The sequence below is a fragment of the Dermacentor albipictus genome, chromosome 3 (genome assembly GCF_038994185.2).
Source record: "Dermacentor albipictus isolate Rhodes 1998 colony chromosome 3, USDA_Dalb.pri_finalv2, whole genome shotgun sequence".
Classification (NCBI taxonomy): Eukaryota; Metazoa; Arthropoda; class Arachnida; order Ixodida; family Ixodidae; genus Dermacentor; species Dermacentor albipictus.
In genome coordinates this window covers 84948209-85092387 of record NC_091823.1, presented here as the reverse complement: position 1 = coordinate 85092387, position 144179 = coordinate 84948209, and the positions used below count along the sequence as shown (strand labels likewise).

The following is a 144179-nucleotide window of genomic DNA, read 5'->3' as shown; positions in this document are numbered from 1 at the left end:
ATTGCTGTTCATCACAAGGGTCACAACATGTAGGATGGGCAGGGCAAATGGTGACAATGGTACAATTTTTACTGCTCTAATTTTGCCACATCTGCCAACAGCACTGTCATATATACGTCACGCATCGTTGCCAGCGCTCAACATTAGGGCAGTGAGAATATCGAATATCACAGAATTGAATCGAATAGTGGACGTTTGAATAATTCGATTCGCAAATCGAATACCTAGTGTAGAGACTTGCGCAATACCACACATTGTGTGCATCGTTGAGCCCCTCATGCTCGATGCCGCCTAAGTGAATGTTTTACTTCATTCTTGGCACAAAAGGAGTGCCGAGGGTGCCACGGACTGGCCACCCCGGCTGATGTGGCTGCAGACTCTCACTGTTATGGCTCTTTGACGTCGGCCTAATGTGGGGATGGCATTGACGATGCAGGGGAGCATGCATGTACTGCTAAGGTGGCTGTTGTAGCAACGATAAATGGCAACTTTGTGCTTACAGAGAGTTACCTCAATCAAATGTGAAGTAAAAGTGCTAAATGAACATGAACACCTCCTGACCGGAGCCATGGGTCGCACAATCATGCTCCTTGGATACGCACGAGCAATAGTGGTAATGGCTGTTGGAAGAGTTTCGAACAAACTGATTGCAGTTTTAAAGTACTTTTTTAACTTCTCTCTTTTTTACCACAGCAGTGAATTGTCTATTCACATTATTGCGGTGTGAGTGGAAGCCACATGACCATGACCCATGGTGGTCCTGTAGCAGAGAACTACCTAAAAATTTAAAGAATAAATAAAGTGCAAGCCTGGGTCGCGAGTTTGTGATGCTAGAAATAGGTTTAGTGCATTCCGCATTTGATGGCTTACTCAAGTAAATGCCATAACTGGTCATGCTATATCGAGCTTGTTTTATGCAGAGGCGTTTATACATGTGACCTTGATTCTCGGGCAGGAGGTGGGGATCCCTCAAAAAGGGTGTTGAAATGTTTTTGCGCGTGGAACCGTATGCAAAGGAATGGCTTGGCTTGGTTGTATTCTCATTCTAACAAGGAAAGTGCCTACAAAAGGTCCCTGTTTGGCTCGGCTTCCAATTTTAATGTAAGCCTTGATGTAGTCATCTTCCCATAGTGGGCCGTCTGACTGCACTACTTGAATTCACACAGTTCTAGAGCAAGATGTTGATGACGTTTTCTACTTCTAAATAAAAAGAAAATGTATGTTGCAACACATAATTTTATTAAATAGATTTTACATTAAGCAGATAATCTTGTTCTTACAGGTACAAAAAAAAAGTTAGACTAAGCTTTGTTAGCACAATAATTATGCATCATGAATGGCAAAAAATCCTTTTTTTACCAGGAGGAGGAGACTTCGAAGGAACAAAAGGCTCAATCTAACAGCAAGTTCTGACAACTTATATAAAGCCAAAATGGATCAAACCTGAGCTTAAAAATTTTTTAGTTGTGAGGTGACATGCACAGAAACTGAGGTTTCGACGAGGAATTAAGTAGAGAAAGTTTGGTATTTATTTTTTGAATTATTTACAAGAACTTTTGTCACATAATGAATAAAAACAGTGAAAGAAGACTTTACCCTTGTAAATTGTTTCACGCAGGTCACTAAAATACTAAATGCACAGCCGTTGTCAAAAGAAGCAGAGTTGCTATGTTATTGACGGCAAGTGAATAAAAAATGTCTTGTTTGTCCCCTGCCGCACTGGCGTCACTCAAAGCATCAGAGAGGTACATGAACCCCAGTACTGACTCTTCAGAGCTTCACGGCTTTCCAGCATAGAGAGCTCTTCAATGACAAAGCATCATTTGTGCTCCTATTAGCTTCACTTCTTTCACCAAAGGTTGTACATAAGGTACCTTACGAAACTTTGCACAGCATGACTCAATAAAGGTCCACATGATACCACAATGTCTTTCTATATTCCACAGCAAGAATTGCTGGCTCTCCCATAATCAAGAGTAAATGTAAGCATGAAATGGCTACCGGCAAAGCAGATTGGTTGGAGATGATACTAGCCACAATCTTAAAAAATAGGTGTAGTACATGTTCGCAACGGCACACCCCACCACACCACGCCACTCCACACCACACTTTGCACTGGTCCATATGGATGAAAATGTTTACTGTCACTCGGTTCATATGGATGCAATTATTTCCTGTCATGTGGTCCATAAGGATACAACTGTTTCCCGTCACAGCAAGTGACAGCAAACAGCCTCGTTCCAATTGTTTTTATGCGAAGCATATTACTAGAGCTCAACCCAGCTCCTCAGGCGCGGCGGTGTCGCCTTCAATGACCTTTGACCCCATGCCATACCACGTGACACTGTGACGTCACGACAGAGGAGAAACGGGGCTCCAACTCGCGCTGTCGCTCGCGGCGTCGCAGCGGTATATAAGCAGCTGCGCTTGTTTCTAGGTGGCTTTGGCTCAACTCTTGCAAGATGGGCTGGGTGGGAATCGAACCAGGGTCTCCGGAGTGTGAGACGGAGACGCTACCACTGAGCCACGAGTAGGATGCTTCAAAGTGGTACAAAAGCGCCTCTAGTGAATGCGGTGTTGCCTTATAAACGAGCTGTTTCTAAGGCTCAGGCAGGCGTCGCTTGCTCAGGCGCACATTTCGTTGCCACTCCGAACACTGCGTTGCTCGACGCTCACCGCGTCCAATGCGGGGCGCATAGCCGCTGCGCCGTAGCCCATTGTCTTACACCCCTTGGCGGGTCGACGGGAACGCTTTTGCGTTCCACTCTTGAAGGCGAAGCAGAGTAACGCATGAGTTGTTTCTTCGTCTAGCCGAACCAAATATAGCCAAGCAACAGCAGTTCACCAGGCTAAACAGTGGTTTAACAACTAAAATAAAGGCTAGTATGCTTCGCAACCTGGGCTTAACCTTAGCTAAGCCACAGCCATTTTTTTTCTTCTTCCAACAGTGCAACGCACTCAACGCTTGTCGCTACTTTTTCTTCTTGTCACGTCGAAGTAGTCGGCTGAAAATGTGCAGCCTTAGGTAGGTGGCCGCGGTGCGTGATGATGAACGGCTGCATAATCCTGGCATTGTCGGCACAGTCGAGCAGTCTTCTGCTATGGTGTATAACTCGCTAAGCGATTGGTTTCCAAAAAACGCTTACTAACTTTTCTTGGATTGTGCTGCATTGCTGCAAGCATTTGTGACAGCAACCTCATTGATATGAAGAATGACGGAGAAGCAAATGCAGCCAAGCCATGATGCGACGCAGGCCTGAGAGCTTACTGAGCCAAAATGAACCTGTTTTGAACTGAACCTCATTGCAAGTCACGCCTCGGCCAAACAACTATCCATGACGCGCCGAACGCTGCTGGCTTGGTCACACAGCATGGCGCCATCTTTCAAGACAGCACCAAACCAGCGCTGCAAAACTCACGGACCACTGATGCTGAAAAGAGCACAGGCAACTTTGTCTCAGCACCAAAAGATCACAATCAAGAGTATGGTGCCACGTATCTGCCTTTTTAACGTCGCTATTAGAAATGACAAATTAAACTTCAGCGTAATAGAAGTTACAGCTTGAGTGATATTGTGAACAAAGATTAGGAAGAAATTGGAAGCAATATTTTTTTTTGTAACTTGTTTGTGCAGTAACTAGCGTATACAATGTGGTCCTGCACAAGACTGCATTTTCTTAAGTTTTGACTGGTTACCCGGATGATCATGTTTTGTTCTTGCAGCGATGCCCGGATGTTCTCGTTTCATTCTTGCTACGTCCTCATCTTGAGTGCCTGGATAACAGCTCTGGATTTTGGCTCAAGGTCTCTTGAAGGTCGCCAACAATGGGAGCTAAAAGCATTTCATGCTTAATAAAACAAAATCACAAGATAGCATGACAGTATATCTAAATGGGTTAATGTACCCTCAAGCTGAAGAACAGTGTATTTTAAAGAAGCACCTGCAGTAAAGCCATAGAGTTTATTACAGTAATTACTAGAGGAAATGCTGACGTTAGTGTTTATGGGAGCTGCAATAGCGGTGGTTCAGCCAGCATGGGAATTATGGGAAGTACATGGATTTGCCTAAACTTCGTCTTTCTGGCTTCAAACCACTTTGTAACTTTGTAAATTTGTCATTTTCAACAAGGTACTCCGTAATGAATAATTAAACAAACATTATTAAAATTGTCAGATGGCAGGATTTGAGCACAGAGCCTCTAGCACACAAGCCCGATATTGAAACCATTACACCACGAACCCATGAATTGACAAGCGACATATAATGCCCTTATGGATTTATCGTGGGCAAGCCAGTGGCTTGAGACGCTTGGCGCGTTTTGATTTGGCCACCTCGACAAGCTGGACCATTGCAATTAGTAGCGCTTGTGCACGTTTGCAGAGTCTTCTAAACTTTGAAAATTATAGATCACTTTGAAATTTAGGACAAGGAAGAAATAAATAAAGCCACAAATACGTCTGAATCTGCAAGTACGAAGATTAGACAAATCCATGCACTTCCCATCATTTCCATGATGGCTGAACGACCGTGCACAAGAGTTTCCTATAGTAATTACTGTATGAAACTTTATGGTGAAGGTGATACAGTAAAGAAGTTCACCTTAGCCCAAAAGCAGGGCGGCAAATAGGTGCCTACCAAAAGCCTTTCGAGTTTCAAGAAATTACAATAGTATCGATAAATATTGGATGGAAGCAATTCTATGGGTGATATTCGAAACAGAAGTGTGCAATAAGCATTGCAATAAACAAAGTGCCACATGGTACATATGCAGAGAACCACAATTTCAGTCGATGTTTTCATATCAGTTCATCTTCACTAGGTTAAATCCTATGGCATGGTGAAACAGACAAATAAAAAACACAAATATAGCCAAGCTGAAGCGACGAACGAGCGCTTTTACTGAGAAGTTTCATAAATCATGAACTGATGTAAACATGAGACAGGATTAGTGGTTTCCTTCTCACTTTCAAATTATTGTGTGCAGCATAGAAAGAGTGAATGCAGAATAAAGTGCTGCGACAAGACGATTAAACAGGTTCTTCTACTTGCCGCTATACTTCTCAAGTTCTTGACAACATGGAAACACTGGTTGGCTCCAGAACAAGGCACACACATAGTACTAGTTGAACCTGAGTCCACAGGCCTTTCCTATAACTAAGGGCATTAACACTTCAGAAAAGCAGTATGCATTTAGCTTTTCTGGTGCGTGTGTAAACATCTTGAAGGACCGCTCATGAGGCCTCATCAGAAATTTTGGCTATACACTGGAACTTGTAAAGTGCCACCTAGGGAGCATCTTACTGCAAAAGTTTTTCATATTGGTTCATTATTATTTAAAGCAGATAGGAAGAATTGAATTGTCGTGTTACCATGCTGCCAGGAGGAGAGCGTCACTGCCAACATAAACATCCCCTTTACCTCGACTAGCACCCTGAAGTGATGTTCCTTCCCTGGTTTCTTTGATACCCAAGCAGAGAAACTGTGTCATATATACATCAGAAACCCCGCCTTCCTTTCTTCCCCTCCTTCTTATTCTTCTTCATTTTTCACACATTGACACACTTCCAGTGGTGGTGCAGTGGATTCTGCATTAAATGCTTTACTGAAGTCATATGTCATAATTGGGGATGCTGCGGAGGGTGTGTTTTACATAGAGGCATGTGATCTTCATTCTCTGGCAAGAAGCAGGGCTCCCTCGAGAGGAAAGGTGCATAGGTTTTCATATAAAACTTCAGCTGTTTTCACACTGTGGAATGATTCCATATTTTGTTGACATAATTTTCAACGCATTACCTATGCACCTTGCTTTGTCTGTTGGTGATGCCCAAACCTGTTGAGGGGCAGTTTAACTCACAAGAATGTTCATTTAGGCAGCAGTATATTTGGAGAGCACCAACAAGTCCCAATGAGTAGGCTAACATTCAGAATTTATTATGACTATTTTATACTGTACACACATGTTTTGAAGGCATTGATGTTGGCTGCTCAATTCAAGCTTTCTTGTGCCTTCACATGAAGGAATACCACATGAACGTGGTTAGTGCGATGTATAGCAATGTTGCTACAACAAATGTCTTTGTAATTTGTTAGGTTATGCTGAAACATCCTGCGTACTAACTTGGCAGTTCAACATATAAGACAACATATAAGAATTTATAGCAACACATGAGAAATACGGCACCAGAATACCATAATGCGCTGATATATAGTTTCATAATTCAGGCTCTACACTCTAAAGACAGTTGCACTCTTTGGGGTGTATATTTGCCACACAACAACAATCATCATCTGTCTTGCTTGCGTTTCCTTTCTTGAAAACACTGCGCTTGCTACTTTCCTGTTAAGAATGCTCTGTCATGCTGATAATGTGCATGTCGTTCGTGACTTGGAAGTACCGGGCTTGCAGCCCTAAATAAAGGAAATGTGGGCAACACAGATGCCGATTATTGTTGTGTGGCACATATACACCCCAAACGGTGTAACTGTTTTTAGAATGTAGCTAACATGCTGTGCACACTTACAAGGCTGGCGGCCTACTCACTGGTGTTATCGTGGAGTGTTTTCATCTGTTCAAGTCAAAGGCAGAAAGAACTTGAAACAGTTGCTGAAGCGTTATGGTCGCTTGCCCGTGTGAGTGCGCCGCGAGTGCTTCTTGAGCGCACTGCTATTCACAAAAGTCTTAGGGCATGAAGGGCACTGATATGGCTGCTCGCCTGTGTGGATGCGCAGGTGGTCATTGAGGGCGTCTTTTCGCGAGAAGCTCCGAAGGCATGAAGGGCAGCGATATGGCCTCTCGTCCGTATGGATGCGCAGGTGGTAATTGAGGGTGTCTTTTCGCGAGAAGCTCCGAAGGCATGAAGGGCAGTGATATGGCCTCTCGCCTGTATGGGTGCGTAGGTGTGTCTTCAGATTGGCATTCAGTGTGAAGCTCTGAGGGCACAAATGGCATTTAAAGGGATGCTCCCCTGTGTGGACCCTGTTATGTTTTTTCAGATCAAACAGTCTTTTAGTTTCATAGTCACAGAAATCACAGTGGTGGAAGCGTCCTTGCTGCGACTTGTCATCCTCGGCAGTTGTTGGAGAGGAAGAATGACTTGATCCTGCACAATGAAAAGAAAACCACTCACAAAATGCCGAAATCCAAACGCACGGATGCTAGTGCTAATCATGAGTTTTTGTTTGTCCAATAGGTCTTGACGACGATCCCAAGAAAGATAAAAGAAAGATACTTTCAGAGAAAAAAAAGGTTTTGTATAGCAATATTGATTAAAGTGGGAGAGGTGGACTGTGGCACTAGCATGTGCTGCCAATGTTTTCATGCTAAGGTGTCATGGTGCAGCAAAAGCTTTTGTGATATGCTTAATAACATTAGCATAAAAGCAATATGCATACCACAGTGCGGAAAAAATACTTAAGTCACTTTCAGCTATTTAGGATACATTCTTTCCAACTTCACAAATTTCAAGCTTGATACACACACAACCGTACACAATACTAGTATGTGTTACCCACTGTTGTAATGTGAACTTTCTCATTTAATTTTGTGCCCTAAGTCACAGCCAATGCTTATATAATGAAAGCTATATAAGTGAATGTGCCACTATCAAAATAATAGAAGTGCTTAGCATCTGGTGTTCCCACTGGAATGCGAAAATAATCACTTTCTTGGACAAGCACCACCACCTCAATCACAACGTTGATAGCAACGCAAACTTATAAATGTGAGGTCTCCCTTTTGCACTGACCATACAAAAAAAATCCCCCTTTCTTCTATGGGATGAACCACTATCCTGTTCCTGAGGCAACAACAAGCACACTTGCACAATTAGGTCATGAATGGAGACTGGATGCTCTTGGTCAAGCATGCTTCATTCTTACAAGCATTTTGTGGTTTCAGCCTGATTCATCATCTGGGCTATTTACTGCAAACAGTCAGTGAAATAACTTTCTATGCACAACACATGTGCTCCAGATGTAATTAATGCTTGGTCTAAACTAATATTTTGCAAATGGGTTTTAAAGTAGATGCAGGAATCTGTGCTTCACATCTAGAACACAGCAATGATGAATAATCAGTACAGTAAAACCTGCTTATAACAATACCAGTTTTATCAATATATCAACTATAACATTGAGCAGTCGAGGTACCCTCTGCTTTTGTATGTGTCCTATGGTGAATAAACTGCTCACTACAATGCCCCCATGCCACATTATCGGTCATAACAATTAAGTCTGCCTACTAGGTGTGTACACTGAAAGAAAAAAAATGCCATATCCTTAAACAAAGAAGATGCAAGCCGCCAGATTTGCTGGAATGCCCCACAGCTTTACCACACCCACCTCTGTGCTGCACACCCCGCATGGCACGCCTTCATTGCATTGCTCTCCTGTCTCCTTTCCACCCCTCCAATGTCGACTTGTGCATTGGAAAGGCGGAGGAGAGACAGGTGAGAGATGCTCGAGGCTGGCAACTTGATGCAGGCGTGCCATGCGGGTAGTGTGGCACAAAGGCAGGTGTGGAGCATGCAAATACAGCAGCTTGCTTTTCTCTTCTTTGTTCTTTTCGTGGATTTCACATTCATTTTCTTTTTTATGGAGACACCCAGTAACCAGATTTTATTGTTATAGCCCATAATGCAGCATGGGAACATTCTAGTAAGTGGCTTTTTATACCATAGAACACACCAAAGTTCACAGTGCCAACACTTCTCATTGTTACATCTCAGTATTGTTAAAACCTGTAATGCTATAAGTGGGTTCGACTGTACTTCTTCCTAACAAAAGTCGATGTTTGTCCCTTCTGCTTTTTTTTTTTGTGCAACCAGGTTATAACAATTATCAGTTATAACAATGCCATTTTCTTGGCGCTTGAATATTGTTATAAATGTTATAAATGGGTTCGACTGCATGCATGCATGGTGTCGCCAGATGCTGCTACAGCATTGTTCATTCACTTCTATCATTTGAGTCCTTTTAATGCTAAGCAGGAAGGGGAAAAAAAAACGCTACATATGTTAATAATGAACAGTGAAGAATAATATGACGCACATGTCACAAAAAGGTAAGCCAAGTATGTTGTCTCGCTGTGCAAGAGCTAGCATAACTCAGAACATGCAATGCCCACCATAAATGCACTCCTAGGCCAGATCCAGCCTTAAGAATAAAACAATGTGCCATAGTACATCATTGTTGTTACCAGACAAAGGAATAGAACACAATAGCCATTGAACAGCATAAAATAAATTGTATGAGGCATCGTCTACTACTCCATGCAATATTGAAATGGGCCACTGAGATTATAGCGCTCATGTGCTCATATGTTTAATTTTATTTAAGATGGCACATTACTGGCACTGCGTAACCACAGTGAGCAAGGCATAGCTAATATTTGGAGTTTGTAAATGTAAAGACACATGAAGAGAAGTGATTTTAGTGTTCAGAAAAACTCCTATCAAAGACTGGCACATACTCTTGCCTCTTGTACAATAGCAATGTGTACAGTGTATATGTCACCGCATAGCTCAGTCAAAATACAACCGCATGCAGATATAAGTGGAGAAATGTTCCACACTGGTGACAGCATGACTGTAGTTGAACCAATGAAGAAATGAAATAAGAACATGAATTGTAACACTCCACAAAAAGTTTGCTGATGAATATCTAATAACAAGTGCATTCAATGGCAAAAATAAATGTACTTCCAAGTGTCATTACTTAACCTCTCTTGGAACATCCAACACAACAAAATGTAAAAAAAATAAAAATAAAATAAAAATAAAACAAACAGAAATGATATGAAAATATGATTACATGCTGTTAGTGAGAATTAACATATCAAGAAGAATTAACAATGCACGTTCAGTAAACACAGTAATTTTATAATAGGAAAAAATACAGAACACCAACCAAAATGGGGTTGTCAAAAAATTTTGAACGCTTCGGCTTCCACACGGAAGCCTTCTTCAGGAAGCCCTGTTCTACAAGGAAGCCTATTATGCGATTACTTCCCGACCAGACGAGATTCCATCAAATTTTTATTTCACATGGTAATTTATTCAGCTGTCTGGAACACAGTGTGAATGGAATTCTTAGTCAAGGGGCAAAATGCAAAAATGCTTGTGTCCCGTCCATTGGGGGCACGTTAAAGATCCCCTGTGGTCAAAATTATTCCGGAGTACCCCACTATGGTGCACCTCATAATCAAATAGGTTTTTGCATGCAAAACCGCAGAACTCATTCGAATTCTTAGTCAAAGTTAAATACTCAATTGCTGCAAAACACCTATGTGTAAGAAAACAATTAAATTCCTCAAATAGAATATATAGTAAAGAAAAACCAAGATGCAACGAAAACATGAGCCTACAAGAAAAAGATCATATCTGCACCATGGATATCATGGTGCATCATGGTGATATCAAAGATATCATGCACCATGGAACATACTGAGGGCCGGAAATTCAATGATTGTTTCATATCAGTCCAGCTTCACTAGTTCATATTCTATGGGATGGCGTAATCTTAGCCAGATTATCTTGAGCTTTAAGACAGACTCTCGCAAGAAGCTCAGAAAGCATGAAGGGCCCTGAAATGTGTTCTCGCTTGTGTTGATGTGGCCTGCTGTGGTTTCTTAGTGGCTATGGTGTTGTGTTGCTAAGCATGAGGTCATGGGATCAAATCAGGGCTGCCTCGGCTGCATTTTGATGGGGGCGAAATGCAAGAATGCACATGCACTTAGATTTAGGTGCACGTTAAAGAACTCCAGATGGCTAAAATTAATCCGAGTCCTCTGCTATGATGTGCCTCATAATTAGATCATGGTTTTGCCTCAAAACTCCCCCCCCCCCTTTTTAGCTTTTTCTTTTTTTTAGTGTGTAGCTGTTCTTTGAGCTTAGACCTTCGCGAGAAGCTCTGAGAGTACAAATGACACTTAAACGGATTCTCGCCTGTGGGGACTCTTTTGTGTGCTTTCAGACATAACAATTTTTCAGTTTCGTAGTCAAAGAAGTCACGGTGGTGGAGGTGTCCTTCCTGTGACTACTCATCCTCGGCAGTTGTTGGAAAGGAATAATGACTTGGTCCTGCACAATGAAACAATAAAAACCAAACTACAATGACAAAATGCAAAAGAAATAAGGGAACATAAATAATAATGCCAATGATTATTTCTTTATTTTTTTTTCAAGTGGTCTAGAGGAAGATTTCAGGTAAGATAATAAATAAAAGCATGGCTGGCCGACTTTTATCATTTGGTCAATAATCTGATTTATTTGTTTATTTATTTACTTATTTACTTACTTATTTATCTACTTATTTATTTATTCATTTATTTCAGAAGTACTGCTAGCCCCGATGGGGCCATAAGCAGGAGATTGATTAATGGGTTTTTATGGTGCAAGGTCCACCTCTGGCCAAAGAGCGCCAAACACATTACAGTGAGAAAACAAAAATAATGTAAAACAATACACTTAATGTAAAGTAAGGCATGAAAGAGTGCATCAAGTGGACAGAAAACAGTGGATCCTATACATCTGAAACAATGGAAAAACACACAATTAAAAATGTAATAATAAAAATAACTGCGTGTACATTTGAGCGATAACAGTGAACTGCAAGAAAAATGTCTATCAGTATTGGCTGAAAATAGTGGCCAATGCCTGAAACGAGATAATAGTACAAAAAAAGAAAATGAGCACTGTTAAGATTGCCCCCTAAGTGTGGATATGAATGACTGCACGTCTATACACGCAACTGTTTTTGCGGGCAGACAATTCCATTCTGTAACAGTGCCCGGGAAGAATGAGTTTTTGAATGCATTCTTTTTACTAGCGTATTCCCTCAGTTCCTTTGAATGCTGGGAGCATGTGGAGCGCTGTGTGATTGATGAAAAGTGCCTTTGTCAATGCCTAGCTTCCCATAGTAAATAAAAAACATGTATTTGACTCTGTCATTACGTTGTCGTGTTTGTAATAACTCGATATTTGCCTGTTTTAAATAAGTGCTCAGTAAAATGTGACAGCTATGCAAATTGTACACGAACATAATTGCCTTTCTTTGGATGCTTTCAAGTTTTCTAACGTTACTTCGACTATGGGAATCTCAAACCACTGAAGTAATTCGAGGATGTGGTAAATAAATGTTTTGTATAAAGGTAACCCTATTTCTGGTGTGGACCTTCTCAGAGACCTTCTTAAGAAGCCCAATTGCAGTAAGGCTTTCTTTTCAAAGTAGGAGACATGTTTGTTCTATTTAAAATCTGAGCTGAATATGGCACCCAAATACTTAAAAGACATTATAAAAGAGAGTTTATGGTCATGCGTAGACAGATTGAAGGGGAAGCCATTTCTGCATTATAGCCAAAGCCCATTGATTTTTCATAATTTACTTTCATTCGCATTGTTGTGCACCAGGGACATATTTTTAATAATGCCAAATTTAAGAGGCCCTTGTTACAGTGACAATGAAATTTACGATATACCTGCAAGATGCAGTCGTCCGTAAATGACCTGTGTTTCCTGGAATGCTTAGTGCAATGTCCTTAATGAAAATTACGAAAAAAAAAGTGGTGCTGTCACTGATCCCTGTGAGATGCCTGACTTCACTTACTGTGAATCAGAGCTAGCACCATCAACAGTAACCTTTGTTTTAGAAAAGAAAGGTAAGCTTTAATCTACCTGAGTAAAGTGTTTTTTGTGTAGGATTATGTTTAATTAAATGTTTTGAATGGGACACGTGGTCAAAACTTTTTTCAAAGTCTAAAAAGATCATGTCAATTTGGCCTTGCTTGTGTAATATGGCTGCAATGTCGTGGGCTGATTTCAGCAGTTGTGTTGCAAATGGCCCTTTTCAGAACCCATGTTGCGGGGCATCTATGAGTGCTCAATGATAAAGTTTGTAAAACTGACACATGCTTTCACAAAGACAAAAATTTTGATTTGAGAAAAATCCAAAAGTGAGAGAATGTTGACTGTAGCATTTGTAGATGTTGCAAACAAATAATGTTTTTATGAAGTCTTCAATATTTTGAAGAAACATATAACAGCGAAAAAAAGTTATATTGCTGTCAGTTCAATAGGATTTTTTTCATTGTAATATTTGGCACAGCAAACGTTTGTATCTCGTTGTAAAAAGTGTTACCCACTCTGACCCTGTCGACAGTTTCATTAAGTTTCATGCCCTTCAGCGAAGCCTATCCAGCAGTGATGAAAATACACAAGTGCAGCTTACATTATCTAAATAGTATGGACACAAAATACGTGGTGTTCCCAGTACAATATCAATACAAGCACTGTGGAGCACAAGCTCAAGCCCCTTAATCACAAAGTCGTTGGCACCATAGACATACAAACATGAGCTCTCCCTTCTGCGTGGACCATACAAGAATGAATCCTTTTCTCCTACAACATGCGAGGTGACAGGAAGTATGCTTGTACTATTATGCAGTTTTGAAGTGAGGCTGCCTAATTTTGATCGAGCATGCTACATTAATACATATTTTGTGCTGTTATGGTGCTTATTTATGGTCGCAGGTATTTACTGCATAACAGTCCATGAAGCAAAACTTTAGTGGGCTTTATTTGCACCCTGATGTACTACAGTAGATGGTACACATTTGAGCATCAAATCTAGAAAACACAGCAATGTTGAATGGTCAGTGTGTCTATGCACCGTGGTCAGATGCTACTGCAGCATTATTGCAGATCTTCCTATAAACCGTTTTCATGCATCATTATTTGTTTTGCCATGCATAAGAGAAGTTGATAAGTATAACAAATACATAGATAAATAGTGCACTATGAAGAAAGAGACAGCAGCAACTTTGAGAAGGGGCCAAACTAGATAGAATAGTGGATCTGACCAAAAGCGTCTTAGAGCATATATTGTAGCGGAAAAACTGGCAATTTGTAGCAGCTGCTTTCTCTTTTGTAGCAGGTGGTCGAAAAAAGATTATGAAGTAAGAGCCATCTATTCTACCATAATTACAAATTTCAACCTTTTAAATTGCCACTAATAGGGCAACCTTAACAACCTGCATAATAAAAAACAAACATTAGATGTTGTCCAGAATGAATAAATGCTAGATTAATATCTGAGATATGTTAAAGTGAAAATGGGAAGGTACCAAATGCTTCTTGGTGAGCAGCAAACCACCATAGAGTAAATGAAATCACCACAAAAAAATAACACAAAACAACAACAAAATAAGATTAGAAAAAATTTTGCCACATTGACCATCTCTTGCACCAGCATATGCCGAGAACTCACAATTGCAACTTGAGCACTCGAAAGGCAATACAAAAAGTAAATTGGTTATCGAACAATATTTTGCCATCATAGTAACTGTTTAAAACAATAAAAGTCTGATAAAACAAGCACAATACCAAATTACATGTAACGCTGAACAGAACAGAATAGAAATCGGAATAAAAATGCTCCAACGCAAAAACTCCAACTTCTTCAACACTGTGACTGAAAGTACATGAATACACTTATTTTAGGGGAAGCAAGGAAATCAAGATAAAGGCAGACAAATGCAGAATAAAAAAACTGACATGCATAATTTATGACACATGATGGCCACTGTGAAAATGTCCTAATAATCGGGCAGTTTGGAAAAAAAAGTTATGCAAATCCTGTGCATTTGGGAATTGATGTTATGTAGTGTATTTTGACAGTAGCCCGTGATCTAGCACCATGTTGAAAATACATTGTGAGCATTTGTGCTTGTGACGTGTGTGTGTGATGACTGCAGGTAAGCCATATGAGTAGCTACACTCATTAGGTGGCAGCCTGTTGTACACAACACATTGTTGCGAATGCAGAGGTCTCATATGCAGCATTACCTGTGTGAATCTAGCAGTTTAGCCTGCCAGAACTGCACGAATTCGATTTGAAGCTTTCTGGATAGCTTACAACTTTTTGCTGTTCTGTTCAGTAAGTCCAAAGGCAGACTGGTTACTGACTGGTCAACTCTTGGATCTGAAAGCTGTCATCAGTGAACTTGATCTAAACCCCAATCACCGTCAACAGCTAGCGCAAATATATTAGCAACCAGCTTCCCACGAATCCTTGCCGCTTGGCACCACAATGTCCGACAGTATATTTTTGTGATGGCCCCCATTTCGCTATGCCTAAGCACTGCTGTTTCGTGGGAAGTCTGTGAAAAAAAAAAGGTTTGTTGCTGAGTTGATAAATACCTCTTTGCAGCACCTAAATGGCATGTGAAAGGATGAGAAATTGCTGCACCAGAATGATGGTAAGGATAGTGCAAACTTTGTTCACGAATGCCATTTTTGCAATGTCACAATCATAAGTACGAATTATGTTCTAAATCTTCAGTGAAACATCCTATAGCATTAGAAATTTATATCACTGTTGCACTAAACAATCTCTCAGGTCCAAAAAATAGGATGTTCTAAGGATCAATTGGTAGCTGCAGTAGTAAAAAACTGCAAATTCTGATGCAGGCATAATAAACAACAAATTATATGACCCCATAATCACTGCAGTAACAAATAAACAACCGAATACAAAGTGGGGTGGACAGATGTGCATTAAAAAACATTTCACTTGGGATTCTATAGCTTACGAATGGCAAAAGGTGCAAAGACAGCTTCCTTTGCACAGGCTGGTAGGTACCACACATTTGACATTGACGGGCACAGATTACGCAATTTGTAGCATGGATGCAGCTACTTTAACAGAATTGCACAGATTGGCGTAAGTGGTGCAGCTTCTATCCGTTGCAGATGTGTCGTCTCAGAGCATAAAAGGTAGCCTAACTCAACACAAGTAGAGCAATGAGATCATTGTGGGAAAAGAAGTAACAATTTGCCACACTAATACGCTTAACAAAAAAAAAAACTACAATAAGACTACAGGCTTTGACTCAACCATTAGTATTCCTTTACCTTGGACAATGCTCAGCCACGCATATATAGGCATGGAAAGGTTTGACTATAAGCGCTCGGGTACGTGGTGTCGCAACGCACCAAACGCCTGCAGACTGCAGACGCCCCTGCGGAGTGTGCCATTGCTGGCCTTGTTCCTTTCGACTAATGCCATGCGCACTGTACCTAATTGTGCATACCTTAATCCAGTAAAGTTCTACGTGCTACCACTATGCTCTGACCTGTTTTACCACAAGAAAGAAAATAGAGAAGAAGACAGTAGGATAGAATAGCTAAATGAATTAGGGTACACTCGTTCTAAAGAACAGAGGCACTTAAAGAAGCAATAGAACCAAGTGCAGAAACAGTCACATCTTAAGACGTAAAAAGTTAATCTCATGCCTGACATTCATAAAAGTGAATGAGTGCCTAAAAATGCCTCCAAGTTGTCAAGAAAACACAAGCTTATGGCTAAAGGCTTGGATGAAAGCTCTGGTATCATTGTTATTAAATAATCAATTAGCAAATAAGCATTTTTATGAACAAGACGCGAAATCGTATGAATTCTGATGGCAATTCCTATGAAGTTTTCATACGAGTCCTGCTTATCGAGGTTGTTTTCTATAGAGTGATGCAAGCTTATCTAGATAATTAACTTTTCTTACAAGAGGGACGCAAATCCCAAATCCTAAGCGAATCAGAAGTGATACTCAGTGTTCCAATATGTCTTTTAAAATGAACAGAGCATTCATAAAGCTCCAAATGATGTAAACACGAACAGAAATGGAAGTCACTGTATGCTTCCAAAACATCATTGGGTAGAAAAATAATGATCAAGAAAAGCAATTTGCCACCAAGGCAATGAGATTGACAATGAAATAGGTTCTTTCATGAGTACGCCTACCCCATTCATGTTCATGACTAGTTAACTCATTCAGTGCCAAAGACGGTGAATCACCGGGTGCATCTGCAGTGGTAATATTGCTGAAGCTGCCGGGCAGCTGTTTCTCATTACCAGGCAGCCGTTTTTTTGCACTTTGCAAAGCTATCCATACATGGCAGCACTTGTCAGTTCATTTCAGTATGGCTAGATATGTTAATGATATATGGAAATAATGACATGTCTTACTTGAACTGACTTTTGTATGTTTTTACTGTTTGTTTTTTGAAGGTTGCGATTAGTTGAAAAAATGGCCACGTCCAGTGACCAGCACTGCCTTTCCGAGCATGAGATATTTGACACTAGAGAGTTTTAGTTTAGGGGACGCAAGCGGCTTGCGTACGCAAGAACTAGGGGCCACAGTACTGGGCATGCGTAGACCCCTACGTCTTGGTTTGCGCAGTACTGTTGCCCCTAGTTCTTGAGTATGCAAGCCGCTTGCATCCCCTAAACTAAAACTCTCTATTTTCTTCCATAGCGACAGCAATGAGAAATGTCATGATGACAGTAGTATAACAGCAGTTTCTTGGAGACTTCATCTGAAGACGAAAGTGAACCTGATGGCAGCTCTGACTTAGAATCACCAGAGGATGACCCATGCGTTCCCACGCCAAAGAGAATGAAGACGGATAAATGGACATGGAATGCAGGTGATGCTACTGAAAAAGTGAGCAGAAATTCATTTCCTGGGTCACTGGGATTGAAAAGATAAATTAGTGCAGTCCCGGCTGTGAACAGCTCACCTCTGGAGGCCCCAAATGCAGAAGGAATAATTGAAGAGACAGCATTTCTGGGGTGCCAAAGATGAGGTATGCACAACTTTGGTTCATCACCAATGTGCCTTGAGCTGGCAGAATGGGCTCGTTTCCTGTGAAGGAATCCACCAGATGCCTCCAAAGCTTTTGAAATGCAACTCCTCAAGACAATGCCAAGTGTGCAAAATTAAAAAGAAGGAGAGCAAGAGCTGATGGGAATTGAAGAAAGTGTGGTGCGGCTCTACACATGCTGGAACGCCAAAACTTCTTTCTTTGCACAAAGAGCTCATGGCTTGAAAAACTGTAGAGGGATATCTGAAAAATTTTAGAAAGTAAATAAAAGTATATTTCATAATTTTCCTAGTAACTGCTTGTTCTAGGCACTCAAGGAGGAACAAAAAGTGCATATGTAGCACACTATTGCTTTTGGTTAAAGGATTTGTGATATGGAAAGCCCACGCACGTATGTGCGGCAGGCAGTAGTGAATGGGTTTAAAATACTCTAGCTCAAATGCAACAGGGCATCCCCATGCTCATGGTAAGTTAAGAAACGCAACTTTTCTGCTTTTCAGGGCATTCACAGGCTAGAAAAGCAATGTGCCATCAGCTTTAATTGTGAACGCATACACTTTTCTTAACTGTGAGAATGTTCAAATAGGCAACAGTGTATTTGAAGAATACAAACATGCCCTAGTGAGACATCTGATGGTCAGAATTTATCATGACCCAGAATTTTACAGCGCACACAAGTCTGTTGCAGGCATGGTAGATGGATGAATACTTTTGTTTTGCACTCGCATAAATGCATTCGCTGCATTGAACGTGTTAACATATTCGCTGTGGCGTGGGTCAAGGGTGGGTCATGGCAGTTATTCTCCCTGTGTGGCTGTGCAGGGCATTCCTGCAGCATGCAAGTGACAACTCTGCTAGAAGTTAACGCAGAGAAAGAATTGTTGTTGCTTCCAATATGATGTGTCATGGCACCACCTCTCTGCACCTTGAGGATGTTTCAAAGGAGCACAACTCCCTGAACACTCACTGGTGGGTCACGATGCACCAGATAATTATGACAAGTGACCTACCGGTGAATCATCAAGCACAGGAATCAAGACCGCAAAAAGTTCTGCCACAGGCAGGTGCCCTCTAGCCTGGGCGTCACTGTGCATGGGTGTCAGTACACACGCGACCCATCCATTCTAATTTGGAGGTAATTTGCAGTGGGTGCAAAGCTTAGGTGAGCCTAGATAGCCACGGCTTCATGTGCTCTGTCTTCTCAAGCATTTAGTCCTGGAGGTAGCTCAACCTTAAGTTTCAGACATGTGTTGAAGCAAGAGGCAGATGAAGTGTTCACTTCTTTTTGCCTGCACTCTTCATGAGAGCGCATCCCACAGCGGTGGCACATGAAGTGGACGTGAAAGTGTCGTAGGCTTTGCTTCTTACGGTCGATGTGAATATATAAGCGACACTAAATAAAACCGTATCTTTGGTTGCAGACTCTCAAATTAAGCAAAATGATAATTTTTCTCATTAAAATTGATTTTTTCTGATTGTATGATGACTCTGAAAATGTTATGGCCTCTCCATTTAAGAAAATTACATCAGCGACTGTGCCTATTTGCACAAAAAGTCAATTTTCTATATAACAAACTAAAGTACTGATTTTACCAACTTCGTTATATTGAGGTTTAAATGCATAATGAAATTTCACTGCAGCTGTGAAGGAATACAAAGAGAATAAATATAAAAGTGCAAAAGACTATTTTAGGGATAGCATACTTATAGTTTAGGATGCCTAATACCAAGTGTCATGTCCTTGCGAGCTGTACTTTCACTCTGCATTTTGCTGAACTCTTGCACATTCAAACTTGTGGGTTCGTATGAGCCACAGCCATCCCATATCGGTGCTAAGCCTTTTGCTACTGAACTCTTTCTGCAAGAACGACCCAAATATACCGAGTGTTATTATTGGTTCGACCAAATGTATATGCAAAGAAAGAGCAAAAGAAATACGATTGAGTATCTTTATTTCAGAACATGGATTTAAAAAATTTACTAAAGGAAATAACAAACTGCAAGTTCGTTTAACCCCAGTATTCAAAACTTTAAGCTTCAAAACTCTAAGGCTCGCTGAGAAGGCATGTTCTTTGCAATAAAATAGAATGGTGCTATCGCTATGATGAATGCCTGTATAACTTATGCCCGAACTAACTCATGTCTGGTGAAACCAAACTTGTGTTTGTAGGTTTTAGTATGGATGAGCCCAGCTTGTCCTTGGAAGGAGCAGTACGTATTTGAATGACTAGCGTGGCTCATCCTCAGTAGGGAATGGGTTAGGGACCACTCAATGATGAATAAGAGAGAACTGTGCCGCACTGCAACACAAACATGATTGCTAGCTGTGACACTGTTAAGAGAAACACGAGTTTCTTTTAAGTTGATGATGTATATAATTCCCATCCATAAGATTTTGTTGCTAAGCCACTGAAGCCTCGAACTGAGCTCGGACTACTATACAAGATAATGCAACCAGTGGCGGTCCATTTGAACACATTAACAGTCACCGACTGATGTTTTGGACATGGACAATGCCACAAAAACATTTGAATTAATCGGGCAGTCTGAAAATTGAATTGTGGCAGTAAAATTGATTTTATTATCTTTTTTTTGTCAGTTCAGCAGAAAATTTGTTTACAGGCTTTTGCTCATTGTTATGCTTCGCTAAAATAAACTTCACCTGAAATTTTGTGATGGCTGAAGTTGCAGGTGCCTGTTGTGTTCACCCATCACGCAGCCTGATGTGTGTCGCAGGTTGTCACAAAATGCAGATACTGCAAACATGATCTTGCTTCTCACCACGGTCAGATTAGGCTGTGCTGCAAGAAATCAGTCTCGATTTTTTTATGGTCGCTATTAACCCAAGTTCCAACCGAAACCGATCAAGCTATCTTTAAAGACCACAGTTGCCAATAAGTTTTATGCGCTCGGAAACAATAAATTTGCTTATGCTTGTTCTGTTCCATGTATTATGTGCTGCCACCTACCAAAAGAACAATTAAGCCCTGACAAAAAACTAGACTTGTCGATGGCATTGCTAGAAAATGCAAAGTACCGCTGATGAGCTGAGCGCTTTCCTGGCCATTTTTATCAGAAATGTACAGATGAACCCTGCTAGTCCAAGGAACAAAAGCGGTTAAGCCCAAATGCGAGTATATGCCATTCTGTCCAGTATGTGCACACATGAACTTGTTAGGTGTTCGAGGTTGCCGGCTGACTGCCCGCAGAACCAAACTCCGCTTCATGCGCTTGCATGTCAGTCCAGCCCATGCACATGATCACATGCCCAACCTCGGTGTGGTCTATTGGTAGCACAAACATTTCAAGGGCAATCTTTCTACAATGGCTTGCTGACCGCTGGATAAGCTAACCAGAGTCACTTCATCAGAGCCGGCAACCAAAGTTGTGGTTTGGTGCCGAGTGTGAGATACAGTGATGATGCCATTGTCAGCAGGATAACTAGGCCCATCTAGTAGTGGCTTGTAGAAATGAGAAAGCGTGCGGATATGTACGTGACAATTAGTGAAACTTTTCTTTTCCAAATGTTTGCCTTCGAAAGTGGGAGTGCAGGCCTTATTGGCGGCGAGGAGTTACGGAGTCGCCATCTATTGGAAGCGCCTCGCTGGCATAGTATGAGGGATCACGCGGTGCGCTCCTCATAGGTTTTGCTGTCAGCGCTCACTGAAAACACCACGCGCGAGCTCTCCCGGACATTTCTGTAAGTACTTTCGAAACGAGAGAAGCTTTTTACTGTCTAAATAATAATCTTGGGCAAACTGAAAGCACACAATCGTTTACAGATGCTATCTCTTTACCGAATACGTACAGTGAACGCCACTGCGCGCGGTCGCCGCGATGGAGTCTCCCGAACTCATTCTCCCGAACATCATTGTAGAGACTTCGACGCCTACAGGGACTGTGATTTGCCATCGCGACGACTCAATCTTTTTTTCTTCTAAATTCTTTGACTTTTCAATATTATTTCTCGAGTTGCGTCGCACTGTATGTTTATCGGTGTTCTCAGCAGGCAATTTCCCGCTGCTCCTTTTTTGTAATCGAGTGCATTAATTCATAACACAAACATGACCATATGTCATCCTTTTTTTTAATGTGCTTTTTACCGCTGCCTTTCCACTCCACTGAACTTGCCAGTATCTATAGCATCGACAAGTTCATTGACCAAACAGTCATGACTTTAGTCGGGCAGCAGACTCGGGCGAGCGTCTCAGTGTGGGTTTTCAGAACATCGCAGACCGGGCGCCGTAGCAGAAATCTTCCTCGCGTCTGTGCTTGCTGCATACCCGAGTTGTAGACGACGACTGTTTGCCGGTTTTATGTTTCGCGAGCCAAGCTTCACGCAGCTTCTTATCCTGTGGCTACGTGTGAATAAGGCTGACACCGGCCTCCGTTACGTGCATCCGGCCCTGCGGCACTGAGCAGTAGCCTACTATGTTGCGCGCCTTCAAAGGCAGCCACTACCTATTGTAGTGCTTTCAAGCTTTGTAAAGGAGACACTCGAAATGGGAAAATTTCGTCACTAAATGAGGATCGCAGCGTACGAGGGAATTTAAACTCGTTTTCAGCTCACTTCGGCGCTCCCGAAGCAGCCGGCGCGACTGCTGTGTCCACGTGATCCCTCCTAGCACGTCACGCCGACGGTGGCGCCAGCTTTTCCAGTGGTGGAGCTTGAGGCCAATACAAGTAAATACACTGTACAGCCGACTTCCATTAATTCAACCCCGATGGGGCCAACAAAATTTATCGAATTATGCGGTGGGTCAAATGAAACAAAATGCAGAAAAAACATTAAAACACACCGGATCAATTTGTCAGTATTTTTCAGATTATAACGCGGCGGCACATTAATACATGCCTGCTTCTCATGTGTCCAAATGTGTAAACTAAAGTGGAGGTAACATTAATGTTCCTAAACAAAGTACAAACCGCACACAGCTTTTTTGGGGTAAAAAAAATTGCTCGCGTTAGAATCTCGTAAATATTGTCATCGGACATTGTGAGCTACTGTTATTGGTTGAAAATCTTCCTACAGCAGGCCGGCAATTGGCGTTTTCAAAGCAAGGTGACGCGCGTCCAACGCATTCACTGTCCCCTAAGCTTTGCCAAAACAGGCACTACCAGTAAAGGGGTCACCATAGGGATCAGGTGCATGTGTGCTGACTGGTCAAGACCTGAATTATCTGGTGAAGGCCAATTTAGGATCGATGTAATGAAACTTGGGGCCCATAGAAATGCATGGGCACTGTCCGGGACTTTCGATCAGGATTGCGTTAACCAGACTCAAATTAATGGAAGTCTACTGAAAATTGACTATGAGACCAAATGTTGTATGGGATGTTTGATAAAGGTGAGGTATGAGTTACAAGAGGTCTACGTTAAAGAAAGCGCCCCCACAGCCAAGTTACAAACCCTGATTGAGCTTGTTACAAACTCACTGTCAGTAAGTTGGTTGTACAGTTTATGATAGACATTCGCGCATAGCACCTAGAACACCAAGCAATTCTCCATGGCCAGTAACTGCGGTCAACTGTCGCTACAGCACTGTTCTCACTTTCATCCTTTGAGCTGTTTTACTGAGTCACAAAATGTCAGTGTGCATGAACAAAGTAGAAAAACTGAACCAATACTTAGGTGAATGGTGCACAATGAATAAAAAGGTGATGCTTACATCACAAAGCAGTTAGCTCAGATATGATGCCCTGCAGTGTCAGAGCTAGTTTAAGTACAGTTAAAACTCGATATAGCAAGCTTCAATATAACGAAATCCTTGATATAACGAAGCATCTAACTTTTCATAACCTCTTGTCCATAGAACCATGGACAAAAGTGGAAACATGTAATTGGAACCTCAATATAATGAAGTTTGTTTGCACGCAATTTGAATATAACGACATTTCGCTTCCGCAGCTAAGGAATGCCGAGACAATAAATGGAAACTTCTATGAACACAGATGGTCAAATGATTGAATCACAAGCGACTCACAATCACAAGCACCTCTCAAATCGCTCACTGCCGAAGTGCAGCTGCATCATGTTCTGTATAAAGTCAAAGTGCGATAAAATCCTATCGCGCCCATAGCACTTTGTGCTTTAGGTGCGAGTGAAAATGCGCGAGGGTGAAAAAGAAAGATGGTGGCTCTAGGCATGAGTGCCGCCTCCCTGAGTGAGCAAAGGGAAAGAAGGTGTGGGAAAGCAAGCAAGCAATCAAGCGTGTGCGAGGAATGGAAGGGGGTTAGTTGACGTATGTTGTGATTCCTGGCGCGCACCTCGGCTGTGGCTGCACATGGCTGTACGTGTGAACAGTGGGAATGCCGAGACGGCGTAGCATCACGTAAGCTGTCTTCCCACGCGTTTAGTATTGAAGATTGCATAATCTCGAGTTTCAGTGACCCGTTGAAGTGAGAGGCAGATGAAGCATTTGCTTCCTGCTGCCAGCACTTTTCATGATAGTGTCGTCCCAGTGCGGGCGATGCTATCAGCTGCGGGGGCGGAGTGCATGCGAAAGCATGGCTGGCTTCACTTAATTTGTACCGCCTATGTGAAGATACCGTCGGCATGGCATGAAACCGAATCATTCGTGGCCGACTCCCAAATTCAACAAAATTAATTGTTTTCTCATTTAAATTTGCTTTTTTCGATTACTCGACAATTCGTAAAACTCTGCGGCTCCTTCTCGTGTAAGAAAAATCAATCAGCGATTGTACTTATTTGCATAAAAGGTCTAATTTAAATACAATGAGATTTCGACATAACGAAGCAAATTCCAAATTTTACCACTTTGTTATATTGAGGCTTAACTGTGTATAGAAGCAGAGCACTCAGCCCTTAACGAAAAGAAGCAAGCAACATCGTAATGCAGTAATGCTATTACCACAGAAAAGACTGAAATGAATGACATTGCACACCATAAAGTAAATCACTCGCAAGTTATTTTAGTTCATTTTCCTAGTGCTATGTACTGGAAGATGCTAACAGGGACAAAACGAACACTGGCTGTGGAGAGCACAAACTGTAGTTTTGTGCTCCCCTATGTTACTCCTCTTTGCAACCAGCGTTCGTTTCGTCCCTGTTGGCATCCTCTATTACATAGCACTAGGAAAATGAATGCTCACTAACTAACTCAATTCATCACTGTTCTAAATGCTATTTTAGTTCCCTTTACAATGTTGAAATGTGTCACTGGGATAACGGTGTTCCAAGTGTTTAGATGTTCAACTTTGTACAAACTTCTTTATTACTGCCCTGGCGCAAGGATAGTGAGCAATCTACATCTAGTTCCTGGTGGTTACGAACACAAAACACGAGGGACTCGGCATGTCATGTGCCGAGTCCCACCAGGGATGCGAAAACATCCGTTCCAGTCAAATGTCGGGTAGCGCCCGACTCACTTGCTTCCTTGCATTCTTTGATTATTTGGGTTGGTAAGACCAGCTTTTGATAACTTATTCAAGTAATAAGTACACTTCACAATGTCTCAAGACGAAGGCAGGAACCTTTTCCTTTCCTTGGTGTTTGAACGGATTTCACACGATTCATGGTGTGAAGCGCCGACAGAATTATAGTGCTTACTGTGCATGCATTTTATGGATGAAATTCACATAAGTTCAGTGAATCATCAGATAATTGTAGAGCTGTTATGAATCTATTTCACCTTCAGATGGCCAGCAAATGTCCTTCAATGAGAGCACTTTAGAAGACGCTGACTATGAGGACCCTACATACCTTGGCCTCCACCCAGGACAGTGGTTCGAGCACTACCATGCAGTGCTCAAGTACTGTTGAGAGCCTCGAGGAAAAGTAAATTTTCATAAATAAATCACTTAACGTACATCAGTTCATCTACCTGAGCACTTTTCCTGTATAGCATGTAAATGTGCAAAAAGGCTTGCGACTTGAACAGCCACAAATTGGGTAATTGTGCATGACCACAAAGGGTTAATTTTGCTTTTCAGGAAGTTTGCTATTGGAGAATGGTACAAGTGCGATTCGATAACTATTTTGACAACTGAAAAACCAGATTACCAGATTCCCTAGCTGCTTGTGCAATAAAATTTTCTGCAGTGCAGATATAATTGCAGGCTTTACTCCAAATGAAATTGTGTACATATTTTAGAGAGAGATAAACAGCCCACTAATGCCTGCAGTACTGCCAGAGTTGCAGCTAAGCCAATGTAGTAGTGAAATAAGCAAATGGAGCTTAACCCTTGGCCAAAATTTATATTGCCAATGAATAAATGTCACAAGAAATCTACCGAATGGCAACAACAAAGAAACTTCCAAGTGCATTACTGAACATGTCTTGCAAGAATACAATGCCAATAACATCAACAAAAGGAATGATAGAGATCAAGTTTATTAACACAAAATTACAAAGATCCCATGCTACAAGTGAAAGCACCCAAATATATACAAGAACTAACAATATATTCACTGAACACATTTACATATACAGAAGTCTAAAATTTATCATGCAAATTCCTACTGAAAGTAAACGGTAACCTAATCTGTGGAATCCCGCTGGTGTGTTTTCATGTGTCTCGTCAAGTCGGGGTTTCGTCCAAATGACTTGCAGCAAACCGTGCAGTGGTATGGTCGCTCGCCTGTATGAGTGCGCAGGTGAGCATTTAGGTTGGCCATTTGGGAAAAGCTCTGAAAGCATGAGGGACACTGAAATGGCCGCTCGCCTGTGTGTACACGCAGGTGTGTCTGTAGGTTTGTAGTCCGTGAGAAGCTCTGAGGGCACGAGGGGCATTGAAACGGCTTCTCCCCTGTGTGGGTACGCAGGTGTTTGGACAGAGTGGACTTGTGCGAGAAGCTGTAATGGCATGACGGGCATTGATATGGCCGCTCGCCTGTGTGGATACGCTGATGTTCTTTAAGCTGGAAGCTTCGTGAGAAGCTCTGAGAGCATAACTGGCATTGAAAAGGTCGCTCGCCTGTGTGGACCATGTTGTGTACTTTCAGATCAGACAGTCTTTCAGTCTCGTAGTCGCAGAACTGGCAGCAGTGGAGGCGTCCTTGCGCCGACTTTTCACCCTCGAGAGTTGCTGGACAGGTGGAATGCCTCAATGCTGCACACAGAAAACAAAACGGTTTACCCGAATGTAATCTTTAATTTTAAAACAATGCTCATTATGAAATACCAATGAAATGAAAGAATGCAGATGATAGTGCTAATGATGAGGTTTTTCTACATTCACATAGGTTTTGATGGTGACTCCATATACTATTGAGTAATACAAGGGTGATCCGATGTTTTTAATTCAGTTATTTTCATAAATGCACGTACAATGACAGGGTTTAGGAAATTCTTATATTTTTCTCACATAAAAAACATGTAATTGTGTAAGAATTAAAGTCAGAGGAAGTGAAGTGTTGTGCTATCTCTTGCTGCCGCTAGAGCCAAGTCTGATAGCTATACCATTAGTAATGTTTTGACGAGGTCCTTAATATATTTCATCTGAGAACTGCAGATGTCATAGACTGCAAGACAAACATCTGTGTTACTGTCAGCCCGATTATTAATTTTACATCAAACTAGGTCCAACTATGGTTACCATAGAGCTTCCTACAATATTTACTAGAGGGAACTTCAGCACTGCGGTCATTAGATACTAAGGGAACTACAAGTAGAACACTGATTTGTCTAACATTTGGGCTTGTGACTTCACAAGTTTTTGTCGTATTACCTATGCTTTATGCTACATCTAAATTTTCCAGCAATATGTTTTCTAAACATCACACAGCAATAAGTCTCAGTGCATATGTATAATCATTGAGAGTTACTGTATATATGAAGCAATATTTTCTTGAAACTGTTCAATGTGAAGAGTGGTAAATTATTTGAACCCAGAAGGATGAAGTTTAGGTAAATCTATGTACTGTTCACCATTCCCAAGCTGGTTGAAACATTTTACTTGGAGCTCCTACAAACAGTAGTGCTAGAACTTCTGTAGAAAACTGCATACAATAGATTTTTGTAAGCCATCTTAACAAGTGCTATGCATCGCGACAGCGTCAATGCTTTGATACAGTTTCACGACCTTCCCCACAGGCTATTATTAAAGAAATTTAGCAAAACAAACTAATCCGACTTAACACTGACCCTAACCTCTTAAAACCTACTCAGTGTTTTTTGAGTAATAGCTCTGTTTGGTAATGCTAATGGCCATAACTGCTCTCGAGAAGCTCACGATGTCAGCAGACGCACTGCAAGGTTCTGTGCTAGGTCCCCTACTATTTCACATATACATTAATGACCTTCACATGATTGCTGATGACTGTGCAATCTTTCAAGAATTAAAATATAATAAACTAAACTGGCAGATTGATCTCACTAATATTTCAAACTCTAAAAAGTATGGCTGACAAATATAGAACACATGCAAAGTGCACGTGTCTCATAGTGCCGTATATTATATAAATAACAGGACCTTAGAATGTGTAAACTATTACAAATATATTGGTAGTTGTATTACAACTAACTTGGGCTGTTCACCCTAATGTTGTGATTAACAGTGTTAACAAATGCCAGGTGACTTGCATCTCCATTTTTCTTCTGCTTCTTCAACTTAAAAATTGCTACTTTGTAACACACCAACAAATATGCGTCAACAATTAGGGATTCGTGTCAACGTAATCTTGCTATCTTGCTACTTCTGTTGCAGTTGTTTATATAATGCTGCCCACTTGACCCTTTATAACTACTATAGCCAAACTGAGTGAATACTAGCCTTAAATACTAATCTCACTTTACTATCATTAGCATTATTCTGCAAAACACCCTGCTTAAGTTTGTTCCAAAAATAGCACCATCATGCTATGTTACTGATGAATAACTTTCGTGACCGCAGTACATGTCCCAGCATACTAACTCATGTAAGACTGGCACTTCTATGTTTTTCGGATTTTATACAGGGTGCGAGCCTTAAAGGAGGTATGTTTACTCATTGAAGCCTTGAACTGCACTCAGACTGCTGTGCAGAATAAGGCCACCAGTGGCGGCTGATTATGCACACATTTACATTTTTTGTAGTTTTTTCAGACATGGACAATGTGCCATGAAAATATAAGAATAATGGGGCAGTCAAAAAAATCTAACTGTGATGTTAGATTTGATTTTTTCTTAGAATTCAAGCACAGAGTAAAAGTTGTTTACAGAGTTCTTCAGTGTTGTGCTTTATTAAAAATATTCACTTAAAATTTCATGATGGCAGAGCTTGGGGGCACATTTCACATTCACCTACCGCACACATGATGTGCTTTGCAGGTTTTCATGACTCGAAGATGCCACGCACACAACCTTAACATCACGTCAAATTAGGTTGTGATGTGCAAAATCAGCTTGTAATTTCATGGCCTTTATATGGACACATGAGCTTTCTGTCCAGCAAGCACCCACACTTTCTGTAGGTGCTCACAGTAGTTACCAGCTGATCACCCACAGACTTGATTTTCCCAAACTCCAACCTCATCCATGTGGCTGCATGTCTAGCCCATGCATGCAAGCTCAAGTACAATTGCCAATCTGGTCAAATGGTACAAATATTTTAAGAGCGTACTTGCTGCAATGGCTTGCCAGTCACATCTGCCCGCTAGGCCTAACATTGGAGTTGGTAACCATCAAAGTTGCAGTTTGGTGCCGAGTGTGAGATGTGATGATCATAATGCTATCGTTGAAAGGACAACTAGAGCCTTCCGGTAGCAGCTTGCAGAGGTTAACCAGCTCACGAGCATGCATGTGACAGCTAGCGAAACTTTTTCTCCAAATTTTTGAACTCTGAAGTGAGGGTACGGCCTTACATGAGTAAATAGAGTAGCAATGAATGCTCCTTTCACACTTGCCTGCTCATGATTAAGAACCAATGAAAGCTCAGTGTGTTACGTGTTGTTCTTCAAGAGGTAACAGAAACATTGGTCCAAGTTGTCTGAACTGCTTTCAAATAATATCACCTCAAACTTGCATTTTCGACGCAGCTCTATGCGTTCTGCAAGCCCAGGGTCCTTTGTAGTAATTTTTTATGCATTAAAATGAGGCAGTTGTGGGACACTTTTGTGCATATTCTGCTGTTACAAATTTAAAAAGTAAAAGAAATATGTAAAAGAAATATGAGCAGCAGTCATTCTTTCTTGAAGTTTTCCAAAAATTAGAATTACTTTAAACACAGCAACACTCATGCTCCTACTGGCCTCATTTCTTTTGACAAAGACTGTAGATGCCATACTTCTGCGATTCTGCACAATCTGGCCCAATTAAGGTGCCAGTGCTACTAGTGTCCATCCAATGCAATAAAATAAAAACACAGCAGGCTTGTGCAACCTTGCATAATTGCAGCCCAATTTCCGGCTATGCTGTTTCTTTTGAGCAGTTGCATTAATAATTTCTAAACCACACACTCTAAAATGTTACTCCCATATGAGTCATCATAGGGAACCTATATTGAGCAAATTTAAACTCAATGTCATTTTCTCGCAGACCTAGAAAACATGGATTTATTGCTAGCAAAATGTTGTACTAGAAACACACATGCAGACAGCAAACTTTGCATGCACAGATGTAACGTGCCCCCCATTGACATTGAATATTAGGTTGGTGCCACTCTTGTTTCTTCAAAGACAGCAATGATACATTTTATTGTCTTTGTATCATACCTGTAAACAGAGAGAAAACGACAATTGAGCAATTATTTGCAATGTTTATAAATAGGAGCTGAACTTTAACCCTTCACCACACACTACCACTACTATGGCCCTGAATTCAAACAAAATGTCCACTCTTAGAGAAAACATGCGAATGTGCAGCTGCCGGGGAATTACTTTGTGCAGGTGCAGTGAGAACTAATATCGGAGCTGCAGCACGTTGTCTACTACTCTGCCAGCACTCACAAAGCCTTGCCTGACGCTGCACCATAATTTTGCTTGCATCATGATGTACCATGAATGAACATTGGCCTTTCATACCATCGTGCATAAAGCAATGGGAGTTAATGTCTGTCCCAGGAGAAACTAGACAAAAGGGTAAAGAACTGTTCTGAGAATACGTGCATCTCTTACATGTGGCAGTGTTTATGAGGCACTCCTCAGAATTTTCGTGACCGTGTTTATGACAGAGGAGCTGAGGCGCAAAATACAGCATGAACCTTTCACACAATGTGTTGTGTGATTCCTTGCATGCCCGATAACGCTCAGTCTTCTCTGTTATATCTACTCAGTGAGCCTCTTTGATGTGCAATCACAAACAGTAAATGCACATTGGTGCACCGTTATATAAATGCAAACACCCCACTCTAATGTACGACCAGTGAATTTGTGTTCAATGGCAAAACGATGAAATGTGCAGACACAGTGGACATTAACATGGAATACACATGCTGTCAACTATACAAATAAAAACTGTCATCAACCCTGTCGCTTCTTCTCACTGTATACAGGGCACTACAGACAGAAAAGTTGGGACTGAGCAGTGCTGACAATTTTTGCAAGTTAATTAGGTAAATTGGGACGAGCGGCCCATAAGCACACAACAAGCTTACAGGATGCCGAGAGATATTTAAGCAAGCAACACCTCCATCAATAAAACGGACATTACTGGACTACTTGTTAGTAAATTTTAGCAGTTAGTACTGCCAGGTGCCACAAAATTCTTAGCATGTTATGAAGGGTGATACAAATGAATGGCATTCATGCACCACAATGCAAGCAAAGCTGTGGTGACAGCATCATGCTAGTTGTGTGTGCCGGCAAACTAGCAGATAACATGCGGTAGGACCCGCCTAAGGCTCTCAATGGATCTGTGCAAAGAAGTTTTTTTAGCAGCTGCATGCACCATGCTGCAGAGTATCACTGCATGCTTGCATCTTTTCCCCAAAAGAAAGAGAAAGAACATTTATTGAAAGTAACCCAAATGCACTTTGTAGGTTGTGTAGGAGGTTACATAAGGCGTTCCGTCGGGAGGAGTAGACGAGCCTGCACAGTCTCCCAAGTACAATCGTAAAGATTGCGTATAATGACAATTGATTCCAAGCAATTGATTATGGAAATTTTGCAAACCTGCAATTAACTGACTTTCCTGAAGCTTTACCTGCACATGCCCCTTAAGATGCCACCTGTTCTCTTAAAATGTAAACTATGTGGAACATTAGGTTTTCAGGGCATCAGGCAACGATTGTACAAGGTTCCTAACATTGGCTTTGAATGCTAAGTAATTTTATACCAAGACTGTAACTGTAGCTTTATACACAGAATTTAATTTTCTAAAGACTGCCAAAGTGTTGACCAAACATCACCCAGAACCTGCTGCCATCCCCATCACATTTGCAAACATTAAAATTTGTAAAACCTTGTAGACACAACGTTGAAAGAAAAGAGAGTGGGAGGGGGGGGGATGTGATAGCACACATTGTTTTTAAAACTTGCCCTGAGCACACATAATTTAAGGGATATATAAACACTTTATTGATGATGGTTTACCATTAGACACAATGCATGCAAACACCAGTAAATTTATAACAACACAAGCTGATAGCCTTTTTTTTAGACATCAGTGACTTTCTTCAAATGCTATGCTGCTGGCAATTTCACCTACTTCAGGTGTGTGTCTGTATAACTTGGTCGAAGCAACTACCTTCCCTGGGTCCTTTAACCATCAGAAGACTTCTGAACATTTCGAGACCAACAAGCAAAACCTTTTCCTGAAATAGAAATTATTCTGCGTAAATATTATACAAGCATTTGTAAATTGTAAATGGTCACAGGCAGTTTTTTTATTATCACCTGCTTTTACAAATTTTCGCTGCTCAGGCTAAACAGAGGCAGTTCGTCAAGTGGTTGAGAGCTGTCACGTGTGAACTGGGAGTATGAACTGCTGCCTCTGCTAACGCTTTTAATGCAGATTCGGTAATGGCACCAAAATGCTAACTGGTCATGCGTAAGCGTAGATGCGCACAGCAACGCACTGGCAAGTTTTTCTGGTTACATGAAGAATGAAGGTAGCCACTTATTATTTTAGAGAATGTTTTGCTCAGACTGGCAACTGTACCCAACAAATGAAAATTTAGGATGTTTTTTGGAAACATTAAAATTAAAGGACTTTCAAGGTGCTGAAAACACAATTTTTGTAAGGGTTTTTAAGTAACTGCAAGGACTCTATGCTAAAGAAAAGTGTCACGTCAATGGCAGGAGAACTGCCTGTACCATTCGCAACATTCACAAATGGTAACTGTGCCATGCGGTTTGTTCGTGAGCCAGTAACACATCTACCAGCCTTGGTGGAACAGGGGACTACGTATTCAGGCACAGTGCCTGAAAATTCAATGCCTTTACAAAGTGGGACAAGTGTGCGGTATTCTGGGAAAGCAGATATGGTTTGTACACTAAACAGTCGAAAAAAAGAAAAAAAAGAAGAAAGAGTAGTCAACGATCAAGTGAGAGAAAAAAAGTCACACATGGATGCTAGACACTGTGAGCCTCAAAGGCATTGCAAAAGGACCTACTGCATTATTTAGAGTCTCAAGTGCCAGGAAAGAAGCTTTCCTATAATCCCAGGCTTTCACATATCCTGCAGTTGCTGTATCAAAGTCTTTTTGTCTAGTTTGCTTTGCTGATGGCGCTCTTTATGTATTAATTGCCAATTACCTTCTTTTTGCTTGCATTCCTCAAGACCGAAAACATAGAATTGGAAAGAGTGGCAATATTACTTAAAGATCACTATTTTGACCTCCTGTTGGTTTTGTTGACCGCTGCCCTCCACAGATGCTCTTGCTGTTTGGTTGCAAAGGGCAAAACAGAATTGTTGGACTTTGTCTGCTTACACCAAACTTCACTTTGACCCTGTCATCTTCATTTTATAAGTCTTAATATACAAAACATATTGAATTTTCAGCTGTCAACCTACAGTGAGGTGAACTAAATGCTAGGTCGTTGAGTACAGCGCAGGAAAAAGCAAAGTAGAGCACATATACATGAATTTACTGAGCGTATTGAGCCCGGTAACTGAACTCATTCAACTGTATGCATGATCACTTCATGCTTTATGACAAACTGCCATTAATTATTTCGTGCTATGAATGCTACAGGGTGCTGCAGTTCCAGTATTTAATATTTTATGCATTCAAGTACTTCATGTGGGTGCATGCTTTAAGAGATGGATGGCATTTTTTAAAAATTTTGCCCTGTGCATACAGCTTTTGTAGGATGCATGTGTAGTTTATTAACAATTATTTCCTTTTCGATGCAACACACCGGCAGCAGCAATATTGGAACAGCAGAAACTTATAAGCAACACCTAATTTTTAGTTCACGACTTTCTCAAACATTTTTTTTTGTCGTAGATTTCACCGGCTTCAGGAACATTTCTGAATAAACTTGCTCGAAGCAAGTACGCCCTGGTATACAGTGTCTTGCACTGCTACAGAAGTTACATATTATCCTAATTTCTTTCGTGTACGCATCTTTTGCAATCATGTGCCAACCAGTCCTACATCTTTAAGACATTTCTGAAAACAAGATAAATCAACATTTGTAACATCACCAAGTGAGCCGAATTTCGTAAACTTGGAGAAATATCCTGGAAAGTTGGCAGATACGCTAAACGTAACAAAAATGTGGGATAGACAGAAGAAACATCCCACCGTATTGCAGCTGAAAAGAAAGATACTTGAGGCACAAGCAACATATATAAAAATTAACAAAGTACAGCCATTAACAAAAGGCAAAACATCAAAACATTCTAAAATGCTTCATAGTGCGGATAAAATCGTAACAATCTTCATGTGCTGGTGATGCACATGTAGGTAAAGAAGAAGAGAGCAAAAGTGCTGTCAAAAATTAACTTCTCAGGTCACATCAAGGCATCTGACTATATAAATAACTATTATCAAAAGAAACAAAATCACGGTGTTAATCATGGCAACTGAATATGAGAAGTTATATCAGCCTCCTGCTCCACTGTCATCGCTTAAAGAACAGAACAGCACAAGAATACTAGTGCTCCAGCACATGAACATGGGTACTAAAACACTGCTCAACCAGATTTTGCAGCCTAGGCATGGCTCGGGCCCTCCATCTCAAACCTCAGCTCAGCCCGGGCATTTCGCTTCAAGCACAAGCTAGGCTTGAGCTACTCTCTTATTAACCAAATGTACACTCTTTGGGTCGTATCTTGCCGCACAACAATAATCGTCATCTGTCGTGCTTGCGTTTCCTTTCTTGAAAACGCTGTGCTCGCTACTTTCCTGTCGAGAATGCTTTGTCGTGCTGATAATGTGCATACCATTCATGACTTGGTAGTACCGGGCTCGCAGAGTTAAAGAAAGGAAATGCAGACAAGACAGATGATCATTATTGTTGTGTGGCAAGATATGACCCAAAGGGTTTAATTTTGCTTAAGAGTGTAGCTGTTGCATGACCCGGCCTGTCCCAACCTCTATGACCGTGCCCGAGTTGGGCCTGCTAGAGGAACACTGTGTGTACATCATATCACCATCATATCATATAGAGTCATATCACTATGCTTGTCAATAGGTTCAGATCCCCAACACCTTCTATGCATGACTATGTCACATTTTGTGACATAAATGTACGAGATTTAATTTTACATAGAAATACATGGTCTGCGTCTATATCTTCCTTTGATATGTAACATACTATGTGGTCGAAGATGCAAACAGTGAGAGAAGTCTCTCACATAGCAGGCAACCCTTTGTAAGGTTGCCTGCTATGCATGCAATACAATATTGGTGGCGAGGAGTTACGGAGTCGCCATCTATCGGAAGCACCTCACTTGCGTAATATGAGGGATCATGCGGCGCGCTCCTCATAGGTTTTGCTGTCAGTGCTCACTGAAAACACCACGCGCGAGCTCTCCCATACATTTCTGTAAGTACTTTCGAAACGAGAGAAGTTTTTTACTGTCTAAATAATAATCTTGGGCAAACTGAAAGCATAGAATTGTTTACAGATGCTATATCTTTACCGAATACGTACAGTGAATGCCACTGCGCGCGGTCGCCGCGATGGAGTCTTCCAAACCAGCTTCTTGCGTGAAAGGTAGGTAAACGCTGCGAGCAAACTATGAGAAATATGTTCTTATAGTGTTTGTTCTTATAGTATTGAATAGTGCCAGAAGCAAATTGAAGCGAATGAAACATTGAATACTTTTCGAATAGTTTTCAAATAATAAACAACCACTATCAGAATTAATATAAAACAACATTCACATCCTAGTATTCTTAATATTAACAAGTTTCTGTCACTACATAGCATATTATGAAGCGTCTATTAAAAGCACAAATGGAACATAAGGAGCAAACAAGTAGTTCTTTTGCATACACAAGACTCTTCAGAGAGTGCGAATATTCACTCTATAGCCTGTAAAGTATGGCTGCAGTTTCGCTAAGTTAGCCAGCTCCACAACGCAAGTTATCATGTTTTATGCATTATACTATGCCGCGGGGGCGAAAATTTACTGCTCGTTTGCTCCAATTATATGTTTAATTGGCCACAGTTGACGTTCTGAAATATTCAAAAAGCCTTTAAAAATATTCTCATTTGTAAATAATGACTGTCTGATTCATTATTCAAAAGTTTCAACTATTCACACACTTCTAATATTTATATGTGCCTGTTCTTCATTTCATTTATTAAGCACAAGTAATTTCCCCTATGTAGTCCTTGGTGTCAAGTGTTTGTTGGCTTCTTATGATATGACTAATAAAAATCGGGCCCCTCGGTTAACCCCATTTCTTCTCGTTGCTTAATAACTGGTTATATGAAATCTGTGCATATTTTGTGATACAAATTTATATGAATTTAACAAAAAATTGTCAATCAATTGTTTAACAAAAAAATGAAGATTAAACTTCAACTGCTGTAAAAGAATGCTTATATGCAAGAAGACAATGAAATAGGCTAGTTATATTAATTAAAAGAAACTCCAAGAAGGAGTATATGTACTAGATCCTACAGGATACAGAAATGTGAGATGAAGAGAAAAAGATTGCATCTCATGGCACGGGAAAGAAAGAAAGTAACAAAGGCACCGGTCAAACAAATGCAGGAAAATTCACAAAGATACTGTCACAAACAAAAGCTGACATTACACATTCTAAAAATGCTATGTAGTAGGAATGAAAATATATCATCCTCCATCTGTGAGTGACATAGATGTAGGTAGAAAAAAAGAAAAGAAAAAAAATGTGTTATCAACAATGAATTGCTCAGGCCAGCATTAAGGTATGATATAACATGCATCACCTTAAAAAAAAAAAAAAGAACAGTCATTGTGTAACCAATGGCGCCTGAATGACAAACGGCACCTGAATGTGAGATATGTTGGCCTCGCTCAAAGTGCCAGACAGAAATGTGAAGACCAGGCATAACTCTTGACAGCTTTCCTGCATCAAGAATTCCAAAATAACTAAGCGCTTGAGTTCCTATTTGCCTTCTGATAGCTCAGCATAAGGAAATTTCTTGCGACACAGTGCATCGACGCCCTAAAAATGCAGCTTGCAATTAGCTTTTTTTTAAACAGTTAAACATACACGAAGTCAGAGGAGCACTTAAATAGGCAGCAGAACATATTTGAAGAACATGTCCTAGTGAGAGAACCAACATTTAGAATTTATCATGATCATTTCATGGCACATGCAACTCCTTTAAAGACTCAGCTGACAAATAAGCATTTCTTTGTTATGCCTTTACACGAAGGAATATCACATAAACAAGAACATGGCAATGCAATGGAATGTTGTCACACACACACACAAAAAAAATGTTTCTGCAACATATTAGATTAGGATAGAAAATCCGCTGAAATCACGTGTCAGTTCAAGATACAAGACCACATTGTGACACTTGTGCTTCTTCATGCTCCAGAATTCCATGCAGCATACTGCACACATATGGAGATTCATAATACAAACACAGCTTAATTCATAATGTACCCCTACGTGGTTGGTGAACTGGTCAGTGAAGTCATGGTGACGTTATTTCCTGTGTTTGCTCAAGTGGGAGCCCTGAACAAAGGACTTGGAGCAGATAGTTCACCAGTACGGTTGCTCGCCTGTGTGTATGCGCAGGTGATTCGTTAGGCTGCATTTTACCAAGAAGTTTAGAGAGCATGAGGGCACTGAAAGGATTGTTCACCAGTATGGATGCACAGGTGAACCTTGAGGGTATATTTCACAGAGAACCTCTAGGGGCATGAAGGGCACAGAAATGGTCACCCGCCATAGTGGATGTGCAGGTGTTTCTTCAGCGTGGAACTCTGAGACGCTCAGAGGGCACAAGTGACATGCAAACTGTTGTTCACCTGTGTGAACCCTGTTATGTACTTTCAAATCAGACAGCCTTGCAGTCTCATAGCTGTAGAAGTTACAGTGAAAGAGGCGTCCCTGCTTCTACTTTGAACTTTTGGCCGCTGCTGGACAGCTAGAATGCCTTATGTCAGCACAAAGAATATAAGACAGGCTACCAAAGCATCACTTTTCTTTTGCAGGACAAACTACAATTATGAAATGCCAATGAAATAAGATAGATGCTAATGCTAATGATGAGTTTTTTCTTAATTAGGTTTTAAGTCATTTCAAATGTTTAGACAATATTCTGATAATTTTAACAGACGTTGCTACAGCACTGTTCTTTATTGTCATTGTGCGTGCTGCTTCAGTCAATTACTATTTGTTTTGCTAAGCATAAAATATGTTGATAACCGTAATAAATGCATATATATATAAAAAATAAACTGAAAGGGATATACAATGTTGAATTTGAGGAACGTCTAAAACAAATTTGTTGTCTAGCTAGCAGCGCAAAACCTAATCTGAACTCAATACAAGCAGTGCATTCAGTCCATTATGGGGAAAGCTCGTGCCACAGTAACGCTCCTATAATACATCAGGCAGTGCCCGGCATAAAAAAAATATCACGTGTGAGATTTTTGTCTAGTGCTCTTTAAAGTAACCAAATGGGCCACTGCGCTTATGGGCGATAATCTACTCAAATGTTTAATTTAATCCAAACAGGTTACACTGCTCGATATAAACATAGTGAGCAAAGTTCAGCTTATTTAGGAGTTTATTCTATCCAAGAGCGGTACGAGGGCATTTTGTTAGTTAGCTCATTCAAATTTAATGGCACAAAAGTGACTAAGGCCATGCTGCGCCAGCCACAAGATATTAAGAAATAATATGTTAAAGCAGCAAAAGCTGCGTTACTTTAAAGTCTGTGCAAAAAAACGGTTTCATCTAGAAGTTCAACAAGTCAGTGAAAGGCACTAGTGAATCATCTGCCAGTATTGGGGCGGAGTGTAAAGGTATGTTTAAGTTATCGAGATTCTGTAAAAGCTTCCGTCTCTGTGTTTCAGTATGTGGACATGTCATAATAATGTGCATTAATATAAGTGGTTCATGGCACTTCTCTAAGGGTATTTCGTGAAAAATCTTTTTCAGAGCTAAAATAGACAATTTAAGGAGAATGTTCCCTGCGGCCTGCTTCAATCAGCCGGCGAGCAAGCGGGTGCGCAAGTTCGCATGCATCACGTGTGAGTGTATGAGCACCCCCTTTCTGCTAGAGAGCTCGCAGAGTGCAGCGTGTGAGCACAGCAAGCTATGGCAAGTGAGACCAAGAGCAAGTGCTGCCACTGCTGCTATAGGTCTACTGATCTGCTCGGGAGATGCTTTGCATCCTTGACACAGTGCTTAAAGAAACAAGATCAGGGTAAAAACTTGACACCAAAAGTGCAGTTGTGAATGTAACAATTTGTTGACGAGTGCACAAATGGCATGTCAAGCACCTTCGAATCAGCTATAGCCAGCCTCGCAGCTTCATGTCACAACACAACCGTGTTTAGAAGCAACAAAAAAAGTGTCATTTTCGAGGTCAATTGTTAAAAAAATTGCAACAATGAAACAAATACACTCAGTGCCTGGCAGTGATAAACTAGATATGCTATAAACTTTTTGCTGTGGTCATGTCTTTTACGACCAAGTAGGACAGTAAGCGACTGCACGGCCACTACAAGCACCAAACGATCAGCTAAAAGCGATTCTTTTTACATTCAGCCATTGGGACGGATTGGGTGTACGCAAGCGGAATGGGGAGCATAAAGCATTTACTAAAACTGTCAAAATACAAAACTGGCCTCTTCTCTCACTGCTTGTACAATAACATTTTGTACAATACAGATGCTATGACAGGCTTCAGTCAAAATCTATATTTAAATACAAATATTACAAGAGAAATGTGTCCCACTAGAATCTAGACGTGCCGACAAAGTAGTTCAACCAATACAAGAATGCAATAAGCAAGTAGAGATTAAAACACGGCCCAAATTTTAAATTGCTGAGGAATACCTGTCATAACAAATGCATTCAATGACAACAATAAATGGTCTAAGTGCCACCATACGACTTTTCCTAAAGCATTCAGCACAACAAAAAGTAATGATAATGAATTAAGATTACACGCTTTTTAGTACAAGCGATAAATATTGACAATAATTAACAATGCACATTCACTAAACACAGTCATTTATTTAGTGCTCTGGACACACAGTGTGAACCGATTCATAAGCAACATTAAGTACTCATTTCTTGTAGAGGAATGCTTATGTGCAAGAGGACAATGAAGAGGCATATACAATATAATAATAAAAAAATTTCCAAACAGGAAAAGAGTACAACAAAGCGGCAACAGATGCATGAGCCTAATGAAAAAGTGCAAAGATGATTGATAGATTGTGTTCATGATAGGAGTTTGCTTTGTTTGTTATTGTTAACTGAACTAACAGCATTGATCTGGCTCAGTTGCTGGCTACCTTATCATGTTTTATGGAAGAGAGAGAGAGAGCTGAGAGAGAGAACCTTTTTTAGAAGTTTAGCGTGATCTTGCCTGATTGGCTCTTCGTTTAGTTGTTTTGTTAGCACAGAAATCTCGTGCACTTTCTCGGCATCGTTATCATCTTCATCGTCTTCACATCAATCGCACGCAGACGCTGAATGCATGAGCACATTACAGTCATAAGTCTTCGCTAATAATATGTCCAGCATCAAAATTGGCTAGAATTTTCTCACATGACCAATTGTAGCATGCGAGGCCTTTGTGAATACGAGCCAAAAATTCTAACTTACTTCCGCATCAAACAATCCAGTTCATTGAGTTTTTTTTAGAGAGCCAGTCAATCTTAGGTTGCACTTACAATTACGTTTTAATGCATCCCTTGTCACCCCTCGGACTGAAATTTTTTAGTGTTCGACAACACTACAGTAACCCTGGATGTTACTATGCATTTTCATACCTAAATGTAGCCAGTTCTAAATTCCGAATTACAGTGCAGCAAAGGATGGTCAAGGCAGAAGGGAAAGCTGTGCGTAAGACAATGAACTAGCTTGTTGTATGAAGGCATCTATCTTCCTTGTTTTTGACAGCTTGGAAACATTTTATAGCCACAACACAATCAGCTATCCACATTGCTACGATATGTCTGCATAAAGAACACTCCCAAAACTCTGGTAATTATTACAAGAGAACGGATGTTTAGGCAGTAAAAATTGCTGTTTTAGGCGCTTTGACAGGCTCTAAATCTGCCATCTGAGGTACATATAGGTGTCAATTACTGTCCTTTAAGCATGTATAGGCTCAATTAATAAGCACTTAAGCTGTGCATCTGAGGATAAATTATGATTTTCGAAAGGGCATAGCCCACTGAACTCCATGTTTTGTGAAATTTCTCAATAAACTGGAATGAGTCAGATAGCACAGGTTAAAAGATTTATCTGAAATCTAGTGTGACTAGACATCACAGGAAAAGTTGTGAAAGCCGTGACAAACAAGCACAATCTCAAAGTTTCCAGATTTTATGTTGTGCCTTTTTTCACCGAGTATTTGTAAGGAGGAAAGGAATGCTCAACATCCACTGTAGTTAGCGGCACATACTTGCACTTCGGGACGCGAAATAATCTAATATCTTACAAGATTGCAGAAGGTTTGCCAATCAGAACCTTTAGACAGCTCATTCAATTCCAGAAACTCAGGAATTTTGTTTTGAATGAGACAGACTGAAATTTAGAACTCAACTTATAGATCCATTGGGGATCTATAAAACCTTGGGTACCTATAAAAACGTTGAGACGAACATTTCCTGAACGTCCAAAATGAGCCCAATACTCAGTGTTAGAGTTGCACTCTAGCATTCAAGTTTTTAGATGATGTCGGCCAAAAAGATGAAGTGAGCGCACAAGTACACCAACTTGTTTTCAAGTGTAGCATCACAAAGAGAAGTTTGAACCCTTCTCACAGGAATGATCTAGTCTGCCGCAAAGATGATAAAAACAGCTTTATACCTACAAAATGTTTGAGAATAATTGACTGCCTTCAGCCAAGTTCCTCAGTGAGTTGTAAACATTATAAACAAGATGAGGCTTGGAAAAACATGGAAAAGGGCATTTTAAAGGCCCTGAAAACCCTATACTTTAGGCACCAACAACGAAGTAGGCATTTGTAAGCACAGTAAAGGTGCCACTAAGAAGTTTTGAGACCCATAGTTAATGCTTATATGTTAAACAGGCACGATAAGGATGTAAGGAAAAAATATGCATTTTGCCTAAAGTTCTGGCCTCTAATTATTACCTTAGGAAACCTACATGTAATCAGCCCTTCTTGCACACACATTACATTCCTTAGCTCAATCCTATGTTCAAATTGCAACAGCAAGAGAGTAATACATTATGGCTGACAATTAACCATAGATGTGTGAGAACTGTACATATGAAGGAACATCACATGCACATTTTCACTGTACTACACACACCGCTAATTCTGTGCAACAAACCTCAAGGCAACCTTCATTTGAGCTAGCTACGTCTTTACATAAGCGAACAACGAACACACTGCAGAACTCTGCATTGCTGGTGAGGCAACTGCCACCACATTTATTCAAGCAATGACATGGCTATGAGTGGAGAGGCAATGGTTGCTGCCAGCTCAGATGATCAGGGAATATGGGCTGGCACGTACTACCAGCCCAGACTATCGGCAGCCTTTATGCTCTTCACCTCCTGTCACGAGTTTACCGTTCGAGTTAGTACAAAATTACAGTAGAACCTTGTTGATATGATACCATTTCGTACGATTCCCCGGCACTAATGTTCTTGACTGCGAACACAAAAGTTCTCTATACAGTTACGCTTTTTTTTTACCTGTTGATACGTTCCTGGAAAGACAATCTCTTGGCACCAACATTCAGTACGAACTGCGATTGTATATGTTCTGTGGCCGCTAGATCCCATGTGAACAAGAGAAGGCGCGAGGCACCCGTGATTGAGGCAGTAGGCGCACGCCGCAGCAGCTTCCTCGCAGTACTCACCCACCTATACCACGCTCAAATGAGCAGCTGTTAGGAAGATTTCTAAAGGTGGAGATAAATTTGCATCTATGTTCACCACAATATTGATCAGTCGCGTCACTGATATTGCACTGCAGCTCTCTTCAGTTATTCTGCCTTTTTTTAGCACTGTTGATCTCTGGATGGATTACCATTGTCATTACTTGTTTACTTTCATTAAATGAGTTTATCACACTTATTCTAGCATGGACATTCCTGCAGCACTCATGGCATTGTTTTTCTCGTTTAAGAATTCTTGAAAGCTCGTTTCTGCAAAAGGAGGCCAATTTCTACTATGATTTGTTTTATACTGAGCATTCATGTCATCTGTGTTTACATGCCGTCAGTGTTTTGTCTTATTGTTCTATTACCTCGCTATACCACGAGAAACTTTTCCCTTTCCCATCTGTTTCATTGTTTGCTCTCATTCAGCAGCTGCTCTGTGAAAAGTACACGATTGTGTGCATGTTCGCGCATACCTGCATTCGCAATGTATCGTCACTTATACGCTTTGGCTTCCATGTCTGTTGCATCCTAATATGCAGGCATATCATTTCTTTAATCAGCTGCAATGTAACCAAAGAGAAATTTTCTGTCACGCTCCTTACACGAGTAAGCATTAGCATAATGGAACAACTTGCCAAATTAAGATTAATTATCCCATGAAGTGCCTTTGCAGTGAGGTGAATAATAGCATATTATGTGTCAGGTCTTCTGGTGCACATCAGCTAGACATTTCCTCACACACGTATGTCTGCCATATGTCTACTCATAAACATACCGAGCCCACTTGCACACCTATGCCTGTCAATTGCCTCCTAAAAAAAGTGACAGCTCCATTTGCACAACAGGGCTATCCATACCACTGGGTGGCACTTCAGTGGAACAGAACTCGGTTGTCTGTTCATTTCATTGAGATGTATAAAGGACATTCAACAGATGGTGCAGGGGATAGGTCACTTACCTATGTGTATGTACCGATGCAACTTGAGGTTCCACTTTACGGTGAAGCTCTGGGGACACAGCCAGGACTGAAATGGTCATTTGCCTGTATGGGTGACCAAATGCGTGTAGCGGTCACTCTTCTGCAACATTTACCAAGTGTAGAAGTGGCATTGAAGCAGCTGTTTGCATGATGGGATGATGCTACGTCTCTCTCAAGTCACTGGTTTGTGGATCATGTAATAACATCCGTAGCTACAATAAGTGGGGCTCTGGGAATGATGGTTGGTACTTTGCTGATTCTGAAGCCCAAACTCTCTGCTTCTGCATGAGAATGTTCATAGGTGAATTAGCTTGAGTGTCAAAAGAAAAAGAAAAGTTTACTCTAGAATATTAAATAAAGAAGGAGGAGGGGGTGCAGGAGCTGGATAAGTGGCAACTTCCTCTTCACTGAGACATGTTATAAAACACAGATTAAACTGTAGCTAGCCAAAAGTGTTGGTAAACAGGGGTGCCTAAATGCTGAAATTTTGTAATTGAATTGCATAAGGATACAAGAAAAAATCTGGCTTTGAATACAGAATAGAGCACAGTGTATCTTGCTTTAAGAAAAAGAGTCAGAGAAATGCTTTATGGTAAACAGAGGTTATTTATATATTTCTGAATGCAGGCAACACCAACAAAGTACACATGTGGGCTGGCTGATGTACACTTAGATGACACACACACACAAAAAAACAGTGATTCACAATGAAACAAAAAGCAGGTAGCACACAAGCATTTAACAGTCTGGAATGTAATGAAGGTACCAAAGGTACCAAAAACACCTATTTTCCTCATGGTAGGGAAAGAGTTAAAGTGTAGACATTTCTCACAGCTGTATAAAACCTACCATCTGCACAGTTCTTTCTCCCTGTAGGCTACAACAACAGCAGTTCAATTGCATCTTCAGTCTCAACAAACACTTCGACATCTTTTATATCAAACTAAACAGAGAATTCCATACACTCACTTGAGAGAAAATTGGTGACAAGGATGTTTGCCCACTACAGAAATGATGGAAAGTGCAGGCTCTGGATTGGAACTTGTTCTTGTACACTGTGGATTCAATTCATACAGTTCCTTGGTTCCATCAGCTTAAGTCCCCTCTGCTCACTTGACTTCCCATCTTCTTATAGCTGCATTGCTGTCAGTAGAAGCCCTTCTTCTGTGTGCACGTGATAAGTGTTTACTAGAAAGCGCTCACTACCCAGCCGCTCTGCAGTGCTTCCCAGAATTTACATGTATATGATAAATTTTGGGAGAGAAACTACAATACCCAATGCTTTCGTATTGTGCTTTGGCAGTTTTTTGCCAGAAAGAGTAATTATGTAGCCATGGCCATGTCATGTGCTCAGCCACCATTACCCAGTCACCATTCAAAGGAAGCCAGTACTTCTACTTGCAATCATTCCCAAGCTGGTTGAAATGCCACTGTAGAAACAAACACACATGAACACTAGTACCACATATATCCTAAAGTAAGCTTTCAAGGTTTGCCGACGTTGGATACAGATAGAGCAATAAGAACAATTTGAATTTTAATATGCTTGCACACCGTTAGTGATAAACAGCGGTAAACAAGGAGTGATGCAGGAGCCAACATTCTGACAAGGGGACTGGTCTTTGTCAAGCCAACAGCTCCTTTCTTTAGCAACATTTTTCTGAAGATGTAGCTCACTTAAGTAAGCAGAAGTGGCATTCAGTTTTCTACCATTGTTCGTCACATGAAGCTTCCATCTTCTTGCGAACTTCGGTCTTCTTTGTATTTGCACACTGTTAGTTGAAAGAAACGCATGCTGTAGCTGTACAATTTCTCTCCTCAGTCACACAGGTGAATTATGAAAGCCAAGATAAACTAAGCTGCTTTCAGCATGGCAACATATCACAGTGAGATGCTATTAGTGTTAACATTTTTGTCGCTTTCTGCTGCAAACACAATTTCTTCTTTGACAGTTGGCTTGCCTTAACATTAATTCCTAGGGACTTGCAGTTTATCACATTAATTATTAAAATTTTGAATTGCCAGAAGTTCAATAATTTTCATGACAGAATTACAAGTTCAATATCTGAACATACAAGCAGAACAGACACCTTTATGCATCCTGTACGGCCATATACTAAACTAGGCATGGACATAGAGCTGATGGGTATTTGCGAAAGAGCGGAGAGGAAAGACAGAACCTCCTCACCAAATTTCCTCAACGCGCATACAGGATATCAGAACTGCAAGCATATGGCTAAATCGATGACGACTCAACGTACAAGGCAGCCTGAATATCAAACATGATCAAGTTTTGACTGCTCGTATCTCATAAACTTCTAGTTGCTAGCTGTTTTTGACTGCTTCTCTCAGCCTTGAGAAGTCCAGAGGTTTTAATCAACCAAAATCTTTGTAGAACTTGTTTTGAATTAAGTGGCTTGAAAATTCATTAAACCTTTGGCAAGTCAATCAAAATGTTGAGATTGCTTTGAATTAACCAAAGATTTCAATTATTTAAGTTTGCTTCATTGTGAGCTGACTGCAGGTAATAATGTGCTCCAAATTGCTTATAACAAATACAGAAACTTAAGGAATGGAGAGTGCGAAATCATGATAGCGGCAAAGCTAATAGTGAACTCAGGGAGCCAAAACGGGGAATGATGATTCACCATGTGAATTAAATTCGATAAACATAATTGATGATGATAGTCTGAACTGTGATGAGCACTGTGATGGTACCTCAGCATTATTATGTGGCTTTCTATCTTGAAGCTGTTCTGCTACGTTAAATTTCATTTAGTGCCTTAGCACTAAATGAAATTACTTTATTTATTTAAATTATTTTAAGCACAAACTTATTAACTAAGAAATATGATAATGCTTACATTACAAAAGGTAATGCTCACTCCAGAAAGGTAAGGTGTCCATAGCTTGCTCCTAACACACAAGTAATATTCAACATGGCATTAGAATAGCTGCACAACACAAGAGATGGATGAGATATGCCACAGTGAGAATAAAATTAAACAATGATGAGGCAAGTTCTTTAGTTTTTCCTAGCAATACCTGAACAGCCAGTGCATGGCAATGAAAGGTGCATGTTCCTTCATGTGGGCGCAATTTGTGAAAGTAAAATCTAAGTATTGTGAATGGCAGTGTCAAGGGGTCCACCTTGTGAACTGAACATACGTGCTTTGAACACAAAGAATGTGTGTTCAATTCACAATGTGGACCCCTTTACATTGCTGAATTAGCCCATGTAGAATTGAAAAATATGCTAAAAAGTGAAAGCAAAAAAAATGAAATGAGGCGCACATCTTGCTGCTAGCACAAAGTGAATCAATACAAAAAAGAGCAAATAGTATTGCATGACTTCATGAACATCTAACCCAAAGGGGTGATCATGCAAGCATCTTGCTTTTCAAATGTTCGCTTGCTAAGTCAGTGAGTAGGCGGTGTTCAATTTACAGTCCCGCGTCGTTGCCCTGGTGACCACTGACGAAAACGTGGTGCCGGCGAATCCTGAGAGCACAAGCAAACGTTTGAAAAGTGAGATGCTTGTACGATCTCACCCCAAGTTTACAACAGTTGCTACAAGGAAAACTCGAATTAAATGCTGTGCAGTTGCAAATGTGGAAATGTAGTTCAACCAGCACAAGCATGACTCTGCAGATTTATGCACACTTAAACCTCGACATAACTAAGTCGGTAAAATCAGCAATTTGCGTCGTTATATAAAAATTTCATTATTTTGAAGTTCAACTTTTCATGCAAGCAAGTACAGTCACCGGAATATTTTTCTTAGATGAAAGGAGCTGCAGAATTTGTAGAATTATTGGGCAATAGAAAAAAGCAAATTTGAATGAGAAAAAAATAATTTTGTTGCATTTGAGAGTTGCCAACGAAAGATATGGTTTCACGCTGCGTTGACAATATCTTCACAGCAGCGGTACGAAGTAAAGCCATGCTTTCGCATCCCTTCCACCTCCACGGCTGATAGTGTCATCCGAAGTGGAAGGAGACTGTCGTGAAAAACAACGACATTGGAGAGCGAATGTTTCGTCTCGTCTGCCTCAGTAAATGTTGAAATTGTGTATAAACACACTTTGCTATATAGGAGTTCAAAATACATGGTGTTCTATAGAGAAGAAGTAATGAAAAGTTAAATACTTCGTTATATTGAGAATTTTGCTATACTGAAGTTTGTTATACCAAGTTGTTATCACCCTTCTAGTCGCTACTTTGGTATCGCAAGCTCATTAAATGGCCGCAATTACCTTAGCATGTTACCCTTTTACAATGTTTCTTAGCATCCAATAGGGGTAATTATCTGAGTTCAAAACATAATAGCCACAAATAATTATGGCTAAAATGTTACATGGTTTCAGCTACAGATATACAGTTAACTTCCATTAATTTAACCTCGACGTGACTGACAGCATTCATCATATCCGGCAGGTTGAATTAAAACAGGCAGAAAAATAAGATCAAGACATAACACAACTTTATTGGCAGTAATTACCCAATTCTACTGCTCCCCCAAACCTAGCACGTATTAAATTTTTATGGTTTCAATGTAAGGAACACAATGTGCACCCAAATCCAACAATCAGCCCATTTTAAAACAAGAAATGCTGCACTTTGCCTGAAGGGTGAAGCATTCATTGCAATAACAATGCCTATTACACAACTGCAAAATGTAAGCACGATAGTTTTATCAGACGTATAATTGCAGTAAAGGTTCACTTACTAACTAAATTAGCAAGCATATAGTGTCATGTAAATACAAGCAAACATGAACTGATCTCACTCGATGACTGCACGCACACACCATCATAATGCTATCGTGATGAACGCGAACTGAGGGGAGCGAATGCTTCTGCTGCCTCTCCCTTCACTGTCTCCAAAACTTGAGATTACATAACCTCCAGCATTAGGTGCACGCAAAGACAGCGTACATGCAGCCACCAACTTTTGGCCCTGCCAGAAATTATCTCCAAGAGAGGGCACGGCAGTGTGCGGCAAGGCTAGAGGGGAGATGCACGTGAGGAGGTGTCACAATGGCGATGGTGACGGCGAAAATTTGCCTGGAGTGTCCACATAATCGCTATCACAATAAGAAATGTGGCATGCCTGCAATTATGGCAAGCAGAAAAAGATGGAACCTGCAAAACTTCCCTTCAGACAATGGAAATTTATTTACCCACAATGTCCATCACTGTCACTCTTAGACAGCTAGCTTTTAACACTGCTATGGGCCCCGACATCATCTTCCGTGCCACCCACTGCATTTGATATTCTGCATTTCTTTATAGTCATTGCAACCATGATGAATGGGAAGTTGGCTACCACCTAGAATAAAAATTTTAAAGCTTCACCCTTTGACACAGGCAAGGCTCTGACATGCCGAGAGCATGCTCTGTTGCCATTAGGTTAGCATGCACAATAACTTCTCTTTTGAATGAGCTTTTGTATTGAAAGCAGCATGTCATCCTTGCCAAAGTGCACAAAAACTTGCTCCATCATCATCTTGTGATGTCATGGGGATGACAATGGCACCGACAGGAAGGTAATGTCAATGCCACAAACACGGTTTAATGTTTATATCGAAGTAACACACGGGCCCCATTCAAACTTATTTTCTTGGGAAAAAGGTACACATTAGAATTGGATAAATACCATTACCATTAATTGTTATCTCCCAATTTCACTTGAATATATGCTGAGGGCAGGCCAAAAATGTGTGTTTTCTTTGTAAGATAATTTGTGTTTGACGTATGCACTTCCTCTAGAGCTAAAGTCACATGCTCACGCCATTTAAATCACAGCTGGAATCCCCACTGGGGTCAGCATGCTCATCTAAATATTTGGTAAGGGCTGATTTTGTGGTTGAAATGACAGTCTTGGCCCGTAGAAATGTACAGGCAACGACATGAAGCTTTGGTCAGGATTGAATTAAACGAAAAATAATTAACCGAAGTCAAATTACCGGTAGTGTACCGTACAAAACATAGTTATATAATGAATTGCATTGCCATGAGAAATGGAACTAGTGTCTGCGTTTACAAGATAGGCTGCTGCAAAAACACCACCAACATGTGAAGCAGTAACCATATGAAAACTATGGAACATAAGAGGGGAAGTTGCAAGGACAATCTTCAACTTAAAGGGATGTCTCAAGCAAAGAAGAGTCCCTTGTCATTCATGGCAACAGCAACTCTGACAGTAGCAATCACACAAGCGTGGGTAAATTTATGCTGACAACCACTCAATATACCCTAGCTGCACAAAGGCTTAAAGGAACACTGCATGGTACGGATAAATAAAACAAAATTTAACAACTACAAGTGGCACTTGTTGCAAAATAAAGATGGCCAAGATTATTAACAACAATTAACTTGCAAGGACAGCTTGAAAATAAATGTGATTAGTGGATGTGGCTCATTCTACTGAATTCGCTTGCATGCAACTTGACTTGGACTTACAGATGTCAATATGTTTTTAAACACAACATCCATCATACTCCCATATACCCAAAATCTGATGGTAGCAGAAATGCTACATCTCAACATGACAGAACACCTTGATCAATTCATTGTCCTGAGAGGTGCCTTCGCATTATGATGAAAGACAGCATGCGGTGGTACTTCACCTACTTGGTGTACGATGAAGTCTTGACCTTTTCACGCACACTTAGGCCTGTCATTAAGTTCCTTTTTGAGATCCACTTGAAAAACGGCGATGACCTACTTCACTGTGCAGTATCCTGGTGACGATGATGCTTTCTCATGTGTCTGCTTCGTTGAACAAAGTGCACGAAGGACATGAAACACACAGAGCAGCGGAGAGGTCGCTCGCCTGTGTGCGTGCGCATGTGTGACTTGAGGTGGGCCTTCTGAGAGAAGCTCCGAGTGCAGATGTGGCACTGGAATGGTCGTTCGCCTGTGTGGATGACCTGGTGCCTGACTAGAGATGATGGTCTGTCAGCTACATAATCACAATGGTGGCAGTAGTAGGGGGGCCCTGGAGGTGATGGCTGACGCCTTTTTTGTATTGTGCGGTCCCGAGTCCTTTTTCCTGCTGCACAAGAAGAGATTGACATGGATCACTGTGGCATCACCTGAATGAGAAAAGATAGGTCCATGAATAAAGAGAAGCATTTTTTATGGCGAGCCTGTTTGCCATTATCCCTTTTCCTTTAAATTGGAAAACTCTTCGAATAACTTGCTACGACATGTATGAAATCATAATTCAGCTCACCAGGTGTATGTGCACCAAAGTTAAGGTCATTGCAGTCATACAGTTCCTTTCCTAATTAACCGTGGTCAAGTAAAGAATACCATGCATAAAGCCAAGGCGAAGTAACCTGCTTTCATATGACTGCACACTACAGCCTTAATCATGGTGTTGCTGTATAGTTATATTTAGTGAAATTATTAGTTCTGCTACATTATAACTTCTTTCAGAGAGTCTGTCATATATTCATAACCTCACTAAACAAGAAAAAGAGAAAAAGTGCACAATCATGACACTGGCAAAAATAATTTACTTCCCAATAGTCAAAATAAGCAGCACTACATCACATGCATCATATTCATTAGACAATAATTCATGACTCTGCACAACTGTGTACCATGGTGAGACATTGCCAAACCATCATTTTTGTTGCTTTCTGTATTGAAATTGGTGTAGACGAGCCGTATGTAAAAATACTGAAAGATATCTATAGCGGCTCCACAGCCACCGTAGTCCTCCATAAAGAAAGCAACAAAATCCCAATAAAGAAAGGCGTCAGGCAGGGAGATACGATCTCTCCAATGCTATTCACAGCGTGTTTACAGGAGGTATTCAGAGACCTGGATTGGGAAGAAATGGGATAAATGTTAATGGAGAATACCTTAGTAACTTGCGATTCGCTGATGATATTGCCTTGCTTAGTAACTCAGGGGACTAACTGCAATGCATGCTCACTGACCTGGAGAGGCAAAGCAGAAGATTGGGTCTAAAAATTAATCTACAGAAAATTAAAGCAATGTTTAACAGTCTCGGAAGAGAACAGCAATTTACAATAGGCAGCGAGGCACTGGAAGTCGTAAGGGAATACATCTACTTAGGACAGGTAGTCACTGCGGATCCGGATCATGAGACGGAAATATTGAGAAGAATAAGAATGGGCTGGGGTGCGTTTGGCCGGCATTCTCAGATCATGAACAGCAGGTTGCCATTATCCCTCAAGAGAAAAGTGTATAATAGCTGTGTCTTACCAGTATTCACCTATGGGGCAGAAAACTGGAGGCTTACGAAAGGGGTTCTACTCAAATTGAGGACGACGCAACGAGCTATGGAAAGAAGAATGCTAGGTGTAACGTTAAGGGATAAGAAAAGAGCAGATTGGGTGAGGGAACAAACACAAGTTAATGACATCTTAGTTGAAATCAAGAAAAAGAAATGGGCAGGGGCAGGACATGTAATGAGGAGGGAAGATAACCGATGGTCATTAAGGGCTACAGACTGGATTCCAAGGGAAGGGAAGCGTAGCAGGGGGCGGCAGAAAGTTAGGTGGGCGGATGAGATTAAGAAGTTTGCAGGGACGACATGGCCACAATTAGTACATGACCGGGGTTGTTGGAGAAATATGGGAGAGGCCTTTGCCCTGCAGTGGGCGTAAGCAGGCTGATGATGATGATGATGTATTGAAATCGATTCAGTGCATTTCATTTGATGGACGTCAATAAACCTGACCAATAAAAGTTACTTTGAGTGCAAGGAAATGTACTTCTACAAGAAGTTTTTGTGAACATCAATGGCAAGAACTTTGATGACATGAAAAAAGAAAAAGAAAAAGAAAATAAGCGAGCAACAAAAAAGCTGCCCCTTAAACTCCTTTCTGCGCTTTCCCTAGAGCACATGAATCTGAAATTATACACTGTGAGAGCAGTGCTCTTCTGACATGTCATGCTGCACTTAAAAGGGCACCTCACCAGGTCTGGCCATTTTGAGCTGACAAGCGCAGAGTTTACAATGCGTGATAACGATCGTGCCTGCAAAGTATTACATCGCTACGTGATGCAGAAAGATCTGAAATTTCAAGCTGAACGTCATTTTCCTTTCTCCTTGCAGCCGCCGTGCTCCAAGCCAAAGGATGATGTACACGTGCTAGTGCGCCTACATACACGTGTTCGCGCTGTGACATCGCTTGTGGTGACACGCGACTGCAAAAATTATTCAAGCCAACATCTGTTATTTGTGTAATATGTTGCTAGAATAGAGGAATTAAAGCTTTGATAAATAATAAAACGCACAAACCGGATGTCTGCATGTTTTTGTTTTACTTCGCACTGCAGAAAGAGATATGCACTCCCGTTTTGTCTGCTTGTTCCCACATCGTGCAGTTGTGTGCGCAGACACTGAAACTATGCCATTTTCTACCGTGTTCCATCACGGGATCATGCTCTGTGATCCGCTTGTGTTTGCCTCAGTATTTGTGTAGCACTGACTTATACCACTAGTCAAGTGTCCTCGTGCACAACCCGCAAAATTGTGCATTGCGCGATACAATCACAAGAGCTCGCGCGCGACGCCATCAGCAGAAGTGCACCACGCCACAAAGAAGCAAGGAGAAAAAAAAACGAAGGAGGGACCCATGACGTATATGTCACGCGATCCTCGAGCTCCGGTATGGGAGAACGTAGGGAAGGAATTTCGCTTGTGGAGGCTAGACGGGGCAAGTGGAGGGAGTGTCTATGTCTGCGGCGAAGCTCACCTCCTGAAATCATGGGTTCATGACACTGAAATATTTATATCTCGGCTATTAATGAGCTGATTTTAAAAAATTTTGCGGTAGAATGCTCCCTAGAAGGCATCTAACAACTTCCAGCATAGAATCAAAATTTGCTATGGGGCCTGGTGAGGGGCCCTTTAACCTCTCCTTGTGTGTTCTGTGTATATATGATTAACAAGAAGCCAACAATGTGCTACCAAAGCCAAAGAACATGCTACCAACTAAAATCAGTCTTTACGCCAATGACCGAGTTATCTATCACACAATTACCAGTCATGAAGATCATGCCATTTTGAATAGAGCCTTTTCCAACTTTTATACTTGGTGTAACACGTAGCAGATGAACATAAATTTTTGCAAAATTGTCTCTATGTCCTTCTCGACACGTACCACACAACTGCGCCTTCCTTATTGTTTCAATGGTATTCCTCTAGAAAACGTTTCTGAATATAAGTATCTTGGCATTTTATTCCCACACCATTTATCCTGGTCTGAACATATTGAAGGAACCTGTTTTAAAGCTCTATCATGTCTAGGTTACCTAAAGCGTTCTCTGCCCTGAGCCCACAAAGAAACAAAATTGCTCACATATAAAACCCTAGTGCCGCTCATTTTGGATTACGGGTGTGACATTTGGAATCCATACCTGAAATCCGACATAAGAAAACTCGAATCCGTCGAAAAAAAAAAAAAAGAAGCTATTCCATTTATATACTGGCAAACAACCTATTTATATGTCATCGTTACGATCGCGACTTTTCGCCCGCTTCAACACTTTCTTCCTTGAACCTAAACACGCTCTCTTCTCGTCGCCATGTCGAATCATTAAAATTCTTGCATTGCACTGTCAATTTTTAGTTAGGCTCTCAAATGACAATTACATTAACTTCGCGCCGGGATCATCAACAAGAAGACATCATGACCTAAACTTGATACCCTACTATGCACGTACTAACATGTTCAAATTCAGCTTTTCCCCCCGCTCAATCGAAGACTGGAATTCATTACCTGGGTCCATTCGCTCATGCTCATCCCAAATTTTTGCAACTGCTATCCCAGATGCATCATCGTGCTCACCCATGTCTGGCAGAATTTGTATAACTTCTTGTGTATTTTTCTTTCATTTTCTTTCATCAGTGCTCTTTAAAAGTGTTCACTTGTGTCTACCGCTGTATACTCCAATGTATTTTCTGTACCTTTTTTTAACTCACTCCTGCTATAGCGTAAATTGCGCTGCAATATGTATAAATAAATAAATAAATAAAATTATCACAAGGACTCCCCCCCCCCCCCTCTTCTAACCTTCCCTACTTGAACTCTTCGCTAGTACAGAGGCGTAATGTAGAAAGTCTTAAACTGTTTTACACCACTGTTAACTCTGAACATTGCTCATCCTTAGAATACATTAAGTTTGCTAAAGCGCCTAAACCACAGAATTTTCACCCTCTAAATATAACACCCTCGTACACCTGCACTGAGAAATTCAAATATAGCTTTTTTCCCCGATCCATTGAATTGTGGAACCAGCTTCCCCCTAACTACGAGAACTGACACCTGATAATTTTGTTAAAGCAATCACTGGTTCATGCCCATGATTGCTAGGACCATGTATTATATACCATGTTTATATGCATATATGTATGTATTGAGACCATTTTTTTTTCTTTTTCATATTTTGTTCACTAGTGCTTTGCTGTGTGCCTTGTACCTTTGATTTGTGTACCTCCTTTTGCTGTGTGTGTGGCACCCTTATATTTTGTACCCCCACTCTTGTGATAACCCTTTTAGGGTTGCAGTATGTATAACTAAATAAATAAATAAAAAAAAAACGACACCATGAACAACACAGGAGAAATTACTCATACTTAATAATTGAATTAAAGAAATGATAAATTTATGGCAATGAAAGTGGATGAAAAAACAACTTGCCACAGATGGGAAACGATTCCATGTCTTTGCATTATGTGTGCGATGCTCTAACCAACTGAGCTACCATGGTGCCAGTTTCCCCTCCACCATCTTGGGTATTTATGTTTTACTACTAGAACAACAAATCTGCTGTTACCAGCAGATTTGTTGAAGGATGGTGGAGAGATTGTTCTAGAGAAACTGGCCACCCTGTATACGCAATGCCTCATGACCTCGACCGTACCGGAATCTTGGAAGAGCGCTAACATAATCCTAATTCACAAGAAAGGAGACGCCAAAGACTTGAAAAATTATAGACCGATCAGCTTACTGTCCGTTGCCTACAAAGTATTTACTAAGGTAATCGCAAATAGAATCAGGAACACCTTAGATTTCTGTCAAGCAAAGGACCAGGCAGGATTCCGTAAAGGCTACTCAACAATAGATCATATTCACACTATCAATCAGGTGATAGAGAAATCTGCGGAATATAACCAACCCTTATATATAGCTTTCATTGATTACGAGAAAGCGTTTGATTCTGTCGAAACCTCAGCAGTCATGGAGGCATTACGGAATCAGGGTGTAGACGAGCCGTATGTAAAAATACTGAAAGATATCTATAGCGGCTCCACAGCCACCGTAGTCCTCCATAAAGAAAGCAACAAAATCCCAATAAAGAAAGGCGTCAGGCAGGGAGATACGATCTCTCCAATGCTATTCACAGCGTGTTTACAGGAGGTATTCAGAGACCTGGATTGGGAAGCAATGGGATAAATGTTAATGGAGAATACCTTAGTAACTTGCGATTCGCTGATTATATTGCCTTGCTTAGTAACTCAGGGGACTAACTGCAATGCATGCTCACTGACCTGGAGAGGCAAAGCAGAAGATTGGGTCTAAAAATTAATCTACAGAAAACTAAAGCAATGTTTAACAGTCTCGGAAGAGAACAGCAATTTACAATAGGCAGCGAGGCACTGGAAGTCGTAAGGGAATACACCTACTTGGGGCAGGTAGTGACGGCGGGTCCGGATCATGAGACGGAAATAATCAGGAGGATAAGAATGGGCTGGGGTGCGTTTGGCAGGCATTCTCAGATCATGAACAGCAGGTTACCATTATCCCTCAAGAGAAAAGTATATAATAGCTGTGTCTTACCAGTACTCACCTACGGGGCAGAAACCTGGAGGCTAACGCAGAGTTCTACTCAAATTGAGGACGACGCAACGAGCTATGGAAAGAAGAATGATAGGTGTAACGTTAAGGGATAAGAAAAGAGCAGATTGGGTCAGGGAACAAACGCGAGTTAATGACATCTTAGTTGAAATCAAGAAAAAGAAATGGGCATGGGCAGGACATGTAATGAGGAGGGAAGACAACCGATGGTCATTAAGGGTTACGGACTGGATCCCAAGGGAAGGGAAGCATAGCAGGGGGCGGCAGAAAGTTAGGTGGGCGGATGAGATTAAGAAGTTTGCAGGGACGGCGTGGCCCCAATTAGTACATGACCGGGGTTGTTGGAGAAATATGGCAGAGGCCTTTGCCCTGCAGTGGGCGTAACCAGGCTGATGATGATGATGATGATGACTAGAACAAACCTTGGGTGTGTTAGCCAATGCCACCACTCACAATTCTTGGCGGTGGATGTGGAACATCCTTTCTGCCACAGGCATGACGAGTATGTGAGCTTATTGGGTGAAGGCAACTGGTCAATCAACCTACACATGCTACCTGAAGGTGTCAATGTTGCCGGATTCAAGACCCTAGCAATGTAATGAACGAGAAGAAAGGGGTTAACTGAGGGGCCTGATTTTTATTAATAATATCATAAGAAGCCGACAACACAAAAGGACAACAGAGGGGAAATTACTCGTACTTATTAAATTAAAGGAATTATAAATTAATGGCAATTAAAGTGTATGAAAAAACAACTTGCCGCAGGTGGGGAACGATCCCACGTCTTTGCATTACGAATGCTACACTTAACCGCTCCTTGTGTGCTTTTGCGTGTGTGTGTATTATTTTTGCCAACTTTTTCTAAAACTCTGCAACATTGAATCTATGCTCCATCTCAGCAGTTCCATGCAGCACCGTGGAAGCTAGGGCACTTCGATTAATCAGGAGGGCAAACACACCTAAAGGTATCCATCTGCACTTTATGATATTCTTAGGAGAAAGCACCTTGCCATATTTTTTTTGCTGTGACATCCACTTGTATAAGGTTATATAGTGGTGATAGTAGCGAGTGCAGCAGTCCTTTCGACCAGTGTTTGTGCTCGCAGTGCTACGACACTCTCTATGCATCGCACCAAGCATGCCTAATGCCAGCGGCTTCAGCCACTTTGTGTGACCCACCACTTTCTGGCAATACATATTGCACAGCGAACTTGGTGGACACCATGTTCATGAAAGGAGAAGTGCTGCCCATAAAGTTGCCCTTAGTAGTGATGTGGCCATATATATATAAATTTGGTGGTTCTAAGAACAATATTATGAGTTCTCCTGACCAATGCACATTCATAAATTTTTGAATCAATCCTTTTTGTTATTTGCACACTTGTGCTAGATTCATAGAGGAGCTAAATTTTGTGTATCGTAGCACATTGTTGAAAAATTCACTGAAAAGTATAAGTGTATCTGTAAGTTGAACGAAAGGCTTCTACACAAACTTGCAAAAGCAGAGCTACTTATAATATCAATTTAGCCAGGAAAATAGCCATTAACATTCAAACTACATTTTTTTCCAGATAAGCAGCTGCATTTGCAGGCCACACAGCTTAGGCCCTGCTGCACAGAACTACTGAGACAAAGCATACAGCTCTCTTCCCTGCAACTAACAAGGAATCTTGTCCATGATCCCCAACCTCTGCTTGCTATTAGAACAAACTCATGGCACTTCTGTATCACTGAAAGGTACACTGAAGGGCTGTGAAAAACACTTTTGCAACTAGCTTCAAGTTACAAGCTGACAGTTTGCTATGCCATGTCTTGCAGTGTTCTGCTGACAAGCTCACCATCTCGTAATCTTTTACGATGCTGCCTCATTTCCATAAGGCTGCACAAAAGTACCACTAGCACCTTTTATTATATTTGAAGACGAGTGCTTTTACGTGAATGCAAGCATTACACAGTTGGTGACAGTAAAGTAAGGCAAGAGAAGCTCCTCCCACAAAGGTGTGCCTGTGTGCGCTCTCTTTCCTTCAGCACTCATAAAAAAAAGTTATCCCAGGCCTTACAGAGAAATGGAGAGAAGCTATTGCCTTCCCCACCAGTGCACAACCATCCCACAACAGTCGGCAATGAACAGCTATAAAGAGCCGTAGCAGGCAGCATAGAAACTAACAAAACTACAGCAACACCACATAGAATCAGCTAGGAAATGTAAATAGAAACATGCTGCCAGGAAAGTGAAGGCGCTCAATACCGACGGTTCCACACAAATGCAAAAACACATTGGCAGAACACAGTAGGGGAAACAACATTTTGAAAGTGGTGAGATCCTCATCCAGCAGTGTGATGTATACTGCTTGTATAAAGTTTCAAAGTAAGATAGCATGTAGTTGTGAAGGTGCACACACACACACACACATACATTATGCAGCGGCAATGATCCGCCATTCGGTTGTAAGTAATCGGTGGATGCAAACACACATGCACACGTGCAACGAGAGGACTAGTGAGTGACAACTGTCAGGCACATGTACACACACACCCTTCAAGTGTTTCTGCGGCTGCATTCTTCGCATGCTAAAGACTAGTGCAACAGCAAACTCTTCTAAAGTTCATTCTTGTCAGCGACTATTCTGTTCACGTCAGTGACAATTTCTAAGATTCTCTTGGTACATAGTTGATTGAACACTGAATGTGAATAGAATGTAATATTGCTGTTAAATAAGAGAAAGGCACATCCCACTGCACATAATAATGTAAATTGCACTGAAGAGGGTTATCTGCCATTCTTTGCAATAGCATCTGAAATGGCCACTGGATTTAGTGGGGGCATGACGATAGCCATGGTAAGTGAATAAATGAATAAGCTGCTGTAAAGTCTTTGGGTCTGCTAATATAAAGACATGTGTTTCATTTTTAATTCAAACTCTGAGTCGTTGATATTGCCAAACCATCACACGTAGGATGCAGAAAGAAGATCTTTGAGAACTGAAAGAGAAGCAAATGAAGATATATTGTTTAAAGCCCATAAATCCAAAAGAAGTAATGCAACTGTCACTGAGCACTTCAATGAGTGCATACACAGTAAAAACTTGCTATGCAGGAATGTGGTGTTACCTGCAGTGAAGTTCCCCATGTGGCAGTTCAATCAGGATGAACATGGTGAGATGTACAATGCACACAATTAAAACATGACATTTGGAATGCATGGCTGCCGGCACTTGTTGCACCATCAGTGGGCACTAGGCAAACCGTGCTGATGCATTGTGATATACATGGTGTGATGCATGGTGACTGCGTTTGGCCCTCCAGTGCTCACTGGTGGCGCAACAAGTGCTAGCCACCATAATCTCGAGCGTCACGTTTAGGTTGCTGAGCATTGTACATCTTTTTGGGGATTCTTGTTGTAACCTTCAGGAAGCTACCATATTGACTGAGCCATAGTTGCACTAGTTTTCTTAAGATTTGCTGCCACCAAAGCACCTGTTTGATTTGATTTCAGATAATAAATACCCTGTACCGACTATACTAGAAATTACTGCACAGAATGCTGAGATGGCTAACACACTGGCAAGGTAAAAAGCAAGCTGGCATATGACTATGACTACTGCTAGACTTTGCATGCTGTAATTGTTGCTTCCTTAAAAAACAAATAAAAAGATAGTTCTTTTAATCACACAGAATAAAGGATGTGGCTATTATGCAGAAAAAATCAACAAATCCACTTTTTGTGACTCTTGCAACAACAATATAGAAGTGCAAATATTCAGTAAGTGTAGCTGTCACGTGAGTCTGCTGAGTAATGAAGTATTAAAGGTTCATTACAATTCTTGATAAGGCAAAGAAGAGATCGAAGTCTGATAAAAGGGTGACACAGTATTGCTATTTCATGGCCAAAAACTTTTCCCGTGTTTTTCTACACAGTAGAATTATCACCATGATTCAAAACTAGCACTTCTAAACTATCAAGACATAACTTAATTGTTTTCAAGTCATTTCAGCAAAACACACAGACCTAAACAAAATAATTTATTTGATGAAATGAACTGCAACAACAAATGAGATCAGTTTTCTAAAAAAAAAAATCAGGTGCTCTAAAGAAACATAGAGATGTGAAGTGTTAACAGACTACAACCTATGAATCAGGTCAAATGAAGCTGCAAGTACAAGAAGTACTAATTACCTCCAGTGTTCAGCCTTTTGCAAAAATATGAAGATTACGCTGTGGCTTCACTATATATATTTTTCACGGCCCTCCTGACAATATAGACATTTGGAAGGCAAGTACGGGAATTCTTTTCATTCCTGTGGCTGTCAGAACTCAAAGCACACCTAATACACACTCTTAAACAGCTTGTAGTCAATATGATGGTCACAAGCAACCTAGCCTACATACTGCTGACAAAGACTATGTCATAAAGGGAAGCAAGAATTTGTAATTAGTGGCTACAATTACTTTTGCAGTAGAAATCACACTTTGCAGCAGAAATCACACAAGTGTGGGCAAATTTATAGTTGTGAACATTCAACATTATTTGGCTGTGCAAAGGATTAGTGAAACATGTAGTGTATGGTATAGTTATGTACAGCAAGATGGCAATTGCCAACATCAACTGATACTTGTTGGAAAGAAGGAGGGACTAAACTGCTGGGAACAATGAATGTGCCAAGCCTGATTGAAAAGACGGGATGTTTATAGCTGGCACGATAGTTGGAGAACACCGGGGGTAGTCAGAAAGACATTCAAAGAGTACCCAATTTTATTTAAGATCTTTAATGAAACATGAAAATTTCAAATCTTAACGCCATTGGCTGCCCTTTAACTACTTGCTTTGGATTTAGGAACACTGATCCAGCTTCAGAAAACAGCAGAGGCACAAGTTTAAGTTCCCTCTTCAACCAAAAGTTAGCACAATCTTGCACATACACTAAGACTGAAATTTCAGGATTTCCAGGATGATTAGCCAACTGCAAGCTACATGTAAACATAAAAATAGGTGCATGTGGTTTGCAAGCTACAGTTTGGCTGTTTCTGAAATAGGTATAGACTGCGTCTGCTAACACAACGTCCAACAACATATTAGAAGAGACCATATGCTACATTTATTAGAACTTGAAGCTAACAATGCTAAAAACAGAGAATAGAAAATGCTGCACTGTGATTGCACTATGTTTACTGTTATTTTTGTCCTGTTTTTAGCACCGTTACCTTCAAGTTACAACATGAACCAAGCAGCCTAATTCAACATGGTACTACTCTTCTTATATCATATGAAACAATCAAACATAAAACAAGAAAGACAACAGCTTGGTCCGGTGATGACTAGCACAAAAAGATCATTCAGAGACAAAACAATTATACATCAACCTCCAATGTGAATGCCTTGTAGCTGAAAACTTCACGAGTGTGGCAAATTAAAACAGAAAATGTAGTTATTGCTCTTTGCTTGCTTAAAAACTAGTGTTTCGAATCAAGAGGCTGTACTAGATGAGAGGCTGACCCTTACCTTTTCAACTTATGGCTTTAAAAGCAGGTGCCTTAGATGTGCGTGATACAAAATGCCATTTTGCAAATGCACACACCTGCCAACACTCGCACTCATTCAGCCATGCTCGTACATTTTTGAAGTCTACAGAATCAAAAGACCTCCATTACCAGCAATAAGAGAAAGGCAGTAGTAGAAATGCCATTTCATCATTTGGTGTAGATCTTGTCGCAAGCAAAAAGCTAAGTTGCTGCAGCGACAAGTACTTTTGCTGCAGTGTTGAACTTACATCTATATACCAGATTGTCTAAATTTTATCTGAAATTATAATAAATTTATCGGAACAACTTTATGCACATCTTTAATGCAGTCAGGATAAATATTACAAAACTAAGTTTCATAGACTATTTTACGCTTCCTTTGGCCGAGGCTCAGTGCATTTTTTTCTGGATAAAATGCCGTTTTGGGGCAGGATAGCACAAAAGACTGCTCTTGGTGCAATTTGGCACAATTAGCACACCTGTTCCACCACCGATAGAGGAGACTAGGTGTCCGTTTCAAAGACCCAGACTTTTGTTTTGTTCATGCAATGTCCTGCATCTTGAAAGTATGTTGAAAGTAACAGACTACGTACTTAGCATTTTGTACTGTATCCAAATGTCCTAGAAATTTGCTTACTAAGTACTCCAGTATGTAAACATTTTGCTCGGTGTTTTACACCTTATCTTAGATCCTTTCTTTGAGTGGCTTCTACATGTCTGCGTTTTTCTTTCTTTTGAACATGCAACCACTTTGCAAAATACGATCAGAGAGCAAAAAGAACTTTATTGTGCTGCTTTGTTACAATAAATTATTCAAATTAATTATCTTTGGTCAAACCCACAAGGATGAGCTCATACAAATTCACTTCAGCATAGCATTACCATATGTACAGAAATAATGGGGAGAGTTCCTTGTAATATAATATTATTGCATATTTAGGAGGGTGCAGTCATTGTGTGGCATAACATTTTTGGCAAGCATTTTAGATTACAGAATGGAAAGAAGCTCAATGAGTCAGGTATACAAAATAGACAACATTAGAAGAATGTGCGGTTATTATCAACAAAAACTGCGTGTTCATTGACTATGGCTTTGGTTTGTGAACATGTTCCGCAATGTAGATTTTTCCGTTTAGCTTTCATGCGAACAGACTAGCATAGGCAGGTTTTAATTATATTTTGGTTTCTTGCTGAAGCTGAACATATCTAACCTTTTGCTTTTGGCATCTAAAGCTCATCTTCAGTTCTTTCCACATGTACCACTCGGTGGTCTACAGACTACTTCACTGTATGGCCGCAACCCAGTATGAACTCGGTTAAAAGTGAGAAAAAGGGCACATAATAGACTAGTACAATAGACACTGCTACAATTGCCAAGTATAATACTTTCTTTCTTAGTGCAAAAGATGTGTGCTGGAAGTCAATACTTTTACTGCTATGTGGTTCGAGATTGATGACAGCTTTATACTACAGTTCTTCCAAGCTAGTTTGTGAAGATCGTGCCTGCGTAATATCACACTTAGGATCAGCAAGTATTTCAAGTGCAGTGCAATATACATAGCAACATACTATGTTATGTAGCAGGAAGGAATGCAAGTAAGAGAAATGGCACCGTGGCACAGAACAGCCATGCTAGTGCATAAGATGCAAGGAATGTACTCACTCTGGTGGCATGACCCCATGGGGCGAGGTGGTGTCAGTGAATCTTGATGCAGGGTGGTGCCTCTCCAGGGAAGCACACAAGGGTCCAAACAACTGCTCATCACACAACACATGCTTACCACTCAACACATGCTCACCACACAACACAACAGTAGAGCATCGGTGATGATTTGAATATCCTCTGGAATACTGAATCTTATCTTCAGAGAGAAACATGGGCACCTTTGTGAAACTGGTCACGGCATCTTGTTTGGTCAGGTAATCCAGTAAACCCAGCTCTCAATACCTTTTCAAACCAGGAACACACATCACGTTGGGTGGATCTCTGTAAGATCTACACACCACTGCTAAAAGTGCTAATGTCTTTTAAATATCTCGAAAAGGCACCTGCGTCCCCCAGCTATTGCTGTACATGAACTGCAACTACCAAGGGCTCACACAAGTTTGGGTATTGGCTTTCCTTGTGCCAAATTGTACATAAACTCCACTTACGTCATTATCGAATTTCATTCGAAGGGTCCTTGTGCGTGTACTTTCTTCCGGCTGTGTCCGAAATCGCACTGTGCCACTCGTAGTCATGGAGCACCAACTAGCGATAGCACACGCACTGTCTCACTATGTAGCATCACGGTGACGACTCCTCAAGTGACATTTCATTTGACTGGCCTGCAGAAAGGCCAAGGGGCAGATGGGGCACTGGTACGGTCGCTCACCTTTGTGCAGGCGCACGTGTACCGTGAGCTGGCATTTGTGTGCGAAGCTCTGGGGGCATAAGTGGCAGTGAAATGGCCGCTCGCCTGTGTGAATGCGATTGTGTGCTACAAGGTTCGATGGTTTGTGGGTTGCATAATCACATTGGTGGCAGTGGTAGAGGCGCCCCTGAAGCGATGCCCGATACTTGACAGTTGCCGGCCGGCCACGTCGTCCTGCATGACAAATGTGAGGAAGGTCACTAGGGTAGCGCCAATTACAAAGCAAGACTGCATCTACATAAAGACGAAAAAATGAGAGAGAATGTCAAGCATATTTCTTCCATTAAAATGCCTTTGCATAACAAAGTCATATGGGTACACAAAACAAATTTTAAGCTTGTCAGAATGAAACATAGCAAGGAAATGCAATGCTCAAACACAAGCAAGCTATGAATAGTGCTGGACCAAGTAAACCGAGATAAATATTACAACATGCTATGGTGGCAGACAGTTTCAGTGCTGTATTTCGTTGCAGAGGTTTATGTTAGAATTTGGTTTACAGAAGTGGCAACATTCCAACTGAACATATTTATATGAAAAAGACCCCACACAGTGGTTATAGTGCAAAGCATGTATGGAGTATGCAACAATGTCATAGAGGTAACCATATTGTTTCACTGACAGCACAGTGGAAAAATTCACTTTATCTTGGTCCACCTCCAGCAGTGCAGTAATGAATAGGACAGCAAAATGGTGTACAGTGCATCACATGAATAATCCCTGTACAGTAAGAGCAGAAAGGAAAAAGTAGGTCATGGTACAGCACAGAGCAAGACTGTCACCAGCAAAACAATTTTAAGAGTGTGTCTGAAGAGTGCCTGACACTGAAAATGCTAGTGGTGTTATGGCATACAAGACACAGTGAAAGGTGCAAAAAATGATTACAAAGAATTCTGGTACTCCTTGCAGTATTTAAATTGCTACTCAATTCAGTTGGCAACATAAAATGAAATGTCTAAGTTGTTTCTGTAGGTTTACTACTACTTAATAAACGTGTGACCATGCTGCAGTCATTTAAAGAATGTAAGATAAAAATAAACATTACATACACAAACTCTACTTCAGGCACTCCATTTTCCCACAACAGATTGTAGCTTAAGTCGAATATGAACAAAACAAGATGCAAATCCTTTTTTTTTAGTGAAGCGTTAACCTACTTACGTGACTGGACTTTGTGTTTTTACGATTTGGAGTTGTCCTTCAGTTATAGTGTGACATTAGTGTATTTATGTTGCCAGAATTAGTGTTATGATTTCACTATTCTTGTTATGAATTATTCGTTCTTTTTTAAATCATTATATGAAAAGTAGCTGGTGCCAATTAAAGGCGACATCTCCTAAACACCATATAATAATAATAAAAAGAGATGCACATCCTCTGTTGTTTAAACACAGCTGACATGAATCAATATTAAACGATGGGACACTGTAGGTATTAATGCATGGGCGACATAAAACACAACAAGCATTCTTCTTGAAATGCATGCATTTTGTACACAATGTGTGGAGCAAAACTTGATCTGCAAAGGCTGAACTACTAGACAGATGGTGCAATTGATTGCGCATTTCACTTACCATATTCACTAGTGCATTGGTCACAGAACATATATACATGACAGCATCCTTGAAAGCATCTGCACGATGGCACAATTTTAAACACATTTGCATTCTCATTTAGAAGCTACAAGAATGACACACCACTTCTTTTTCATATGGTGTAAGAAAACACAGGTGAGATGAGAGGCATTCATTGTGTCAGAGTAATGTTTATGCTGCAAAGTATCGCCAACATGCCAAACGTCATATTACTCAGGGATACAGGTAATGCTGCTTCTTTGATTTGCCCAGTGGCTTGTTTGCGCATAAACTATGCACACAGGCGGCATGTAGCAGTTGGTTTTAACACTCTGTATTAAATAATTTAAGTCAGTGGGTTTTACATCCCAAAGAAATACACAGGCTATGAGGGGCACCACAGCGGGGAACTCCAGGTTCATAACAGCCAAACCCAAGTTCATTTTGGAAAAAGTTAAATGCAGACACGGACAGGAATTGAACATGTGACCTCGCGCTCAGCAGCACAATGCCACGACCAATGAACCACCACAGCCTGTGCATGCAGTACTTGCCCATTTTGTCCAGCACGAACTGCTGGATCCAGTATTGCAGCACGTGCTGCAATACTGGATCAAAAATGCAATTTCTTTTTTTCAGTGCAAGGAATGGGGTTGCCATTTGATGCTAAAGGGGCAAAGCTCTGGCACAATCACAGGCATCGCAAAATTGTGATTAATGCTTGAATAATAGGCTAGTATTGTGCCCAAATGTAGCATAAACCGACAACAAAGTGCCATTTCTACCTCACTACCAGGCCAAGTGAAGTGTCAATCCCTCGCATGCCACTACTTTTGTACTGACAAAAGAGCATGCAATGAAACTACCCTCTTCCCTTGATGCTACCTTGGCTTTACCCCTGGAGAGGTTATTCAAGCTCAAGCCTATCAGCAGTTTAGCTGGGTAGAGTGCCCTTACCTGTCTCCCCAAACAATGTAACATTCAATGAAACGGTATTGCTGCCGTTTGCACATAGTAGTACATGATAGTGAGTGCATGATGCACAAGTACTGGTGGAATATATTGTTCCCATGAGCACAGACTTTGTTAGGGAAAAGTACTGCCTTATCTTGAAAGCATATTCAAATTATTAAGGTCCAGAAAGCACCCATCACTTGATATGCAGGTGTAATTACTCGCACACGGTACCGTCGGCAATTTACACAGGGCACTGCATGACTGATTTCTGCCTTTTGTACAGCCAATATGTTACGTTGCACGTTTCCCGTTATCTATATGGGGCACCATACCATTGTTTTTTTTAGCATGTTTAGCAAGGTTAGTTAGGTCTTATAAGCATAAAAAAGTGTTCGTACATATTTTATATATACTTGGTACGAGTAAAAATAATTTTTTTTTTTCAAAGAAGTATGGCGGGAGTTCACCTGCAACATGGCCAGCAACGCGGGGTGTCAAGACTAGCAATAAAGCTTGGCGTAAGGTTGCAAAGTGGGGGAGGGGGGGGGGGTCCCTTGATGCTACTCAGCTGTCTTGCAGTGAAACTTATCTTGTAGTCTGTTTTCCATCGTACTCTCCCAACTCACGCCCCAATCCACTCACCCCACAACCATGCACACTCAAAGTATGCGCACACTTCCGTCACCACTGTCTGCAACCGCGTATATAGACCATGAAAACCGTGCTACTTGAACAATTTAATACACATAATACAACCAATTATGACGTATACGTAACAACGCCAGCAAATCGTGCATATTATCATATAGTGACGTTGAATATAAATGAACGTCAGAATTGAAGTGCGTCTCAACTGCGGTTAGCGTGCCTGTGTAGGGTGTAAGCTGAAAGAGTGACACCTAAGCCATGTGTCATTAAACTTTCAAGCACCTTCCAGGGCCCGACCTGAAAATGAAAAAGCACGTGAGAAAACATTCAACGTTTTAGAAATGAAATCGTCCACGTATGTGGACAACACATCGCGTTTCACAGCGGTGAAGCAAAACACAAGACAACGTGATGTCCTAGGCACCCGAGAACAGTAGCAGTGAAAAATATTAGAAATAGGCGCTTGTTACAAGAACTGAGCAAAATGTAGAACATTTCCATCACTTTTCAACCGTGGGTAGGAGACGGAAGGTAAACGGCTTTTATCCCGACTCGTGCGCCATTTCACAAAACAAAACAAAAGAAGGTACAAATAGGCAATAATCATCGCGCAAACGTCTGAACGGTAGGTGCGTTAATGTTAAGGGCATTACTTATCAATAAAGGTTTATCTTATCAAACGAGACACGGAACCCCTAGCATGCTTTGAAACGTTAATGCGAACTTCGTGCGGGCGGCCATTCTGCAACGTGATCATTACGTCGATTGCGATGCGATGCAGTCAATTTTAATTTTCTATTCTCGCAAGCGTAATTATTCGTTATAGACGCTGCTGTGTTCAATTAAAATAGTTGTAATAAAGTGCTTAACACTTATAAAAAGTTGTTGTTTAACCATGAATAATTTTAGACGCCTCATTTGTAAATACCGAAACCGAAACATTTTGCGCACTCCTGTCGCGCGTGTGCGAGCGCCCGATGCGCGGTGTGCAAGCGGGATCGTAGCCAAGAATGGCGTCGCCGAAGCGCGTCGCGAAGTGCCGCTGGGAACCAGTATTGCGCTCGAGCGTGCCGCCGTCAGTGGCCGCAGGAAGCAGGAGGTGACGGAGACAGCAGAGGATCGACGACGTCGTCCAGGCCACGCTGGCGTGCCGACGAGGCGACACGACGGTGCCCGGCCCCTGTGTCTCGTCGTGCTTGTGACCCTGTGGTTGTAGTGGTGCGCTGTCTAGCTCTACTGCTCGCCGCTGTCAACAACGCGGCTGTGCGCGGGGCTGCAACCATGTGTTGCCGCCTCCCGAGGCGACGGATCATCGCAGCGGCGTCGCCAATGCGCTCGTCAGCAGCGCAGGCCGAGGAGAGGCGCCCTAAAGGCTATTTTTGAACTCTCCATGCGCCCGGAAAGCCGGCTGCCTGACCCGCGGCGATGGATCTTAAGTCGGAGTCGGACTTTTACGTTGGCTGCCGGGCGCTCGCGCCCGTCGCTGCATACTTTGGACTCAGTATCGACAAGGTAGGCGAACCGTGAACGACGAGTCTCTTTTTTTCGTTATAGCCTTGCGATACCGGGCCTCGTTCACGCTTGCAATGGTTACCGCGGCTGGTGGAGCGCAGCGTCTCGGTGTCGCTATGAGCTAGTCGTCTTGAATAGTTCGATGCCGTGTTCAAGTCGCTACTTCCGAGGTGCGCGAAACGATAAACGTGCGACTGTAGACGCGCATCATGTTGCACACGCGTTCGTTTGTTACGCTGCCTGTATACACGCACACCCTCCCAATTGAATGATCTATGCAAGCTCGAACTTGTGTGTACACATATATAGCCGCACCCAGCCTTGGCGCGCGTACGTGACGGAAAACAACTTGCGTAATGAACGCGTGCGCGCCCGTCATCGTGCGCGGGCGCACGCCCACCACAGCTGCACCTATGTGGTTCTTCGTATGTGCGCTTTAACAAAAGAAGAAAAAGCACGCGACAGTTTACCTAAGCTTGACGTAAAGTTCACGCCCTGTAGTCTGGACTGCAGCGCAATTTTCTTAGCTTTACAGTGGTACTACATCCAAATAAAGTATGGCACGTCTCAATTATCATAGTGATGTTTCCCTAGTTTAGTTTACGCATTTTGTTTAGTTTCTGCGCGATTACTATACATCTAAAAAGGACTACGAATCAGTACCACGAGTGTCCCCGGTGGCGCGCCAATTCCGTAGTTCGGCCCTCCGTGAAAAGCCTAACTGCCTGTATAATGCGTGACATGAATAATGGATGCCATCTCGGACTCGGCGCTGCTTTCCTCCCATTGTTTTCTTCAAGCCGACATCGCTGAGATGGGTGTGTAAATGGCGCCCATCTCGTGCTATAGGGTGGAGTTCAGACGACTGTTTAAAGCATGGCTACTGAAGGTCAGCTTTATGATTAAACACTTAAATCATAGCGCAGCAGGTAAATGCATGGAATTTTGAGAGAGACGGGAGCTTTATGCAGTGTATACTGCCAACATTTACACAGGCCAGAAGGTTTATCAAACTACCTGACCATCTTTAGAAAACAAGCAATTAGCAAGCACGTTTTCTCGGCATAGCATTTTTTCCTGCACTTGTACTGCTTAGACGTGTCGATTGTCTGGAGGTCATCTATCAGCATGTACATCTACAGGGCTATAAAAACGCAGCTGGCGAAAATGTCGTGCTTCATATGAGCGTTTCACAGATGTTTCCATGCGTCAACCTCTTGTTCCCAAAAGTCGCCTAAAGGAGTTGGAAATGAACGTCGTATGGCCAAGATTCTACAAGCGGCGTTTTAATGTAGGACGCCGCTTCTTCAAGTTGTTCCGATGTGTCTCGTTGTAGCTACCCGCCATCGCAGTGCGTCTTGTTTTCTGAACTCGAAAATAAATAAATAAATAAAGGAAGCAAGATTCGAGGCTATACTGTAACTCCTGCGAAGTTTGGTTCACCACCTTCTGCTTTTGTAGCGCAACTGCTGAGTAACAGTTTTCAAAAGCCGTTGTACATATGCCACCTAAACTATTGCGTCGGGCCTGTATGAAATTTATACTAACGCGGTGGGAAACATATTCTTCTCTGTTACAAACATTACCGTACAGAAGTCCTAATATCAAGGATTTTCCTCCCTGAGCGCCATTGCTACCGTAGTGTCCCTACTTGTTGCTCGCTAAAGTTTCATGCGAGGAATAAAAAAAAAAAAAAGAAAGAGAGAAAAACTCGATTGGCGACAGGACAGGAATAAGAATTGGATACTTGTGCTGACTAGCAACCGCTCAGAGTATTGCCCGAGAGAAAGAAATTAGGCTATAAAGGAATACAAGTAGCGAACTGATAAGGGAAGCGCCTATAATTTATTTCCCACGTGCGCCACCTCCATCGTGCAGAGGATTCTTGAGCACTCGATGCCCTTACTTGAATGCGGTTATCTGTTTATAGATGTGAGATGAGAACTGTTGTCGTAAGCAATAAAACTCAGTTAGCACAAGTAAAGCGTTCTTAAATTGCACGCCGCGAAAAAAGTCTACCGGAACAAGTCACTCGAAACTGATATTGCACGCCTTTCTTTTGTTTTCTTTTCTTTTAGCAACGGTATTGTTCTTGTGTGTTGCGTGGCTGAGTGTGCTCGCATCTTCATTCGGGAAAGCTCTCATGCACAACGCACCGCCGTTTATGGTAATGAACGAAAACAAAACACAAAATATTGACTGTATAGACAAGCAGCGTAATAGTGCGTAGAACAACTTAATGATACGTTAGATAACAATCAAGCGTTCCTTGTGCCTATTTTAAATGGTGGCAGTGCGTCAATCCGGTTTTTACAGGCTGTTGCCACGAAATTCCTTTATTCATTCGTTTCACACGGGCACACCGTGTAATTGTGTAGTTACATCTATGTGGGCGTCAGTGCACGTTGCCCTCTAAATAGCGCGCAAATATCGTAACCTATTGTTAGAAAATAATGTATAAACTGAAATTGAACATTTTATTGGGGTAAGCTACATACCGAAGGTCGTGGATGAGGGGAAAAGATGAATCACGCGACCTTATCCTCTGTCCACTTTCGTGCAGACTGCCAGGCTATCTTCAGCTTCATACTGGTAATTAAGGGAATAAATTCTGCAAGTTGCTGTGTTGGACGAATGAAGCTTCATTGTATAGACAGACGGAGCGCTCCAATTGTCGGCGCTGATGCAAAAGAACACGCGCGACACCAATTGGCCCGCTTGCACAAACGCCAGCCTCTAAGTCTAGACTTAAATCCGAATCTTGTCTTATTGTAATCTAAAATAAGACTGGACTTTCCGGCCATCATGTTGGCCCGCTTGCACAAAACTCTCTAGTCCGGTCTTATTCTGATCTTCAGGCTCATTCGAATCTTATTGGAGGCTTAATCTTCCCTAGCCGATAAGTCGCTTGCACGAAAGAAACTAGACTGAAACAAGACACCAAATTAAGATTGAAATGAGACCGGAGTCTAGCCTGCTCCGAGCTGGCTTATCCAAAACTTATTCAGTATTTTCCAACATGGCTGCCCTGCGGTTGGCCCGCCTCGAGATGCTCGCCGAGCACTTGCTGCGCCGCGAACGCGTGTTTCGCGACAGGACAAATCCGCTAGACGCCTTCAGCGAGGAGGAGCTGCAGCGGCGCGTACGCTTCGGGTGGGACGGCATAGTATTTCTTGCCGAGTTCCTTCGCTCCGAGATCGAGCACCCGACGTGTCGGAGTGGTGCTTTGAGCGCCGAGCTGCAGGTGATGCTGGCACTGAAATTTTTTGCCTCCGGATGCTTCTTGATTACTGCCGGAGATGTGATCGGCGCCCACGAATCGACCGCAAGCCGCACGGTACGCCGGGTTGCCTCATCAGGTAAGCCTCTCTCCAACCACTTATTTTCTACTGCCTGTTTTAGTAGACAGCTTTAGTACTGCGTCATAACGATAAATACGCCGCACGCAAGTGCTTTGCGGAACGTAGGAGCGCGTGTCGCGTTAGGAATTTAGTGCTGCGAAATGCCTACGTGCGTAGAGGGCGGACGCCGGGCGCGTCGAAGCGCGTTGGCCGCGTCCGGCATGCAGTACGTCGAATCATCTGTGGAACTAGGCTCTATTGATCTCGCTAATGTGATGTAACGTGTGGCCGCGTTCCCGCTTCGTCGAACTTTAAATTTGAACAAGCTGCGCTGCCAGAACATCAGCTGACGATGTCTCGAATGTTTGCACCTACTCGACTGCAACGAATCTAACTGATTGCACGTACCGCGAAGGTGTCGCTCTCCGTGAATAACGTTTCCAGCCTCAAGTGAGCAGTTCGTCATTTTGTTCTTTCAAGCCGACGTCGTGCGTAGCTGTGTGATGGTCAGCACGAGCTTAACACTATATACGTGTGCTTCCCTGAATATGTGCGTGTGTCATTGTGTGCAAGACCGCGCATGACATCGGCGTGAATCTAAAGGTGACCACCCTCGTTTTCTTTCCAGTTGGCCGTCGCCTAGAGGGGTGCGGGGAGTCTAAGGCTGCTTCTACGCTGTCGCTGGCTTTCCGCGCGTCGTGGGTGCAATTGACGGCACGCATGTGCGGATACAGGCTCCCGGAGAGCATGAAGAAGCCTACGTCAACCGCCACTTTTATCACTCCATAAACGTTGAACTTACTAAATAAAGCAGTGGTTTTCTCGCTTATGATATGGACCAAATCTATTTTTTCGTCTTCGCTCCAGTGATGGCTCTTGAGTCGCTTGGCGGGCGGTTGCGAAGACATGCTTGAAAACACGCGCGTACCGTCAACGTTTGCAGCTGGTTCGGCTGCTTCTGCAGGGGTGACAAGCGCGGGAGTGCGGCCGGATGTTGACATCGAACCGCGGTCAACTATTGGACAGCGCGAACGCCTGTCGCCGCCGCAACGAACTTCCGGCCCATTCCCCATCTCATTCCCTGTCGACGGCGAAATTTCCCACCTAGGTACTAAAAGTACCTACCGTCTTCAATAAGTCCGGACTATAGTTCAGTCTCGTCGGTTCGTGCAAGCGAAACCATAACTTGTGTTTGCGAGTTGCCTGCGAGTTCCGGTGCAATGTGACACGGGAGTGTTTCTGTGCAAACAGCTGCTTGCATAATGAGGGTGTCTGTTTTGAATGTTCTTCGAATTCGCATATGCATCGTTTTATTTATCTCTCTTTTTTCAGGAAAGCGCGTGTCACGGAAGGCGCTTTGTTTTCCGTGACATTGCGTGGGTCCTGCTTTGTACAGAATTTGAACTTAAAAGCGGTAGTCTGGTTTACTGCGGCCCGCATAGGCTGAGGTTAATTTAATTCTAGGGTGTAGCAGTGAGTTCGACTGCGGTCAGGCGTCGTCTGCGCCTGACCGTTCATACATTTCGTTCATAATTTTGGGTTGTCAAACGCGACGACTCGGTGACTAGAAGCTTTCTTCACTGCAAGTATTGTACGCTTGCAGAGAAGCTTACTTGAATGAAGCGAATAATTATTAATTTGTCTCTAGTTTCTCTCATGGTTCCCAACTTCTTCAGCCTAAGTGAATCTTGAAATGGGCTAACTGTGCCTGCATAGTACTTCGTCGCAAGCCTGGCTGTTGTCGCAAGCCGCACGTGTACCTCGTTTGAATTCGTTCGATACCATACAGACGATACGTTAAGGTTTGTCCATGCAGGAGCCTAAGGCTAACGCTCGCATAAGTGGATGAGTAACGTTATAAGATTTATCCTGATGGTCACGTGCTGCTGCGGCGCCGAATTATCAGTGGTACTGGCTTAGTATACGGTTTACTAAGCAAATACAAGTTTGTAGTTTGTTTCCTTCCTTTCTAGTGCAATGTGCTGTATCCTATAGCCTTGCTGCTAAAGAGAAACGCTATCCTTTTTTTTTTCCACGCTAAACGTATACTATAGCGCATCAACTTAAACGTGGTGGTACGCCTTGTGTTCGCAGTTCAACTTCCTGTTCTGCCAAATTGCGTTCCTGCTGTTCTCGTTCCCGTACCGCGTGCTGCTGCATCCGTCGCGGGTGTCTCCGACGGCGAGACACATCGTGGCCCTCGCCGTTGGACTCTCCTTCGGTTATTTCTGCTTCGGATAGTGAGTATGCAGTGACGTCGTCGGCTGCCAGCCACTCGGCGGGACCGCTTGCACGCGCCTGAAAGCGTCGGCGCGCGCCCACGTATCTGCCGGAAAGAGCGTGTGGCAAGCGCTAGAGACGCGTGGGCGGTGGTCGGCAGGCTTGGCACCCATTCCGCCTGCGGTGAAGGCAGGCGTCGACGGGTGTCGGCGCCGAACTTTCGTGTTCGAAGGTGCCGCAGAGCTAAGCAAAAGGTACACGCGAGAATTGGTTAAAAAAATTGTGCACGGATTAAAAATACAACATTTTTTTCTAAAATTCCTAGGGAAGATGTATTTCGGACGCGAATAGGCCAGCGCCCTCTTACGGCTGCGGGGAAGAAACAGGTGCAGAAAAGTTATTTTTCGCGAATAGCAGTTCAGACGAGGTGGAGTAGATCCTACTAGCCAGAACTTGCGTGTCTGTGATACAGCGAGTGAGGCAATGCCTTTTTTGCTAGAAGGAATAACTTGCTGATAAACCGAAAGAAAGCAAGACCGGTAGCGATGCCTCAAAGTACGCGTCGCCTATAGTATCCCCGACCGGAATGAACACCGAGCACCAAGTTTCCATGATGCAATCCCGCTATACTACAATACGCCTATGGCGTCACATAGAGGGAGGCAAATAGATAGCCACACAGTCGGAAAAAATGTGATGCAAGCTGCTATAGTTAAAAAAAAAAGGACCCCGCCCTCCTCTTCCCCAGATCGGTATGTCCTAGCTCATTGTAACATTCAGATCTTTTTCCCAGGCCAGATTCACTCAATCATTGAGGCTGAAGCTGGTTTTGCCCAGCAGTTTTCAAAAAACGGCTGTGAAACATAAAGTGCAATATTTCTTAAAAGTGCAACTCTCTTGAAACGTCGAAAAAGACCGCCATGCAGCATGTACGTTGGCACAAAAAATTGGATCGCTCGTTTCTGAACTACCTCTACAACACGACGAAACGCACTTGGCCTTAAAGTGAACATTAAAAGTTTTGCATAATTCATCTTAGTTATTTAGCGGAATATGTAAAAAAAAATACTCTAAGGAGCGCCACATGACAGCAAACCGTATGTCGTTGGCTTCATTCAGCCGCCGTTAACCACTCTTTGTTTAAATCCTTGGCACAAGTTACGTGAAACACCCTGTATAAAATTTTATTGGAAAGATTGTTGATTTTGTCGAAGTAGATCGTAATGTTCTCTAATACTTCGCTACCCTGGTATATGCTACATATCCTCTTACGTTATACCTATGCACCTTTGTTTAGCTCTACGTTACTTGAATTACCCTCTTGCGTTAACTAATTTATCAGCTTACATTAATTTTACCCTCTCTGCGTTAAATCTCGCTATAGCCTGATTTAACGTACGTTGGCCTTTAGTTTCTCGACATCATATTTCGGGGGGTCCTGTTGTGCTTTATTCTGGATAAAGCAATACAGGAGCGCCCGGAATATGATGTAGGGAAACTGAAGGCCGACGTTGAATCACGATATAGCGTGATCTAATGTTGGTCTTAAGATTCCCTATACGTCATTTTCCAGTGTCCCCTGCATTGCTTCATTCGGTATCCGCGTCACTGCCAAACCCGCTGTCTGCGCCGTGCTACGCATTGTTTTCGTAGAGAAAGCGGCTGCGTCAGTTTTCCACGTGGCTATGTAGACAGCCATCACAGCCGGTCCTGGGAAACACGGATCCGTGCACCACCACTGCGGTAACGAGACGCCGCCAAACGCAATCTCATTCCCCCGGCGCTTGCGCCCACCCTTCAGCCTCGGCGGCTATAGGGTCGCTCGTTCATCCCACGGGTGCTTTATAGGGTTCAGCGTTTTTGCGTTCTTTTGTTTTGCACATGTTCGATTATGCTTTCTTTATTTTCATCTGGAAAGCTAGCGTTTCGCTGCTTTTATGGGGTCTTATATGGGAACGTGTTTCACTGGAAGGGTAAACCTTCCGTTGATGTGAGAATTGTTTTCAATCAAAGCAAGATGTGAACTTTCTGTTTCGCCTTCGTTAAGCTGATGGACACTGCTGTCGGGCATGAATTAGAAGGTAGCTGGTCCATGCCGTCGTCCAACTTATCCACGCTGAGGACGTTGATGAAGGGAAGGACTGCTTCTCATCGAGAACGAGGAATAAGGGTTTATTTACAGTATTTATACCAGTCTAACATGACTGTTTGAGAAAGTACATCAGTATAACATGACTGCTTGAGAGAGAGTGCCCTGAGCAGCCGCACAACAGCGGTTTTTAAACACTCGGTCCTCTCCCGATACAAGGTGACGCGAACGTTCGTTCAGTCATTTTAAACAGGCCGCCTCTCTCCGGGACGGGTTACACGCACACACGCATACACACAGGTGCGATGGTCCGGAGCCGACGTCAGAGGGGCTTCGTAGAACTCGGAGCCGTTCCGGGTAGCGCGTTGTCTTGCGTCTTGGTCGGTCTGTGGGAAGGAGCCCGCGTCGGCGTTCCCGCGTCAACTGCCCCACCCGTAGCAGATCAGGTCGGCGTTGTGCTGTTGCGCACAAAGCCTGCTTCGTCGAACTCCTTCAGTCACAACGGCGACGAGGCTAGAGCGCAACGGTGACGGTTTCAGCACAAAGCCTGCTTCGTCGAACGCATTCTAGCTGAAGCGACGGAGAGTGGAGGATGCGCGTATTGTTCATGACACAAAGTCGACTTAGTCACGCCGTGGCTAGAGGTTGGCGGCGGAATTCCAAGATGAGGTTGCCACCACCACTGGCGTAAATGGCTGGCAAACTTGCACTGCAGCTGGCCGTTCTTAACACCGGTCAGTCAGCGCCTTCTAACGCCGCGAAGCGACTCGATCAGCAAGAGTAGCGCATGCACTCAAAGTTCACTCGAAGCGCCGGTTTTGTTTGCTAGGCTCTTCCAGCATGCATGTCACCGCCCCTGTCGCGATTAACTCACTGGAAGCTTTTCCTGCTTATCGGAGACAGCAAGTGCGCGTGAAACTGAACGCGTCTTTTATTTATAACATATGACGCTGTAGTCCGCATGCACCGTAAGATAAAGAACAAAGCGCGCAAAGAAAAGATATGATATGGTTGCATAACAGCTTTGCATGTTTTAACGCGACAGCGTTAAGGAGCTCGTGTCGCAGAAAAGCCTATGTCGGCGTCGGCGGCGTTGGCCGTGAGCGATAAATCCCAGCAGGCACTTCATGAATAAAAAACAACTTGCAAGATGGGCTGGGTGGGAATCGAACCAGGGTCTCCGGAGTGCGAGACGGAGACGCTACCACTGAGCCACGAGTTTTTTTTCTTTATTTCCAGCTTGGCTACAAGCCTCAAAAGTGTTTGTGATCATAGATCACACTCGTTTTATATGTGCCAAAGTATCAAGCATTGACACCACAGCTTCATCGCAGTCATTCATCTTGTACACGTCACGCACCTTCACAACCATTTCCACAAAATATTCATACACAGTTCGGCCTTTAACATCGCAATGTCTATATGCCAACAGACTACGCCATACTGCGTGCAGTCCAAGTAAAAAGATAACATCCATCTGTTCAAAATCGCGTTCAGGGGGTAAAAAACGAATGCCATGTGGATTGAGGGGTAGGTCTATCTTTAACGTTCTCTGTAATATATATCCCAAAAGAATATGGCATTATTACAATCGATGAAAACATGTTCAATCGTTTCAGCTTTGTTGCACAGAAAGCATCTGCTTCCCCATGGCACATAAATCCCTCTTTCCTCTAGCCACGTTTTAACAGGCAAGGTTCCCGTGTGAAGCTTGAAGAAGAATGTTTTAACGTTCGCCGGTATACACATATTTTTAACCCTTTTAAGTACGTCTTGCCCAGGCCCTTGTTGAAAAATTAACCGATATAATGGAGCAGGGAACACACTTTCAATGAGATCCTTCATAAGACGCTTTCTTTTTACATTGGAGAGGTACTCAAGGGAAAATCTCGCCCTAAGGAAACGAGAGGACGTTACAACTTCACGCAAGAACCTTGAAATTGTGTAGTGAGGGCCAGTGGCTGAAGAAACAAAAAAATCAGGCATAGAAACTGTTAACATGGTTTGAAAAAAAAATTGGAGGACGCTTAAGCTTCGCCTTCAAGAGTGGAACGCGACAGCGTTTCCGTCGACCCGCCAAGGGGTGTAAGACAATGGGCTACGGCGCAGCGACTACGCGCCCCGCATCGGACGCGGTGAGCGTCGAGCAACGCCGCGTTCGGCGCGGCAACGAAATGTGCGCCTGAGCAAGCGACGCACGCCTGAGCCTTAGAAACAGCTCGTTTGTAGGGCAACACCGCATTCACTAGAGGCGCTTTTGTACCGCTTTGAAGCGTCGAACTCGTGGCTGAGTGCAATAACAATAAAAAAAAAACTCGTGGCTCAGTGGTAGAGTCTCCGTCTCACACTCCGGAGACCCTGGTTCGATTCCCACCCAGCCCATCTTGCAAGTTGTTTTTTATTCATGAAGTGCCTGCTAGGATTTATCGCTCACGGCCAACGCCACCGACGCCGACGACACCGGCTTTTCTGCGACACGAGCTCCTTAACGCTGTCGCGTTAAAACAACACAGAAACGGGTCTCTTTCGTCCCTTATCAATATGAAACGTGATACAACTTGCTGATGAAACAAGTCGATGCTTCAAAGCGGTACAAAAGCGCCTCTAGTGAATTCGGTGTTGCCTTAGAAACGAGCTGTTTCTAAGGCTCAGGCGTGCGTCGCTTGCTCAGGCGCACATTTCGTTGCCGCGCCGAACGCTGCGTTGCTCGACGCTCACCGCGTCCGATGCGGGGCGCGTAGTCGCTGCGCCGTAGCCCATTGTCTTACACCCCTTGGCGGGTCAACGGGAACGCTGTCGCGTTCAACTCTTGAAGGCGAAGCTTAAGCGACCTCCAATTTTTGTTCATAATTTTTATGTGCATGCGCGCTCGTACTGTGTTCCTCCCTTGTCCATGTTTATTTTGCGCTGTGTTTCAGCCATGGACTTCTGCCAACGAGCTCGCATTCATATCCTTTTAAATCACTAGAGCAGCACACGGGAAAAGAAAAACACGCAAGCCAGAGGCACATGATCCTGCTAGCTCCAATAAGACGGGAAGCTTGCGCCGAATTAATCGTGCCAGGGGTTGCGTCGCGCTGGTATACGAAGAGCCTAGCGCTTGCGCTTCGAGTGAACTTGGTGCGCATGCGCTACTCTTGCTGATCTCTCGTCGCTTCGCGCCGTTATAGAAGGCGCTGGCCGGTTGGCCAGTCGACGCTCGCGCGGTACTGTTGTGGAATCGGTCGACTGTATATACACAAGAAACGGCAGGTGCTACGGTGAAACACAAGTTTGAACAGCTTTCATAAATTCTGTCTGACGTGTGATGGTAGCAGCATTGCGGGGTAGGTCGTTCCAGCCCGAGGAAACAGTGAGGCTTGAAATGTGACAGTTCGTGTGCGAGGACGAGCAACCTGGAGTTGACAGTCGATGGCTGGTGCGCTGTGACATGCGTGAAGATGATGGCGTGATGTAAGGTGGGCGGCTTAGTGAGCCGTCAAAGAATTTGTGACAAAGAGAGAGAGCGTGCGTGGCGATACGACGACGAAGAGCGAGATACGCCAGGCTAGATTCTGCCTTTAAGAGTGAAAGCTGATGTTATATGAATATGAAGAATGAATGAACCTACTGTCGCAAGATTCTGAACTGATTCGAGTGCATTGACTATACATGTTTCGTGAGGGTTCCAGATGGCGGCGGCACATTCCAGTTGTGGTCTGACAAATGATTTGTACGCGAGTAGTTTGACCTGCTGCGGAGCATGGCGAAGGTTACGTTTATATGAACCCTCAGGTCTTGTTCGCTGACGAATTTACGTTAGTCGCATGCGCATTTCTGGAAAGGTCGTGGGACAGGGTTATGAATAGGTACTTATACGCTAGAACTGATTCCACTGGGACGTTTGCAATTGTGTAAGTAGAGAGATAGGGATTACTGTGGCGAGAAATTGAAATAAATTTGCACTTGTTAGGTTTCAAGGCCATTTGCCAGCAGCTGCACCTGCTTAGCACGTTGAGGCCATTCTGGAGAGATGCTTGGTCAGAGATGTTAGTCACAGTACGATAAATCGCACAATCGTCAGCCAACATGCGAATAAGACTAGATACATGCGGATGAATATCGTTAATGTATACTGGGAAAAAAAGCGGTCCCAAGACTGAGCTTCGAGGGACGCCTGAAGTGACAGGGAGGGGTTTGGACGAGTGGTCGACTAGGATGAACCAGGAACGATTAGTTAGGAATTAATTTGTCCATTGCACTACGTGAGGATCTAAGTTCGATCGGGATAATTTTTATTATTAAGCCGCTGTGAGGCACTGTATCAAAAGCTTTAGAGTAGTCTAAGAAGATGCTATCAGTTTGAACGTTCTTATCAAGGTTAACGTGCAGGTCATGAAGGAAGAAACAGCTAGTTGTGTTTCAATTGAAAAGAATGAAAGAATTTTACTGAGTCTAAAAAGTCCATGATATGCGGGGATATGACATGTTCCACGATTCTGAAAGGGACACTAGTTAACGAAATGGGCCGGTAGTTTCAGGGGTAGTCTTTGTTACCTGCTTCGAAGACTGGAACGACCTTTCCCGCTTTCTAATCACATGGTAAGGCACCTGTAGACAATGACTACGAGAATAATAGAGTGAAACGTGCCGTGAATATATGCTTAGTATTCATTAGAATCTTTGAGTTTATTTTGTCTACACCAGAAGAAGTACATTTTTTTTCCAATTATGAATAGTATGCCATCTGTCGAAAACACAATGGGTCGCATGTGCGAAATTATGTTAGTAGGCAGCGGAAAATCTGGAGCGGTAGTTTATATATATGTATATAAACTACCGCTCTTTCCCGCTGCCTACTAACATAATTTCGCACATGTGACCGATTGTGTTAGATTATATATATATATATATATATAATCTAACACAATGGGTCATCTACCGCTCTTTTCCGCTGCCTACTAACATAATTTCGCACATGTGACCCATTGTGTTAGATTATATAGAAAAGAGCGGTAGTTTATATATAATCTAACACAATGGGTCGCATGTGCGAAATTATGTTAGTAGGCAGCGGAAAAGAGCGGTAGTTTATATATATATATAAACTACCGCTCTTTTCCGCTGCCTACTAACATAATTTCGCACATGTGACTCATTGTGTTAGATTATATATAAACTACCGTTCTTTTCCGCTGCCTACTAACATAATTTCACACATGTGACTCATTGTGTTAGATTATATATAAACTACCGCTCTTTTCCGCTGCCTACTAACATAATTTCGCACATGTGACCCATTGTGTTAGATTATATATATATATAATCTAACACAATGGGTCACATGTGCGAAATTATATTAGTAGGCAGCGGAAAAGAGAAAAGAGCGGTAGTTTACACATATATATATATATATATATATATATATATATATATATATATATATATATATATATATATATATATATATATATATATATATATATATATATATATATATATATATATAAACTACCGCTCTTTTCCGCTGCCTACTAACATAATCTCGCACATGCGACCCATTGTGTTTTCGACAGATGGAACACACACACACACACACACACACACACACTATATATATATATATATATATATATATATATATATATATATATATATATATATATATATATATATATATATATATATATATATATATATATATATATATATAAAACAAAATATATATAGCAAAAATGAACAGGTGCAGAGACAAAAAAATGGGCGACAGAAAAGGTAGTCTCTGAACAACAACAACACTTGTTTCTGGCCAGTCTCCCCTCGTGGGTACGTGCCGTTTCTGTCGGGCAACGGACAGCAATAACAAGGAATAGGGGTGTGTGGGACGTATCTTTTTTAGACCAAATCGAATTCGAATCGAATGGTGCCAGAAGCGATTCGAATCGAACATCGAATATTTTTCTAATAGTTTGCGAATAATATACAGCCTTCTCAGCAGCAACGTCAACCAATTTTCACGTCGTGGTATTGACACGACACTAGTACTTTACTGTCATTACACTGCACGTTAAAAAGCATGTTGTATTTTAAAAGCACATAGGGAGCGTTAGGAATAACTGAAACGTTAATCACGTGACTTTAGTTTATTAGCCCTATATTTACCACGCTTTATCCTGCCTGTGATGTACGCCACCACTTACACCGCGGTCCCGAAGAGCGGAACTAGCGGAAAGGGGGATAGCTGTGGTGAATGGCGTTTAGTGTTTTCTAGTAGGAACATTTATTTGTGTGAAATATAGTATGGCCGAAGCTGATGTATCGTATGTTAAATTCCCTATCAGTGCTAAGCGATGGTCTAACTTAAGGCACATATCACAAAATTAATTATGAAGAACGAGGAATACGGAAGAAAGTAAATGGGCTGGGAGAATGTTTAGATATTTGTACAGGAAAATAATCGCCTCCCAAGCACTGCGCACATACGGTTAACCAGCGAAGCTGAAACATGCGGCCCCGGTGTTTATCACTGGGTTAATCCTGACGGTTCATAAACGATGGCTGCCTTATCCTCGGCACGCGGTTGTTGCTTGCGCTCGGCTGCACGATCCTGCTCTTGTGCTCGGGCTGCAGCATCGGCATGGCCTACGTAGACAAGTTCATTGCCGGTTCTGCTCGCGACGTTGCTGATCGAAAGCTGCCTGCTCCTCAGGAACCGTTGTCAGATAGGAAGAGGACTTTGCACCTTTGAAGGCGCCGCGTCCATGAGCTTTCGTGTACTCATCAACCCAGCATCATTCGATACACTGACCCCGGTTCCCCCCCTCAACCCGGGTTGACTGGGCGGGGGGCTTTGGTTCGGGCCAGTACGTATGACACGTGGCCTACCCATTTCGCAACGGCAGAAAAAATTGGAGGACGCTTAAGCTTCGCCTTCAAGAGTGGAACGCGACAGCGTTCCCGTCGACCCGCCAAGGGGTGTAAGACAATGGGCTACAGGGCAGCCATCACTTACGAGGCGCCCCGCATCGGACGCGGTGAGCGTCGAGCCATATGGTCGAGCAACGCGGCGTTCGGCGCAGCAACGAAACGTGCGCCTGAGCAAGCGGAGCGAACCAAAGAACTCGGTATCCCGGAGGGGGAAATGATGCACGCCAGCCAAACGTCGTGATCGGCACGGGCAGAGAGATAGACAGATAGTGATCTAAAGAAAGGAAGGACGCTTGATTCTGCAGAAGGAGCAAGGCGAAGCGTTGTCAGGGGAGAGAGTCCGAGCCGCGACAGCTCCAATGCGCGCGTGGCGCTATCTGTCGGGGCAGCGCCGTACATGGAGAGGAGAGGGTCTTCTGTGTTTGCCGCAAGATGGCTCTGCGTGTGCGGAAAGCGCAGAAGAAATGCAGCGAAACGCACTTCGCTACTCGTGTAATTGCGACTTCTGTAAGTTACATGTTCATAATTACCGATATACACCGCAGTATAACATTCCACGGCTCGTTTCGAAGGCAACACCGCATTCACTAGAGGCGCGTTTGTACCTCTTGGAAGCATCGAACTCGTGGCTGAGTGGTAGCGTCTCCGTCTCACACTCAGGAGACCCTGGTTCGATTCCCACCCAGCCCATCTTGGAAGTTGCTTTTTATTTATGGAGTGCCTGCCGTGATTTATCGCTCACGGTCAACGCCGCAAACGCCGACACCAACGCCGACGACACCGGCTTTTCTGCGACACGAGCTCCTTAACGCTATCGCGTTAAAACTGCTGCGCGCGCGCGCGCGCTCGGCTGCGACGCAGGGCAACGACGTCACTACTGGCGCAGCCAGTCGCGCGCCCCTCTTTCTCTTCCTTATTTCGCGCATGCGCATGGGGTCGCGCCGGAGGAGTTTTCGGCGTACAGGCGACAGACGGATGGACGGCCGAACGAATCGGCTAGCCACATAAAACTTTGCTGTAAAAGTTTGTCAGTGCTCTTCCGTGCATGCGAGGTCATGCGTTATCACAATAAGCTCAGAAACGGAGCCTTCCGGCCCAAATAACATTTGTGTAATGCCCCCGGGCCTTGAGAGTATGACAATACATAAATAAAGGTGTATGCCTTCGCGCTCAAACAAGAATGCGGGTCACGTGCGGCGGTCGCGGCACGTGACCGCCGCACGTGAAAAAAGTCGCGGCAGATGATGTTATTGTATCGAGTATGTCGCAATGAAAGGCCTTCATATTGAATACGACGGGAGAACACATGTGCTGCAACTATACATGTATATAGTATCCAAATCATACCCACTACCTGATGCCATGTCTAAACAAAATTTATTTGATTGATTGTGGTTTTAGCGGAAAAAGCCCAGCTCCGTGAGCGAAAGCATGCTCTGGTACAGTATCTCCGATGCGCAGGGGATAAGTGCTATCGTGTTCTTGCTTTAATTTCGCGTTTGATTATGCGCAGTCGACGACATTCGCAAACCATACGAAAAAAATATATATATTCGGGTTTCTCGAATAGCGACTATTCGATTCGAGGACCGAATCGACCAGCGGAGTATTCGATTCGTTATTTATTCGACAGTTTCGAATATTCGTGCGCGCCTAATAACAACAGCCAACGTTATACCCCGACAAGTGCGCGTTGAACCCGCCGTGGTTGCTTAGTGGCTATGGTGTTGGGCTGCTAAGCACGAAGTCGCGGTATCGAATCTCGGCGTCGGCGGCCGTATTTTGATGGGGGCGAAATGCGAAAACACCCGTAGTACTTAAATTTAGGTGCACGTTAAAGGAACCTCAGTTGCTCCAAATTTCAGGAATCCCCCATTGCGGCGGGCCTCATAATCAGAAGTTGTTCTTGGCACGCAAAACCCCATAATTTAATTTTTTTTTAACTGCGCGTTCAGTCCCGTTATATCCGTTCGTCGGAGCGGCGGCCATCTCGCCCGCAGCGCTCGACGGAGAGTGCTTTCCCGCAGCTGCAGCGGGGGTGCAAAGTTTGAGCAGCTGGAGCTTTGTTACTTTGTTTCACGGGTCATCGAATTCGCGCAGGTGCGCTCGCCCTCGGTGGACGGCGCACGTGCCCTTTTGCAGGACGATGTGTACGTGCGTACCTAGCGTGCATTGTGTCGCAGATGGTCGGGCGAGTATTTTCTTTTCCCCCCGTTTCGAGTACGTCGTCCACGCGGCGGATCGCGTGATCACGTGCAGCTTGCCGATACGTTTGACGAACAATTCGATAAGTTCTCGATTCCTAGAAAAATCCCCGTGTAGAACTAACCTTGGGTTGGTATCTTTGCAAGCGATAGCTTTGTGAAGGACCCTCAGCATATCAAGTTATGCAGTGACGCACACGCACGCGCGTATAAACGGGGTGTTTTTCTTTAAAAAAATATTTTTAGACCGTAGAGAATGAAAAAAAAATTCATTGTGGCACATAGCGTAATTGTTGTCCTCGAGCTGGATTACTGGAAGCGGCGGACATTACTCGCACGATAAATCTAAATGCACAATTGACTAATTAACAACATTGAACTAATACCCTTAATTATTGACTTCACGGCACATAATGCAGTTTACGAATTGTAGCCGGTCAGTTTTCAAGACATATCCAATTAGAACGAATTATATGGATCGCACGAGTTTTGGGATATGCTTCATGAAACTAGCAGTAAATGTACACTACTGTTCCACTTTATAACATTTTATGCAATGAAGTACAAAAATAAATCGAACGCCCATGCATTCTGTCGCGCACTTTGAGAATGAATACACACACACACACACACACATATATATATATATATATATATATATATATATATATATATATATATATAGAGAGAGAGAGAGAGAGAGAGAGAGAATGAGAACATGGTATACGTATTACACACTTATATGTGTGTATCTTTATTGTTTTTCACAATAGATATTATTAAATGTCCCTACGTTCTTTTCTTTCTTCCGTGTGGTTTTCCTTTAATATCTCTTCATTCCGGCGCTGTTGATATTGCCATTTGCCTTTTTCACTACTGCCGCTGTCTCAGGAAATTGCAAAAATTTCCTTCCCTTTCTCTTCTTCTTCTCGTTTGACAGCATAGCCAATACATTCGGCCTCCGCACGGCGCCGTTTACGTTCATCCATATTCTTCGGACGACCCGCAGCAGAGGACTGAGAGAAAACTACCACAGATCACCCTCTCTCAAACCCCTTAAAACGCGTGTCTATCCCATTCGTAGAGCGGTTTGTAACACGTATCGTGACGCGTAGGAACGCGCACCGTAACTAACTTTTTTCTTCGAATTCAGCTGTAAGAAGCGCGCACTCAATTAAAAAGAAAAATTGGAGGACGCTTAAGCTTCGCCTTCAAGAGTGGAATGCGATAGCGTTATCGCACCCCGTTCGCAAAGCCCACTCATTCGCTCGGCATGCTCTTGAGTCAAACAAAGACAGTTTTCATCTACAACGCTTCTAAGTCCACAGCACAACTTTGGGGCATCCTCGCACTGGTCCCCGCACGGCCCCAATGCGCTCAAACGAGACAAAGGGGAGAAGCGGGCGAGTGGCGCGCCACCTGTCGGGTCAGCGCCGCATATAGTGAGGAAGGGGTCTTCTGTGTTTGCCGCAAGATGGGTCTGCGTGTGCGCCAAGCGCAGAAGAAATGTAGTGGAAACGTACTTCGCGACTCGTTTAACTGCGACTTCTGTAATTTATAATGCTCATAATTACCGATATACACCACAGTATAACATTCTACGGCACGTTTCTAAGGCAACACTGCATTCTCTAGAGGCGCTTTTGTCCCGCTTTTAACCATTGAACTCATGGCTGAGTGGTAGCGTTTCCGTCTCACACTCCGGAGACCCTGGTTCGATTCCCACCCAGACCACCTTAAAAGTTGTTTTTATTTATAAATTGCCTACCAGGATTTTTCGTTCACGGCCAACGCCGACGACGCCGGCTTTTCTGCGACACGAGCTCCTTAACGCTGTCGCGTTAATATGTAATTGTTGCTCTGCGACGTGCCCAACGCTGTTGCTATGCGGCGCTCCTGACGCCCAGAGTAAGCGGTACTTTTATTCAACATTAAAACGTTTTCACTAACAGGACACGACGTGATAAACTTTGTAGAAGCACGCCAAAGCGCCACGATATGATGAGGAACGTGAAGCAAATTTCGGGGAGAACTTCTTTCTTCATTGTCAGCTAGAAGAGGCGCGGTCACTTTTGTTGCGATAACACTCATATGGGCACTCCAGGCACATTTCTGTCGTCGCTGTGAAGTTCTGTATAAATTCCAAGGGCGATAACACCGTCTCCGCGCGCCGTATGCTGTATGTGCGAGTGAAAGCATGCGAAGGTGAGCCGGCGAACGCGGTTCAATCTCGCGTGCGCCAGCGAGGAACGTGGAGCGGAAGGTGTGGCTACAGTGCACTAGAAAATATTGATAATATGCATGCACAAGCGTCCAGTTACACTGAACAGCCTGCTGTTATTTGATGCTAACGAATTGATCAATGCCTGCAGTTCACAGTCATTTGATGCTAACTAATCGATCAATGTGTGCAGCTCACAGTCATACCGCAGACAAGAAGCAAGTATATGTAATGGGGCGTTCTTCTCCGGCGGCTGCTAGGGTCCTCCTCGCCCGCCACTCCGTACAGAGTGGAGACGACCGCAGTGTCTACCACGGCGTTGGGCACGCGAATGGCGGACGCCGTAGGGACGCGTTACCGGCGCTCGTGTTTCTTGGGAGCGATCGGCGACGTGGCCAAAGTGCGCGCCCGCACGGGTCACAACTTCAAAGCGATCTGCGATGTTTGCAGAGTGCGCGTAGTGCCGGTAGCGTCGTATGCTCTGTCCTTTCGACGCTTCGTTCACGTTGAAGCGAGAGATGCACGAAGGTGAATTCGCCTTGCTGCTGCTGTGATTCCTTACTCCAGCATTTTTGACGGCGAGTTTCCGCGCTCATCGAGCGAGATGTGTTCATGTTTACCTGTGCGCGCGTGACACAGTGCTTGTTAATTGAATTACAACACGTTGACGGGCTAGTTGGTTTGAATCCATGATAGAATGTGTAGGCGCAACTGAACAAGATCGTAGAAAGAAGCAGACACGCAAAGACAGCGCTGTCTCTGTGTGTCTCTTTCTTTCTACGTCCTTGTTCAGTCAGGCTTACATATTCTATCATTGTTTACACGGCCGCTCAAACTACTATCCTTAATTCGCGCAGCTATCCACTAATTTGCTATCGCAATCGGTGCTTCGCCTTTCGGGAGAAACTGCTACTTCTTTTTATTTTATTTCTAGTGGAAACTATAGGGACATATATATTGTCCCAAGCTGGCCATAAACGACCATAATTTAACTGACAAATCGCAAACTGGGGGAGAAGAGCCAAAGAAAGCAGCCGATTTAATAGTCAAGACGTTATAATCTTTCTTGCTGTCTTAGAGGTAGTGGGGGTATGCTGCCTGTTCTTATTGTGTTGTCCTCGTCGGTTCCTTTTCATTTTTTAAAAAAAGGAGTCTTTTGGGATGAAAAATAAATGTTATGGTAGTCTCCTGACATCACTGATCACTTGTCACTGGCGGCATATATATATATGGGGGGGGGGGGGTTCTTTCAAGTTCAGCACGCAGGACCCGACGTAACATACGCAGGAAAGAGCCGACGACGAACGTTTAGGAAGACTTATGCACTGAACGTTTTCGGCTGAAGGCTATATATATATAAAGAACTTCTTGCTGCGAAAGTTGGTATCTATTCACTATACCTATATTTAGGGCGCCAGAAGACAGAACGCATATATATATATATAAACAACACGCACGAATACTTAGTAACGCGCAGGTAAAATCATTTCAATACATGCTTAAATTTGTTCAGAAATTTACGTCTTTTGTAAATGTCTTTGTATATTGCAAAGTGTTTGTGCGAGAGCGCGCCTTGTTGCTACGCCTGTCGTGAACACTTCCTCCTATGCACTGCATGTTTTACATAATTGCGCACACGAAGTGTGATGTATGTATGTATGTATGTATGTATGTATGTATGTATGTATGTATGTATGTATGTATGTATGTATGTATGTATGTATGTATGTATGTATGTATGTATGTATGTATGTATGTATGTATGTATGTATGTATGTATGTATGTATGTATGTATGTATGTATGTATGTATGTATGTATGTATGTATGTATGTATGTATGTATGTATGTATGTATGTATGTATGTATGTATGTATGTATGTATGCATGCATGCATGCATGCATGCATGTATGTATGTATGTATGTATGTATGTATGTATGTATGTATGTATGTATGTATGTATGTATGTATGTATGTATGTATGTATGTATGTATGTATGTATGTATGTATGTATGTATGTATGTATGTATGTAGGTATGTATGTATGTGCAATGCAAGTGAGCGCGTCCGGTCTGTTTCCTTTTTCCCTTCTTTTCTTTTGGCAGCGCTAGTATACTTCATGCGGCAGCGTGCGCAAGAATCAACTCTCGAATACGCGTGTCTTATACACTGCGTGTCTTTTGCTATTTTCAGCCAAATTCTTCACCTTGTTGCACAGGCCACCCTTGTTTACATGATCATCAATTATGCGAGTCCCGAAAGTATGCACAAGTAAGTACAACAATACTCTCGTTCTTTATTAGACGACGGGCATGCCTTACGCGTGAAGAGCAAAGAGGGATGTTGTATTGTGTCTCTAAAATCCTACAGCCGCAGCACAATTGGGTTTGCCGCAGCGTTTTAGCGATATTTCTTGTGTAGATGTAGTTATGTATACACACGATGTATCGTTCAACGGATTCGCAGGGTCGGTCGCACGTATAACTGTGCGTCATCGATTGCATTCTTGGAGAGGTGCACAGCGTGACGTCATGAAAACTCGGCGGCGCTGTAGTCAGGATGTGTTTGGTGTATGCAAACGAAATCGTGCTCTCTCGTTAAGTGCGCGCATGTATTTATTGGCATAATTCGTATAATTACGACTAGCTCTGTAGTGGCGTGAATATTCTGGAAATAATAATAATAATAATAATAATAATAATAATAATAATAATAATAATAATAATAATAATAATAATGCATAGCTCGGTAACATGTTCAGGCGCTTTCCTATAGCGATTATTGTCCGAAGCAGCGGGTAGTGAAGAATCAAAGAAAAAAAAATATTCTCGTCAGTCTTATTTCTCTTTCTCTCTCCTTTTTCCACAACTCTGGCGAGTCGTTTTTTAAACACTGCGCTTTGTAGAACGCCTCGTGTTTTCGAATATTGTTTTCATAAAGCTACATATGAAGTATACTGCGAGATATCGTGATTTTTCCCGGAGGCCGAAGCGTTGACTGTTGTAGCGAGGCATTTCGCGTACGGCGCATTCGGCGGACGTTAAAGAACGCTAGGCGGTCAAAATTAATCCGAAGTCCGCCCTATCAGGGCGTGCCTCATAACCAGATCGTGGTTTTAGCACGTAAAACCCCAGAATCTGGCAAGGTATTAGAATAGTACACGATCGAAAACTGGCTTCCTTTCTCTTTTTTTGCCTCATGTGCTCGCAGTGCCACCTCTTGACACCGTCGATGTTGAGCTGTGGCGTTGACTGCAGGGGCAGCTTAGAGTTACTCTGTATGGCTCCCATACACAGTAAATATAGGGCAGCTATCGTTCCGACGCTTCAACTGTCCTCTGTGGCGTTTGCGCTAGGGTTCAGTGTTCAAGGAAGCTGTAGACAGGCTTTGGGGGGTGAGAAAACGGGGTAGAGAAACTGTGATGGGAGGTGTAGGTCTCGCGGCACGTCGTGAGAGTTGTTTTTCTATTCCCTTCCTTTCGCTACCCGAAGCCGGAACATGACTCCGACGCCGCGAACTCGGCTGGATGTGTCCGTTTAATTGCCATAGTAATGTAAACGTTAATTTAGGCCGCAGTCAGAAACCGGAGGCGCATGTTCGCTGATTGCCCGCTTTCTTCTTCGCTGATTGGTGCTCTGAAAGCCTGCTTCCGGGTATTGATCTCGCCATTCTGACAAGACTTGTGCATATGGAGCTTTTTGGGATCACGTTAGCTGCGCCGCACGTATCCTCCTCGTCTGTACACGTCACTAAAGAGAGATAGCAGTTTCTTTTGCCGGAAAAGCTTGCACTGACACTGACTGCCGAACAGTAGTGACGTCACGCTTGATCCGCAGTTTGCCTACAGCAGGTAATGGGACAAGGCGCAGTAAATGTCGAACCCAACCTATTGTATAGTTGCAGATGGCTTTGAGTCGGGTCATATTATTGGGAGTACAGTCGACCTTCGTTAATTAGATCTCGGTTAATTCGACTTTTCGCTTAATCCATACGTGCCAGAAGGTGCCGGCGATCAATGGACATAAAGATCGTTTAGTTCGAACGCGAAAGCACGCCGATTTGCTTAATCCGACTTCCACCGGCGCCCCCTCGAATACGCAGCGGTTACTAAAAGTTCGGAAGCACAAGAAATTTAGCTGACGGCTGTACTTGTTTTTTAGGCAACGATGATGACGGCAGTAACCTGGCAGTGGTCATTAGAACTCGCCCTGTGCCCTGGGCAACGTCTCTTTTCAGGATTTGGTTTGCGCCGATAGCAGTGTTGATCTCCGTGGGCCACTGACCGACGATGACGGGCATAGCTATTGTAATACAGAGTTGAAGCGGGTTTGTTGATAGCGACAGACTACTTCAAACAATAAATAGATTTCAAAAAATTAAATTATGGGGTTTTATGTGCCAAAACCACTTTTTGATTATGAGGCACGCCGTAGTGGAGGACTCCGGAAATTTCGACCACCTGGGGTTCTTTAACGTGTACCTAAATCTTATTACACGGGTGTTTTCGCATTTCGCCCCCATCGAAAGGCGGCCGCCGTGGCTAAATAGATTTCACTTCGTAAATTTTGTCGCCGTTTGCTCATTCGACCCTTTGGATAATTAGACCAAATATTGAGCTTCCCAGATGATCGAATTACCGAGAATCTACTGTGCCATACATGACGTCATTGGATGACTAGGATCTAAGCCGCACAGCTGTGACGCGCGCAACACTTTACGAATCGTAGAGTTACTGTATATGCTTTATGTGAATTTGTTTTGTAAGCAATTTCTGGCGTGATTCTATATGTGGCCGTGCGCATAATTACCGTGGGTGCCGCGCTCTTGCACTGCCATCCATATATCATCGTAATACAACCTAAAATTAGGCTCACAGGTAGCATTTCGCAAAATATGATTACAAATGACGCTTGTGAATGTGACAACCACGGAAATTTACAAAAAAAGATTGTAGTTAAGGAAAGCATACCTTCTTCTTTCTTCTTTTATGAGATGTAAGACAGAGTGCTTTTTTTTCCTTGACTAATTTTGGGAAAAATCAATAGAAAGAATAATTCGAGTAAACAATAGCAAATCTCGGTTATCAATTCAATCGATCATTTACTTTCCCTTTGTGGACAGGAAAGGAGCATCCACATATAAGCTGCAGCTGGTGTCGGAAAGTGATCGCCGAACACTTAATTTTCAGTGTAACTATTGCTCGGATATCCGATTAGCGTATACTTACCCAAATAAGTCGCACGAGACGTGCGAGAAACATTTTTTTTTCTGTCTCTGTTGTTTGCTCAGAGAGACTTCTTTGCGTTCGAGTTCTCTTTGCGTGTGGGCTGCTTCGTTTCGTTGCCTTCGCCACAACTTTCTCCGTTCTAGCTCGTTCCCATCCCCTTCCGCGCACTTTGACCTCGTTTTCCAGGATTGCGCTGGCGGTCGGCATGGGCTACTTGTCGGCTATCCACATAATGCGGCAGATCTACGACTACGGGGGCTACCACCTGGACGTGACCGGGTAACCGTGCACACTATTTACCTTCCACTTTAGCCCTTTTATATACCACGTGCTCCGCGTAACTTGTGCCAAAATGTAAAAAAAAAAGCAAGTGCCACGTAGCTGTATGGAACCAAGGTAACGATGTTTGCCGTCGCTCGGAGTAAGTCAGCCTGATTGCTTGTGTTTCGCCTAACTACAGGATTAATAAATACATTATTAGAACTAAATCAGCTGCTCAAATATTATATTTAGACCAAAAGTGTCGGAGAAAATTGGAGACCATCATAAAAATTTTCCGATCCAGCTGTCTGTTGCGCTATACGTGCTACATGAAGGTTCTTTTCCCAAGCCTGAAAGAAAGCCCGCGAAATATGAAAAAGTTCCGCGCGACGACTTTTTGCACCTCGGTTCAGTCCAGTCACGTGGAACTTGCGTATTTTAAAAATTCGGCACAAGTTACGTGGGACACGTTACATCTACTACCCGTAATCGTGGCCCTTGCTATACCGCGTCGATGTTATAATGAATGAATGAATGGACGAATGAATGAATGAATGAATGAATGAATGAATGAATGAATGAATGAATTTTTGCAGCGCCATAATGCGCGCAGTAATACATCCCAGACTTCGATGGGCGAGTGTTTTATTTGTACTTCCGGTTATTGAGCGCGCGTCTTGCTACTATGGCGTGTCACGGGCGCTGCAGACGAAGACGGATGTATACGTTTTCCTTAACCGTTCATTTTTTTCTTTATATTTTGATTAGTATTGTTAACGTAACGAGAACGAGAACTTAGAAGTTGCTTGGCAACAAAGTTGAGCGAAAAAAAAATTAGAGTAAATACGCAAGGGGAAAAAAAAATGAAAAGCGACATTGACGGCAAGTTATTTGGCGTACGGGTACGTTATGTATTTCCGACCACCAGCACGGTTGCCATTGTCACAGTCATATCTACTTCAGCTATGTGTTCGGTGTATGCGTTAAAGGTGATACTTGTACGTATATAAGCGCACCTAGCAAACACATAAAAGCTAGACAGACGTTGCATTAGTCGTGCCTCGTTAAAATTCGTTAGTATAGTGAAGTGAGCTAACGCGGCACCGAGAGAGAGAGAGAGAGAGAGAGAAAGAAAGAGAGAGACAGTGTGTGTGTGTGTGTGTGGGTGTGTGTGTGTGTGTTTGTGTGCGTGTGCGTGCGTGTGTGTGTGTGTGTGTGTGCGTGTGCGTGTGTGTGTGTGTGTGTGTGTGTGTGTGTGTGTGTGTGTGTGTGTGTGTGTGTGTGTGTGTGTGTGTGTGTGTGTGTGTGTGTGTGTGTGAGAGAGATTTCATTAAAAGCGCAGCATTATTGACTTCATTTGCATTTGTATTCTTGGCATGCAATTTCCCTCCCACAGTCCGCTTATGGTGGCCACGCAGAAGGTGACCAGCATAGCTTTCAACCTGCACGACGGTCTTACAGAGAAAAAGGACATCCTCCTGCACCCCGAGCAGAGAAGGCAGACAATAAGGTGAGGGTGGCATATACGCATGCAGGGCAACCCATATCAATTTGCACATCTGCCAACTCTCCCGAATTTTTTATAAAGTTTATGAATTTTGGATTGTTCTACGATCTCGCGAATGTTGAGTCAAGATTTACGAAACATGTTTTGTTTTTTGGCAAAAGAAAAAAAAAACTTTAAAGGGATTGGAAGACGGCTTGGCGCAAGGTGGTAAGGTAATACGTGCAAGAAAGCAATTGCATTGGATCCTAGGCCGTCCGGCCCTCTCTTGGCAGTGCAAGGTGCCAAATTATATGCACCAGAGGGCTAAGAGGGCTACGTGCTTCGAACAAGCTTATTCTGACCAAGTTCCTGAAGCCCGCCAAATCGGCTGCATTGCGCTCGTTGATAAAGTCATCGCGTGATCTAAAAACATCGCGCAGATTGTCGGTCACTACTGTTACAAATTTGCTTCAGCTGCTTATGTGCTGCATGAAGAGGTAAATAATTGTTAATAAAATGCGTATGTACTCTATAAAAGTTGTGTGCTCAGGAAAAAAAATGAAGAACGAAAAACTCGTGATATCCCCCTCCCCTCTTTCCTTTGTGTCCATAGGATCTTTAGGGAATTTTAATGTTCGCAGATTGACAGACATGCGTTTATGTACAGGCCTAAAAACTAGGGAAAGCATATCGATGCCTTCCGCGATGTTTGAGCTAAATCGGTATTGTTGAGTGGTCGCCTCAAGCCAAGTGCTATCGACCCTTAATCTCATGTTGAATGCACGAGATCGATGCGGAGAAAGTCGAGCGGTGAAGCACGAACACCTGACACTTCGATCGAGCACTCCATGAATTTATTCGTATATTTTGTTAATAGTGAAGTAACGGAGTCTGCGCACGACAAAGTTCCGTGTGGAGTCGATCACTCTCGTTTTTTTTTTGTTCTTCACATCTTAGAAAAGTGAGAACTAAGTTTAACTAACGCTGTTTTAACCACTGAATGTAAACAGAAGTTTATATTTGAGATGCGCTTGAGCGCGTGCGACGCGAAATGTTGTGACGGCGCACTTTTTTTGACAATGTGGTCGTTCACAGGTGTAGCCGCGGTTCAGTGGTGTATATAGTAAAAAGGGCGCGGGTTATATTATAGCACAGTCGCTGCCGCGGCTGCTGCGTTCTAATGGAGCCGCAATGCGAAAGTGACCGCAAAATTATATATCTAAATGGTGGCTACAGGTAATGTCATGCAATGAGCCAGATCTAATCCATATAGGCGTTCACTACGGCGTTTAACTTAGCCCAGGTGTTGCGGTCGGCCGTGTGATCGTTGAAACCCGCCAACCACTCCGGATCTCTGCGTCTGTTGCAAAAGACTGCGCAAAAAAAGAGAAAGAAATATCGATTGCGCGAACTCGAACGATGAAAGGAAAGAGCAGACAGCATGCTGTAGCAGTACCGCCAGGTTATTTCGTCATGTCTTTAAACCAGTTGTGTTAAGGAAAAAAAAGAAGTATACTGCTATGGTTAACGACACTACGAATCCGGGTTTCGTCTTTCGTGCATGCTGGTTCGCATTGCAAGTGCTGCTGCCGCTACACTGCTGAATACAAGCTTGCAGGATATTTTTCCTGCTGCCGCGACCGCATAGAGATGAGTACAGATTGCAGATGCGCTCGCACGCTTAGAACATTACGTGTGCGTAAAAAAAGAAAATGAAAAAGAAAAACGCATATGTTCGAAAGTAATTGGAATTCCTCCACAACGGCGCCTCTCGTTTCTTTGGGAGCTTAATATCCGTCGTCACTTAGCCTGTGCCATATGTCCAATTCACCCTGTCTGCCAGTTATGGCCAAGTAGGGGAGCTGCTCTTTGTATCTGTCCCTTGATATTGATACTGTGGGCGACGCTATTTAAACTTCAGCAAGGGTATTGCTGAGCCTTTCCGGTCGTGAAGCTGAATTCAGCTTCGCCAATATCAGTCGTCGTGTCCGGTATTACAAACCTCGCAAAGTCTGGCGAAACTAACTTGGTTACATCATCATGACCATGATCATTATTATTTTATTTATTTGTCGGCAACAGTATTGCGACCAAATGAGGTGAAGAATGTCCTCTCCAATACGTCGCTGCGAACATCCACTCCAAATGCCGGCGAAAATTTATTGAGAGAACCAGTGGAGCTAGCGCAATAAAAATTTAACGAGTTGTAAGGCAGGAAGTGATGTGTGGAATAGCGCAACCTTAGATGTTAGCTATATGTTTCTATAGTTATGTATCAACTATAGGTTATACGTAATTCAGAACATAAAAACGGTGAACTCAGAAATAATCAGAACAGCGCCGAATCTTGTATCTTCTCGTTCTTTCGGTACTGAGTTTGGCGCCGTTTGTTAGAAAAGGTGATGTGTGGGCAAGATTAAAAAAAAATATGGGGTAATAATTATGTGCGCTGTGTAATTCTATGGGGTGTTCAGGAGGGCGTCGTTTCAGAGCTGTCGGGCGACCACGATTAAACTTGGCAGGAATATAATGTGTTTTAGGAGGAACACGGTGGAGAAATCTTAAGGTGTTTGAAAGCGCCGCAGGTAATCAGTGCTTAGGACTAACTGCTGATCTTCTTGACGCTTGCTGAAGGACTACTAGATTGCGGCGCTACTAGTTTGCTAAGAATATATACACTATAGGCACCGATATGCGTAGGAATAAGTTGTGCGTTTAGAGACATATGCTAGAGAACTTAAACAAAATATTTAGGTACGGTAATGGTGCTGTAGAAACTTTTTGATGTGCTGCCGGAGCTTTCAAAAGGCTCGTTCGAGCTGCAAACGAAACTTTAGAATAGTTGCTCTAAGTAAACGGCTCGACTTTTCTGCTTGAAACTTCGAAATCTATACGACAAGCACTCTCCACTTGAGCATTGTTTCATGAAATGACTTTTTGTAAGTTCAGTATTTTTTTATAATTCCAGTAGCGTTAATCCGAGAGCGTTGACTCTAAGTGGCCTTGCGTTCAACGATGGCGACGCAGCAGCAGTGACTCAGCTTGAAGCTCGAAGGCAGTGAAGAAGAGTACACGATGACTGCGAAAAAAAAAAAAAAAAGGTTTCACAGGAACCGCGTTTCTCGAACTTTGCATCGCTGGAATTCGGGTCGTGATTTTGCATCGTTGCACAAGTCTGCAAGGCCTTCCTTTGATGCATGAAAAAAAAAAGAACTGAAGATAAAAGTTTTGCATATAAACGAAAAGACGAGCACGATTTAGTATACAGAAAAAAACAACAACATCGGTGACAGGACGAGTGCTCGAGCACTCTTCCTGCCGTCTATGCGGTTTTCTAACTACTTCGGGCTCGACTTTCCATATTCATGAATATGCACTAAATTGCCGAACAAGTTATTTTGCTGCGCGTGCATGAACTCAATACTCCGCAAGACAAACACGTGCATCTAACTAGTGCGTCCAGCCTGCAGGTGGCTGCTTTTGCGGCGCATACACACACTCATTCGCACGAAAAAAAAAAAGAAAGTAATAAATATTGCTAGCTTTGCGAGCCGTGGACTTCCAACATGGTTGTCACACGGCAGTGTCAAATTCTGTTAGATATATAGAGTAAAACCCAGGGCCCTGTTTATGCGCAGGTTCTTCGCGGCTTTATAAAAGTGAGGAGTGGTATCGACGGACACGTCATTTCGCTCTCTTTTTTTAAGCATGCTTTGCTGGACGCCCAAAAGAAAGCGCGAATTCTCCTGCCTCTAAAGCACTGTTCTAAGTTATCGACACGCAGACGGTGACCACTGTTGGTCGAGGACGGCACGAAGTATCTTTTCCCGTTTACCGACTAGAATAATCTAGGTGCTGAGATCCACCTCGATAGACATCTGCAGCCATCGAAACGTGTGACGCGTGTTGGACAAGGCCCGACGAGACGTTCCGGAAGTGCTAGCGCGAGATGGCGATTACCCTGCCGCTAGACGCGGGAGTAGCCAGGAATACGGCTATCACAATAGACCGGAGGAGGAAGAAGTATATCCGCTTTATGGATGCGCAGTGACCCGCCGTGGTTGCTCAGTGGCTATGGTGTTGGGCTGCTGAGCATGAGGTCGCGGGATCGAATCCCGGCCACGGCAGGCGCATTTCGATGGGGGCGAAATGCGAAAACACCCGTGTGCTTAGATTTAGGTGCACGTTAAAGAACCCCAGGTGGTCAAAATTTCAGGAGTCCTCCACTACGGCGTGCCTCATAATCAGAAAGTGGTTTTGGCACGTAAAACCCCAAATATTATTGGATGCGCGGTGAAAGGAAGGCGATGGCGGCAGTTACGCATTCTGCTGCGCAGAGAAAAATAGCGATCACGGCTATGCATGGTGACCACCAATGGGAATTGGTGCAGTAGCGTTTCTCACTTGTGCCTAATTTTGGATGTTGTATAATTTGTCCTGCTTTTTTTTTAAATTAAGGTCCCCTTTAGACCCATGCGCGGTGCAACGTTAGGCGGCGCTGTAAGCGTGCGGTGTGTGCCCAGAGTTACTGTGTCCCACTGTATTTGTGACCGAGCGGCTACCGCTGTGTTTGTTGCGTGACAAGTGGAGGCTGACGATTTCGTTCGCTGTTTTATGGGAATTCACAAAGAAAACGAGCACGTTTTTCTTTAATTGTTCCCGCGACGGAACTTCGTGATACGAACTTAAATATTAACTTATGAGGCTTTACGTGCCACAAGCACAATCTGGTTACGAGGCACGCCGAAGTAGGGGTGTCCGGAATAAATTGGACCACCTGGGGTTCTTTTAATTTTTAAAATTTAATTAATTTAACCACGATTTGATTATGAGGCACGCTGTAGTGGGAGACTCTGTAAATTTGGACCGCCTGGGGTTCTTTAACGTGCCCCTAAATCTAAGTATACAGGCGTTTTCGCATTTCGCCCCTATCGAAATGCGGCCGCTGTGGCCGGGATTCGATGCCGCGACATCGTGCTTAGCAGCCCAACACCTTAATCACTAAGCAACAACGGCGGGTGATACGAACTTGAAACATGCCAATGTCAATCAATCAATCAATCAATCAATCAATCAATCAATCAATCAATCAATCAATCAATCAATCAGTCAATCAATCAATCAATCAATCAATCAATCAATCAATCAATCAATCAATCAATCAATCAATCAATCAATCAACGTTCCCAGGGTCAGCCCTAAGGCCTGAGTGCTGGCGCATGCATACAGTAAAAAGGAATCAACTACAAGACAAGATAATGTAAGTAAAAAAAAGAGGGAAACGATAAACAAAAAATGACAGAAACTGGGCGTTATTGGAGAAAACATGCAAAAACAAAAAAAGTAAGTTCAATAATAAAAGGGGGGGAAAGGACTTGAACAGTGTATGAAAATTACTGTGAAGCAACAATGCCAAGTTGAAAAAGAAATGAAAGAGCAATGTCAAGATCAACAAAACAATTGTTATAAGGAAACTGTATTCCTTGGACAGTTGAGTGTTGAATGTGGCAATCGGGAACGTACAAAGTTCTATGGTCCCGTAATTCTAAATAAAATACAACTGAGGAGCTCAGGGCAAATGAGGATACCTTGAAGGAGTTTGAACAGTAACAGCAGGTCAGCACGATTACGTCGGCAGCGAAGCGATGACAGGGACGTTAATCCAACAGTGTCTCGAACAAGACCCAGCGCCATTATTAGGGAAGCGGCTATATATGCTTAGAAACCTTTTTTTTTTGGGGGGGGGGGCCTGTTGTACGATGTTGCCGTTGAATTCAGAAGTGCCATTCCAGACCGCCGGTACGTATTTAAAATGAGAAAGACATATTACTACGCACAACTTGAAGAAATGTGTAGGAGAACTGAATTCTCTCGATAGTCTGCAAACAAATCCGAAAGAACGCAGACCCCGCATTGCAACACGTTTAGTATGAGCAGAAAAGTGTAAAGTTGCATTGAAGAGTACGCCCGGATCACGGATCTCAAAGGCCTGACTTAACAAAATGGAATTCACAGAATAAGAAAACGGAATACTTGTTTTGGCGAGTGAAAGCCATAACTTTTGTTTGAGCAGCATTCAATGTGAGGTCATTATTTTGAACCATTCAGAAAAAATAGAAAGAACAAGAAAGACCGGTCGGACTTCATGATTGCCACAGTCGTCAACAGCGTGGATTTCCTTAATAGTATTGATGTCGTCGGCATATTGAAGGGAAGAGGAATGCCGAATAGCGGAAGAAACGTCGCAAAAAAAAAAGTATGAGAAGGAGTGGTCTCAATACTGATCCTTGAGGGACGCCGCTAATTTCCTCGTACAAAAATGACGTTTAGCCATTTGGCATTACCATAACATGACATCAAGAACATAGTCGTGCAAGAGATGGACGACAGGAGAGTATAGCACCAAAGTGCGCAAGCTTAACCAGCAGTGAGTGGCTGACGACGGCAAAAGCTTTGCCGAGGTCGCAAATAATAATAATAATAATAATAATAATAATAATAATAATAATAATAATAATAATAATAATAATAATAATAATAATAATAATAATAATGATGATGATGACTTTTACCAGCCGTTTCTTGAACGTCTGGGTTAAGCTATAGGGTGCGCCGCGGCTGTAAGTTGTGTGAGGGATAAACGCACTTCTATTGCAGGCTCGACAGACCGCCGTGTTCCTGAAATGTTTACGGCCCAGCCGCCGCGCATGCTAGTGGCGTCTCTCTATATCTCTCTCTTTCCTTGTGCCGTAAATAGCGCGCGTTCATAATTTGCTGTTTTCGTCTGGCGTGCAGTTCACGTGCTCTGGCGCCGCCGTTGGCTTGTACACTGACAGCGGATCTATAGCAGTGCGTTGAACGGGCTCTCGTTTTCTTCTTCTTTTTTTTTAATCCGTTGTGGCTGCGAACGGAATTCGAGGCGAACGCGAACCGACCGAAGAGTGCTGCTTACGACTGACGCGCCACACGTAGGCGGTGAAACGAAACTCGTCGGCCGCTATAAAGACGGCTCGAAAATGTCTAATTGGCTGATAACGAAAAGGGGGAGAGGGAAGGTGCTTAATGGAAACACCGTTTATTTGGATTTGCTAACCGTCATGGCCTAGATTTCGTTTTGTTGTTGGGCTCGAGAAAGCGTCGTAATTTGTAGATAATCATGTTCTCCACAGATGGTCCAGCGTGCAGACAACCCACCGCGGTAGCTTTGCCCTGATAAGCACATGGTCACGTGCTCTATCCAGGCCGCGGCGGCAGCATTTCTATGGAGGCGAAATGCAGAAAAAAAGAAAGCGCTCGTGTATTTATATTGCGGTGCACGTTAAACAGCTTCCGTTGGCCAAAATTAGTTTTCAGTCCCGCCTCATAAGTCATATCGTGGCCTTGGAACGTGACCCCCCCCCCCCCCCTTTCAAAAATTTAATTATCGGATGACTGAAGGATGACTGAAGTTTGCTCCTATGTTCTAGGCAATTCTACATACCCCTTGAAGCGCTGCTCGCTCACTTGTAAACGCCATGCAAGACAGCCCTTGAAAAAAAAAAGTAGGATTTTACATGTCAGAACAGCAATATGATTATGAGACACGTCGTAGTCGGGGACTCGGAATTACATCGGCCGCCCGGGGTTCCTTAATGCGCACCTAATGCACGGTACACGGAGGTTTCTGCATTTCACCCCCATGGAAACGCTGTCGCCGTGGAAAGCGAGAATACTGGTGAAAGCAGTGATATTTAAAACGTGTCGCATACATATTTGAAGCACTTTTGACTGGACCTGTGCTGAAAGTGTGAGTAATAAATATTATGCGTAAGGCGTTTTCGCAAAGCGAACTGGCAGATAGGCGACTCAATGTTTGCTTTCAGTGTCACTGTGTCGTGTAGCGGATTAACTTCTTTCATTGTTTGTCACAGTGTCTTATGTGGGGAATATTTTTCAATGCGCCGTGTAGGTGCTTCCCCAATACACTGGACACGAAAGAGTCGACTATCTCATACTTGACGTTCTTGCGGAGACTTCTCGCATGGAGTCTGCATTCTGTGACTTGACGAAACTCACTGAAGAATTGAAAAAAGATTCTCAATCCATTCTGCAACTGTATGCGCTTTTCGCGAGGTGCTGCAAGATATGCGACGACGCTCCATCTTCAATCTACAGACATAATTGGCGCCCGAAGCAGATATTTCCGGCCACGTGGTTCAAGCGATCAGCTGGCTGCTAAGGTTGGGCATTTCTTATCGCCACCTTATAGTAACTAACCTCACCCGTCTCACAGCGAGGGGCGTGGCGACGGCCGCCGCAGCCTACAACTGCTCTACAGCCTACTCCGGCAGCGCATGTTCAGACGGTACGACCGCTCGAGATCGAACTCAGATAAGTAAGGAACAAGCGTGGTTGTGCAAGGAAGGAAGGCGCGTTGAACTGGCTGGGGGCTTCTGTGCTCAGCCGACGCCGTAGCTCGAAGCGCATCGCCCCCAAGTTTCAGACAAGTGTTGCCAAGTGTTGCCAGGCGCTGCACGAAATAAAACAACCTTCCCTCTTTTTTTCTTTCTCTATTAACTATGTCGTGCCGAAGACGCCAGTTCTGGTCAGACTGCCAAATTGATTCTGCGCTGGTCTCCGTTAGACATCGAGGGGGAAAGCCGCCCGGGAACACAGACCGCTGATTGCTATTTTACTTCTTTCGAATGGTTAAGAGTATGCATCGAGCGAGACAGTGCGTGTTTTGCGCGCCCGCGGGATATTCCGCTCCGTCCTTGGCCACCGCACGTGCTCCTCATTAATTCGGGGGATCGCGTGCTCGGAGCTGCGACTCGGGCGAGAGTTCGCGCTCTAACGTCGCCTTCGGGAGAGACTTGTGCCACTCGGTATTTCGGTACGCTGATGTGTTTCATTTTCTTTTTTTTTTTGGCCGTGAAGATGGGAACGCTGGATTAAAAATGAGCGTCAACGGAAAAGCTTGCATCGCCGAGACATGCCTTGTGTGTTAGTTAACGATCGGTGCCGACTTTTCCTTTCGGCGAATCGTTTAACCGTCTGGCGAAACTCGTCTCGCTCATTACTCGCGCGTCGGCAAAGTTGTTTCAAACGGAACCGTTCCGCATTTTTGATGCTAATGATAAAACGCGCTTGAATATGATGGCAACAGCTGGACGTTATTGCGCACTGTTGCGAAAGTTGGATTGCCTTATTGAAACCCGCGTGGCGCTTATAACAAATAAAAAGAACGTGCGGACGCCTATACGCTTTCGTTTCGTCTGTATATATATATATATATATATATATATATATATATATATATATATATATATACACACACAAATATCGGGTCCCTCGGTTAACCCCCTTTCTTCTCGTTTATATATATATATATATATATATATATATATATATATATATATATATATATATATATATTGACAGTGAAGTAGACGCGCGTATGAAGCGGTTTATGACGTTTCGGCGGGGTTCGGCCTTCAGTCCGGCCTTTCTGATGAAGGCCGGACCCCGGCCGAAACGTCATAAACCGCTTCATACGCGCGTCTACTTCACTGTGAATATTTACCCGGACCCAGAACTGCTTTTTTCTGATTAATATATATATATATATATATATATATATATATATATATATATAACCGGGCAGCACGTTATCGTATATACTAAGAGGCGTAGCATAGTATCCTCCACGATAACATGCTACGCGGTTATTTCGAGCGAATCGATTGCTGCAGCGGGTGCCCTAGATTTTGTTTACGGAAAGACGGGCCAGACCAAAACGTCGCCAGACCGTTTCGGCACGCTAGGCGAACAGGAAATAAACGAAGCAAGGCGTGACCTAACTGTATTTACGCGAGAATTGGTGGTGACTTCGTCGGTTTCGTTTGCTCGCGCGCTAACGTGTTTGCCGGTGCGGTAATAAATTAAGATAGACAGGAATATATCTAGGTGTACACCGTGCGTTTTATTCAAGTAATGTTTCAGAATGATCGTACGGTATATTGAAATAGGTCTCAGGTGGCACAAGTTCCAGTCATTTAATTAGCTGGACTATACTAAAGAAGGCGGACGTGCACGAGAAAGGGAAATGCATAATAGACTAATTAATGAAATCACTAACATACTTCTTTATTGATGACCTTACGGCACAAACCGTATTGCAGTTTATGAATTGCAGCCGATTACTTTTCAAGGTGTGTCCACGTGAAACGAATTTTCAGGATGACAACACCTTCGAAATACTTATTCCCGAAAAGTGGGGTGAAATACATGGGCGTTGCAGTTACATTCTTGTTGCAATGCATAAAATGGCGGTTTGTTAAAAAGTAAATGGAACAGTAGTGCATTTTACCGCAAGTTTCACAGCGCATGCATATATATATATATATATATATATATATATATATATATATATATATATATATATATATATATATATATATATATATATATATATATATATATATATATACTTGCACGACAAATCAACGTGCATATTAATAAAATTTAACTAACCTTTTTAACCTTTTACTTATTTGCTGCACATATCGTTGCAAGGCATACATCCACATAAAACGACTTCTAAAGATCTCACGGGTTTTCATATATGTATACCTTTCAACAACATGTGCAGTAAATTATTAAAAAAGTTAGTTAAATTTTGTTAATATGACATGCTGATTTCCCGTGCAAGTAATGCTCGCCGCTTCGAGTAATTCAGCTTAGTGGACTGCAATTGTGCTATCTACCACAGGTGATTTTTTTCTTAAAATTCCCCCCGTATACGTATAAATTTACAGCGCTAAACGTAGTTGGTGCCTTGAAATGACGCTGAATACTCATTGGCTCGTATTCCCAAAGATGTTCTTACACTGTAACTATTCGTAAGAGCTAATGGTAATATGCGACATGTGTCACTGGTGAAGGCGACAGACCAATAGCAAACGGCACGTATATGGACAAAACGCTTCGTGAACTTGGCCCCTTGTCTTTTGAACAAATACATAGTTATTTTCTAACCCTTTGAGGGTCACAATTTTAATGCGTCAGCATTATATATAGAAAAAAAAATTATGGGGTTTTACGTGCCAAAACCACTTCCTGATTATGAGGCACGCCGTAGTGGAGGACTCCGGAAATTTCGACCACCTGGGGTTGTTTAACATCTAAGTACACGGGTGTTTTCGCATTTCGCCCCCATGAAAATGCGGCCGCCGTGGCCGGTATTCGATCCCGCGGCCTCGTGCTCAGCAGCCTAACACCCTAGCCACTGAGCAACCACGGCGGGTAGCATTATATATAGAGTGTCAGCGGAAAACAAAAGTGTATGTGTGTGAAGTGTGGAAAGCCGATCACATGGTGGAGGTCTAGAGTGTACGTATGTGTGTACAACCGTGAGCAAAAGTATACGGACCAGAGGGTCGCCGAAAAAAAAAACAGAATTTCTTCGTAATTAACATGCATAAATGGAAACTGATGAGTGCAAAAGAAAATTCGTTATGCCAAGTTTGGAATGCAGTCTCGAATTTCAAGTTTAATCAACTGACGGAGCAGAAAACGAGTTTTATCGCGCAATCCCTGGTCCGTATACTTTTGCTCACGGGTGTACGTACGTACTTGTGCGTGTGCGTGTGTGCGTGTACGTGTAGTGCAAACCACCGTCAGCTGCACTTCGCTCCTTTAAGAGGCAGGGCGTGCGTCGAGGGCGCTCCTGAACAACACTTTGCAATGTGGTGAACGCGGTTGATATATCACGGATCCAGGACCTTAGAGAGGTGCGCCGTAATGCTAACGCATCTCTGGCGTTTACTTCTAAATTTCTTATGGCAGATTTAATTTGTGCAAGGAGCCTTATTTCGTGAAAAAAAAATAACGAGCAAAATAATTTTTGGGTGCCAATAAAGCGACAACAATAATGGGTGCAGTTTTATTCATAATTTAGTAATTGAGTACATGGTATATTAGCACAATTTTCTATTTTTTTACGAATGTGATATGCTTTTGCAGCGTTTGCTGGAACGGCCTCAGAGATTTGAAGCGCTTGGAAGTAAAGCACGGAATGTCCCCGTACCTCTGACACCAATGTCTTCAAATGAAAATAGTGGAGGAATGTGACAAGGTTAAAGAAGGAAAGAAACTGAAAAACTTTCGGTACTCCTGCCCACAAGATCACCGTGTCGGCCAAGTTTACCAAGCCGGTCGGCGGTTCAGAACGACCACCCCAATGGATACAGGGGAAATCCGCGACATGATTGAAAATCAGCTTAGCAAAATGCAATGCTTGTGCCAGGTTTTTCTGTGCGAAAACAAGCCTGGCACTTTCGGTGTTCTTGTGAGGGGGTGTTGTAATTGGTGTCCTTGCCAATGTGTTTTTCTGGCGAAATTCGAATCTTGTGAAAGTACATTGAGTGAAGAAACTATAGCCTGGCTGTTCTTTCTTCTACTTGCTAAGGCTTCTTTTTCTTTGTTTTTTTTTCTTTTCACGCAAACGCCAAAGAAAGAACGTAACAAGGTAACATGAGCTTAGTGTGCACAAAACATTCACGTACACCGAGCTGTGCGCGAAACGCAGTTAGATTTGTCATGTACAGCTATTTGATGTGACAGCGGCGGATAAGATGCGACGCAATTTCTGCGCCGCTGCTCTTCGGCGTAGTAGTATCGCAATAAATACTTGTACTTTGCACGTAAGTACGCTCTGCTAGAACGGCTCGACGCTTGGCTAGGTAGCGCACCTCGATGAAACTAGTTTACCTGCCGGACCATGAACGCACGGGGGAACCCGTAAAGATAATGGAAGCATGCAAGTCGTGGGTGCTCCTTCGTGCTTTTAGCGATGCACATAATCGTTAAAGGCCGATATGCACTGTAGTCATCGTTGGATCAAATTGCGGTTTGGATCTTGGTCTTGTCTTTTGCCACTGTTCGCCGTTTGTCGCAATTGCTTTGATTGTTATTGGCCTGCTTTTATTTATCAGTCCGTCTCCCTCCCCCAAGAGCTGCCATGGTACTCAATGCAGCTCAGACCGTTTGAATTTGTTAATGTTCTCATTGTATATGTGGTACTCTTGGGCATAGATATACTGCTCCGCTATTCCCACCCGCGGTCTCATTACACCGCCTTCTTCGCCTCATTTAATGGCACTGGACATGCAGATTTAATCGATATTTCACATTGAAAGTGCGCTGCCAAACGTGTGGTGCTTCCGATCAGATTGCAAGCGGAAAGGTTACATAAGAGAGTCGCAGTTTCGCCCGAAATTCGAAGCATCGGTTGCGTTAGCAAATTTGTGGACAACTAGCGATAGGGAGCAAGGATAGTAGTTTTATCGTCCGTAAAAAAACTTATAAGCCTAGACATACTAACAAAATTAACGAGCACGGTATCACGCGCACACAAGCAAACGTGAACACATCTAACTCGATGACCGCGGAAACTCGCTGTCAAAACGCTGGAGTGAAGAAGCGCGGAAGCAGCAGCGAGCGAATTGACCTTCGTGCTGTGTCTCGCATCAACGCGAACTAAGCTGCAAAAGCACAGCGTGGCGGACTCTGTCCCCGTCGCAGATGTCTTTCAAGCTACAGCGGCCCGGAGTTGAACGCGCTCCCTCCTCTCCCTCTACCGTCCCCCCGGGGCCTCGCGCGCGACGGAAGAAGGCGCGATCCCTCTCCGCTTTCCTCCCTTGCGTAAGCGAGATTGGGTCGCCATCGCCGGCTCACCCTTTCACTCGCACATACAGCACACGGCGCGCGGCGCCGATTTTCTCGCCCTTGGACTTTATCGGGAACCGCACGGCGACGCCGAATGCAGAAATGCGCCCGGAGTGTCCATATAACTGCTATCGCAATAATAAACCTAATGCGCGATAATTAGGTGCACGTTCGTGCACTGCTGCGTACCGACAGCGGTGCGTTTAAAATGAACATCCCTGTTGACCGAAACTGTGCCACGTTTCGCCGTAACGTGGCAGCGGAGTGAATGCCATCCGTCCTTTCGCGCACGGTACAGCAGGCAGAGCGGTGTGACGCGGTGGTATGTTCTCCGTATACAGACGCCTGTATTCGCGTGATCACGCTCGGGTTTCGCAGACACCAAACGTATAGCCCGTTCTTTGCTGTGCCGAGTTATTGTGAAACAGCGTGTGTTGCACTGTCAGAGGCAACGTAAGCGTGTGACGGGGGGGGGGGGGGGGGGGGGGGCATGCGGCGGGTTACCATGAGCGCGGCTTATAGAGAGAATGCGAGTGACTCCATTGAGGCATGGCGAAATGCTTTGCATTGTTTGGTTGGTTCCGTTCGCGCGCGTCTGACTTCGTCCTCCGCATCGCAGCCGGATGCCGAGCCCGCTGGAGTTCTACAGCTACGTCCTGCACTACCACACGCTGATGTGCGGGCCGCTGGTGTTCTTCAACGACTACATGGACTTCATCAAGGGAAAGCAGTTCTTGAGGCACAGCGTCCGCACCTGCGTACGTATTATGCGCACTACGCACGCACGAAACTCTGCCCGCGGGTTGGCAAGGAGCTTGAGCACAAAGAACCAACCACTGCGGCAGAGATGGGTCTGTTGGTGGTTGATGCTGATGGGCCTCGAATAATAGCATACACAAGGCGTTGTTACTCAACGACGCCAAAGACGAATTCTCAAACGAATCTTTAATGTGTCGGTAACTACCGTATTTGCACTTAAATAACGCGGCCACGAATATAACGCGACAGGGGAGTTTCGTTCGCTCAGAATAAGAGCAACGGAATATTATGGTTATAACGCGAAGTGATGCCGCAAGGAAACAAGAAACGACGCATCAAAGCGAGTGCTCGCAGGGCTTTGTTGATCGTTCCTGCGAACTGGCCTTCGCAGTAATGAAAAAAAAAAAACAAAGTGAGAACCCCCCCCCCAAAAAAAAATAAAGTGAACAAAAGAGTGCTGACGTATTTGTCACTGTCGTCGAGAACGGCGTCGTCCGCTGTGACAACCACCAAGATTACTGGACAAACAGCATTTCAGAAATGGCCGCGACTCAATCGAACTTGGCACAGCCTTCCACGGATAGGGCAGTGAACGACCGCGCGACTTCGAAGGCCGCTCGCTTGACGTGCCTGCGCAAGAGAGCCGCCGATCGTCTTTGCTCAAGGTTGAGATTAGTACGCCGTAACCACACTGATGCGTCATCAACTGCGTTCGAAGTCGCGAGAAGAAAGACTGCTTGAAGTGCACAGTGGTAACTCCCAGCTCGCTGCTTTTGCGCAAAGTGGCAGCAGACACGGGAAAGCACGACGAGCAGGCGAAAAAAAAAAGAGGCCGCATTATATTCGTTTCACGAATCTGAATATAACGCGAGGTTCGTTCTGAGGCCAGAAATCTAAAACGAATGAAAGGAAAATTGCGTTATATTCGTGCAAATGCGGTGGTACATATACGGTCGCCCGGCGGGGTCCTTCTCCTTCAAGTTTTCTTTTTTTTTTTGTACTGCCACATATACATGGCTGTCCGCAACTTGGTGGATGGTTATTTGTTGTTCGAGACAGGGCCGGGAGGCAGTTCTAATGAAATTTTCATTTAACTCGTACCTCCCTTTCCCTCGCGCGACTCTTCAGGCGGAGGAAGCAGTGTAAGCGCATACGTAATCTTCCAAACACAAATGTTTTAAAAATACTAAGAAATCTAAATACGTGGCTGACACGGCGCCAAAGCTTGCTGATTTTGAACTGTATGTTTATTTTCATTTAATAAATAGTATGACCGTATGATTACGTTAATGATGGCTGAAACGTTTGGCACTTCGTGACATTCTCACTCGTAGGTGTTTGAATTTATGGCAGCTCTACCGCACGCGATCATAATTCGGTTGCTTTTAGCCAGTTGGAGTGAGACGTGTTTATTTATTTATCTTTCATATTTTTAAATTTTTTTTTTGCACGCAAGATGTTTGTGTGCCGCTGGAACGTCAACCTGACTGGCCGGTGCCCTTTGTCACGGCACAATGCAGCCACCCGCGGTCGATGCCTCTTGTCATGCTCAGAGTGAATACGCATCACCGTACTGTCAACAAACGTCGACTTGGTGGCGCCTATTTATTTTTGAGACAGCGCAGTAATGCGTGTTTAGTCGCATCTCGAGTGACGTTTCAGCCTCTCCTAATGGTTGTCATTAGGAATAAAAAAAAACGAATAAGCATACATCGCGCATAAATGAACACAGTGATATGTGCACGACACAAATGCTCACTCTGTGCATTTACGTGTTCTTCTTCTTCTTCATTATTATTATTATTATTATTATTATTATTATTATTATTATTATTATTATTATTATTATTATTATTATTATTATTATTGTTGTTGTTGTTGTTGTTGTTGTCGTCGTCGTCGTCGTCGTCGTCGTTGTTGTTGTTGTTGTTGTTGTTGTTGTTGTTGTTGTTGTTGTTGTTTGCGTTTTTATGACAGTAATAAATACGCTCAGCCAGTTGGCCCGTATCTGGAAGTGCTTCCGATCGTTCAGCCTCTCGCGCTACGCGTTTAGGTTTTTCTGCACGTGTGACTGATTCGACGCTGGCTGTCTTCTCTTACCGATGCAGCTGCGGGGACACCCGACGGCTGTGGTGGAGCCGTCACCAACTGTAAGTGACCTTTTCTCCGCCTTTTCCAGGACTATACCTGCCGAGTCGCCGTGCGCGTTCTGTGTGCACGGTAATTTCAGGCACGTATATATTCTCTATATAACTAACTGGCCGTAACGGTCCATAGTTGCACCCAGTAAAGTGCTGGGGAGAAGCGCTAGAGCGCGCCTCGGACGTGTGCTCACCAAAGCACCAAAGACGCTGGATGTGCCTTGTCTATTGAGAAGCTGGTCCATGTGGACTGATAGCGATAACGGAGGAAAGGTTATTTTTGGAGGGAGCCTACGCATTAAGGGGCATAGTTAAGAAGAGACAAATGAAAAACTTCGTTCCGCTGTACCGGTCGGTTATATTTGCTTATCGAAACATTTCTCAGGGAGTGGGTAAGTGGCCATTGGCAACTCGAAGCGCCGGCAGACCATATTAACGTCGTGCGCGTACACGCTTCTTACGCGGCGCCGAGAAGCAGCACCAGAGAGGAGGGACGCCCAATGGAATAATTCTATTTATTTATTTATTTATTTATTTATTTATTTATTTATTTATTTATTTATTTATTTATTTATTTATTTATTTATTTATTTATTTATTTATTTCAGTACTCTAAAGGCCCGAAGGTTTTACATAGAGGAGGGGGTATTCTTTATACACAAAAATCTTCAAACGTGGCCTGCTTGAAACCGGTAGCATCAGTAATTGCTGCAGTAGAAGAAGGCGTTGATTCCATTCGTTGTATGTGCGTGGTATAATGGAATTAAAAAAAAAGGATTGGTACGGCATGTGGGAACACCTACTTTGAATTCGTTGTCACTGCGAGAATACATGTAGGTGGGAGGCAGAAGAAGCTCTTCTTTGAGGGAGGGGTCAGTGAAATAGATCTCATGGAACAAACGCAGACGAGGGAGCATGCGGCGCGATTCGAGACTATAGGAAGAGCAAGCATTGATATTATAATAGATACACTGGCTTCACGTGAGTAGTTGGATGCAGCAAAAATGGGCGGCACGGTTTTGGACACTTTCGAGAGCACGCGATGAGGTAGCAGTGGATGGTTCCCAGAGAGAACTGACATGTTCGAGCTTGGTTATCGCCAGGGATTTATAGAGTACATGTTTCCCACGGGTAGGGGCGGATCGGAAATTTCGGCGCAAATAGCCAAGTATATGCGGCTCGCATCCTCAATTACAAAATCAGTACGTATATTAGAACGTCAATCAACATGCAACATGCGTATTGTTTACGAAGCCAGGGTGTTCAGCGCTCCGTTGGCCTGGCCCTAGGTGACGTCACAGTCAGAAATCTCGGGCGCTCCGTGGATGCGAGGTGTTTCGAAACGACGCGCAGCTTTCCTGCATCTGACGTTTCTTAAGCAGCGACAAATGAAACGTGTCATCGAACTACTGCCGTCGGGACGTATAGATTGTAAGTTAGGTACGGATCTCATGGATGCTCAGTATGTGGCAATGGCGCGGCGCCTAACAGTGGTTGCGATGCCGCGACAAAAGTAAGACGTCGGGAACGCGTATACCGCGTAATCGCAACGGCATTGATTGCATACCATATTGGCCGCAAATAAAGACGGGGAAAGCGGAAGAGAGCACAAAAACAACCCGGGCGGTAACTGGTTTATTCACGGCAACCCGTGGACATATATAGGCAAATAGAACATGCGCAGAACGCATCAAACAAGAGTTAAATTATTGGGTTTTACGTGCCAAAACCACTTTCCGATTATGAGGCACGTCGTAGTGGAGGACTCCGGAAATTTGGACCACCTGGAGTTCTTTAACCTGCACCTAAATCTAAGTACACGGGTGTTTTCGCATTTCGCCCCCATCGGAATGCGGCCGCCGTGGCCAGGATTCGATCCCGTGACTTCGTGCTCAGCAGCCCAACACCATAGCCACTGAGCAACCACGGTGGGTCAAACAAGAGTTTTCTCCAGCTGTCCCCGTCTTCGTTTGCGGTCAATATGATATACAGTAAACATCAACTAGGCCAAACTGAAGTTCTTCCGGGGCATTGATTGCGTGCGCGCCCAATCTCCGTGCCCGGTTTGCCGATGGACAGCGGAAGCTCGGCACGACGCAAGAAGGGCTCAGAGCGGATTAGACGCCTCCTATAATTTTGGCGGAGCTATGGTCACGTCCGTGCAGTTAATGCAGCTACGTCGCGCTGCCTGGCGATTTAAGCCGCCGCCATTTCTTGCGCTTCTGTTGCTGCGGCGTGCGGTTTGTATACGTCGCCAGTCCAGCGCTCTCTGAAGGGGAAACCGATGCTTTGGGATTACCGCGCGCGAGTCGGCCAGACCCCACGACCGCCAGCAGTGTGGCTGCATGCTCATACTACCAAATAAACGCAGTGTAACTTTGCTGGAATCGCGGAAAAGGCGTAACTTACGGTGAAGTCGTGCGCAGGACACGCGCTCCTTTGTCTCCCATACGTTACGTCCTCTTTTTGCTTTGCGTCTTTTCGCTCGTTCAGCGCCGTTATACTATGCGCACCAACTTCCCCGGCAAGAGACTCCCTTACCTAATAACGAGCTGGAGGCTCTTACCAACAGGAGCGCTAATACGGGGAAGCCGCCTGATATATAGGCGCCTTTCGATCGAGGGTACACAGAAACGTGGAATGACCCGCCGCGGTGGCTTAGCGGCTATGGTGTTGCGCTGTTAAGCACGAGGTCGCGGGATTAGATCCCGGCCGCAGCGGCCGCATTTCGATGGGGTCTAAATGAAAAGGAAACGAAAACGAAAAAGAAAATAACACCATCCATGCTTCGTGCATTGGGGGCACGTTAAAGATCCCTTGGTGGTATAAATTAAGCCGGAGTTCCCCCCCCCCCTCCTCCCCCATCTCCACTACGGCGTGCCTCATAATCAAATTGTGGTTTTGGCGCGTAAAACGCCAGAATTCACTCCAAACGTGGAATGGTTCCTATAGCGGATTCGCCTAGTGCCGCACTTAAGCGCATCCCAAAAGCGTGCACGTTTTGTTTCACCAGGTCCGTTTGTCACATCGAGTATCGCGTGAGGACAGCCGGCATCGAGCCGGGGATTAAGCTGCCTCGACACACTGTTACGAACACTCGGTTCCCACTCCCTCTTCCCCGCCCTAGGCGGTAACCACATGCTCGCGCCTCTGTGCATGCTACCGAAAAAGAAACCAGTTGGCACACTATATAATGCCTCGCAGGACGCAATTTTCACACAGCGCCGAGGCGCGTCCGCTTGTTGAAACGGGTGAGCACATGTCCGTGTGGTTGCCCTTCGAGTCCCCTTCACCGTGTGTAGAATGTCAAAGCATCTGCGCCGCAAGTTCGTTAGGTGTTGCACTCTTGTAACACCAGAAGGCAAAAGTTGGCTGCACATTTGGTAATACATGAAGTTATACAATCGGGGTTAGACGTCTTTGTAAGACATATTGGTAATGCATTAAGTTATACTATCGGGCAGGCACGTACCCAGGGGGGGGCCCGGGGGGGCCCGGGCCCCCCCCGAAATTAAGTGGCATACCCCCCCCCCCCCCCTCCCCACCCACGCCACCACTCCTCACACATTCCTAAAGCGCCGCCAGATCAATGTTGAGACTTCGCAGCTGTTCATCGGTCAGCATTATGCTGCCCTTTTCACTCCTTTTAGATGGCGGTAGTTATCGGCATCTCTTGTAATGTGAAGGACAGTTTTCTCGTAGATTCCGCACCCGCGCGATTAACTCGAGATGCGTTCAGTTGTCACCATCTATTCAACCGTCACGCGCACAGCTGTTGCTTTTGTTAGTTCAGCCTTCTTTGTTTAGGCTGATCCTGGGACCAGGAGAGGGATGCGGCTGTTACTCAGCTGGTCTGTACTCTCATGGAACGAGTTGCGGCCGGAGAAAACGCCAATAGCATTTAACTTATCCCTTTGCTTCATTGTTTCCTTGAGTTACGGCTCGCCGTGACGCTGGCAGATGCCCGGAACCATATACACGTGATATGGGTTAGATAAGGTGGGAAATAAAATAATGTGAAAGAGCGTCCATCATGAAACCCTGCAATAACCCTTAAACCCATAAGCAAGATGACTGTCGCCCGTTACCTCATCTGTTTTTCCCTAACTGTACAGCACTTTTCGTGCAAAATTGGCAACTGGAAACAAAAATCGCAAGGAGTTGAGAAATTAAGCGATCTGCTAAGGGGGAGAGCCAAGGCAACAACCAAACTCCAAGCAAAAGCGAATAATAAAAAAGTTAACCCTTGTTTATGCGAATATTTATGGATCAACATCTTTTTTATTTAAAAAGGAAGTAGAGGAAAGGCCGCCGGAAGTGGAGAACAATTACTGGTTTTGAATGACGCTTCTACAGTTAGCGGTCGAACCGCCTCACGTAGCCACTTCTCTGCTGTGCTTATGTGGGTGTTTTTCTAACCTTTCGCAGTGAGCGCAGTACGTCTAGAATCGCAGAGTCCTGCGCTCTACGCGGTTGTATGGGACTGGCGGCCGCACAGCGTTACGCTATTCGCGGAACTGTTAAAACTGATCAACAAGGCGAAAATAAATGATATTCAAAACTATAACATGAGAAAGACTGAAGAAGCCGTAAAAAATGAACGTAGCCTGAAATCAGTAAAAAAGAATCCTGGCATAGGACAATTGTCCTATGCCAGGTTTCTTGATGTATGATCATGATGAACCATGATGTATGCACTAAAACATAAGAAAGATAATATCATCAGCAATCTCGAAGATATGGTAAAAGCAGCGGGAAAATTCTAAGCTGACCTGCATACAGTACCCAGAGGAGTCACGATAGTTCACTTAGAAACAGTAATGAACAGGATACAGAAACTCTCCTATAACTAGCAATGAGGTCAGAAGGGCCCTGCAAGACATGAAACGATGAAGAGCGTCAGGATAAGGTGGAATAACACTCGATTTAATCAAAGATGGAGGAGACATAATGCTTGGGAAACTGGCGGTTCTTTATACGAAGTGTTTATCGACCTGCAAGAGTCCCAGAAAACTGGAAGAATGCAGACTTTATACTAATCCACAAAAAAGGAGGCGTTAAAGAATTGAACAATTATGGGACCATTACCTTGCTCCCAGTATTATATAAAATATTTACCAAAATAATCTCCAATAGAATAAGGTTAACACTGGATTTTGTCAACCAAGGGAACAGGCTGGCTTCAGGAAGAGATACTTTACAATGGAAAACATCCATGTCATCAACCAGGTCATCGCGAAATCTGCAGAGTACAATAAGTCTCTCTATGTGGCTTATATAGATTACGAAAAGGCATTTGATTCAGCTGAGATACCAGCAATCGTAGAGGCACTACGTAATCAAGGAGTACAGAACGCTTACATAAAAAGCTTGGAAAATATTGCTACATGCGTGAGGTATTTCTTTGTTTGAACGAGGCGCGTAGGCGGCATCACTCCAGAAAAGAGGAGGAAGAACGAGCTGGGCTCGCGCTGTGAATCTAACCGGTAAGCGCTGCAACCGTTGTTGTAAATATAATCTGTAAATAGTTTCTCGTCTTACTGACTCGTCTTTCGCGTTAGAATATATACGAGGTTCTACATCTACCTTAATTCTACACAAGAAAAGCAGGGAGATACCTATAGAGAAAGGGGTCAGACAGGGAGACACAATTTCTCCAAAGCTATTTTCTGCGTGCTTTGAAGAATTCAAGCTATTAAACTGGGAAGGCTTAGGAGTAAAGATCGACGGCAAATATCTCAGCAACCTTCGGTTTGCCGATGACATTGTTCTATTCAACAACAATGCAGACGAGTTACAACAAATGATTGGAGACCTTAACAGAGAGAGTGTAAGAGTGGGGTTGAATATTATTATGCAGAAGATGAAGATAATGATAAATAGCCGGGCAAAGGAACAAGAGATCAGAATGGCCAGTCGGCCACTAGAGACTGTGAAGGAGTACGTTTACCTAGGTCAATTAATCAGAGGGAACCCTGATCATGAGAAGGAAATTCACAGAAGAATAAAAATAGGTTGGATCGCATACGGCAGACATTTCCAGCTCCTAACCGGAAGCTTACCATTATTATTGAAAAGTAAGGTGTGCAATCAGTGCATTTTGCCAGTGCAATATGTCCAGTGCCAATGCATTTGCCAGTGCATTTCCCCGTGCATTTTGCCAGTGCATATGGAGCAGAGACTTGAGAGCAAGTTAAGGACCACGCAAAGAGCGATCGAACGAAGATTGCTAGGCATAACGTTAAGAGAGAAAGAGAGTGGTTTGGATCAGAGATCGAACGGGTATACACGATATTCTAATTGACATCAAGAGGAAAAAATGTAGCTGGGCAGGTCATGTAATGAGCCGGTTGGATAACCGTTGGACCATTAGGGTTACAGAATGGGTACCAAGAGAAGGGAAACGCAATCGAGGACGACAAAACACTAGGTGGAGCGATGAAATTAGGAAATTCGCGGGCGCCAGTTGGAATCGGTTGGCGCAGGGCAAGGGTAATTGGAGATCGCAGGGAGAGGCCTTCGTCCTGCAGTGGACATAAAACAGGCTGATGATGATGATGATGATGATGATGATGATGATGATGATGAAGGTGGTGGGCCCCCCCCGAAAAAAAATCCTGGGTACGTGCCTGCTATCGGGGCTAGACTTCTTGCAAGTCATAAAGAGCCTCAGAAGAACTTAAAGAAGTCATAAAGAGCCGCAGCGGGGAACACGTGTGGCACTAAGGCGACCTCTTCACTAAGGCGCAGCGGCACGCGCCTCTTCCTTGGTGGCGTACTTGCGCGGCCGTCCTCGCGACTCTCAAGAGCGTGCACATTCCTCCACCGCTCGCCGCCGACAACCGCCTCCGCCGCCGCTCCGACTGTGACGTCAATGCGCAGAGTGGGCGCGCCCGCTTTTCTGCGAAGCAACACCTGGCGCGACAGCAATTGCTAAACTCAAAATTCGGCAGACGCTTAAGACTGCTTACGTGTGGGAATGCGAAAGCATACTGTTTGTAGACCTCGGAACGTCATCAACGCACTCATCTTATACGCTCATGATTTGGCGCCACCTCCTCCCCACCGTCACGTGCGCCACCCAGTGAAGCACACACTAGTCGGCGACATGGCCGCGACGTGGGGTGTGCAATCAGGCACGCACTTGGCACATCTTTAGTAAGCCGGAACCGTGGAGCAGCCGTGGCTTCAGGGAACCGTGCTCGTCTCGCACCCCGGAGGCCCTTCTTCGGTTCCCACCCAGACCGTTGTGCACCAAATTTTCTTTTCAAAGCCGCTAATTTGTATTGTTTGCAAGAACCTCCGTGAGAATGTCCGACGGCAATCCGAGCATTTATTGTCGTGTTTTTACTCTGCGGTGTCGACCATTGTTCGTCACGGCGCAGTTTCGCCAAGGTCACCGCCATCATAGAGACCCAAGGCTGTCGCCATAAAAAGAAAGAGAGAGAAGCTATAATTTTGTTTTCGTCTAACTGCGTACGGTTCTTGAGGCGCGTCTGAAAAGCTGGCTGTGCGCGTCTCAAAAGCTGGCTGTGCGTGCTAACGTGCGTGCGTCTTCCCAGGAGAATTGCATTAATTAAAGTGGGCTTTCTCACAATGGGATGTCGTGTGCGAAGAAGCCAACTTCAGAATTTACTTTCCAGTTACCCGTAGTATAGCCTCAGTGATCTGTACTATAGGGGGCTGGATAGCGCATCGAGCGCCTTTGACTGAAGCCGCCGGAAGCAAACTGCTGTCCCGGAAGTCGGTGCTTCACTTCACTTCGCGTGCATGGGAGTTCGGCACTTATTTTCTTCCCCTAACTTACCTGCCTATTGTGCAGTAAACTGCTAAAGCGGACAGGAGAAGTGTTCTGGAAAGACGTTCAGAATTTGCCATCGCCACACCCACAGCCTCGCTAACATGGGCGGCGCGCGCGGGATTGAGAAAGTGCTTAATATAAGAAAAAAAGAATTATCGCATATAGGTTCAGGTTACCGTAAAAACACGTACCAGACAAAAAGAGACATCAACACCCCCCAAAACGCGGCAAACCAGGAATAAAAAGTGTTATGGTTGCAAGACCGCAGGCGCTAGTAAGCGCAGCATATGCCCTATTTCCGGGACAAGCGGCCGCATCACGCCGCACTTCCGCTAGCTTCACCTGGGACCGGATCGCCGAGCGGGAAAGCGGTACCCAGCAAAACATAGCAGAGATCAATGTATAGCCTCCATGTCGGGAATATTAATGTGTGCGCGTAACCGAAAACGTCACATTACAACCGTAAGCGTCTGATATCGTCAATTAATGAACAATGTTTTGGTGTTCTTTTTTTTTAGTATGCAGTGTATGTGCAGTATACGCAGTGCATAGTTAAATCCAGTGATGCGTCCGAGTTTCTGTGACACACAGCATCAGGACACTATGGTGATCGAGGACCATGAAGACGTTATCCTAGTGATGTTGGACGGTGGAACTGCGTACATGGCTGAGTAATTTGAACGCATGTCATTAAACAGACCATGAAAACATTGTGGCCTAGCACGTGTGACCGCTAGGGCAAGAGCCCCGTCCTCGCAGAGCCTTCGCAACAATGCGTCGTCCTGACGGGTTAGGTCGGATAGGAGGTTTGAACCACACTGCCGAATGATACATTGTATGACGCTGTGGAGATGAGCTTCGCGGGGTCAGAAGTCACTCCGAAAGTCACCTGCAAAGAGTTCTATGTGCAGTAAGGTACACTTGGGTAGCGGAGTTGTATTTTAGATTATAAGCTAGGCATGGTCTTTGTCCGGCTCCGTCGGTGCGTGTTTATATCTTGGGCTCATATGAGGGGGTGTGGCTGCGCTGTGGGGTAATAGATATCGTATTTACTACTCTTCTACGGTCCGCATCTTTGACGTTGAAGATGTAAGATGTGGAAGGAGAAGTTTCATTACAGACTGCTCACATCGGTGCGTGCATGTTCAGTCAAGGTGACAGCATAAGGGAGAGATAGGTAATTGTTGCACAGGGTCACGTCAGTGTTTGCTTGTACGGCGCAGCAGTTTCCTGTGCAGTGTATTCTATGACGTCATATAATCATAAATTTGTGCGACACCCGCATCTCGTAACGATTTTTAGAAGAGAAAAAGTGTATGTTTTACTAAAATTATTAAAAATGACGCCAATTTACCGTTCTGCCAATGATTATCAAAGCGCGCGCCTTGAGAGTATACGCGCGTACAAAGAACATTTACGTTGTCATTCGGGCAGCAATTATTCCTCAAGCACGGGTCACCGCGACTTGTGAGCTGCTGAAACGCACGAAAGGGAGAACGAGATTGTTGAAGCGCCCATTTATTGCTAGACTCAATAGAAAAGATGATAGTGGCTTCTGTAAATTCACTAAATGTTTCCTGTCGTATTTAAGTTCAAATCAAATGAACCAAATCAATCTTTATTTAACATGTAAGATGTTTGGCTACATTGGTCCGTAATGTCCTTTGGTGTTTTGCTTAGTGCTTTCCTTTGTTTTTCATTTGCAGTGGGCGACTCTGCAGAAGCTTTCCGTTAGCTTCATGAGCGCCGCGAGCATCGTCTACCTGCTTTCTGCCTACCCTATCGAATACATTAAGCGTAAGTACACAATAGCAGATTATGCTGCTATCGGCATTTTTATCTACAAATTTAGCTAACACACGGCTGTAAAATATTTTTCTTATTATGCATACTTATGTGTATAGGCACGTACAGCTATTGTATTGTTTAAGTACGGTGGCTTCATTTCGATGGGGCGAAATATGAAAACACCCGTGTACTTAGATTTACGTGCACGTTAAAGAACCCCAGGTGGTTCAAATTTCCGGAGCCCCCCACTACGGCGTGCCTCATAACCAGATCGTGGTTTTGACACGTAAAACGCCGTATTTTTTTCATTGTTTAAGTATGCAGACGTAAGTGTACGTGCGAGAGCTGTAGTGATAAAATAAACTGCTGCACTTACTGTTACTGTTATTTTGTTACTGTTAATGTTATAATCTATTTCACTTGCAAAGCTCTCCTATGCGACTTGGTGGGTTCCCTGGGTTGCCTATTCGACACCACAGTGTGTTTATTTAGGGTTAACATCTCTTTATTTCTTTTATCTTTATGGTCGCTGAAAACGAGGAGCTTTTTATTCTTTTTACATGCTGACAAAGCCGCGCGCGCTAACGTCGGTCCAGTAATTGTGTGGGGTGTGCTATAGTGACACGCAAACATATAACATTCGTTAGAGCTTACGCAGCAGTTTACTAAGGCGAGATGGTCTGCAACTTGTACCAATTGCTTTTTCCGAACCGTCTAAGATATCAGACCATGGCTTTAAAATTTCCTAATCCGCGCGTGACATTTCCCAGAGCGGTTGGGTCACAAGCCTGCCACGTCACCGGAAGGTGTCGTCTGCTTGTTTCTGCCTTGCAGGAGCTCATATATATATATATATATATATATAGTTGTGTGTGTGTGTGTGTGTGCGCGCGCATTGATTTGCATTGTCGGATCGCTTACGTGCATAATCACCGACCTTTTGCACGCTTTTCTCGCAGAGGATGACTTCCTTTACAATAGGAGCAGGTTGTGGCAAATGCTGTACATCATCTGGGCCACTTCGTTACACCGGCATCGGTACTACCACGCCTGGACTCTAGGTACACAGGTGATTCTCCAAGAGCGACTCATTGCGCGCCTCTGGTATCGTAGTCGTGCGCCGATTAGATTCCGCGATTGAACCGAGTTGATACGATCTAGTGTCCGTGGCCACAGAACTTTGCTCTCTTAAACCGGTGTCCTGCGTGTGCTCTCGAAAGTCGCTGGGCTCTTTTGACGGTTGCAAATCTGAAGTGGCTCCGTGCACGTGTAAGGACAGCAGCGCAAAATAAAGGACGCCCACGCTTTCCGGAGAACTCAGAAGAACTTGTAGCTTAGTGCTACAGTCCAGGTGGACGGCAACTTATTCCTTTCATGAAACTTGCTCCAATTTGCGGGCTTCCGCAGAACTGATTTGCCACCTCAGTAACCATTTCAGGCTTGCAGTCGGCTCCGACCATCACTCCGATAAGATGAGCTTGATGAGTTCAACAGTAATAACGGTGAGGAACCACTAGCCATCACCACCACCAGCCATTATCGCGTACAAGTCCAGCCATTATCACCAGCCTAATTAGTTCCACTACAGAACAAAGACAGACTCGCAGATGCATGCAGGTATACATGTTAGTAGTGCGACAAAAACGAAACACGAGAAGTAAAAAAAAAAGTGATCTTCCGTTGGGTTTTTCTTCTGCCTCCTTGTTATCTGTCTACCGCGTGAACTGAACACACACCCGCAACCTCAAATTTCCCTACTCCGTCGCCCCAGCAAATCTTTATGCAGTTCTACCAGGGAATCCCGCATTACTCTGTTGTTAATCGCTGAAGCATTTTTATAAAACACTTTGGGTACTAGTAAAAGAATTACGTTTACAAAGTTCAGTGCACGGACGCTACACCATAGATAAAGATAAGAGATGGTGCTGTAAGAACGCGCACATTTTTCGATATTTTATCGCTGAACCTCTGTAGACGTATGCGTAGGTGAACTCGAGAGGTCGCAAAAATATTCGAACATTATGTGCCATGAGAAGTTGTTAGGCTATCAGGCTTTGTACTACGATTATCTGTTGTAGTTACTCGTTCGCCCAAAAGCACATGGTTCATGGTCTCTGGCTCCAGCCGAAGAGATCGTAGACCATTTGAATTAAATTATGGGGTTTTGTATGCCAAAACCACGATCTGATTATGAGGCACGCCGTAGTGGGGGACTCCGGAAATGTGGACTATCTGGGGTTCTTTAACGTTAACGTAAATCTAAATACACGCGTGTTTTCGCATTTGGCCCCCATCGAAATGCGGCCGCTGTGGCCGGGATTCGATCCCGCGACCTAGTAAGTAAGTAAGTGAGTAAGTGCTTAATTTTTCCCATATACAACATACATTTGAATATGGACAGGTCTTGAGGAAAAAAGCTGCGTCAGCAGCTTGAAGGTATCTGGCCAGCAGCTTTATATTGTTGTTGCTGTTGCTCCATGTGACAAAAATAAAATTCGCGATATTTTTTTTGTGTGTGTGGTTGTGGGTTTGCGTGCTTAGATGTGTAGCTTTTGTTGGCGGACTTATTTCGGCACTGTTTCGCTGGTATAACAGTCAGCACAGCCTGAGACAAAATAGCGGAGGTCGATAAACGTTGTATGTTGACGCTAAGCGATGCATGTTTTACGCTAGGTGACTTGTGTTTTAAGCATGTTCCATTTAGCCATTTACGCGTGCCCGAAGCGAGTGGGTAAAGTCAGAATTTGGGTTTAGTAAGGCAGACCCGACAGCGTTTGCTTATCTTTATGGTCAAATGTAACCCCCCCCCCCCCTTTATGCAATACCCCGACAGGGGTCCGTGAGGAAAAATAAATGATGATGATGATGATGATCGTTAGCGATTGTAGATCGCAGGTGCGCACACCGTCGAGGCGAGACTAGACAACAGAACGTGCGGACCCATCTTCCAGTTTTAGGAGTCGGCCTGTGCACCACCGACCCGATGCGAATGCGTTTACTTGCACGTTGCCAAGCGGATCGGACTGAGTCAACCTATCTTGTGCAAATGGATTGACTCACCTCGACTCGACGACCGCCGAACACGACTCACTGTCGCTCACCTCAGGACGACTTGCAAATTTTACTCCCAAGCAAGCCGACCAAAAATAGCAAAAACAAAGTGACAGGTTCGCCCGAGAGTTGAAGCATCGATTGCGATAGCAAATTAGTGGACAGCTTTACGAATAAGAATAGTAGTTTTATCTGTCGTATAAACTCGTAAACACAGGCATACTAACTAAATCAACAAGCATGGTGCCACATGCATGTTTTTTTTTTTGTTGTTTCTTGTTGTTTTTCACGTTTTTTTTTTACTGGTTTTTCCTTCAAGTATGTACCAACTGGCCCGGATTTCAACCCTTATGGTGTCACACGCGCACAAGCAAACATGGACACATCTCACTCGATGACCGCGGAAACTCGCTGTCGAAACGCTGGAGTGAGGAAGCGCGGCAGCAGCAGTGAGTGACTTGATCTTTGCGCTGCGTCTCGCGTCAACGTGAACCAAGCCGCGAAAATACAACGCACGAGCGGACTCAGTCCTTGTCCCAGATGGCTTTCAATATACAGCGGCCCGGAGTAAAACACGCCCCATCCATTCTTCCTCCTCCTCCCCGCTTTCCTCGCTTGCGTGTGCGAGATTGAGCCGTGATCACCGGTTGACCCTCGCACGTTTTCATTCGCACATAGAGCATACGGCACATGGCGACAATTTTATGGCCCTTGGACTTTATACGGAACCTCACGGCGATGCCGACGGCGACGGACGCAGCACGCGAGATACGCAGCAGGAACACTGCCCAGATGCTAGGCCTATCACAACGCTATAGAGCTGTAAGGAACGCCGGCAGGCGCCGTTACCGGTGTCACACCTTCATGGTGTGCGAGATGAGACGCATTGTGAAACATAGTTCCAGCGCACATTTGAACAAGGACGAGTCGAGAAAGACAACACGAACGCCGGTGTTCGTGTTGTCTTTCTCGCCTCGTCCTTGTTCAAATGTGCGCTGGAACTATGTTTCACAATGCTAATCATAACCAACTAGCCCAGCTGTCCATACTTAGAGATGAGACGGTCGGAAAACCGTCGACTTCTGTCAGCGCCAAAAGAAAGGGTCAGATAGATTGAACTTGGCATGTACTGTTCGTTCTGCTCAGACCAGGGGTGGTCTGCCCACACACCATGGTGCGGTGCGGCGCGTGCATAGCTGCTCAGCAGAAATGCTCACGCTTGTGCGCGCACAACGCCCGTGCCAGCACTGCCCACGCTCCGGCAGAGCCGATTGAGCGGAGCGTATAGCGACGCGTCCACTTGGCTTCGTCGCTTTTGCAGTAAAACTCGCTGTACGTCCCTGGAGACCTTGTAACCCTCCACGCGCTGGCCGCGCATGCTCGTCGGTGCCGTGGCAGCTCGATGGCGCCAGGGGCGCGGACGCGCCTCGCGTGTCCGCATGATTGATATCGCAATAACGTGACTTTCTGCGCCTGTCTTTTAACAGTATGAAAAGCGTTGATTGAGGAGTAAAGTATGCATTGTGGTTCCCTCGCCCGAGATGTGTTGTCTGAAAGGGCCTTATAAGGCCGTCTCTGCATGTTCTGAATAACAATACGGGATGATCGACTGTGGTACGTGATCGACCACTGTTTTTTGTTATCCCAATACCGCTCGATGCCCGTGTGGCGTATCCAGCTCAACTCTTCGGGAGTGCGCGCCTGGGCCGACGCGTTGTCACGGCTACCGGAAAGTCGCTGTTGCACCTCATTTCATTCGTATTGCACCATACTGGTGTACGCAAATTAAGGAAGGGTCTCTCTTGTTCAACGTGCGCAGGTGAAGCAATTTGTAATGCTGCTGGCTTCGGTTTCAACGGCTACACAAGTGACAACAAAGCGCGATGGAACCTCATCAGCAACGTGGACATCGTCACCATTGAGGTACGCGAACGATATAGTTTTTAAACAACTTCGCGACAGATGATTTCTTCAGCTTTACTTGAGGAACAAGAAAACAGGAGTAGGCACTTTAGCTCCTTTCTCTTGAATCAGTCCTAACAGTCTTGACAGTTTAAAAAGGAACAGTGGTGGTGCACGTTGCCGTAGAACACGACTGCATTTCGGGGCTTCAGTGGTGCGGAACACCATTGAGGCCCTGAAATGCAGTTGTGTTCTGCAAGTGCTCCTGCTTGACCATTATTTCATATCGCGGAGGCCGCCTGATTTATCATTGTGATTTTGCCCGAAGTGTTGCTCGTTTAGCGGAGCTGAGCATGCTTGCGTGGCAGATGTTATAGTGTTGTGCTATATCTAGTTCTTTTTATAAATGATAATGGCCGTCACTCCAAACATCTGCACGTAACCGTCATAATCGAATATATCAAGGGGCATAATGTTGTCTTGTGTTATTACATCTGTAATTATATTTTTATTAAATGTGATAAAGCTTGCATGTGCAAATCTGGCTTGTATCTTGTGTAAGTTCGCCTTGTCCAGGCTTGAATTAGCAGACAGCACTGCATGTATTGAAGGGCGCAAATGAGGCTCTTTCGGTTACTTTGCGACGTCCGTCCTAAAACTGCAGCACGCTACACCTTTAGATTCAAAGTGCGGAAACGCTTGTCCGAAAGCATAATATATTAAAGGTTACGAGAAGTGCACAATACTTGTCGTATGGCAGAGGAGTTTTAACATCTTCTTGCAACATCATCCTGCAAAGCTTCCTGACACCTTTCTTGTAAATTTCGCATCGTGTATGCTCTTACGCTTACCTAGTGTATATTCCACTTCTCAAACGCACTGCTTGTTTAAAGCTTCGTCTTTCTTGCGGACTGTCAGCGTTCGATGCTGTCGCGTTCGGCGGTAATCTCTCGTCTTTCGTTGCGCCAAAGAAGTGCACATCACGTTCGCCGTAGCGGATGAAGGCGAGCAAAATACTTTAAAGGAGTGGAATCCGAACCGGCCGTGCATTAATCTGCCCGTACCACGCGCAGACTTCGACGAGTCTACGCGAGCTGATCATAGCGTGGAACAAGTCGACCCAGACCTGGCTGCGCACCGTGTCGTACGAGCGGATGCACCGCCACCGCACCCAGCTGACGTTCATCCTGTCGGCCATGTGGCACGGCTTCTACCCGGGATACTACCTCACCTTCGGCACCGGAACGCTCTTTACGCTGGGCGCCCGAGCGGTGAGCGACTTGTGCATGCTGTTTCGCGCTCTCTGGCTCGAGCTTGGCCAGTGGTCAGCTTTTGCTCCGCGCTCGCCGGATAATGCGAGAACCCTCATTATACGATACCTTCCGCGACAGCGTCTCGGCGCCTGCCTGGTTGTGGCAGAGTTGTGGGCAGTGTCAGAGTATGCACATACGTGTTCGCGTCTTATTTATTTTGGGGTGTTTTTCGCAGTCGCGTTGGTCTCGTAAAGAGCGTTGTTACGAGCGAAGCGTGGCACCAAACTACGCCGTTTGCTCATCGCGACACTTTAGTTAGGCGCATGATGAGCTTGCGAGCTTGTAATACACTCTATAGTATAGCACTTGCTGTTGGGCAACTTGCTGCATGTCTATTAATCATATTATAATAATTATTATTATTTAATAATTTAACCATATTATCATTATTTAATAATAATAATAATAATAATAATAATAATAATAATAATAATAATAATAATAATAATATACTCTTATCAGGAAGCTTGTAAGACGTTATCAGCTTACCGCATGCTTATGTGGGAAACTTATGATCATTCGTCGTTCGTAACGCTAAAGTCGTGTCGCGCAAGAAATAGAATACTGGGAAAAGGTTACTTTCTGATCGAGACGCCTTGCTTTTCCCAATTCAAGTGACAGAGCGCAATTCAGGCGCGTGTCGTAACCATTGAGGCAATAAAAATTGATTGAAATAGACAGCCTTATAGATAAATCGGCGCGCCGGGCATGATTGGCGTCGCGACTGTTTCGCGTGACGTGTAATAGAGACGTACAGGCCTCTTTAAAAGTTTAGAAGCCATTACACGTTTCAGAGAACTTCTTGGGGCTACTGTAGGTGCGCCTGTGCGTTGGGCTTCCACCCCTTCAAAGCCACGTACACAAAGAGGAACGCTTCTGTACTTTATTTAGAGAACTTAGGTTTGAGGTGGTCGTCGCATGACGCGTGTTTATGCCGTTTGGTGGATTCGCAGGTGCGTCGTAGCGTGCGGCCCCTGTTCCAAGGAAGCCGCCGGAAACAAAGGCTGTACGACGTTATCACCTGCCTAGCGACCCGCGTAGCTGTCGCCTACATGGTGTTTCCGTTCCTGCTGCTAGACTTCCACTCCAGCTTCAGGGTTTACTGGTAAGCACTACTAATGAACTACTAATTGATCGGACTTTATTTGAGCGATCTGTTCAGACGAATGAACTACAGTAGATTCCGCTTAAACGTAGCATCAGAGTCCTTCAATACTTTTAATCGGATAAGTATTGAAGGACCCTGGTAACACGTGGAGACAGAAAGACGTGTTTCGTTTATCCTCAGTTTCATTTATGCGATTGGCACGAAACTCACCAAGAATCGTTTTATTCGAAAAGTGTTCGAGTTTTTTTTTTACCTTACTGTAGCGAAAAAAAGAGAAGACTTTATTGCGCTCTGACTATAATATTGTAGCTTATCTTGCTCAAGGTTGTGTTCATGCGTGACAGAATTTCCGATAATCCTTGCAGTCCTGCCGACTTCAACTGCGCGCTGCAGGCTTTCAACTGCATCTCTTGCAACCTGATCCGAAGCACTAACGCGCACTGGAACAGAAATATATGTCTTCGTCCATAGAATTAATAGAAACAAGGGCATTACGTTACAGCTTCCGCGACACTTTCACGTTGTTTACGCGGGATTTACAGAAGTCTTACTCACTTGCTACTGTAGCACACTTCTTAAGGCCGAACTATACGCGTACGCGTTCCGACGCGCGAACGCTCGCGTCCATGCGCCTTGCGTTTGCAGCGCCTCGCGATTGATGGCGGTTTGAACCTACAAGGCAAGCGTCAGCGCGCGTCGCCTTGGTTCACTACTGTCGCCTTGCTAGACACCGTTCCTTATTTTCGTGAGGCAGCTGCAGTGTACGGACACTTGTCTGGAGAAGATATCTGGACTCGCAGCGCGCTTCGACGCGTACGATCTGTCCAGCACCATCTGCGCATGCGCGGAGCGCGTGGGCGCGAGCTTTCACGCGCCGGCAAGCGCACGTGTAGTTGGGCGTGTAGCGGCGCATAACGTGACAGTTTTAGCCGCTTTGGACGTCATAATTATGCAGTTACAGCACTCTGATGTATGTTTTGATTCCATATTTAAGGAAAAGAATATTTGATGCTTTATTATCGTAATCTTTGCGTCAAGCATTTTTTAAAATCTAAACGAATGCAGCAGTTTAAGGTTTAAATGAAGGAATCTGTTCCAAAGAGTCGGCATATTTTAACTCCCTCCTTGAAATGCAACAAGCCCCATCAAAATAACCTGATCGTATGACGAACAAATCGATTTCGTCGATCCCACAACAGACAAGAGTTGCCGAGGTTCAGCTTATTGTTAAAGGGTCACTAAAAAGAATTAATGGTCGCCAATTTAGCTTTTTAAGTCTATGCAGGAGTACGTTTATCTAGGCCCGTTACACACAGGGGACCCTGATAATGGGAATGAAATTTAAAGAATAAAGATGGGTTGGAGTGGCATACCGGAGACATTGCCAGATCCTGACCGGAAACTTACCACTATCGTTGAAAAGAAAGGTGTTCAATCAGTGCATTCTTCTGGTGCTACCACATCGGGTAGAAATATGGAGGTTGACAAAGAAGCTCGAGAACAAGTTAAGGACCGTGCAAGAGAGCGATTGAACAAAAATGTTACGCGTAACGTTTTTTTGAAAGCGACGTGGATCAGAGAGCAAACCGGTATAGCCGATATTCTAGTTGACATTAAGTGAAAAGAAATAGAGATGGGCATGCCATGTGATGCGCAAGGCAGATAACCGGTGTACCATTAGAGTTACAGTATGTGTGCCAAGGAAAGGGAAGCGCAGTCGAGGACGGAAGAAAATTAGGTGGGGTACGTGATTACATTATAGAAATTAGCAGGCACTAGTTGGAATAAGCTAGCACCAGACAAGGGTCGCTTGGAAAGGCCTTCGTCCGGCAGTGGACATATAAATAGGGTGATGATGATGATGGAAAAGGAGTATGAAATTGCATTAGCAAGTTAACGCTTATACGATAGAAGAGCCGCCAATTTTACCGCTAGAGGGGGCTTGGTAAGTGAGAAAAGAAGCGAACACGAAAGACATCGGGCATGTCTCTTTCCGAAAAATTTCCGCATCAGTTCGTCGGCATAGCGAGTACTCTGGCCTAGTGAGTTGTTTACCGTGATAAACGGCGACTATGCAGACTTGCATTAACGAAATACTAAACCACGCAAGTTTCGAGAACTTTGCATGCGCTATAGGACGGTCCCACTGAAAAGAAATCCTCTGAAGTCCGTGACGTCGCGCTGACGTATACCGGCGCTGAGATTTCGTCGTGAAACTAAAAAAAAAAAAGAAAAAAAGTTGGAGATTGGCTTTCATTTTTACTGTAATAATCAACTACTTTTTTGTAAGACAGAGTTTTGAAAGCGTGACTTACGAGTCTAATGTGAGTAAGTTTGGCTATTTTATGGTCTATCTAATGTATCTAAGTTATTGTTTGCCCCTTCCCCCTCCCCCTGACCTCCCCCTGACCTCCCCCTTCCTCTTACTTCCGGTGACGTTCTGCGCGCAGTCACTTCGGATTCGTGGGCCACGTGATGTGCCTGCTGGCCATGTGCGTTCTACCCCGGGTGCTGCCGCCGCCACCGCGATCGCCGTCCCGGTGTTGTGCGTCGCCCATGTCACGGCGCAAGGCCGTCGAGGAATCTCGGGGCAACGCCGACCTAAGCCTGCAGAACGAGCAGGAGACGCAGCTGAAGGACGAGGACGAGGACGACGACGAAACTGCGCAGCCACATAACTCGGAGTCGGACGACACGACCTCGGCGGACTCCGCGCTCGAGGCCGACGTCAAGAAGTCCAACTCTCAGCAGTCGCAGGTCGCGGAGAACGACCCGGCCGCGCCGACCACCACCATTCGCGACTCGTCCGAGAAGCAGCGGCCTGGTGATAAGAAGACCCAGTAGAAAAAAAGCAGTCTTGTATAGACATTTTTTCCTCAGGAACGCCCTGTGAAGAAATGAAAAAGAGACTGAGGCAAGAGAGCAGTGCGGCATCCGATGTGTTACCCGCGTACGCGGCGTTGTGCTTTCTCGAGTGTGTCGTGTTTTAGGCCTTTCGTTTAATAAGGGCAAACGCGGGCTTCGTAGCCGTGTATGGGCGAGATTGTACCGCTTGCGAGATGTTGTGTCGATGTTCGTCTGGGCCTATATTGATGTGTATATGGTGCGTGGTTGCCGGAACTGTGCCGAGTAACGGGCGCGTACGTCGTGGCCGCCATTGCAGAGTCGGCAATACCACGCAAAATGGTATGCTATAAATAGAAAAGGAAATTAGACGCAACAACATTATCTTAGCAATTAGTTATATTAATTAACGCAAATTAGAATTAATGACGAAGCCGCGGTGGTAACGCTAGTTGGCCGAGGGTACTCGGCCGTCATATTCAGAGACTACCGAGTCCGTGAGGCGCTTTCCGAGAGCTCGTTTGATTACGGGCTTTTCGTGGGCCGAAGCGTCTTCTCAACATTAATTGCCTAGCGGCTGCATCACCAAGTTCCTATGTACCGCACCATGTCCAGGTACGCGCAATGCAATCAGTCAATTTATTAATACATCTCGCCACGTGTAGCGTGTTGAGTGCCGTACTGTTTTCTTTCCTGCAAGGCCTTCGTAAAAGGTGACAGCGTCTGCGGTATTGTTAGCCTACGTGGCATGCATGTTTCATTGGATGCAACGCGTCTGTGGATGTTGTCTCTTTCACGTTGTTATAGCTGACTGTTCCAGGTGTTGGCTGGTCATGTGCCGTTTATCAGCAGCTGCGGAGTCACGTCTGTGTTGTTCCGTCGTTGAGTCTTTCGCCGTGTATATAGACCCTGCCCCCGTGACGACCACGTTCTCACGTGAAGAACCGAACCGCGTGATCTGCGTCAGTCAGAGCCGACCGCTTAAAACTTGGTCCACGGGCTGGTGTTGTTTCAGTGTAACCATTCCCGGATGCGTACTGCAGGCTTCCGCTTACAAACCTTGGTCTCACGCTTGTGGTACTTATAAAAAAAAAAGTCGGCCGTTGCAACCCCTCTGCGACACTGGATTGTGCGGCATGCATCGAACAAATAGATTGGCTGCTCGTTGTGCTTCGTAAAACTGAACGAAAACTTTTGAGAAGGCCTTTAGGAAAGGTGCCTGCTGAGTGATTGAACAACTCTGGATATTTGCGGGAGACCTCTGTGCATACCTCTACGTGAGCTGGACCGCAGTGGGCTCATCACGATACAGCACACGTATGTGATTTAAGGCTTGCATGATGAAGGCGTCACTTTTTGACCTGGCGAGTTGAACTGATAAAAACAGTGCTTCAGGCGTTGTCCTATACTGTGTGGCACGCCTGGATCTGTGTTAGTCATTGCACTGCTGGCCTTTCGTTTCGCTGATTCGCACTTTTTGTGCCAAGAGCGTGGTGTAGGGTTTTCTATTCCTTTTCTTTCTCTCCACTTCCTTCGTTTGAGACGTTTCGTGGTGTGCGGGGCTTATATGGGTTTTATTATTGTAACTTTTTTTTAGGCGTGAGATAGCAGCGCAGCATTCTCAATCCTTAATTCGGCAGAACTACCGTGCCGTGCCCAGGCATAGTCGGCATCGATACCTGTGTGTAAATTTGCCTTAGTAACCAATTTAACACGGGCGCTGTGGTTCGAATCGGCCGCAAAGGTCGCGAGACGTCTTTACGTCCGCTTCGCCTAGCGCCGAAAGGCCTACGTATATAGGCCGTCGGTTCACTCTGGCCTAACTTAACGACTCGAGGTAAACTGTACATAGTGACGTCTGGACTGGCCGTCCACTGGCTCGTCTGCGGTGGTCAACGGCGAAGTACTTACGACACCAGGGCATGTGCGTTTTCTCGGCTTGGTACAGTTTCACTTTCCTTGTTAGCACAGTTATTGCCCGTAGAAAGCTCGGGCGCAAGAACTCGGACTCCTCTGCGCTCTCGATTGAGTAGCACAAACGAAGCGTCTGGTGTCACCAGGTCCATTGCGTTCATCCCTTTACTCTGTCGTGCTTCAATGTCTGTCAGTTGATGCTGTTCGCATCCTGGGTGTAGTCACTACGTGAGTTGCATATCTTGTGAGGAAGATTATGTGTCCCGTAGTGTTATCGTTGTGAAATAAATGTGCAGCGACCTATTACATAAAACGCGCGGACAAATGGACCATTCAGTTTTAGCAGGCATATGCACTGCTCTCTGTTGCACGTCTTGGTTGTGCCTGATTGACTCGTAAGCTTATCGATAAAGACACTACATAACGCGAGCTAAAAATAACTACAGGAAGTCTACCAGCTTTAAGTTTGCTAGATTCTACACAGTTTTGTGCCTTGATTGTTGAAAAAGACCGTATACACTGTTTGTTTGACTTTACGCGCGGCAGTGTGTGATTTGGGTGAAGATATGTGTTCGCCGTTATCGTTTTTTTCCATCTGCGAATTAATCGTGGCCGCCAATTTATTAACCGGTCTTCCCGCTCTCACACATGCACGCGGCACAGTAAGCCGTGTCACGTGTTCGCTGCCGACGAAATAATTGCGACGCCTATGCAGATATACAGACTTGTGAACTTACGCGACCAAAGGACCACCTACAAAGATCGGGCTAGTTCAGTAGCCTCGTACCTATTAAAGTCCCAATGTGCTCTTCCCACATAGTATTCACGCGCTCTTCTGTTCGCCCTTCCAATACGAGGCCCAGGCTTCAAACTATTTGCATTTCCTTTCGCTTGTCCGAGTACGTTTGTTGAGAAGCACTGATGAACGGTGTCTGGAGGGAGAAGAAAAAAAAAGAAAGAGAAAAAGCGTGGGAATGAGTTCGCACCTCTGCTCCTTTGCTTTTTCAGAGCTAATGTGTGACGGAGCGGCATCTTGTCCCAGCGGTGGCGGTCACCACCACACGAAGTGTGATCTCTGCACTGAAACTGCTAAAAATGTGAATTGACACACCAACAGCGTACGAAGGCGCGAGCGACATGGAAGATTTAAAAATAAAGTTTACGCAGATGAGAACAGGTTATGTAAATTGAAGAAAGCAGCAAAGCGGCAGAAAAAAAGAAAAGTAAACGAGAGAAATATGTGCAGGTTGCATAGTGGGAAGAGTACCGGGGGCGCAGTTTTAACGTTTGAAATCGAAGTGCGTTCCTGTTTACGGGAAATCGGCGAATCGACCACGACGTCTTGGCCACTTAGCGGCGCTCGGGTTGCGTTCGAGCCGGACCAGAAAGTATAGTTTTGCTTCACGAGCGAAAGGGTACAATCAGCCTACACCCCGGTGAAATGTTCAAAACTAATCGAACAAACGTAGCGCACATTTGGGACGCGTCGCGAGTATAGCGAATTTCGATGGATAGCACGATTTTGTGGTTCACGATTTACGCAGTTGGTGTACGTTTGAAAAGCAAGAGCATATATATATAGCGAGAATATTTTAGGATGGTGACTTTATGTATACACATTTGCCACAAGTGTTGACGATATTGCCAATAAGAGTTTATAATCCTGAAGTTATCTTCAATGTCGTAGTTCTGGATTGCCTGTTGTTGCTCTTTGTTATGGTTGTTGAGATTGCTTTTGAGGTGGATGTTTGCTTCGGTGCGCTTAAACGCTTCATTATAATTCCAGATATGTGAAAAGGGAGCATTGTTTTTTTGGTGGTCACGTCAGCTGATTTTTGTTGCGCGTTCTCACGCTGCCATGTTGCTTATGCGTTTTCGTCGTGTACCAGCAGCACTTCGGTAGGTGCTTTGACAATTAACACCATTGTTTCCGCCATGGTGTGAAACCACGAAAACCGGCGAAGATGCAGAAAAGAACGAACTGGAGCCTGTACCTGTACTGAAATGTTTCCATACGCAGGGATAGAATTTCTTTAAGGGTTCCATAGCACTCTTGTGCTACTGTTAAAGATTTCATGAAGACTTTGCACCATTCCCGTGCGACTAGCATAAACAGCGTTTCCGTCGGAAGCCACCGGTTGACTGAGTCTTTATTTGAAGCTCTTAGCATCGAATGCACATCATGTTCGCCGGAACAGGGAGTTCATTACATGCTTTATGTCTTCGCACAATATGCAGTTAACATGCATATTTTATACAGAAGCGTGTCTGTACGCACTCCAAGTCTTCTGTTGGCTTTTTTATGCGTGTCCCGTATGGTTCAACATAATTAGCATGGATTTCATATTAGTTCTCTATTATTCTCGCAAGAGTAATACAGTAACATCGGAAATTTTTGGCTGTGTACGAGGAGGTTCGGGCAGTACGGTGCGCGCACCAGATTAGCGCGAACGTTTGCCAGTCAGCGTTCCTTCGGTGCCATCTTTGCTGCGCCTTTGTCTCAGTTGGCCTGCTTTGTTCTGGAGCATGCAAATCAGCTCGCCTGCCTTGAGATTCCGAGTGTTCGAGAGGTGAGAGACAAGGGACTGGATTTCCTCGTTTTACTGCATGCAGAGTGGTCCGAAAAGATGTAGAAATATTTTTCTGCAAACATATATGGAGTTGTGTTCAGCAGCTGTGTCTGTTCTGTGGGATGAGGAACGAGGCGGAGATTTTGTTTGGTATAAGAGGAGGAACTTGCGAGCGTGTCGAACTTACTGATAAGAGTACAAGAAGCGGGGCTCGAAAGGGGTCCAAAGGTGGCTGTCAAAGTTAACTTTTGCAGAACCTATCCACACATGCATGGGGTAAAGGGCGATGAGTGAGGAAATGCATGGAGGTTAACGAGGGACAACGGTGGGCTCCAGATGGAGGCACGTTGTACCCACTGAATCAGTAGGATGCATTCCCTGCGCTCTAAACCCGCTACCTTTCCAAAAGTGCGCATTTTCGCATTAGATAAGTAAGCAGGGCTCTCAGCCATAAATAACAGCACGAGCTGCGCGCGCATGGATGCTAGACCTGAAGGTAGCTACCGCGAACGTTATTAGTTTGGCAGGTGTAAATATGCACTTCAGGGTCGCGTACCATGTCATACATTCTGTAACGTCACACCTTACTGGCTCCTGTAAATTTTGTCAATTTTACTCAGACTGAGTTAAATTTTAAGCCTCATATCTGCATTATTTGGGGAATGTTATCATTACTTGGGGCATGTTACCATTACTTGGCGCACGTTGCCATTACTCTTGGCAGTTATTTTCGGTATCCTCCAGAAATGTGAAAATGCGCACCTTTGTGAGAGCTACTGCGTTTAGAGTGTGTACAGCTGTACTAATGGCTTACTTTAGCAATGTTTGTTCGCACTCATTTGCTTTGGTGGTCAAATCGAAGGTTGACCAATCGAAACGGGAAGCTCCTAATGGGACTGTGCGCAGCGCGCAGCCTGCATGGCTGATCGCACGGCTTTATGCGAGTGATGCTTGTTCGTATTCACTGCTTTGCAGGGCACGTCGCAACAGACGGATTCGTGGGCACGTTCTCACGACTATCTATAGTAGACTCCGTGTGGTTTAATGGATGTGGTGTTTCGCAGTTGTTACGTGTTGTGCACGCAAGCGAGCGATAGTTGAATGTCGGAGGTCGGCGATTGCTGCGCGGGGAGGTGACACCATGCGTCTGCTCCGGCTCGGCGAAAGAGAGCATGTTTTGTCGTGACTGTTGCGAAGTGTTTGTTTTTGAGGTAACCTTGGAGGGGACAGAGTGCGCGCTGCTGTATGGGGTAAATGCAATGCATAAATATACACAAGAGTTTATATGTATACACACGCATGTTTGTGGTCGTGGAAACTGAGCTTGTTGGCTGTGGTACTTGTTCGTTTTCTTTCTTTTCTATTGAAATGTTTGTATTTTTTGTTGGAAGAGCGGGAGTAAATTTGTTATAACAACGGCCGTGTGTCTGTGGCGTTCTTCAGCTCCCGCCTGCGCTTTATGTGGCAAGCTATTCCTACGATTGGAACGAACCGTTCATAGTTCGAAACGGGTCGTCAATTGGCTAATGTTCCTTTTAATCAGTGAACTTCGCCTCGCGATTGATGGTAGCGTTACGGTGGTCTTCCATCTCATCGGGTTGCCGACTCTCCATTGACTATGTTCAGCACGCATAGGCAGCCTCAGCGCTGCTCACAGCAAGAGGCCCATAGCACCAGTAGAGCGCCTTAGCTCAGGCCGACCTCTCTGCCTTCTTTCAATTAAAGTATATCTCTCTAAGTATGGACAGCTGTGCTAGTTGGTTATGATTAGCATTGTGAAACATAGTTCCAGCGCACAATTGAACAAGGGCGAGGGGAGAAAGACAACACGAACGCCGCAAAAGCTGAGCCTGATACTCTCACCACAAAAGCTGAGCGCGTGATCAACGAGGTTACGGGTAGGCACGAAAAGCAGGCCCTCGCTAAAGCCTCGCGTTAACTTATGAGAGGCTTTATCTTTTTTTTTTCACGTTTGTTAACATTGAAATTTCCCGGGAAATTTCCCGTTTCCTTTGGAAACGTTTCTCGTGGTTCCACACTTACTACTGCTTCCGTAGCAACAGAAAGAATGTTGTGTACCACTGGCATTACTTTAGCCCAAAATTCTCACCCGTTCTTTATTACATCTGCGCATGAAAAAAAAAAGCACTGATGAAATGCGCTTGTAGTATTGAGGACTTCCAGAATTTGACATTGCACCATACAGAAGTGGCATACAAAATATTTATATGCCATTATGAGTGCTATAATAGCGCGTATATTATGGGCCACATATTGACTCGGCTGAGTTAGGCTAGTACTGAATTTAGAGATCAATCAATCAATCAATCAATCAATCAATCAATCAATCAATCAATCAATCAATCAATCAATCAATCAATCAATCAATCAATCCTTATTTTTCAAGAATACCAAATAATACGTATACAAAGATTATTTGGAACGATAGACTAAAGTGGCTAGTGGCCGGTCCAGTATAGTAAAATATGCACAGCTCCGCTAGAGGGCAAAAAGAGCACGCAAAAGAAAACGATAAAGAACACACACATTCATATATATACGCGTATATAAGCACACCTATATTGAGCATCACCTCAAACCATGTCTCTCAACAAACACGCACGCTCACAGGTCTTGCATAGTTCACAGGATTGCATAAAGCAACCTTAAGACATTTCATTCCTGCGAGCCCATCATCGTTATTATCACTTTGTGGAGAAGTCCCCGAGGGCTGAAGCCTGCAGGCAAAAGCTAAGTCACTAATGAGTCATTCTACTGTGCACCACAGCTTGTGGGGTCTTCAGGTCTCATAGGAGTACCGACCACCGTGGATTCGAGCTTAGCGAGCTACAAGGCCGCATCAGCCGTCAGCCTCTAGCGCCGCTTCGCGCGAGCTCAGGCCACAAGGGGCTACCGAGCGACGCACGCAAGAATACAGTATTGCCCTAAGTTAGCGGAAACCGTTTATTGTATCCGGCGGCACCCGACACTGCACGAACGCCCGGTCCGGGGGCGGCGGGGAACCAAAGGGGTCCCGCACCAAGGGCGGAAAAAACCGTCAGGGGTGCCTGTAGCACGCCGCTGCGAGAGCACAGGCTCAAGCTGGGACGCGCCGCTAGGAAAAGTTCCGGCGGCTATGCTACTTGCTCTCACGATAACCAATGTGCCAACTGGCGAGAGCTCAGGCAATCTCCTTCGGCTTGGGCCTCCGATGAGTGCGGCTCGGCGTGGTACGACCTCGCGCAAGCAGTAGGCACCCGTTTTTCAGCTTAGCGTCCGGACAGGATCAACAAGCAGCAAAGGCACCGTGCGTGAGCTCAGTCCTAGTCACAGTAGTGTCGGCGGACGAGAGGAAACATGTGCGGTACCCGGTGCAGTCCCAAGGAGAAAGAGAGACGGTACCGTCCCGACAGTAGCCACCAGGGGCCGCTTCGTGACGTCATAGCCCCGCCCTTACCGCAAACCATCGCGAGTGGAGCGCCACCGCTGAAAACTGGTTCAGAGCGAGGAGACCGTGTGGCTTAGGGATTGCAGAAACAGGTGAAATGCGCCCGCGCAATGGCGCGTCGAATCCCCCAAATCCCCGCAAGCTTCAAAGCATTTTGTCTTGAGAGATAAGCTTGAACGTTTTGACACACTAATTGAGTATGTTTAATGACTTTGGCAGGCTAGTGAGCATACGTGCATGTTTCACTATCAATCACAGTTATCATACAATCATACAACGTTTATTACAGCAGAAAAGCGAAAAAACGAGCCCAGAAGTCCTTCGTTACACATTATTTTTTTTTCATGTGGGACGTTGCTGAAATGTGCCTGCTGCGGAGTTTCCCTACTTTCTTTGTTTCAGAATCCGGGCACGCGGACTGGTACAGAGGGTGCAGTAACGATAACATTTGCTGGCATCCTCGTTTACGCGGAGTGGCGACATATAGTCACCTAGCCTGCTTGAGCTAAAGAGGTTTGACTACTTTCATTGCTGCCTATCACTTTGCTTATCTCTCCTTTGTCTTCTCTCTCTTAATTAAAAACTCTACCTCTATATTGTACGGTTACCTATGCCTGTAAGGACTCCGGTTCCACCAATCTTTTCCTTGTTTTTTTTCTTTGATTACTCTAAACGTCTCTTGCTTATTTTGAATCATTCCATCCGCTTTGAATCCTACAGCGCGCAAAAGACGCCCAACCCATGTCACCCTGCACCGCCTCATTCGTGGCTTTACCGTGGGCCTTCAATGCCAGTCGGACCACCGACCTTTGGTTAGCTTCCAGCCGCGACAAGATCTCCAATATTGAGCACAGGCTTAAAGGGACGCTAAAGGCAAATAAGAAGTCGACGGGGACTGTTTAAATACCGTTACAGAAACCTCGCAATGCTTGTTTCGTGCTGCCAAGGAAGAACTTAGATTACGAGAAAATTGCATCAGAAGGGCTCGAACACCTTTTGCTTATAATGTGCGCCATCCTGAAGTGTGGTACGTCGCCAAATGTAGAACCAATTACGGAAATCAAATGTTAAAATTTCGATTGCCTACACTTCTAAACCACATAATAAAAGAAAATAAGATTGACATATCTAGTACATCACCAAAACAACTGCGTTTAATGTTTGTATGATGATGTGATACGATCATTTTCTATTTGACTACTGTATAATCCTCTTTACAGTGACGTTTTATAACTCCTGTAAGTGTTTTCCTCTTAGTAGGTTGTATTCCATTAGCCGCACGCTTTTATGCTTCCCCGTGTGATAGGGGTCAGGGCTCCTCAAGCTGTTTTTACAGCTTTTACCTGTCCTCCTCTTGTTGCGGAATAAACTCAATTCAATTCAAAATTCAAATCTCCCGCCACCAAACCGGAAAAGGGGGGGGGGGGAGTGGTGACTTTGCATACGCCATCACCGCCCTTTGCTGCCATCAGTGAGTAAAACGGCGCCCAACAGACAGCGGCACCGAGCCAAGTCATAGCGTAGGATTTGCCGCTGCAGCTGCTTTTTGGTCAAGTGGGCGTAGACCGTTCAGGGATCCCGCGGCATAACATGGAAGTTGAATTCTCTGCTATTTACAGTTTGTGCAAGTTTCGCGAGCCAGCAAAACCAGCGCAGCACTACGCGATGACGAAACTGCTGAAACGCGAAAGCGTGGGCGGTGCAGAGTCGAGCGAAATCGACACCTTTCGAACGCATGCGTCGCCGTCAAGAGTAAATTCAATTAGTTCTTTTTTCTGAAGATGAAATGGAACTAGACAACATTTTATTTCATGTTCTAATACAATACAATGATGTTTTTTGCAACTAGTGGTTGAGAACTGCTGACAGAATTTAATTGAGGAGTGCTTTCGTCATCGGGCAAGTGCATGAATGGCCCGCGGGAGTCTCTAATCGTGCCCTGCATTTACCTCAGCTTCTCGATCACTAAGTCCCTGTTCGCGATGATATGGACGCCTTACAGATTCCCAAGCACTGGTCTATCACTTTAGCTTGACTTAATATTTGTCTTTAGTGTCCCTTTATATTTGCGAACTTAAGCACTGCCACTATTACTCCGTTCTAAATTATTCGCACCACCTCATACTTATTCTAGCCCCAAAGAGCTCTGCTTCATTATTGCCGCATTCCACTTCCCCTTCATCGTCAGATTATCTTGATGGATGGTCGAGTACGTCCTTCCTTCGTTTAGGTATACCCCAGGTATTTATTATGCTTGACTATGGGTATAACTTGCCGTTGAATTGACGTCATTACTCGTCTCTTTGTTAAAAACCCCAATTCTCGATTTTTTCTGTTCTAGAATAAGGCTAGGCATGTCGCTTCACTGCTGTGCGTCTTCGAACGCCCCTCTAAGTCCCGCTAATCGTCTGCATACATCAGCCAAGGCACCACCCTCTGTTGCGTATAGTGTTCCCATTACGGATGTATCATAGACAAAAACCTGCTGCTCCACCTGTTAGTATAACACAGACGAAAAGAAAAAAAAGAGAAAAAAAATGTTTATTTGAGAATCACAACACAGGAAAAAAATCTTTATAGAAAGGCCCAGTCAAATACACCAAACGAAATTTCCAGTCGGCACCTATGCCAACCGAATTTGCACTTTTGAGCACCTTCTATCAAGCGACGGGGGACGCCACCGCCGAAGCGAGTCTTGCGCACTTCAAGGAACAAAATTTTGCTTGATCGGTCACCACAGCTGCGTGTCAAATGACCCTGAGGTCTCTGGGCATACCATGGGTTCGAAGACTATAGGGCCAAATTCGCAAAGCTTTTCGTTTGTCATAGGCCAGACACCTTCGGTAATAATATGTCGGACATCTCAACTGACTGGCGTTTGCTGTTACAAGGAGGAGGAGGAAAAACTTTATTTGCTCTAATGGTGTAGAAATTAGCGGTGGCAGATGTGGTCGGCCATCTTCATGGTCTTCTTCCCCATCTGCGCAGGGTCGACGCCCCTATTCCAGGGCACCACTGAGGGTGGCTACTCGGCGAGCGTGCCTTACTAGTCCATGCTGGACTTTCGGGTCGCTGCTGGAGAGCACCCTCTCCCACTGCTCCGCACTCGGGTCTTTTATTTGAAGGAATTATTATATCCGTTGCTGTTACAAACCATCTTGAGAGGAAACTTTAGCCCGCGGGTGCTCCTATCTAAATACATCTAAAAGGAGAATTCGTTTTTATCGGCAACCACTGCACCAAATTTTAGGAGGTTTGTTGCAAAGAAAAACTTAAAATCTAGTGACTGTTGGTTTCAAATTTGTGAGTAAGGTAGTCAAATTTTTATTAAAGATTGGCAAAAATAGAAAATTTTCAAAGAACGAAACTATCAGGTTAACAACTCTAACTCGGCAACGAAAAATGATAATACGATTCTGTATATTGTATCTAATAGGACATCTAAAGCGGACAAAATTGATATGTTACACATGAATCTAAAAAAATGATTAGTATGGAAATGCAGCTTTTGCAGAACCCCTGTAAACAACGTAACAAATTCACGTAAGATATAAAATGTCAAACTGAATTTGTCCGCTTTCAATGGTCTAATGGATGCCGTTTACAGAACCGCGATATCTGTTCTTGATGCAGAGCTATGAATTTGTAAACTTCGTGCTTCTATTTTCTTAAAACTTTCAAATTTATGAAACTTCTTGTAACAAATTCAGGAGCTATATCGAAATTCCGCTTTCAACAGTCACTAGAATTTAACTTTCTTTCTCAAATGCAAATTTCATTATAATCGGCCCAGGGGTTATCTCAGAAAAACGTTTTTGCGTTTTGTATGTATTTGAGTTGGCGGCTTCGGAGTTGGGCCCGAGCTAAAGCTTCCTCCTAATGTAAGAACCAATTTGTAAATACGGCGCTAATTTTCTAACTGGTGTGATCGAAGAAATCTCCTCGCACCCAAAACGCCTGCAAGCGCGCTGCCTGCATCGAGAACAGGCGCATCATTCTGTCTTGCACGTTCGCTGTTATTCCAGCAATATCTGTAGCTTAGCTTTTATTATGGACGATAAAAATACGCGGCCCACGGCTCCGGGTGCAAGAGCGGCTGCGAACCCACACCGCGGCGCTGCTATGTCCATCGGGCTAAAGCAACTCATTGAGGGGCTTTACATCGGGGGCCTGCTTTGAGGGTGCACCCAGTGACGACAAACTTCGCCCTCACTCTCGTGCGGCCAAGTCACCCACTAGACAATCTTCAAGCGCGGCGCTCAGCTGTTTCGCTCCTGATGGTCAGTGCACTGGAGGGCGCTTCCATTTTGCTTCGTTTGCCGTGCTGCTGTAGTTATTGGCACGGCTGGCAGGTTAGGACGGTTTCTGCAGTGTGTGCCTATATA

The 144179-nt window shown here is 43.9% G+C and overlaps 1 protein-coding gene and 2 long non-coding RNA genes across 5 annotated transcripts; 2 read left to right on the top strand and 1 right to left on the bottom strand.

Annotated features, from left to right (window-relative positions):
• Nucleotides 1–63150: 63150 nt before the first annotated feature.
• LOC135898884 (uncharacterized) lies at nucleotides 63151–67963 on the bottom strand. Of its 3 annotated transcripts, none has more exons than XR_011512795.1 (2): nucleotides 67799–67963; nucleotides 63151–64974 (listed from the first exon to the last, which is right to left on the bottom strand). It is a non-coding gene; the product is annotated as an uncharacterized lncRNA (long non-coding RNA). The 3 variants fall into 3 exon arrangements; XR_011512797.1 differs by lacking the exon at nucleotides 67799–67963 and adding an exon at nucleotides 67332–67791; XR_011512796.1 differs by lacking the exon at nucleotides 67799–67963 and adding an exon at nucleotides 66375–66943.
• Nucleotides 67964–68957: 994 nt separating this feature from the next.
• On the top strand, nucleotides 68958–137766 carry LOC139057443 (lysophospholipid acyltransferase 6-like). Its single transcript, XM_070535730.1, has 13 exons — nucleotides 68958–69491; nucleotides 74927–75072; nucleotides 90668–90745; nucleotides 93888–93980; nucleotides 95359–95472; nucleotides 109775–109913; nucleotides 112023–112064; nucleotides 121563–121653; nucleotides 122604–122705; nucleotides 126515–126618; nucleotides 127671–127868; nucleotides 128864–129015; nucleotides 131469–137766. Exons 1-13 carry the CDS (start codon nucleotides 69405–69407, stop codon nucleotides 131860–131862), a joined length of 1740 nt encoding a protein of 579 aa, XP_070391831.1. The 5' UTR covers nucleotides 68958–69404; the 3' UTR covers nucleotides 131863–137766.
• LOC135914591 (uncharacterized) lies at nucleotides 72024–73661 on the top strand. Its single transcript, XR_011513052.1, has 2 exons — nucleotides 72024–72850; nucleotides 73461–73661. It is a non-coding gene; the product is annotated as an uncharacterized lncRNA (long non-coding RNA).
• Nucleotides 137767–144179: the final 6413 nt, after the last annotated feature.

Excerpts from the sequence above, each read along its gene's own strand:
- LOC139057443 (XM_070535730.1), top strand. The coding sequence starts at position 69,405 with ATGGATCTTAAGTCGGAGTCGGACTTTTACGTTGGCTGCCGGGCGCTC. Across the intron at positions 95,473-109,774 it reads CAGAGAAGGCAGACAATAAG|CCGGATGCCGAGCCCGCTGG; the intron begins GTGAGGGTGGCA and ends TCCGCATCGCAG. Across the intron at positions 109,914-112,022 it reads GGCACAGCGTCCGCACCTGC|CTGCGGGGACACCCGACGGC; the intron begins GTACGTATTATG and ends TTACCGATGCAG.